General features: G+C 43.4%; 4 protein-coding genes, 1 long non-coding RNA gene and 1 pseudogene across 7 annotated transcripts in view; 1 reads left to right on the top strand and 5 right to left on the bottom strand.

The window, feature by feature from the left end:
• Window positions 1-45,628: 45,628 nt before the first annotated feature.
• Window positions 45,629-67,224, bottom strand: LOC112229528 (zinc transporter ZIP4). The gene is made up of 12 exons (XM_024395408.2): window positions 66,854-67,224; window positions 65,403-65,750; window positions 64,780-64,984; window positions 63,971-64,212; window positions 56,600-56,771; window positions 55,297-55,469; window positions 53,567-53,734; window positions 53,086-53,181; window positions 52,041-52,095; window positions 47,201-47,353; window positions 46,614-46,801; window positions 45,629-46,335 (listed from the first exon to the last, which is right to left on the bottom strand). Exons 1-12 carry the CDS (start codon window positions 67,061-67,063, stop codon window positions 46,207-46,209), a joined length of 2,139 nt encoding a protein of 712 aa, XP_024251176.1. The 5' UTR covers window positions 67,064-67,224; the 3' UTR covers window positions 45,629-46,206.
• Window positions 67,225-75,307: 8,083 nt separating this feature from the next.
• Window positions 75,308-89,298, bottom strand: LOC112229526 (annotated as a pseudogene).
• Window positions 89,299-89,346: 48 nt separating this feature from the next.
• On the bottom strand, window positions 89,347-91,918 carry LOC121838708. The gene is made up of 4 exons (XR_006080517.1): window positions 91,782-91,918; window positions 91,139-91,172; window positions 90,753-90,830; window positions 89,347-90,564 (listed from the first exon to the last, which is right to left on the bottom strand). It is a non-coding gene; the product is annotated as an uncharacterized LOC121838708 (long non-coding RNA).
• A 115-nt stretch (window positions 91,919-92,033) lies between these two features.
• Window positions 92,034-97,649, top strand: hgh1 (HGH1 homolog (S. cerevisiae)). Of its 2 annotated transcripts, XM_024395405.1 has the most exons (7): window positions 92,034-92,091; window positions 92,463-93,095; window positions 93,421-93,521; window positions 93,706-93,804; window positions 95,348-95,439; window positions 95,931-96,053; window positions 97,237-97,649. In XM_024395405.1, the coding sequence occupies exons 2-7, from the start codon at window positions 92,482-92,484 to the stop codon at window positions 97,420-97,422; spliced, it is 1,215 nt and encodes a 404-aa protein (XP_024251173.1). In that variant the 5' UTR covers window positions 92,034-92,091; window positions 92,463-92,481; the 3' UTR covers window positions 97,423-97,649. The 2 variants fall into 2 exon arrangements, with proteins under 2 accessions (XP_024251173.1, XP_024251174.1); XM_024395406.1 differs by lacking the exons at window positions 95,931-96,053; window positions 97,237-97,649 and adding an exon at window positions 95,771-95,924.
• A 123-nt stretch (window positions 97,650-97,772) lies between these two features.
• LOC112229232 (testis-specific serine/threonine-protein kinase 5-like) lies at window positions 97,773-108,868 on the bottom strand. The gene is made up of 8 exons (XM_042309831.1): window positions 108,645-108,868; window positions 108,293-108,400; window positions 103,736-103,938; window positions 102,232-102,287; window positions 101,981-102,113; window positions 101,486-101,601; window positions 100,844-101,023; window positions 97,773-98,146 (listed from the first exon to the last, which is right to left on the bottom strand). Exons 1-8 carry the CDS (start codon window positions 108,849-108,851, stop codon window positions 97,773-97,775), a joined length of 1,377 nt encoding a protein of 458 aa, XP_042165765.1. The 5' UTR covers window positions 108,852-108,868.
• Window positions 108,869-129,039: 20,171 nt separating this feature from the next.
• bop1 (BOP1 ribosomal biogenesis factor) overlaps window positions 129,040-137,500 on the bottom strand; it is a 135,013-nt gene continuing 126,552 nt past the window's right edge. For both annotated transcript variants that reach the window (XM_024395400.2, XM_024395399.2), the window contains exons 12-16: window positions 133,627-133,807; window positions 130,184-130,475; window positions 129,921-130,005; window positions 129,679-129,786; window positions 129,040-129,327 (exon numbers count right to left, since the gene is read on the bottom strand). In XM_024395400.2, coding sequence (XP_024251168.1) covers window positions 129,174-129,327; window positions 129,679-129,786; window positions 129,921-130,005; window positions 130,184-130,475; window positions 133,627-133,807 — 820 coding nt within the window. In that variant the 3' untranslated portion in view covers window positions 129,040-129,173. The remainder of the gene's footprint in view (window positions 129,328-129,678; window positions 129,787-129,920; window positions 130,006-130,183; window positions 130,476-133,626; window positions 133,808-137,500) is intronic.

The following is a 137,500-nucleotide window of genomic DNA, read 5'->3' on the forward strand; positions in this document are numbered from 1 at the left end:
TGGTTCACGGAAGGGGTACTGGTTCATGGCGGGGTACCGGTTCACGGTGGGGGTACCGGTTCACGGAAGGGGTACTGGTTCATGGCGGGGTACCGGTTCACGGAAGGGGTATTGGTTCACGGCGGGGTACTGGTTCACGGGGGTACTGGTTCACGGGGGTACCGGTTCACGGCGGGGGTACCGGTTCACGGCGGGGGTACCGGTTCATGGCGGGGGTACTGGTTCACGGAAGGGGTACTGGCTCTTTCATGGTGTAACGGGTAAACGTTTTCTCTGCACTAATACGCCATTAGTATTCTGTAGCAGAGGACAGTGTTGATGGTGTCATTGTGGAGGGACGTGACGTGGTTACAGCTAGTAGAGAGGAGAGGTTAAGAGACAAAGCCCCGCTGTGGGCTTTCTGCCGAGGTCAGCTGATAGTACAATTAAGCACAGGAGAGAGAGAGGAAGAGAGAAGCAGCTTGAATGGCAATGGGATAAGAAGAGGAGACGAGATGGAGAAAGAGGAGAGAGAGAGAGGAGAGAGCAGCCTATATGGGGCACTCAGCAACACAGTAATAACCAGCAATCAGGTAATTAGAGGCATCTACATTGTGCAGGTGAGAACCCCCGTCACAGCAGTGTTAGACGAAGCATCCGCTTTATCATGTTAAACAAGCCTGAGGAGGATGGAGTTGTGTTCTGGGTGTTAAGTAACTAGTTTTTTTATGCACTACCAGTATTTTGAAGGCAATACTGGGTTAAACATAATAGTGTTGCTATTATTGTTCATGGATCTGTTCATGACATGATGTGTTGAACTTTGTGGTACCAATCCCCTAATCAACAATTGTATTCATAAAATGTCAACATAACAATTATACTGAAGTCACACAGTATTTAGAGTATTGCAGTAAGAACATACTAAGGAGTAGTCTACAGTAATAATAGAACATCTGGCTGAGATTGAGGCTGTCCTAATATGGACACTGTAAAATGGGTTATTCTGAGGGAAGACATGAGGGTGGGAGGACGAGAGTGGGAAGACGGGAGAGGGAGGACGAGAGTGGGAAGACGAGAGAGGGAGGACGAGAGAGGGAAGACGAGAGAGGGAAGACGAGAGTGGGAAGACGAGAGAGGGAAGACGAGAGAGGGAAGGCGAGAGAGGGAAGACGAGAGAGGGGAGGACGAGAGAGAGGAAGAAGATGAGAGAGGAGAAGATGAGAGAGGGAGGACGAGAGTGTGAGGAGAGAGAGGGAAGGCGAGAGAAGGAGAGGACGAGAGTGGAAAGATGAGAGAGGGAGGACGAGAGAAGGGAAGACGAGAGAGGGAAGACGAGAGTGGGAAGACGAAGAGAGGGAGGATAAGAGAGGGAAGACGAGAGAGGGAAGACGAGAGTGGGAAGACGAGAGAGGGAAGACGAGAGAGGGAGGACCAGAGAGGGAAGACGAGAGAGGGAAGACGAGAGAGGGAGGATGAGAGTGGAAAGACGAGAGGGAAGACGAGAGAGGGAGACGAGAGAGGGAAGACGAGAGAGGGAAGACGTGAGAGGGAGGACCAGAGAGGGAGGACGAGAGAGGGAAGATGAGAGAGGGAGGACGAGAGAGGGAGGACGAGAGAGGGAAGACGAGAGAGGGAAGACGAGAGAGGGAAGACGAGAGAGGGAGGACCAAAGAGGGAGGACGAGAGTGGGAAGACGAGAGAGGGAAGACGAGAGAGGGAAGATGAGAGAAGACCAGAGAGGGAGGACCAGAGAGGGAGGACGAGAGAGGGAAGATGAGAGAGGGAAGACCAGAGAGGGAGGACCAGAGAGGGAAGACGAGAGAGGGAGGACAAGAGAGGGAGGGCGAGAGAGGGAAGACGAGAGAGGGAAGACGAGAGAGGGAAGACGAGAGAGTGAGGACCAGAGAGGGAGGACGAGAGTGGGAAGACGAGAGAGGGAAGATGAGAGAGGGAGGACCAGAGAGGGAGGACGAGAGAGGGAAGACAAGAGAGGGAGGTCTCTCCTCTCCTGTCCCATGTCTAGCCCTCCTATCCTGCAGACACAGCAACGAGCCAGGGCCGGTTCATCCATCGCAGGCCAAATATACCCCCTTTACGTCTCCCGCCAATTTGATGAAGCAATGAAACTGAGCTTATTGAACTCTGCATGCAATATGATAAGCTTTTTTGCACTGCTGCGAGCTGCAGAATAGAGTTCACTCTCTCCCTTTGTTTAGGCCTTTTTCTGCTGATGACTATTGTTTGCAGGGGGAATCTCGTGGCACCTCCGGGACTGGGAAGTGCTGATAGAATCTGTCGTTCTGAGAGGTGTCAGACAGGAGGGATGAGAGGAGAGGAGGCTCCCTCTTCTCTCCCATCCCTCCTTTCTCTCTCTCCTCTCTCTCTCTCTCTCTCTCTATTTATCATTTATCTGTCTCTATGTAGTTCAGCCTCTCTCTCTCTCTCTCTACCTAGCTCAACCTCTATCAATTCAATTCAATTTAATTCAAGGGGCTTTATTGGCATGGGAAACGTGTTAACATTGCCAAAGCAAGTGAGGTAGATAATATACAAAAGTGAAATAAACAATCAAAATTAACAGTAAACATTACACAAATTTCAAAACAATAAAGACATTACAAATGTCATATTATACATATATATATATATATATATACAGTGTTGTAACGATGTACAAATGGTTAAAGAACACAAGGGAAAATAAATACGCATAAATGTGGGTTGTATTTAGAATGGTGTTTGTTCTTCACTGGTTGCCCTTTTCTTGTGGCAAGGTAGAGCCTCTACCTAGCTCTATCTCTATCTATCTATAACATCTCTCTCTATGTAGTTCATCCTCTGTCTAGTTCAGCCTCTCTCTCTATCTATCTATTCATAATTTATCTCTCTCTATGTAGTTCAGCCTCTCTTTCTCTCTATCTATCTCTAATTTCTCTCTTTCTATGTAGTTCAGCCTTTCTCGCTCTCTCTTTCGCTCTCTCTACCTAGCTCAACCTCGCTCTCTATGTAGTTCAGCCTCTCTCTCTCTCTCTCTACGTAGTTCAGCCTCTCTATCTATAATTTCTCTCTCTCTACGTAGTTCTGCCTCTCTCTCTCTCTCTCTCTCTCTCTCTACCTAGCTCAACCTCTCTCTCTCTTTACCTAGCTCAACCTCTCTCTCTATCTATCTTTAATTTCTCTCTATACGTAGTTCAGCCTCTCTCTCTCTCTATCATCTATAATTTCTCTCTCTCTCTACGTAGTTCTGCCTCTCTCTCTTTCTATCTTTAATTTCCCTCTATACGTAGTTCAGCCTCTCTCTCTATCTATCTATTCATAATTTATCTCTCTCTATGTAGTTCAGCCTCTCTTTCTCTCTAGCTATCTCTAATTTCTCTCTTTCTATGTAGTTCAGCCTCTCTCTCTCTCTCTCTCTCTCTCTCTCTCTCTCTCTACATAGTTCAGCCTCTCTATCTATAATGTCTCTCTCTCTACGTAGTTCTGCCTCTCTCTCTCTCTCTCTCTCTCTCTCTACCTAGCTCAACCTCTCACTCTATCTTTAATTTCTCTCTCTCCATGTAGTTCAACCTCTCTCTCTATCTATCTATAATTTCTCTCTCTCTACGTAATTCAGCCTCTCTATCTATAATTTCTCACTCTACGTAGTTCATTCTCGCTCTCTATCTATAATTTCTCTCTCTCTACGTAGTTCAGCCTCTTTATCTATCTATAATTTCTCTCTCCATGTAGTTCAACCTCTCTCTCTACCTATCTATAAATTCTCTCTCTACATAGTTCAGCCTCTCTCTTTCTATCTTTAATTTCCCTCTCTATGTTGTTCAGTCTCTCTCTCTCTCTCTCTCTCTCTCTCTCTCTACGTAGTTCAGCCCCTCTTTCTTTCTCTCTCTCCATGTAGTTCAAGCTCTCTCTCTCTCTATCTATAATTTCTCTCTCTCCATGTAGTTCAACCTCTCTCTCTATCTATCTATAATTTCTCTCTCTCCATGTAATTCAGCCTCTCTATCTATAATTTCTCACTCTACGTAGTTCATTCTCGCTCTCTATCTATAATTTCTCTCTCTCTACGTAGTTCAGCCTCTTTATCTATCTATAATTTCTCTATCTTTGTAGTTCAGCCTCTCTCTCTACCTATCTATAATTTCTCTCTCTACATAGTTCAGCCTCTCTCTTTCTATCTTTAATTTCCCTCTCTATGTTGTTCAGCCTCTCTCGCTCTCTCTCTCTATCTATCTATAATTTCTCTCTTCCTACGTAGTTCAGCCCCTCTCTATCTATAATTACTCTCTCTACGTTGTTCAGCCTCTCTCTTTCTAACTATAATTTCTCTCTCTCTACATTGTTCAGCCTCTCTCTCTCTCTCTCTTTCTATCTAGAATTTCTCTCTCTATCTCTATGTAGTTCAGCCTCTCTCTCTATCTATAATTTCTTTCTCTCTACGTAGTTCAGTCTCTCAGCCCTCCTCTGTCTCTCCTTTATCTCAACCTCTCTCTCTTCATCAGAACCTCTATCTCAACCTCTCTCTATCTCAACCTCTCATCTTTCTCTAGCTATTACAACCTCTCCCTCTCTGTCGCTCCTTTCTCTAGCTATTACAACCTCTCTCTCTCTTTCTCTCCCATTATATCTCCCCCTCTCTAACCCTTTATCTGTCCCTCCCTCTCTTTCTCCCTCGCTCATTTCCACAGGACAGATCATCCACGAGCTGCTTCATTTCCACTTTGCATAAAGAGGAGCTGCTCTTTCTCCGCCTGTCTTTTACCTTGTGCTTCCTCCAATACATGAGGTATCACAGCAGATGGGGAGGGACGGCAGGGAACGAATGGAGAGGATGGAAGAAGCAGGGGTCGGGACGGCAGGGAACAGTCAAACACAGAGCGGTCAGTCAGATTGTCTTGTTAATGAGCTGTCACCTCCAGACTGACCAGTAGATCAAGAGGTCCCGTACAACCCCCATCCCCACCCTCACCTCCCCTGGGGTCAACACTGAACCTGAGCCCCAGGAGCGCAAAAGTCCAGGCCAATCGCTTGTCACCGTTTCAAGAAAGGGTCATGAGAGAGGCGCTGATGGACTCCCTGGCCTGTTCATTACATTTGTATTGGGGCCTGTGTGTCAGTAGGCTTGTAAACAATAGGATTGAAGTGTCACAATCATAACAGGAGAGGTGTGTGTGTGTGTGTGTACGTGTGTCTCCCTTTCTCGCTCTCGCTCTCTCTCTCTCTCTCTCTCTCTCTCTCTCTCTTTCTCTCTCTCTCTACTCTCAGCCACCACTCCATTGTATCTAAAGAATGGCCGATTGCTATCTCAGTCCTTGCCGTTGTAATCTGTCAGTCCAGCCTATGGAAACTCTAATGTCATGTCATGCTCAGGGAGCTAGTGCATACATCACTGTGTGAAAAGAAACAAACGTATTTTATAATCTCTTCAATGGCTCTTCTGTTCTTCTGGATAAAGCAGTAGAGAGGGGTAATGCCAGGTGAAAGGAACAACTATGTTCTTGCCTTCAAAGACTGAATAATTGACACGGTGGATCTCAAACATCATCCGTATACACACACAGAAGCATGAGCACACACAGACACACAAAGACACACGAAGACACACAGACACACACAGATGCTCATAAGCATGCACACACACACACACACACACACACACACACACACACACACACACACACACACACACACACACACACACACACACATACACACACACACACTGCCCCAGCACCGTATGAAATTTCAATTAACTCTATAGTGCTCCTTTCGTTTCAACAAAACACAAGAGAGAATTTCACTTAACCTCCCAATTTTTGGATGCACTGCACAAGATGCTGTGAAAAGGAGCGATAGAAGAGTAGATCAGGCTAAAAATATAGAATTTATTATTTCTATTTATAATGTGACCGGTGTCTGTCTCTCTTTCTTCCTCTTTCTCTCTCTCTGCCTCTCTCTCTTTTTCTTCCTCTCGCTTTCTCTATCTGTTCCTCTTTTCTCCGTCATGCTTCAGGCTCCCACCAGAGGTCTGTGGCACCTCTGCCACGCTTGGGTTGGGTGACAGCTCTCCCTGATCTTTGAGGGGAATATCAATGATGGCACAGAGTAGAAGGATCTGCCACCTGGGTATCTGCTGCTGCTGAGAGACATCTTACACATATTTCCACAATTCAGTCAGGTCAGAGACACGTACACACATACACACAAGCACACGAACACACAAAGACACACACATTTCACCTATTGGGAAAAAGAGACCTTCTACAGGCAAACAAACTGTAGCATCGATGATGAGGCCCTGACTATTTTCATTGAGCTGACAACAGTGTTTCAATTTATTGCACTTTTTATTCATAGAGATTTTTATACTGAAAGGATCTGATAGGTATCACTTAAGATTGAAATAAAACAGGTATTTATTCATCTAATGTTCCTTTACAATGAGATAATGATAATGACAAAATGGCTATTCTCAAGACGTGACTGTGACCGCATCAACTCAGACTGATTGCGTCATAATTTGACGTCTATTCTCAAACGCAGGTATTGAAAGAGTCGCTGACGACTGGCTGAAATCAGGCCATTGTGTGTTGAGCAGCGAAAGATTGCTAGGAGAGATCAGTGTTGATTTCCTGGAGCTATCCTGGAGACTATGAATGACCTATAATGATCTCCTGCTCCATTCATCCTCTCTCGCTTTCTTTCTGCTTCTCTCCTTCTTGTCTCTGAGTTCATTAGCCTGGTGGTGTTCCACTTCTGAACACACTGAAGAGTCCTCGACCTAAACATCCCTGAAGCACCCATTCATTCAGCCTCTTAATGGCCCAGCCGCCATTGCAGTCACCACCTTAGAGAGCGTATCACAATCCACGCTACAATTACATTGAAAACGCACTGATTCTCAACTTCTCTTAGTTGTAATAGCAAATCTATTTTGTTGACTGGTGGTTTTATATGGTCATGAATGGGAATTCATTCAACAGTCTTGCGGCTTTTTTGGTGTCTCAAGTCAGGTTGAGTCTTTTTGGTCACAATAACGTGTGTCTTTAGTGTTTGGGGGTTGGGGTGGGGGGGTGTAGGTTATTATTCCCCAACCTCAGAGCAGAGGGGGTCAGGGCCAGGGTCTGGTTTTTGGTTCCTACCGGCTGCAGAGGTAGTTATTCTCATCATCATAAGGGGTATATTATTTTGGGTGTGTGTATTTGGAATCTAGATTTAATTTAGTTGCGGCTGTTGCTATCAGTGGAGAACAAGCTGGCAGTGCCGGCGGTCTGACGCTCTCAGATAAGGACAGTGCTCCCAGCTAAGCCTGATTAGTGCTGGCCCCTAAAAGGCTTTGTTGTGAGAGGCAAATAGACTGTGGAACGGCAGCCTGGGACCGAGCTGATATCAGGAATCACAGACCAACCAAACCCTCCTCTATGCTCTGCTCCTTGCCCCCCACTAGTGTACCCCACCACAGCACCCCAGCGCACTAGTCAGAGTAAACCCTTATGTTGTGGGTGAGTGTGTGTGAAAAGAGGTCCGCACAAGGAAAACAGCTATTTTAGGTTTAGGGATTATGTTTAGGGTTAGGGTTACAATTAGGGTTAAGGTTAAGGGTTAGGGATTAAGGTTGGGGTTAGGGTTACGATTAGGGTTAGTATTAGGGTTAAGGTTAGGGGTTAGGGGTTAGGGTTATATTTAGGGTTAGGGGTTAAGGCTGGGGTTAGGGTTAGGTATAGGTAAAATAGGATTTTGAATGGGAATCAATTGTTCAATTGTTTGGTCCCCACAAGGTAAAGCCCCGTGTTATCTCAGCTCACGAGTCACCATAGCAGCACCAACCAGTAGCACGCGCTTCAGCGGGTATATTTCACTGATCGTCCCCAAAGCCTATTCCTCCTTTGGCCTCATTTCCTTCCAGTTCTCTACTGCCAATGACTGGAACGAATTGCAAAAATCCCTGAAACTGGGGTTTCATATCTCCCTCACTAACTTTAAGCATCAGCTGTCAGAGCAGCTCACAGATCACTGCACCTGTACATAGCCCATCTGTGAATAGCCCATCCAACTACCTCATCCCCATATTGTTATTTTTTTTATTTTTTGCTCCTTTGCACCCCAGAATCTCTACTTGCACATTCATCTTCTGCACATCTATCACTCCAGTGTTTAATTGCTAAATTGTAAATACTTTGCCACTACGGCCTATTTATTGCCTCACCCCACATATCCTACCTCATTTGCACACACTGTATATAGATTTTTTCTATTGTGTTATTGACTGTACATTTGTTTATTCCATGTGTAACTCTGTGTTGTTGTTTGGGTCGCACTGCTTTGCTTTATCTTGGCCAGGTCGCAGTTGTAAATGAGAACTTGTTCTCAACTGGCCACCTGGTTAAATTAAGGTGACATAAAAATATATTTAAATTAAATAAAAAATAAATAAAAAAGGATAGTATGACAAACGTGTGTGTGTGTGTGTGTGTGTGTGTGTGTGTGTGTGTGTGTGTGTGTGTGTGTGTGTGTAGCTAGTCTATAATATATTCTGAGAGGCCAGTGGAAGAGCCCTTCTCTTAACACTCCACAGGTTCTCTTTGTTCCTCTCGACAGTGATGAATACCCCTCCAGCCTCCACCCCCCTCCCCCACCGCCCTTCCCCAAATACAGGCCTGTGCTGGGGGAAAGTCTTTGTTTGCTCTGCCCCATTATGTGGTGCGACACCATTCCACCGATCACCATTAACATCCACTGTGTGCATGTTGATGACAGTGGCTCCATTGTTGAAGGAGAAAATGGAAACATTAACATTCAGATAGGCCAAATAAATGTGAAGAACCAGAATATTCTTTCATACTGTAATAATCATATCTAATTCTATGTAAAAGAAGAACAACATAATTTATTGGATGACTGTCAACAATGGAGCCTACTGAATATTTAAAAGAATATATCATTATCATCTCTATCATAATAATTTACTGTGGGTATCTGGATACAGCATCTTTATGTCTCAAATGGCACTCTATTCCCTATGTAGTGCACTACTTTTGACCAGGTCTGGTAGGGAGTAATGTGCTATATAGGGAAAAGGTTACAATTTGGGACTCAAGCTATGACATGAATCCGAAGGCTCTAATGCTTTCTGATCACATGCTTGTATTATGTCAGCTGCAACTTCCTTGTTCCTCTCTTCTCAGCCCTGCAGGGTAATACACCAGGTAAACTATTGCTTCAGCTCGGACACCATATGCTTGATTATTACATGCCCAAATTCTCTGAAATAATTACTCCCCCGAAAAAAAATATTCTTGAGTAATTGGAGAAATGCCAGCAATACCATAAGAAAGAGAGTGGGCATCAACAATTACTGCTGGCTAAATCACATCTGTACTTTAAGTTTGTATTATAGACCAGCTGTTCATTTTGACAAGGTGATAAACATAACACAATATACTTGTAATATCCACACATTTTCCAACTCACGTTATTCCATGTTGCCCAAAGAGATGTACTTAAGAGTTCATCTTATGTCTTCGAAAGTGCACCCTCTTTTCAACTTCTGTTGAGGTGAGAATGATTCCCCAGCATGAGTCAGCAGTACAGTCACTCCCAGCAGTAGACCCTCTGTCCCATGGAGAGAGACCCCTAGGGAGATGGAGATCTAGGGAGACCCAGGCATCTGTGTCTCTCTATCCTCAGTGCAGTGGGAGTGGCCTAGGGGGGCCTGTTCCTGCTAGAGTCATGGGTCTGGGACAGCAACACAGCAGGAGCATGGAGGCAGACAGAACAGAGTCAAAGGAGTGACGGTGCTAGGGAGCCAGTAGCCTCCATCTGGCACCCTGCAGCCCCTCAGCCTCCCCCAGTCCTCTAGGCCCTTCCTGGGGGGTCATTTGGACTAGAAGCAGGGCATGTGGGGAGCCAGTAGCCTCCATCTGGCACCCTGCAGCCCCTCAGCCTCCCCCAGTCCTCTAGGTCCTTCCTGGGGGGTCATTTGGCCTAGAAGCAAGGCATGTGGGGAAAAGGGAGAAGGCCAACAGGGGAATGTACGGAGACAGGGCCGATACCTCAGTCACTGTAGTTCAGTTACTTTTGGCCCTTCGTTGGGTTTGGTTTGGCCATGGCCACATGGGGATGGCAAAGGACACAACCGAAGCTTCAGGGGGAGATAAGGGAGAGAGAGGGAGAGAGGGTGAGAAGGAGAGGGAGAGGGAGAGAGGGAGAGGGAGAGAGAGAGAGAGGGAGAAGGAGATGGAGAGAGGGGGAGGGGGAGAGGGAGAGATCGGGGTGATCAGGGTCCGCAAGTTTCAGTATCGTACATGATAGTCACAAAAGCCTTAAGGGAGGGGCAGGGGTCTGTCTAGTGATAACCAGAATTTTAAGGTTTCATGGATAGGTGGAATGGGGTTGTCAGAATACTTTCACTTGTACACATATATGATGAGTAGCTTCATGAGTTTGGCAAACATTTCCACTAATTGAAATGAATTAACCAGCAATGCAGTGGGTGTGAAAATAATTACAATATTTATGAAGGATTTAAAATCTGTTTGTCATTGACAGACAGAGGAACTACAAGACAAACACACACCCCCAAGTACATAATCACCACAGACAGGACTCTGAGGCATTGTTCTAACTACTCTCAGGTGTATACTGGAAACACCATTCAGCTCTCCTCACAGATGATGACAGAAGTGTTGAAACTTGTGGCAGTGCTCCTCAGGGAGCTGACAGGTCCCAATGACAGTGTGAACACACACACACTCACACATATCATGTGTGATATCATGTCATGTGCACACACACTTACACACATACAGTCACATATACCTGCGCACACACACACACACACACACACACACACACACACACACACACACACACACACACACACACACACACACACACACACACACACACACACACACACACACACAGTTGAAGTCGAAATTGTACATACACCTTAGCCAAATACATTTAAACTCAGTTTTTCACAGTTCATGACTTTTAATCCAAGTAAGAATTCCCTGTCACCACTTTATCACCACTTTATTTTAAGAATGTGAAATGTCAGAATAATAGTAGAGATTTCAGCTTTATTTCAGCTTTTATTTCTTTCATCACATTCCCAGTGGGCCAATAGTTTACATACACTCAATTAGTATTCGGTAGCATTGCCTTTAAATTGTGTAACTTGGGTCAATCGCTTCGGGTAGCGTTTCACAAGCTTCCCAAAATAAGTTGGGTGAATTTGGGCCCATTCCTACTGACAGAGCTGGTGTAACTGAGTCAGGTTTGTAGGCCTCCTTGCTCACACATGCTTTTTCAGTTCTGCCCACAAATTTTTTATAGGATTGAGGTCAGGGCTTTGTGATGGCCACTTCAATACCTTGACTTTGTTGTCCTTAAGCCATTTTGCCACAACTTTGGAAGTATGCTTGGGTCATTGTCCATTTTGAAGACCCATTTGCAACCAAGCTTTAACTTCCTGACTGATGTCTTGAGATGTTGCTTCAATATATCGACATAATTTTCCTCTCTCATGATGCCATCTATTTTGTTAAGTGCACCAGTCCCTCCTGCAGCAAAGGACCCCCACAACATGATGCTGCCACCCCCGTGCTTCACGGTTTGGATGGTGTTCTTCGGCTTGCAAGCATCCCCCTTTTTCCTCCAAACAGAACGATGGTCATTATGGCCAAACAGTTCTATTTTTGTTTCATCAGACCAGAGGATATTTCTCCAAAAAGTACAATCTTTGTCCCCATGTGCAGTTGCAAACCGTAGTCTGGATTTTTAATGGCGGTTTTGGAGCAGTGGATTCTTCCTTGCTGAGCGTTCTTTCAGGTTATGTCAATATTGGACTCGTTTTACTGTGGATATACAGTGGGGAGAACAAGTATTTGATACTCTGCTGATTTTGCAGGTTTTCCTACTTACAAAGCATGTAGAGGTCTGTAATTTTAAGGTACACTTCAACTGTGAGAGACGGAATCTAAAACAAAAATCCAGAATATCACATTGTATGATTTTTAAGTAATTAATTTGAATTTTATTGTATGACATAAGTATTTGATACATCAGAAAAGCAGAACTTAATATTTGGTACAGAAACCTTTGTTTGCAATTACAGAGATCATAAGTTTCCTGTAGTTCTTGACCAGGTTTACACACACTGCAGCAGGGATTTTGGCCCACTCCTCCATACAGACCTTCTCCAGATCCTTCAGGTTTCGGGGCTGTTGCTGGGCAATTTCAGCTCCCTCCAAAGATTTTCTATTGGGTTCAGGTCTGGAGACTGGCTAGGCCACTCCAGGACCTTGAGTTGTTGGCCAAGATCTTGCAAATACATGGCCCCATCCATCCTCCCCTCAATACTGTGCAGTCGTCCTGTCCCCTTTGCAGAAAAGCATCCCCAAAGAATTATGTTTCCACCTCCATGCTTCACGGTTGGGATGGTGTTCTTGGGGTTGTACTCATCCTTCTTCTTCCTCCAAACACGGAGGAATATAAAATTGAATATAAAATTATTGGTGAAGAGATTAAATGTAATTTTAGCTTCCAAATGAGAGATTTGGGTTTTCATAAGGTTAGGGCTCTGCTCAATCAGTGGCCCGCTCCTGTGAAGAGACATGGGTTATAAAACTTTTCAAACACACCCTTCTCGCTCCACTATATAAAGCCTTGACGAAAATGTAACCTCCTGTTCAAAGTACGTGAGGTCTGCAGCCTCTGCGTTAAAAGGACTAACATGTCAACTACAGAACTAAGCCAACCTCAGCGTGAGCTTTGATTGCGAATGGTATGAACTTTGAACTCTTATTCACTACAGAAGTGATACCTCCTAGCCGTTGAGTTAGCAACAGCAGCTGCAAACGTGGGCTAGGAAAGAACAGACAGAGTATCCCGTCTACCACTAAACGACGTTACTACAACGTATCCAATGTACCACCAGAGACATTCTTCAAAGGACAAAGGACTCGGTTGGGCAACACGGCCTTCCATCTACCACCAACCTACTGAAGCACAGCTCAGAATAAATATTTATTGCATTTTCCTTTTCCAAATGGGCGGTAATTTAGAATGCATAAGATACTGTATTTACGATAGAGACATCGCTTCTCCCTTTGTTCCTCAAGTCTTCCCGCTCTTTCACTCAAACCCAAACCCCCATTTTCTTTGTGTAACCAGCTGTCATATGTGTTCCGTCCGCCAGGGACGTTTTCCTTCATGATATAATTTGTAATCAAGGTATGATTCATTCTGTGTATATGTAATTCTGTGTGATTAGTTAGGTATTTAGTAAATAAATAATTAAAGCCAATTTTGTAATGCTGATTCAACTTGTTAGCCAGGGTTCGTGAAGATAACCAAGAATTTACAACTTTCAGATGAGACTTAAAATAAGGTGACGATTAATATTGACTGCTATTGATGTAAAATATTACTAGGTCTTTAAGAGTTTATTCAGAAGATTAAAGCTCTATAAATATTATTTTGTGGTGCCCTGACTCTCTAGTTAATTACATTTACATGATTAGCTCAATAAGATAATATCAATTACAGAGAAAGAATTTTATAGAATAGCATGTCATATCACTTAATCCGGCATAGCCAAAGACACAACACCTTCTTGCTATTCCTTTCCAGGACAACAGTGTTCTACTTCCTGTCCACGATGGTGCATGTCTCTGGTTTGATGGTAGTTGTTCTGCTTTGGTCACTGTAGCAGAACCATGTCACCTTACTGGATTGTGTTTTCAGTTGCTCTCCCAGATCTGTTGGTGTTCTGTCGGCCCTTCTCCTTTCTTTCAGCATCAGCAAGGCGAATGGAGTTGTCGTGTGGTTCAGCTCCTGGCTGCATGTCAGCTGACAGCTCTGGCAGATTGGTTCTAATTTGTCAGTTGAACAACAGTTCAGCTGGACTGCGACCTGTGACTGAGTGTGGCGTACTCATGTAGTCCATGAGAAACGTTTGTAGTTCTGTGTGCCCATCCTTTCTTTCTGATTGGGCAGGGAATTGCTTTGATGAGCGTCCTGTTCTGTCTTTCAACTTCGCCATTGGCCTGAGGCAAGTAAATTAAATCAAATCAAATGTTATTGGTCATGTACACGTGTTTAGCAGATGTTATTGTGGGTGTAGCGTAATGCTTGTGTTTCTATCTCCAACAGTGCTGTAATATCTAACAAGTAATAACTAACAATTTCACAACAATATACACAACACACACATATCTAAAGTTAAGGAATTAAGAATATATAAATATTTGGATGAGCAATGTGTTCCATTATTAAAGTGGCCAGTGATTTCAAGTCTATGTATATAGGGCAGCAGCCTCTAAGGTGCTAGTGATGGCTATTTAACAGTCTGATGGCCTTGAGATAGAAGCTGTTTTTCAGTCTCGCAGGCCTAACTTTGATGCACCTCTACTGAACTCACCTTAAGGGTGATAGCGGGGAGAACAGACAGTAGTTTGGGTGGTTGCTGTCCTTGATAATCTTTTTGGCCTGAATGTGACATCGTGCTGTAGGTGTCCTGGAGGACAAGTAGTTTACCCCCGGTGATGCGTTAGGCAGCCCGCACCACCCTCTGGAGAGCCCTGCGGTTGCGGTTGGTGCAGTTGCCGTACCATGCGGAGATACAGCCTGTAAAAGTTTGTGAGGGTTTTAGGTGCCAAGCCAAATTTCTTCAGCTTGTTGAGGGTTGAAGAGGAGCTGTTGTGCCTTCTTCACCACACTGTCTGTATGGGTGGTCCATTTCAGTTTGTCAGTGATGTGTACGCCGAGGAACTTGAAGCTTTCCACCTTCTACACTGCTGTCCCGTGGATGTGAATACGGGGGTGCTCCCTCTGCTTTTTTTTGACGTTGTGTGAGAGGTTATTTTCCTGGCACCACACTTCCAGGGAGTGTCTCGTCATTTTTGGTAATCAGGCCTACTAATGTTGTGTCATCTACAAACTTGATGATTGAATTGTAGGCTTGTGTGGCCATGCAGTCATGGGTGAACAGGGAGTGCAGGAGGGGCCTGAGCATGCACCCCTGTGGGGCCCTAGTGTTGAGAATCAGCGAAGTGGACGTGTTGTTTCCTACCTTCACCACCTGGGGGCGGACAGTCAGAAAGTCCAGGACCCAGTTGCACAGGGCGAAGTTCAGACCCCGGGCCCCGAGCTTAATGATAAGCTTGGATGGTACTAGGGTGTTGAATGCTGAGCTATAGTCAATGAACAGCATTCTTACATAGGTAATCTTCTTGTCCAGATGGGATAGGGCAGTGTGCAGTGTGATGGCGATTGCATCGTCTGTTGATCTATTGGAGTGGTAAGCAAATTGAAGAAGGTCTAGGCTGTCAGGTAAGGTAAGGTAATCCTTGACTAGTCTCTCATGATGACAGAAGATAGTAATTTAGTTCAGTTACCTTTGCTGTCTTGGGTACAGGAACAATGGTGGACATCTTGAAGCATGTGGGGAAAGCAGACTGGGAGAGGGAGATATTTATTATGTCCCTAAACACTCCAGCCAGCTGGTCTGTGCATGCACTGAGGACGCAGCTAGGGATGACGTCTGGGCCGGCAGCCTTGTGAGGGTTAACATGCTTAAATGTCTTACTCAAGTCATCCATGGAGAAGGAGAACCCACAGTCCTTAGTAGCGGGCCGTGTCGGTGGCACTGTATTACCCTCAAAGCAGGCGAAGAAGGTTTTTAGCTTGTTTGGAAGCAAGACGTCAGAGGGCCGTCGGGGTATTGGCTTGAGGGGGAATATACACGGCTGTGACTATAACCGAAGAGAATTTTCATGGGAGGTAATATGGTTGGCATTTGATTGTGAGGTATTCTACATCGGGGCAACAGTATGGAGTGATGTGGCAGTGTCGAATCCTGTTTTCCTCCACGTATGCTTGGGAACCACTTGCGGTGAGAGGAGCGCCAGTATCCGCCACAATAGGATACCCATGGACTGCGAACGTCTCCCTCAGGATTGTGATTATACTGGCGGTGGTGATGCGGTTTAGGACACTCACATCAACCCATCTGGAGTAGTTGTCTGTTGTTACGAGGAGGTGTTCTCTTGTTGGAAAAGGCCCACACACGTCAATGGCTAGGATCTGCCATGGTTCAGTTGGTAGCTCTGTTCTGACTGTGGGGACCTGCTGCTTTGGTGGTGGGCCATTGACTTGACATGCTGGACAGGACTTCACGAACAGTTCAACCTCTTTATCAATGTTTGGCCACCCTACTTTTATGTGTAGTGTTTGGTTTTCACAATCCCCTGATGCGCTTCCTGTGCTAACATCAAAGTCTGTTTCTGAGCGGCTCGTGGCATGATAATGCGGTTACCTTGTACAATTATCTGTCCAACAATAGACAGTTCTTCTTGAACCAGTCGGTATGCAGTGTCGCATGTGCTCCAGTCAGCCTGTCTGATGCTTGTTCATAGAGTAGCTAGAACTGGGTCCTTTGCTAACATTTCTTCCAGCTCTCGTAGTGGTGGATGCACATGGCACTGTGTGTTTGGCTACGTAATAGATATGGTCATCCCTGTAGTGTGGAGATGCCGGAGGGTTCAGGGTCAACCGGGACAGTGAGTCGGCTGCATTCTGAGGCACAGGCTTGGATACAACCTTGAATCTGTAAGGCTGCGTTCTCAGTGCGCATCTCTCGATCCTCGCTAGTGGTTTGGATTTTGGAGAATAAATTGTATCTATTGGCTTGTGGTTGGTTACCATTACAAAGTGTTTGCCATAGAGAAACACATGAAACTTCTCGCACGCCCAGACCATGGCGAGTGCCTCTCTTTCAGTCTGAGAATAGCGTCGCTCTACATCTATGAGAGCACGGCTAGTGTAGTACATTGGCCTGTGTCAAACATATTTTTGTTCTGACTCAAGATAGTCCCTAGCCCCACTGGACTAGCATCCACAATCACGTGTGTCTCTGCAATGAAGCCTCTGGGGACCTCTCAGCAGGGAGGTTAGAGGCGCGACCACCGTACTGAAGCCCCGGATGAATCTCTGGAAATAGTTGGCGAAAACCAGGAATTGCTGGACTGCTTTCACGTAGTTGGGGATGGGCCATGGCCTGACTTCGCTGACGCTTTGCTCTTCCATCTCCACTCTCTCCGTGGATATGAGGTAGCCCAAAAAGGACACAGACCACTGAAAAAACAAACACTTCTCTTCACTTCTCGAGACATGCTGGGCGTGGTCAGCAGAATAGACCAAAATGTTTTCTGTATAAACCACTATGCCCGTCCCAGCATGTCCTGAAACACTTCGTTAATAAAGGCCTGGAAGACTGTAGAAGCATTAGACAGGCCAAAAGGTATCATGAGATACTCGTAATGGCCCGTGGTCGTGGAAAAGGGACGATTTCCATTTGTCGCCTGCATCACGTGCATTTGTTCGATGATGGTTGTGATTAGGGGGTAAAGGATAGCTGAACTTAACGGTGGGTTTATTTAGAGTTCGATAATCAATGCCGGGGCGCAGTCCCCCATCTTTCTTTTAAACCCCAAAAAAGCTTGAGGAGGCTGGTGATGTAGAGGGGCGGAGCTGGTGAATGGAATGAGCTGCAGTACCAGGGGGCTCAGTGACAAGAGCTAGTTTTCATGCTGCATTTTTGACTCCTGAAGCAGTGATGAACAGTTTCAAATTATGTATCCAATTTGCCCATCGCAAACCAAAACTGTCTGGGTCGGGATGCACATCAAACGGCAGGAGAGAAGGTTAGCTCAGTGCCATTGTTCTTAGCTTCTTTTATTGGCTAGCACACTTATTTGCTGGTTAGCTATGTTAACTGAACGGCTAAGCAAGTTTTTCCGCTAATCTTTTTTTGGCTAGCACACTTATTTGCTGGTTAGCTGTGTTAACTGAATGGCTAAGCAAGGTTTTCCGCTAATCTTTTTTTGGCTAGCACACTTATTTGCTGGTTAGCTGTGTTAACTGAACGGCTAAGCAAGTTTTTCCGCTAATCTTTTTTTGGCTAGCACACTTATTTGCTGGTTAGCTGTGTTAACTGAACGGCTAAGCAAGTTTTTCCGCTAATCTTTTTTTGGCTAGCACACTTATTTGCTGGTTAGCTGTGTTAACTGAATGGCTAAGCAAGGTTTTCATGAAAAATCCCTTTACAATTTAATTTTTCCTGCCCTCACCCAGCTGCTTGAGTGGATAAGGTTTATTTTTATTTCCATATCCTTGTCGCCAGTTGTAATGTATCGACATGCCTCAGAATCACGGGAATCATTGACCTGTACTTTATTCCTGGTTTCCAAACCCATCCAACTGCATACCCAAGCATAGTCCCCACTGGTATTGCACCATTAGGTGTCACTAATACACTACAATGGACACTCGTTTTTAATTTGGGGTTTTAACCCTATCCCAAACCTTAACCCATACCTTAACCATTCAGAATGACAGCCTGAACGTAATGTTTTAACCCTATCCCAAACCTTAACCTTAACCATTCAGAATGACTGCCTAAACTGAATGTTTTAACCCTATCCCAAACCTTAACCTTAACCATTCAGAATGACTGCCTAAACTTAATGTTTTAACCCTATCCCAAACCTTAACCTTAACCATTATGAATGACAGCCTGAACTTAATGTTTTAACCCTATCCCAAACCTTAACCTCGAAATTTGACATTTGGGGAAATGGAACCATACAGAGCAGCATGAGCAACAAAAACCCCTTGAAATTTGACATTTGGAGCAAGTTTTCAATTTGACGTTTAGCTGACGTGTATGAACATCTACTTCTGCAGTGAGACTGTGAGAACTTGTTGCTACCACTACAAAGAGAGTAAAGAGCTCTCTGAGAGCACAAGGAAAGCTCTGAGATAATTATGAAACCAATTAACACACACATGAAATAGGTTTCACATCTTCTGTGTTACATTTCACTTTGGAGTATCAGTTCAAGGCTAGTCCTCAATGTGGTGACAGAGGAGGCCCTGTTCCCATTACAGGAAGACAATTAACAATTTAGGACATCCAAGACCCTTGAAAAAACACTCTTCCCCTACAACACCCCTTAGCCCACTCTTCTCCTTCATCTCAGTAAACAGGAAATCATATCAGTCACAACACACACTACTGAGTCTTTATATATCATAAACATTGCATTACGGCATGGCACGGATGCGAGGTGGCACTCATTACTGTAATTTGTTGTGGCCGTCACAAAGGGCTCCCTGTGATTCAGCTAGATTTTTTAAAGCCACAAAGATTCATATAAAGAGATCAGAGACAGAGCGCAGCGTGACCAGAAAACTCCTCTTGAACCTGGTGACTCCCGCGAAGCCATGCACAGGTTTTGATGTACACATTTGTTTCATTGAACAAGCGGCGTGAACAAAGACGAGATCAATTGTTGATTTTAATAAGACATTGTTCATGGGTCTCCTCATATTTAATTTGATGGCGGAGGAGCGAGTGTAAAAGAGAAAGGTGATAATTCTGTATTGCGCCATTACACCCGGCCCTCCTAGGCTGAAACTAATTGGCACAGGATTAGAGTTGGAGAATCAGAAGACCTCGAGCGCTTCTTCTTCTTTCTCTCTCTCTCTCTCTCTCTCTCTCTCTCTCTCTCTCTCTCTCTCTCTCTCTCTCTCTCTCTCTCTCTCTCTCTCTTGTGTTGTAGCCCACCACCAATGACCAGCTAAGAGTGACAAACAGACAATTTGTCTAATTTGCCAACTTCCACCAAGTTCTCACTTATAATTCTTTATAATAAGTGGCTTCTGTTGTGACTCATAGGCCAATGCACTTTTTAAATAGTCCATCTATTCTTCAAAAGTAATTGTTTTACAAAGTATTAATATGCTTTTGGAATGAAACGATATGATTACTCTTCTACAATGTAGGCTACCCAGTGTTTCAGGTATGGACATTTCCCAGCATGACAGATGTTCATTTCCGTTGTGACAGAGAGATGTTCATTTCCGTCGTGACGGAGAGATCACAATGTAGACTTTATGAAGGATCAGTTGTTAACATTTTTCAAATATCCCTGTGGAAGGCTTACAGACCAGAGAGTGAATGGGTTGTTCTCTTTCTGCTTCACACATTTGAATACATCCAATCAAATCTCTCAAGCCAGTGATCAGAGATGTTTAATCCTTTTATATAAAGTGTGCGCAAGCGAGTGTGCGTTTGTGTGTGTCTGTGTACCTGTGTGTGCCTGCATGTGTTGAAGATGGAGATGCATGTGTATCTGTGCTGAAGATAGCCATCTCATAGTCACCGCTTTGGTGAACTCGATAGGCATCAAAGAATTGGAGGGTTACACTACACTTTATGTAGTAACACATCAAAAATCATCTAGAAACTGAGCACAGATGGACCACTTCAATCATAATTGGACACTTCGTTGTGACACTGCACAACGTTGAAGTGGTTCAAAAGCAGAGTCATTTATTTACGATAGGTAGGCTATGCTACGCAAGTCATTTTGTTACGATAGGTAGGCTATGCTACGCAAGTCATTTTGTTACGATAGGTAGGCTATGCTACTCAAGTTATTTTGTTACGATAGGTAGGCTATGCTACTCAAGTTATTTTGTTACGATAGGTAGGCTATGCTACGTAAGTCATTGACATGTAAGCAACAAGCACCGTGTGGCTGGTTTTCACACATCACAGAGACTAGTAACAACCATCCTAGACACACAGATGATGACAACCAACAGTGCCCCATTGGCTTTTTGACAGTTCTGGAACGCTTCTTCATAGATGAAATCAATCTTTTTGGTGGAATTACGGTATTCAAGAGAACTGGGTAACATTTTATTTGGATAGTCCCCTACGGATGGTTTATAGATCAGCTAACTCTAACTAACCTCTAACTAACCTCAGCTAACACTCAACTAACCCTAGACCTAGACCTATCCCCAACCCTGGGCAAGCTCTTGCATGTTAACAGAGTTGCATTTGATAGCTTGTTGTTAGTCTGAGTACCTCGTCAAAGGCAGGCCCTAATAAGACTCCTGAATAGCTAATCAAATGGCTACCTGGACTATTTGCATAAAATGTGATTTTATTTGATTTATAGTCCATCTATAGGGGACTTAGAACTGTACATAACTGCCTACATACATACCAAGATAGAGAAGTATTTCTGAATGACCCACTGTTAGTGAGCAGAGCACTCAACACACACACACGCACCATAAAGACATGTCCTATTTTGCAATCACTGCAAATTCTCGAAACAGCTGTTCTCAGAGGGTCGGACTTAAATTAAGTATGAAGAAATATGTTTTTAATTATGTTACCACCTGGGGCTCCATGGACCTTACAAGCTCTACTTGAAACAGATGCAGCCATTTTCCCTAATTACATTGGACAAATTGAGATGGTGTGTTCTCACATCACTGTGTCAAGAACTTGCAATCCAGTGTTGTCAGAAAATATTGTTGTTTAACATTTGTCATGTCTGGAGTCATAACTACTCATTATTACATTTGAGTCATTTAGCAGATGCTCTTATCCTGAGCAACTAGGGTTGCGTGCCTTGCTCAAGGGCACATTGACAGATGTTTAGGGGATTCGAACCAGCAACCTTTTGGTTACTGGCCCAACACGCTAGGCTACCTGCCACCCTCATTATATACTGTTTAAAACAGATATTCTACCTGTGTATACAATGGTCCACAATGGTACCACGTACTGTACAAGGAATCAAAACCCTTTAGCTGTTGATGACAGGACCACACACCCATTACTTAGGATTGTTGTAGGGGGAGTAGAGAGAGAGAGAGAGCGAGAAAGCGCGAGAGAGAGAGAAACAGAGAAATAAGTGAGGTGGAGAGAAGAGCTGCCTTCCTTGTGTCTGTCTGTGAATATGTTCCAAATGGCACCCTATTCCTACATGGTGTGCATTATGTTTAAACAAATTCCCATGGGCCCTGGTCAAACCTAGCCCACTATGAAGGGAATAGGGTGCCATTTGGGATGTAGTAAATATGCCTGTCTGTCTTCCAATCACGGGAGACTGCTGAGGGGAGGACGGCTCATAATAATGGCTGGAACTGAGTGAATGGAACGGCATCAAATACATGGAACCCATGTGTTTGATGTTGGTGATACCATTCCACCCATTCCACTCCAGCCATTACCACAAGCCCGTCCTCCCCAATTAAGGTGCCACCAACCTCCTATGCTTCCAATAACTCAGAAGGCATGCATCAATAGCCCAGGTGTTCATCTGTAAAGCAGGGTGCAATCATGCCCACACACACCGCGCATACACATGTGCGTGCACACACACACTGGCCACTGACTGGCCAGTAACAGTACCGTATGCAAATCAGAGGCCTTCTTTCAATTCAGGGAAATAAATGTCCACAGCAACCGTCGACTTTTCCGTGACTCCGTCAAACGAGCTAATGATTATTAATTCAGGGTTTTAATCTCTTCCACATTTACATTTCAAGGCCGTTTGCTGTTGGTCCGAATACTGATGGGATTTTAAAACAGCAGTAGCAAAATAATAACCCTGTGTCATGGGTCGATTCATTCTCTTTTTACATATTAGATCAACCAAGTGAGAAATTGGGTGAGAAACATTTTAAAAATGGGTTCCCGCTGTTCTGCATTGATAATGAAGTCGAGCGTTAATCCATCGATTCGCTTGGCGGTCCAACTCCGAGGTTAAGATGCAGAAAAACACCATGTGACTGACAGTGGAAAGGTCATGTGCTTTTACACACACGCACACACACACACACACACACACACACACACACACACACACACACACACACACACACACACACACACACACACACACACACACACACTAATGTGAGTCAGGAGTCTCAATCACTATACTATAGCTACATAGTATATTCACAGTATCTTGCAATGTAATCAGGTACATGTATACCCAACTTTATGCCATCTATGTAATGATAGTGTTTGGAGTGCATTATGGCCATAAGTGCCAATGGTAATGTCTCGTGGTTGGCTATACATAGTAAAACATAGGGTGAAGACCACATTGCATATACCCTATTCCCTACATAGTATGAGTAGTGCACCATGGGTCCTGGTCAAAAGTTTTGTCCTCTCTGTGGAGGATAAAACCCCAGTATGACATAATAGTCGTCTGTGTGTGTGTGTGTGTGTGTGTGTGTGTGTGTGTGTGTGTGTGTGCGTGTATCTGACAGCTGATGATGGATGAGTGTCTGTCCAGGGTTTCAAAATGTCCAGCTTTCTGAAGACCAACTGGGAAATAGGGTTGGAATGCCATGCTCAAGCTTAACAGCTGACTATGTTTTACACTTTAACATACTGAATGACAAATGCACTATCATCAGGCTGCTGGATAGTGGAATTTTATATGATCTCTCTCTCTCTCTTTCGCTCTCTCTCGCTACGTAGTTCAGTCTCTCTCTCAATCTATAATTTCTCTCTCTCACACACTACACATTATCACTGTCTGACGGACCAGTACGATTCCATCAGAATGCAGGGATTCAAAAATACATGAAACGCTCAAGAGCAATAAAATAAATCACCACCAACCGTAACATGAACTTACATTTCACGCCTCAAGTGGGAAACGGAGCTGTGGAGGGGCCTCTGAAAACCATGCAGCACTGCTGAGACCGAGACAAACACTTCCTTCTGTCTCTCCTAGTCCTATCCTCCATGCAGAACCACAGTCTCTCCAAGGATCCAGCCGATTAACTGTTATTTCTGCCCCGCAAACAAACATTGCTACAGTATACAGTGTGTGTGTGTGTGTGTGTGTGTGTGTGTGTGTGTGTGTGTGTGAGCACATGTGTCTTGGATACCATACCGCCACCGATCTCTTCCTTAATCTAAAGAACCCTGTTAGTTTCCCCATTATTCTTATAACAGTAACGACTCAATTAGGCTTATTGTTTACCCAAGTAATTATTTCCCTCCAGTCAGGGGAAACCTGCTGGTTCTCAGGGTAGATGGTGTCTGATGTAATAGATAGTTCTGCTTAAAGCAGAGAAGGAACATGGGAGTAAATACCATCTGTCTGGCTGGCTTCCTCCTCCTGATTTAAATCCCCTCTCTTCTATCTTTTCTATATCATATCATAGGGTAAGATAGCATATCCTAGCACATACAGGAGAAGAGAGCAAGCTGTGACCCAAATAGCAAACTCAATAATCTCCTGAAACAGATTCAGGAAGTGGAGGAAGAGACTTCACTCAATAAAATACTTCAGGGATTGTTGTTGCCGACAAGGCTGCGGCAACTACCAGCCAGCACAACAACAAAGCACACAAGAAAGAAGAAGGAGAAGACAAAAGTGAAAGAAATCACCCAAGAATGTGGACAGATATAAGTGTGGTATGGGAATTACTGTACAGATGTAGGATCTTAATTTGAGCCAGTTGTCTTGCTACCGCAGGAAAATAATCCTGCAGCAACAGGAAATGTGAATTATTATTTGGATTATAATTAATGGGCATTATTGTAGCGGTTGATACAAAACTACAAACTTCAGAAGCATTTTTAAACATCAAATATACGACAAGGTTTACATTTCTTGCATTGCAGGAACATTCTCCTGCAACAGGGTGATCAAATTAAGATCATACATCTGTAGTTAAACACTGGTGTTCTAAACCACAGAGGACACTCAGTAAAACGGGTTCTTTCTTTGACCCCAGTATATCCAATTTCACTGCTCAATAGAAACGCAGAATTTTGAGTTGAGACTGAACTGAGAAACAAAACTCTGGAAAAGATTTTGGTTTTAAGATAAACCAACCACACACACACACACACACACACACACACACACACACACACACACACACACACACACACACACACACACACACACACACACACACACACACACACACACACACACACACACACACACACACACACACACACACACACACACACACACACACACACCACACACACACACACCAACAAGGACTATACATCTATGCATTGGATGACAACTGTACCTCATCAAACTTCTGTGCATCAACAACAACCCCTATAAATCACATGACTATAACAAGTGGTAGAGGAGGAGCTGAGGAAAGACCTTAAACCTCCCACACCACAACCCAGTGAGTGTCAAACTATACACTCTTAGAAAGAAATTAGCTCTCTAGAACCTAAAAGGGTTCTTCAGCTGTCCCAATAGGAGAACTCTTTGAAGAACAGTTTTTGGTTCCAGGTAGAACCCTATTAGGTTCCATGTAGAACCCTTTCCTCCAGGAGGAACAACGCTGAATAACCCTTTTGGAACCTTTTTTTTCTAAAAGTGTACCATTACACATTACCCTCCCAGACACCACAACCCAGCCAGAGTGTCAGACTCTACCATTACACATAAACCTCCCAGACACCACAACCCAGCCAGAGTGTCAGACTCTACCATTACACATAAACCTCCCAGACACCACAATCCAGCCAGAGTGTCAGACTCTACCATTACACATAACACATGAAGAGTTAGATAATGAAGTTAATGGGAATACTCCAATGAGGCCAAAAGCATCTGCTGGGCCCAAGGAGGTCCTGCCGGCTGGCTGGCTGGTGTGTGTGTGTGTGTGTGTGTGTGTGTGTGTGTGTATGGTTGTCTTCATGCTTGCCTGTGTGTGTGTGTGTGTGTGTGTGCTCCTCCATGTAGGTACCTGAGGCAGACACACACACAGACGCTAATTGCAGTAATGACCGCAGCACAGACGCCAATTAAAAGATAGGAGCTGGATGGTGGTCTGAAGAAGGAAGCACTGACGAGTGCACTGACGAGGCCTGACAGCACATGCTGGCATCCAGTAACAAAGACATTCTCTCAACAGGAAAAAAAAGGAAAATAGGAGTAAATATTTCCACACACGCTGACCATATGGCACTGGAGTAATTATAGATGTTTTCTTCTTGTCCTCTCTAACGAAGGAAAGCAGCCAGTGGATGTGTGAGCGTGGCCCTGAAGTATTTTATAGAGCAGAATTATTACTGTTTACGGATTATGGTTTTGATTGCATATCTAGTACCTTACCGGCACATGTAATATCTCAAACTATAAACCCATTCAAAGACATAAACCACCTCTTCAGATACATATTAATAGTTATGTTATTACACCTTAATCAATATGTTATTAAACATGAATGTTTCTGTTCTTAAACCTTAATAAATATGTTATTAAACATGACTTGTTATGTTATCCAGGCTGCATCATATCTGGCCGTGATTGGGAGTCCCATAGGGCGGCGTACAATTGGCCCAGCGTCGTCCGGGTTTGGCCCAGGTAGGCTGTCATTGTAAATAAGAATTTGTTCTTAACTGACTTGCCTAGATAAATAAAGGTAAAAAATAAATAAATAAAACACATTTTTAAAAACATTACACCTTAGTGACTATGTTATTGCACATTCATGATTGTGTTTTGATGCCATAATTTATGTTATTACACATTAATGGTTACGTTATTTCACCTTAATGAATATGTTATTAAACATTAATGAATGGGTTATTAAACATGACTTGTTCTGTTATTACACCTTAATGAATAGGTTATTAAACATGAATGGTTGTTAGTACTCCTTAATGAATATGTTATTACACATGAATGGTTATGTTATTACGCCTTAATGAATATGTTATTACACATGAATGGTTGTTGCTGGTGTGTGTGTGTGTGTGTAGTACTCCTTAATGAATAGGTTATTAAACTTGAATGGTTGTTAGTACTCCTTAATGAATATGTTATTAAACATGAATGGTTGTTAGTACTCCTTAATGAATAGGTTATTAAACATGAATGGTTGTTAGTAGTCCTTAATGAATATGTTATTAAACATGAATGGTTATGTTAATTATCCTTAATGAATATGTTATTAAACATTAATGGATGGGTTAATAACATGACTGGTTATGTTATTACACGTTAATGAATGTTATTGAACATTAATACTTATGTTATTACGCATTAATGAATATGTTAATACCATTAATGTTATGTTATTACTTCTTACTGAATATGTTATTACACATTAAGGTTATGTTATAACACCTTAATGAATATGTTATTAAACATTACTACTTATGTTATTACGCCTTAATGAATATGTTATTACACATTAATGTTATGTTATTACGCCTCAATGAAAATGTTATTAAACATGAATAATTATGATATTACGGTTTGGGAGTCCAGGTATTAATGAATATGTTATTACACATAAATGGTTATGTTAGTACTCCTTAATGAATATGTTATTACACATGAATGGTTATGTTAGTACTCCTTAATGAATATGTTATTACACATGAATGGTTATGTTAGTAGTCCTTAATGAATATGTTATTACACATGAATGGTTATGTTATTACGCCTTAATGAATATGTTATTACACATGAATGGTTATGTTAGTAGTCCTTAATGAATATGTTATTACACATGAATGGTTATGTTATTACTCCTTAATGAATATGTTATTACACATGAATGGTTATGTTAGTACTCCTTAATGAATATGTTATTACACATAAATGGTTATGTTATTACGCCTTAATGAATATGTTATTACACATAAATGGTTATGTTAGTACTCCTTAATGAATATGTTATTACACATGAATGGTTATGTTAGTACTCCTTAATGAATATGTTATTACACATGAATGGTTATGTTATACTCCTTAATGAATATGTTATTACACATGAATGGTTATGTTATTACGCCTTAATGAATATGTTATTACACATGAATGGTTATGTTAGTACTCCTTAATGAATATGTTATTACACATGAATGGTTATGTTAGTACTCCTTAATGAATATGTTATTACACATAAATGGTTATGTTAGTACTCCTTAATGAATATGTTATTACACATGAATGGTTATGTTAGTAGTCCTTAATGAATATGTTATTACACATGAATGGTTATGTTATTACTCCTTAATGAATATGTTATTACACATGAATGGTTATGTTATTACGCCTTAATGAATATGTTATTACACATGAATGGTTATGTTAGTACTCCTTAATGAATATGTTATTACACATGAATGGTTATGTTAGTACTCCTTAATGAATATGTTATTACACATGAATGGTTATGTTAGTACTCCTTAAAGAATATGTTATTACACATGAATGGTTATGTTAGTACTCCTTAATGAATATGTTATTACACATAAATGGTTGTTAGTACTCCTTAATGAATAGGTTATTAAACATGAATGGTTGTTAGTACTCCTTAATGAATATGTTATTACACATGAATGGTTATGTTATTACGCCTTAATGAATATGTTATTACACATGAATGGTTATGTTATTACGCCTTAATGAATATGTTATTACACATGAATGGTTATGTTAGTACTCCTTAATGAATATGTTATTACACATGAATGGTTATGTTATTACGCCTTAATGAATATGTTATTACACATGAATGGTTATGTTATTACGCCTTAATGAATATGTTATTACACATGAATGGTTATGTTAGTACTCCTTAATGAATATGTTATTACACATGAATGGTTATGTTAGTACTCCTTAATGAATATGTTATTACACATAAATGGTTATGTTAGTACTCCTTAATGAATATGTTATTACACATGAATGGTTATGTTAGTAGTCCTTAATGAATATGTTATTACACATGAATGGTTATGTTAGTACTCCTTAATGAATATGTTATTACACATAAATGGTTATGTTAGTAGTCCTTAATGAATATGTTATTACACATGAATGGTTATGTTATTACTCCTTAATGAATATGTTATTACACATGAATGGTTATGTTAGTAGTCCTTAATGAATATGTTATTACACATAAATGGTTATGTTAGTACTCCTTAATGAATATGTTATTACACATGAATGGTTATGTTAGTACTCCTTAATGAATATGTTATTACACATAAATGGTTATGTTAGTACTCCTTAATGAATATGTTATTACACATGAATGGTTATGTTAGTACTCCTTAATGAATATGTTATTACACATGAATGGTTATGTTAGTACTCCTTAATGAATATGTTATTACACATGAATGGTTATGTTAGTACTCCTTAATGAATATGTCATTAAAAATGATTATTCTATTATTTTACTGCTTCTATCCCAGACAACAGAGGTTGTATCTCTGGCCCTTCATCTCCATAAAGCTGCTTCACACTGCGTCTCTACAAAGAAAGCATACACAGCATTCTTCACTCTGTAATTTAGCTCCCATAACCAAGGACATTCCTACTTGGAAGCCAAGTTCACCTTGGATGAAAACAAAAGCAGTTTTCCAAATTGACTTTTCCGGATGAACCAAGGGACAATTACTGTGGATGAACATGTACCCAGTCATCTGTGGAATCTGACGCAAGCTCAACCGCTTACCACACTGAACTGCCCTGTCCCTTAGGAGCATGGGTTTTAGACTTACCCCACCGCCACCAGAAAACTATTTGAGGACACTTGCGATTAAGTGGTTCAAGTAGCGTTTAATTACATATAGAAATGAGGGCTGATTTCTTGTTAATCAAAGCTCTATTAACGGCCAGTGAATCCCAATTAACGTCCAATACATATTTAACAGATAAGGAGCTGGCTGAAAAACACCCTCACCTTTCCTTCTCCCTCTCTTTTTCCCCTCCTATGTAATATTTGTGAAGCGGTGCATATTACCTATCATAACAGGTTTAATTAGCTCTCTGACCTAGCCCTGAAGCATGTAGGACAAAATGGCACCTACTTCTCCAGCACACTTCTCAGCGCCTCTGAAGAGCTCTAGCAGTCACTTTGACCTCATTGTATTCAACACAGAGGTGGTGCTCACCTTCTTTGAACAACGGGAGTGAAATTTTAACCTGGATGAATATTTTTGTTGTTGTTGACACGAGGAAATCGTATTTCCTTTAAGCAGGCAAAGGAAAAGATTGACCCTCAGTCAAGAAGTTAATTTCAAACACAGATTCAAACACAAAGCCCAGGAGGCTTTCCAATGCCTCGCAAAGAAGGGCATCTATTGGCTGATGGGTAAAAAAAGAAGAAGAAGCCAACATTGAATATCCCTTTGAGCCTGGTGAAGTTATTAATTACACTTTGGATAGTGTATCAATACACCCAGTCACTACAAAGATACAGGTGTCCTTCATAACTCAGTTGCCAGAGAGGAAGGAAACCACTCATGGATTTCCCCATGAGACAAATGGTGACTTTAAAACAGTTACAGAGTTTAATGGCTGTGATAGAATAAAACTGGGGATGGATCAACAACATTATCGTAACTCCACAATACTAACCAACCATCCTTATCAAGAAGACAGTGAATGTTCCTGAGTGGCCGAGTTACAATTTTGCTTTAATTCTACTTTAAAATATATGGCAAGACTTGTAAATGGTTGTCTACATGATGCTCAACAACCAATTTGACAGAGATTGAAGAATTTTGAAAATAATAATGGGCAAATATTGTATTATCCAGGTGTGCAAAGCTCTTAGAGACTTACCCAGAAAGACTCACAGCTGTAATCACTCCCAAAGGTGATTTTAACATGTATCGAATGCTTATGTAAAGTATATATTTGCTAACATTTCAACAACAAAAAAATGTATCACTTTGACATTATGGGGTATTGCGTGTAGATGGTTGAGAAAAAAATGCTTTGGGGCTGTTTTTCTGCAAAGGGACCAGGACGACTGATCCGTGTAAAGGAAAGAATGAATGGGGCCATGTATCGTGAGATTTTGAGTGAAAACCTCCTTCCATCAGCAAAGGCATTGAAGATGAAACGTGGCTGGGTCTTTCAGCATGACAATGATCCCAAACACACCGCCCGGGCAACGAAGGAGTGGCTTCGTAAGAAGCATTTCAAGGTCCTGGAGTGGCCTAGCCAGTCTCCAGATCTCAACCCCATAGAAATTCTTTGGAGGGAGTTGAAAGTCCGTGTTGCCCAGCAACAGCCCCAAAACATCACTGCTCTAGAGGAGATCTGCATGGAGGAATGGGCCAAAATACCAGCAACAGTGTGTGAAAACCTTGTGAAGACTTACAGAAAACATTTGACCTCTGTCATTGCCAACAAAGGGTATATAACAAAGTATTGAGATAAACTTTTGTTATTGACCAAATACTTATTTTCCACCATAATTTGCAAATAAATTAAATCCTACAATGTGATTTTCTGGATTTTTGTTTCTCATTTTGTCTGTCATAGTTGAAGTGTACCTATGATGAAAATTACAGGCCTCTCTCATCTTTTTAAGTGGGAGAACTTGCACAATTGGTGGCTGACTAAATACTTTTTTGCCCCACTGTAACTAATTATGTGACTTCTGAAGGTAATTGGTTGCACCAGATCTTATATAGGGGCATCATAGCAAAGGGGGTGAATACATATGCATGCACCACTTTAATAAAAAATATAAAAAAAATTTAAACAAGTAATTTTTTTCAATTCACTTCACCAATTGGGACTATTTTGTGTATGTCCATTACATGAAATCCAAATAAAAATCCATTTAAATGACAGGTTGTAACGCAACAAAATAGGAAAAACGCCAAGGGGAATGAATACTTTTGCAAGGCACCGTACACTACTGTTCAAATGTCTGTGGTCACTTTCCTTGTTTTCCATGAAAACATACATGAAATGAGTTGCAAAATGAATAGGAAATATAGTCAAGACATTGACAAGGTTATAAAGAATGATTTTTAATTGAAATAATAATTTGGTCCTTCAAACTTTGCTTTCGTCAAAGAATCCTCCATTCTAGTTGTCAATTTGTTGAGGTATTCTGAAGAGATTTCACCCCATGCTTCCTGAAGCACCTCCTACAAGTTGGATTGGCTTGCAGGGCACTTCTTATGTACCATATGGTCAAGCTGCTCCCACAACAGCTCAGTAGGGTTGAGATCCAGTGACTGTGCTGGTCACTCCATTATAGACATAATACCAGCTGACTGCTTCTTTCCTAAGTAGTTATTTCTTGCATAGTTTGGAGGCGTGCTTTGGGTCGTTGTCCTGTTGTAGGAGGAAATTGGCTCCAATTAAGCGCTCTCCACAGGGTATGGCATGGCGTTGCAAATTAGAGTGATAGTCTTCCTTCTTCAAGATCCATTTTACCCTGTAAAATTCTCCCACTTTACCACCACTTAAGCACCCCAGACAATCACATTGCCTCCACCATGCTTGACAGATGGCGTCAAGCACTCCTTCAGCATCTTTTCATTTTTTCTCCGTCTCACAAATGTTCTACTTTATGATCCAAACAACTCAAACTTAGATTAGTCTGTCCATAACATTTTATTCCAATCTTCCTCTGTCCAGTGTCTGTGTTCTTTTGCCCATCTTAATCTTTTATTTTTATTGGCCAGTCTGAGATATGGCTTTTTCTTTGCAACTCTGCCTAGAAGGCCACCATCCCGGAGTCGCCTCTTCACTGTTGACGTTGAAACTGGTGTTTTGAGGGTACTATTTCATGAAGTTGTGGACTTGTGAGGAGTCTGTTTCTCAAACTAGACACTCTAATGTACTTGTTCTCTTGCTCATTTGTGCACCGGGGCCTCCCACTACTCTTTCTATTCTGGTTAGAGCCAGTTTCCGCTGTTCTGTGAAGGGAGTAGTACACAGCGTTGTATGAGATCTTCAGTTTCTTGGCAATTTCTCGCATGGAATAGCCTTCATTTCTCAGAACAAGAATAGACTGACGAGTTTCAGAGGAAAGTTATTTGTTTCTGGCCATTTTGAGCCTGTAATCGAACCCACAAATGCTGATGCTCCAGATACTCAACTAGTTTAAAGAAGGTCCGTTTTATTGCTTCTTTAATCAGAACAACAGTTTTCAGCTGTGCTAACATAATTTCAAAAGGGTTTTCTAATGATCAATTAGTCTTTTAAAATTATAAACTTGGATTAGCTAACACAACGTGCCATTGGAACACAGGAGTGATGGTTGCTGATAATGGGCCTCTGTACGCCTATGTAGATATTCTATTTAAAAAATCTGCCATTTCCAGCTACAATAGTCATTTACAACATTAACAATGTCTACACTGTATTTTCTGATCAATTTGGTGTTATTTTAATGGACAAAAAAAAACTATTTTCTTTCAAAAACAAGGACATTTCTAAGTGACCCCAAACTTTTGAACTGTAGTGTGTAATTAGTGGATGATATCCAATGCAATTGTGGTGATCCTTCACATAACAATGGACCTCATGGGAGGTTCCTGTTTAGCATACAAGGCCAGGGGACAAACAGCTTGGCAGGGCGATGGTCTACCAACACACATCAAATCAAATTTTGATTTGTCACGTGCCGAATACAATAGGTGTAGTAGACCTTACCATGAAATGTGTACTTACAAGCCCTTAACCAACAATGCAGTTCAAGAAATAGAGCTAAGAAAAAATTTACTAAATTAACAACAAGAAAAAAATCTATAAATTCAAAAAGTAACACAAGAAAATAACATAACAATAATGAGGCTGTATGGCTATATACAGGGAGTACCGGTACCGAGTACTGAGTCATTTGTTAAGTGACTATGCATAGATAATAAACAGCGAGTAGCAGCAGTGTAAAAACTAAGGGGGGGGGGTCAATGTAAATAGTTAAGGTGGCCATTTGATTAATTGTTCTGCAGTCTTATGGCTTAGAAGCTGGGGTAGAAGCTGTTAAGGAGACGTTTGGTCCTAGACTTAACGTTCTGATTCTGCTTCCTTTTCGGTAGGAGAGAGAACAGTCTATGACCTGGGTGACTGGAGTCTTTGACCATTTTTTGGGCCTTCCTCTGACACACGTAGTATATAGGTCTCCTTCACTCATATACTACTCCACCTTTCCAACCCTCCATCCCTCTCCCCACAAACCCTCCATCCCTCATCTCATCAGCCCATGTCCATCACCTCCCATCTGCCTGATAAGGCTGGCCACATGTGACCATTAAGGGGAGGTGAGGGACAGCTGAGGTGGTTAGGTATCAGAACAATGTTAGTGGGTGAGTGACATGCAGAGAGGGAACTGGGCATGGCCCTCTAAATCACAGGTCACTTAGCTGTGGCTGGGGGGCGAACGTCTCACAGTAGTCATATCAGTAACATTATCTGTGTTAGGAAGAGAGAGAGAGGCACAGAGAGAAAGAGAGAGAGAGACGAGAGAGAGCGACAGGGAGGGAGGGAGGGAGGGAGGGAGGGAGGGAGGGAGGGAGGGAGGGAGGGAGGGGGAGGGAGGGAGGGAGGGAGGGAGGGAGGGAGCGAGATAGAGAGCGAGGTAGAGAGAAAGGGTAGAGACAGACGTATTAGAGGGAGAGAGAGAATGATTACAGAGGAGTGAAAAGGTGTTTGATGGAGGAAGACGAAGGGAGAGAGAGGTTGATGTTCCTCCCAGCTGGTGAGGACAGTCCATGCCCCCCTCCATCCCTCCATCCTAACTCACGACCACCTCTCCCTTCTGTTCTGACATGTGAGACAGAGCTGCTGTTAATTATCTTAATCACTCTTTACAGCTTTTCTAGGCTTATCGGCCCTCTCACTCCTTCAAAGACACTCACAGAGGCCTTCGCAGCCAACAGCTGAACAGCTGAGCCGGCTCCCAAATAACAAAGAGAAGTGGAGAACAGCATTGGGGGGCGGAGGGATAGGGCTACAGGAGGATCTGATCTGAGAAAAGTTCTCCCGAGTACCCATCTTTAGGAAGTGTGTTGAGAGCGGTCTTCAGAGATTACCAGTGTTTTTTATTTATTTCCGGAGGTAGCAACTTCATGTGAAAGCACAGCGGGAGTCCCAGCTTCAATCAGCCCAACTAGCGCTTGGAGACAAGGACACTGCTTTTCTACTTGGCCATGCTCTTGAAAAATAGAAAGAGGAAAAACACTTTTTAAACGGCTAAATGGATTAGCCGTCACACGTTATTTTCGTAATGGAAACATCAGCAGAGGAAATATAACGGAGTAAGAAGTGAATACATGGAGGGTTGTCCAGTGCAGATGCATCCAGGGTGGCAGTATCATCTGAAAACTCTCCCAGTTGGATAAAGGATCTGCCACTAATGCCACCAATGTGACATTTTCCTTAACCATACCCACTCTGAAATCTGAGGACAACAAAACACACTTTTAATCTGTCCAGTCTTAAGCATCCATGTATTTCAAATGGAAGATGGGCTTTAGTTGGTATGTGATTGAGTCAGTGTTTGTGTGTGTGTGTGTGTGTGTGTGTGTGTGTGTGTGTGTGTGTGTGTGTGTGTGTGTGTGTGTGTGTGTGTGTGTGTGTGTGTGTGTGTGTGTGTGTGTGTGTGTGTGTGGGTTAGGGTACAGGTTAGGGTTAGGGTTAGATTTAGGATTTAGGGGTTGAGGGGACTGAATTGTGTGTCCCCCACAAGGTTAGTTGTACAATAATGTGTGTGTGTGTGTGGGGAGGAACTTGATGAATCTCTGTTGAGTGGAGCTACAGGTTCATCTGAAAGCTGACAAAACAGAGAGCGACTAGAGAAAGGGAGTGAGGAGGGAAAGAAGGAGGGAGGGAGTGATGGAGGGAAAGAAGGAGGGAGGGAGTGATGGAGGGAAAGAAGGAGGGAGGGAGTGATAGAGGGAAAGAAGGAGGGAGGGAGAGAGAGTGATGGAGGGAAAGAAGGAGGGAGGGAGTGATGGCGGGAAAGAAAGAAGGAGGGAGGGAGTGATGGAGTGAAAGAAGGAGGGAGGGAGTGATGGAGGGAAAGAAGGAGGGAGGGAGGGAAAGAAGGAGGGAGGGAGTGATGAAAGGGAAAGAAAAGGGAGGGAGGGATGGAGGGAAAGAAGGAGGGAGGGAGTGATTGAGGGAAAGAAGGAGGGAGGGAGTGATTGGGGGAAGGAAAGTGATGGGGGAAAGGGAGGGAGGTAGTGATGGGGGAAAGAAGGAGGGAGGTAGTGATGGAGGGAAAGAAGGAGGGAGGGAGTGATTGAGGGTGAAAGAAGGAGGGAGGGAGTGAAAAGAAGGAGGGAGGGAGTGATGGAAAGGGAAGGTAGATGGAGGGAAAGGGAGGGAGGGAGTGATGGAGGGAAAGAAGGAGGGAGGGAGTGATTGAGGGGGAAAGCAGGTCAGTGTTGAGGGTAGCCAGGAGGGAGTGTGGAGGGGGAGGGAGGGAGTGATTGAGGGAAAGCAGGTCAGTGTGCAGCCAGGACAGTGTGGGGGGTAGGGGCAGCATTGGGGGGTGACGGCAGTGTGTATGTTTGTGTGCATGTGTGTGGTTTAGTCTCAACTCAGGGATTAGGAACACCACGCCGACCAGGGGAGGAATGAGGGGGGGGCAGATGTCCAGGGTCCCACGGCTGGCCCCAGGGGAAACCAAACGAAGGAACACAGCAGCGGAATCCCACCGCCCACTGTCACCATGACAACGTGCCAGGGCCAGAGCTGCCGTACACGGTATCACTATAACGTCTTATACTGAGGTAAAAACTTTGGAATCAGATGGTAGACGAAAGGATATATTTAATCAAATGTCGTACCTTCACTTTGAAGACCATGTTCAACAACGGCTAATTTAACCTTGAGTGTGCAACAGCTCTTCCCATCCACTCTGTACACTCTGTGGAGGCTATTGACAGAATGATCCAGAGGGGACTATACTTTACATATGGTAGACTACCACCATCCGTATTACAATGAGGCTATGTGAATCACTGCATTATAAACACTGTAAACTACTGAAGCAAGCCCACCAAGTCAACTTCTCAGATCATCATTTACTACCAAACCTAAAAGGTCCTTGACTCTTGACAGAGTCAATGGAGAATACTGTTGCGTTGCTGCCAGTGTTAGTGATCAGAGTGAGGACGACACAGCCTTAAGGAGTAAACGGCTTCGGCGTTGTTCAGGCCCACTGTTCACCAGGCAGGGCATTCATCTTCTTGTGTTAGCATCATCAGCCTCAGCAACACACACACACAGTCTCTACCCAGCATCACGCCACACACGCAAACAGACAAGCGCACACACAAACATGAACACACACACTGTCTCTACCCAGAATCACAGCACTATCTCTCACCGCCACATATTCATCATCCACTCAACTGATGAGGACCACAATACCTGCTCCAGCTATAAAACGTATCATCGTAACGCTACCAGGCATAAATCTTGTGCTAAGGAGACAGGCTACATTGAGGAATGGGGAGCCCGTGTGTTTTGGCTGTATGGGGATTAGATTGATGATTTAGATATGCTTATACTTCCCAGCAGCGTGGTTTATAATACAAGACAATGTTGTGGAACAGGGAACAGGGACATGGGTTTTGAAGTCCGTTCAAGTGAGAAATAAATTGGATGGAGAGAGCGGGTTTTGCTTAGCTGGGCAAGCATGAAGCATCACATCTAAGAGAAGTCTACTTCACACATCCCCCACAACTGGAATACTGTCATTACTAGACTCTGTTTACACTTGAACTTGATCATCAAAGAACCAAACTTTTCGGTCATTTAGCATCAGACAGAGGTGAGCTAATTGGCCAATTCAGAGTGACAGGACAGGGGGCGAGCAAGGCCCTGAGACAAGTCTCCCAACCCTAACTGCCAATCACAGATTGACACATTGTAATCTCAGAATGTGAGACTGTGAGAGAGTAAATCCCCCTCATCCAGACTCTTGCCCCGGGGCTGTCCTGTCCTGCTTTCCCATAGCTGTCACTAGGCCTCAGAGCTGGGCACATGCACCCACACGCACACACACAGGCACAAGCACGCACATAGACATACACAACATGGACGCACACACACAGAGCAGGATAGTTTCTTTCCTCCGTCCCCCAGGCAGTACCAATAATCCTAGCTGGATTAGTAAAATTATGGGGGAGCTGCTGTGGAGGAAGTTTTCTGACCCAGGAGATTAATTTGAGTGTGTGACTAGTCGTTTAACAGCTAAAATGACTCAGACTGACTCCTAATGGCCAGCCACCGCCTGCCTGCTCAGTGTAAATATATAAACTCAGTGTAAATATTTATGTATATGATGCTGTGTATAGACAATTTGGGCAGTAAATGAATAGACAAGGTATGTACAGCAGTACTTATATAGGATAGGCCTTGACTAGAATACAGTATATACATATGAAGTGGGTAAAACAGCATGTAAACATTATTAGTGACCATGACTATATGGCAACAGTCTTTAAGGTGCAGGGTTGAGTACCCAGAGATAGCCGGCTAGCAACAGTGACTAAAGTTCAGGGCAGGGTATTGGGTGGACGCGGGTTAGTGGTGAGTCTGGTGACTGACTGTTTAACAGTCTGATGGCCAAGACATAGAAGCTCTTTTTCAGTCTCTCGGTCCCAGCATTGATGCACCTGTACTGTCTCCGCCTTCTAGATGGCAGCAGGGTGAACAGGCCCTGGCTCGGGTGACGGAGGTCCTTAATGATCTTCTTGGCCTTCCTGTGTGCTGTAGATGTGCTGTAGATGTCCTGGAGGGAAGGCAGTGTGCCCCTTGTGATGTATTGGGCTGACCGCACCACCCTCTGGAGAGCACTGCAGTTGCGGACGTTGTAGTTGCCATACCAGGCGGTGATACAGACCGACAGGATGCTCTCAACGGTGCATCTGTATAAGTTTGTGAGTGTCTTAGGGGCCAAGCCGAATTTCTTCAGTCTCCTGAGGTTGAAGAGGTGCTGTTGCACCTTCTTCACCACACTGTCTGTGTGGACGTACCATTTCAGGTTATCAGTGATATGCACGCTGAGGATCTTAACGCTTTTCACGCTCTCCACTGCTGCCCAGTGGATGTCATTTTATTGACATTGATAAAGCAAATCTGAAGAAAACTCTACCAAAGTTTTATCAACACATCGCCATACACCCTTGTGGGGCCCCCATGTTGAAGAGCAGTCTGTCAGGAAGTCCAGGACCCAGTTGCACAATGTGGGGTTCAGACCCAGGGCCCCAAGCTTAATATGATGAGCTTGGAGGGCACTATGGTATTGAAGGCTGAGCTGTAGTCGATGAACAGCACTCCTACATAGGTATTCCTCTTGTCCAGATGGGTATTAATGTCCTGAGCTACAATAAACGTGATCTCAGCATATGCGGTTTTCAGTTTGCACAAAGTCCAGAGCAGTCGCAGTGTTGGCTTGAGGGGGACTATACACGGCCGTGACAATGTCCAAAGAGAATTCTCTCGGGAGGTAATGCGGTCGGCATTTGATAGTGAGGTATTCCAAATCGGGAGAACAAAAGGACTTGAGTTCTTGTACATTACCACAATCACACCATGAGTAGTTTTTTTTATTTTGTTTTACCTTTATTTAACTAGGCAAGTCAGTTAAGAACAAATTATTATTTTCAATGACGGCCTAGGAACAGTGGGTTAACTGCCTTGTTCAGGGGCAGAACGACAGATTTTTACCTTGTCAGTTTGGGGATTTGATCTTGCAGCGGTTTTCGGTTAATAGTCCAACGCTCTAACCACTAGGCTACCTGCTGCCCCCAGTTCATGGTGAAGCATACACCTCTGCCTTTCTTTTTCCCAGAGATGTATTTCTTCCTGTCTGTGCGATGTAAGGAGAACCCCGCTGGTTGTATGGACAGGGACAGTATATCCGGAGAGAGCCATGATTCTGTGAAACAGAGTATGTTACAGTCCCTGATGTCTCTCTGGAAAGAAATCCTCACCCTGAGCTCGTATACTTTATTGTCCAGGGATACTCGGAAGCGGTGGATGCTACAAGTCCACTCGATAATCCTCTTCTCCGTTGGCAGCGTCTTGGAGCAGCCCTTGGGATGAGTGGAAATGCCTCGGGGGATAAGAACAAAGGAACCAATTCAGGAAAGTATTATTTTTTTTAAATGCTGGTGAGTGACTGCTGATCTAATATCCTAAATGTATTTCCGGACTAGCTAATATTGCAAGAAATGTTCTGAGCAAATGATGTAAGAAATAACACAAAAAAATATATATGGCAAAGTTTGTTAGGCGCTAGGAACAGGGTGACCATGTCTGTCGGCACCATCTTGTTCCATCTTGCTCCGTCTCCATCTCTCTCTCTCTCTCTTGCTCCCTCTCTCACAAGGTGCTCCGCTCAAGCCTTAAAAAGATAAAGAAATAAACAAGAGCGGAATGTTGACAAAGAGCCTCTGACACTCACACAAAAAACTACTGGGCAGGAGCAGTCTGAGAGCTGCAGTAGTACAGTTACTGCAGGGCTCTTCTCAATCTCAAATATCCACAAGAGGCTGAAAAAAAACGCTACACGCAGGAAGCATTTAGCTGGAGAAACCAAACAAGCTGCAGGGGTCTGGACCAGGCAGGGGGCTGTGGAGTGAAGCCTTTTTCTCTGGGTTGTTTTGGCCATCCAGAGAGGACAGATAGGCGGCGTCTCAAATGGCATTATATTCCCTTTATAGTGTATTAGTTCTGACCAGTGCCCCGTAAGGTCCTGGTCAAAAATAGTGCACTTCATAGGGAATAGGGTGCCATTTGGGATGTAACCATAGATCAGTGGTGTCCTATCAAGGCCGGTGTTACTGGGGCTGCGTCTCTCTCCCCCGATGGATGCTCTTTTGTGGAGGGCTAACCTTTAATTGGCTAGTGAAGTGGTGAGGCGAATAGGAGGGTCTGTCTGTCTGTCGATCTGTCTGTCTTTGTGAAGCTAATGACTCTTTGGTCTCAGCCACACATTCCCTTTGAATAGGGAGTGGAGCCCCACTCCCCTGAGAACACGGCGATCTGTTTCTTCATTTAACGCTTCATTTGTGATTGCTGTCACAGTAATGGTGTGCGTGTGTGTGTGTCTGTGTGTGTCTGTGTGTGTGTGTGTCTGTGTGTGCGTGTACGCACATGACAGCATATGTGCTTGTTTGTAAGTAAATTGGTAAGAAAGAATGAAAAAGGAGTGAAACTGAGACACTGAAGGATTTATGTGTGTGTGTGTGTGAGTGTGTGTGTGTGTGTGTGTGTGTGTGTGCGTGCATTGGGGAGGGTGTTAGGCAGAGGATGGTGTTAACATCCTCAGTGTGTGTCGTCTATCCAGACACAAAGGGTGTCCCCATGTGGTAGCAGCAGGAGCAGTCCTCCCCAGCCCTCCTCAACCCACTATAGGGTCCCACAGGGCACCTAATGGGAATATCATTAACCACACAGACAGCTAGAGCTGAATGGGAATGAGGGGAGGACAGGCCATGGATTAGATTAGAAAGCCATTTATGTCACTCTCCTACTTCAACAGTGAATGACACTAGTGTTCCATGTCAACACATGTCAAACACATGAAATGTTACAATTTTATGATGATTACAAAATGATAGGGATCTTGCAAAGGCAATCTCCATGTAACTCACCAAGGTACAGTGCAAATGAAACGTATAAAAAAACAAAAGTACAACATGTAACTGTTTTTGAGCAACAGAATGTGGAGCAACATCAATTAGCTCTTTACCTGTTGACATCAAAACATTACAACATCCAAGACCTTAGGTTCTGCGAAAAGTATGAATAACAAAACATTTGCATAATGTATAAATAGATTCTTCACATGATAGTTCAGCTTCTTTATCTTTGTATCTGAGGAACCTCCTGGCATGTCATACCTTTTGTCCGATGCCTACCATATTCCTCCGTATCTGGCACCTAAACCAAAGTTATTGGATCTTTTACGCTTTTCCTACAACAAACAATGACACATGCATTCTATCCTGCAGAGCTAAGCATGCCTCTGTGTCTATGAATAAATTAATCGATGCTTTCTAAAGAAGACTGGCAGGCTTACCACAATGGTTCTTAACATAGCTAAGATTACGCTGCCATCCTATTGGCTCACACAGAAGCTTCACCCCCGCAGGAGGACGATAAAGTAACGAATCAGATTCCTGATAGGCTCCACGGCTGTGTCTCAAATGGCACCCTATTATAGTATATAGTGCACTATTTTTTTGAGCAGAGCCCTACGGGCCATTTGGGACGCAAGCTCTGTGTTTACAATCTAGCTCGGGGCTTCTGTGATTCTGAAGGTTCTCCATGCAGTTTAGCACCACAATAGCAGGGATTATAAGGTATCTCCAGTTTGATTCCGAATGGGTACATTGTCTATTTCTAGCTATTTGTAGTTGTAAAGATGACAATTGTATCAACCTTGTTTTCTACAGAATTGTCACATCATTGTCATATTATGATGCTACTTTCATAAGGTTGGACATGGAGAATATTTGACAGGGAGGAGTTTATGAATAGCCTGACAGTTTGAAATGCTCTGCAGTATTTCTTTGCCTATGTCATCAGCAGTTGCAAAACAGGCAAATTATAATAGGTGGTAAATCATAAATATTCTAACAACCTGTTCAATTAATGTTACTGTTAAGCTGTGACTGCAGTGAACTGACAAGGAAGGCGTAAATATTTTTTGGCAAAAAATAACTTCACTGAAAAAAACCTTCACTCATCTTAGAAAATATGAAGGACCTCATTATTTACAAGACTATATTCTGAGAATCATGGTTGACATTTGTGAAAGCTTTTAATTATTAAGGTTCTATCTGCATTTTGTCAAAATGTAGTAATTGTCGTAGCCCTGTTCTGTAAAATGTTCTCTACCAATATACTACTTTAAATACACCAATTCATGTCAAGTTAAAAATAATCAAATATATTTTTCAATTGCTCACACCATTCAAGCCAATGGGGGGGGTTGGTACTTTAAAGCCAATTATCTTAGAGTCATCTTTTTGCAGATAGAACCTTATAATTTGAAGGTAATGTGACTTATCTATCATTGCTGTGGAAAGACATCCTATGGTGACATACAGTATCTCTCTTCTAATGTGGCCATGTGTCTGGGGTGAATTTCAAGGCAACAGGAAATACATAATATTATGAGTCTCAGAGCTCCCTCCAGTGGTCCATTTGAACACATACACCACTTATCAGCTACTTCATAATTTTTCCTCAATCAAGTCTTTAAAAAAAGCCTCAATTGACTATAAACTTAACATTGAAATCTTATCTCAAACTCACCATAACCCTGTCACATTCTCACATTCATACACACTGTGTACACTTGCATCAACTTCACACTTCAGAAGATCACAAATTCAAACAGCATCTACCTACAGTGCACACTGCCACGTACAGTAGCATCAGAAACTTATTCCACGTGTTGTTGTGTTACAGCCTGAATTCGTAAAGGATTACATGTATTTCTTTTTCTCACCACATCTACACACAATACCTCCTAATGACAAAGTGGAAGCATGTTTTTAGAAATGTTTGTACATTTATTAAAAAACTAAATACAGAAATATCTCATGTACAGTACACAAGTATTCACACCCCTGAGTCAATACATGTTAGAATCACCTTTGGCAGCAACTACAGGTGTGAGTCTTTCTGGGTAAGTCTAAGAGTTTTGCACACCTGGATTCTAAAATATTTGTATTATTATTATTATTTTTTAAATTCTTCCAACTCTGTCAAGTTGGTTGTTGATCATTGCTACACAACCATTTTTAAGTCTTGCTATAGATGTTTGAAAGGCTGGTCATGGCTCACATCAACACCATCATGCCAGAAACCCTAGACCCACTCCAATTTGCATACAGCCCCAACAGATACACTGGTGACGCAATCCCAATCGCTTTCCACACTGCCTTTTCCCATCTGGACAAAATGAACACCTATGTGAGAATGCTGTTCATTGACTACAGGTCAGCGTTCAACACCATAGTACCCACAAAGCTCATCACTAAGCTAAGGACCCTGGGACTAAACCCCTCCCTCTGCAACTGAATCCTGGACTTCCTGACGGGCCGCCCCCAGGTGGTAAGGGTAGGCAACAACACATCTGCCGCACTGATCCCCAACACTGGGGCCTCTCAGGGGTGAGTGCTCGGTCCCCTCCTGTACTCCGTGTTCACCCACGACTGCGTCGACAAATACATCTCCAACCCCATCATTAAGTTTACTGACGACACAACAGTCTGATCACCGACAACGATGAGACAGCCTATAGAAAGGTGGTCAGAGAGATGGCAGTGTGGTGGCAGGACAACAAACTCTCCCTCAATGTGAGCAAGACAAAGGAGCTGATCGTGGACCATAGGAAAAGGAGGTCAGAACAGGCCCCCTGTTTGGGGTTGAAGTGGAACGGGTCGAGAGTTTCAAGTTCCTTGGTGTCCACCAACAAACTATCACGGTCCAAACACACCAAGACAGTTGTGAAGAGGGCACGACAACACCTTTTCCCCCTCAGGAGACTGAAAAGATTTAGCATGGGTCCCCAGAACCTCAAAAGGTTCTACAGCTGCACCATCGAGAACATCCTGACCAGTTACATCACCGCCTGGTATGGCAACTGCTCGGCATCTGACTGTAAGGCTCTACAGAGGGTAGTGTGTACGGCTCAGTACATCACTGGGACCAAGCCTCCTGCCATCCAGGACCATCCAGGACCCCTCTCTTCTTACACTGCTGCTACTCGCTGTTTATTATCTATGAATAGTCACTATACAAAATACCTCGACTAACCTGTACCCCCACATATTGACTCGGTATCGGTATCCCCTGTATATAGCCTCGTTATTGTTATGGAATTTTCTTGTGTTACTTTATTTTTTTAACTTTAGTTTATTTAGTAAATATTATCTTAACTCTATTTCTTGAACTGCATTGTTGGTTAAGGGCTTGTAAGTAAGCATTTCACGGTAAGGTCTACACCTGTTGTATTCAGCATTTCACAGTAATATTTGATTTGATGTTCAAGCTGATTTAAGTCAAAACTGTAACTAGGCCACTCAGGAACTTCCAATGTCATCTTGGTAAGCATCTCCAGTGTAGATTTGGCCTTGTGTTTAAGGTTATTGTCCTGCTGAAAGGTGAATTTGAATTTTCTTCTAGGATTTTGCCTGTGCTTAGCTCCATTCTGTTTCTTTTTATCATAAAACACTCCCTAGTCCTCTACCGATGACAAGCATACCTATAACATGATGCAGCTACCACCATCCTTCAAAATATGAAGAGTGTTACTTCGTGATTTGTTTTGTTGGATTTTCCCCAAACAGAACACTTTGTCTTCAGGACATAAAGTTCCTCACTTTGCCACATTTTTTGCAGTTTTACTTTAGTGTCTTGTTGCAAATAGGATGCATGTTTTGGAATATTTGTATTCTGTACAGGCTTCCTTATTTTAACTCTGTCAATTAGGTTACTATTGTGGAGTAACTACAATGTTGTTGATCCATCAGTTTTCTCCTATTACAGCCATTGTAACTGTTTTAAAGTTACCATTGGCCTCACGGTGAAATCCCTGAGCGGTGTTCTTCCTCTCTGGCAACTAAGAAGGACACCTGTATCTTTGTAGTGACTGGGTGTATTGACACATCATCCAAAGTGTAATTAATGCTCAAAAAAATATTCAATGTCTGCTTTTTTCATTTTTACCCATCTATCAATAGGTGCCCTTCTTTGTAAGGCATTGGAAAACATCCCTGTTCTTTGTGGTTGAAATTCATTGCTCCACTGAGGGACCTTACAGATAATTAATTGTATGTGTGGGGTACAGAGATGAGGTAGTCATTTAAAAAATGATGTTAAACACTATTATTGCACACAGAGTGAGTCCATGCAACTTATGTGACTTGTTAAGAACATTTTTACTCCTGAACTTATTTAGGTTTGACAAAACAAAGGGGTTGAATACTTATTGACTCAAGATATTTCAGCTTTTAATTTGTAATTCATTTGTAAACATTTCTAAAAACATAATTCCCCTTTGACATGATGGGGTATTTTTTATAAGCCAGTGACACAAGATCTCATTTGAATCCATTTTCAATTCAGGCGTTAACTCAACAAAATGTGTAAAAAGTCAAGGGGTGTGAATACTTTCTGAAGACACTGTACATGAGGTTAATACAAAAGGTGTGACAATTAGAGAGGAAGTAGCCTGAGGACCCGTGAGTCCCATTATAAATATAGGTTGTATAAATTACAGTTTGAACTAATCACATTCAGATGATATCCCTTCAAATAGTAACATTATCACCTACGACAGGATGTGTCCACACAGAACACCAACAGATTATACTTCTATGTGTTAGATGCATAAGATGCACCAGAACTAGCCTGTATGCTCATACTGTGTATAACATCGAGAAAAGTCATGTCAGGAAACATTGTATCATATAGAAATACCAAGCGTGTTACAGATACAGTAAAACAGATTAAATATAGCTTAAGCCTACATAGTGTCATTTGTAATTGTACTGTACAGTGTTAGGAATGGGAGGTTCTAGAAGCCAATTCTATCCTCATATAGAGAGAGGAGGAGCAGGATGCCCCAGCCAGACAGCAGTCCTACGTTCTGCAGCAGGAACATGAGCCAGGGCCTACGGTTGTCCACATGGACCATGGTGGGGAGCTGGGGGATGAGGATTAAGACAATCAAATGCATTTAACTCATTGTTCAAAATATATCATATTTATAGAGGAAATTAGGCATTTCTGAAAGGAATAGGAGCAACTGTGTCATAACTCGGGGTCAGAGTTCTTCCTGGTCAGGTCACATGGCCAGGAGATGCTAAAGGCCCAAGTCAAAGCAATTGAACTATTCGTGCGACAGATTCTCATTTGAAAAGAACCACCAAGAAGCTATTCCTCCTATCCTGTTTGAGAATGTGGTAAAACTAGCATACTAACCATATCAGCCAGACCCACGTACAGGAAGAGACCAGAGGTGATGGCAGCGATCCACTGCTTGGTGGCCAGGTCAGTAGAGATGGTGAGGGCGATGTAGAGACCGATGAAGGATGTGAGGGCACTGGCCACGTTCAGCATCAAGGCCTTCTTCACTGACACCCCGCTGTGCAGCAGGATAGCGAAGTCACCTGGGAGACGGAGAGAAAGGAGAAAGGAGGGGTATAAAGGGATGACACTGGTGATCAAATGTCGGTCTTAGATTGATGTCATTGGAAAGATTGTGTGAATTAGAAACAGAGCCAAATGGCTAAACTGTGTATCTGCTAATCATCTACCTTTCATCTATTGCTATTAATCTATTCTATTACTTTGTTTGAAATGAAAGATAATCTTCTGAAATCAAACAAATCTAACTAAATATATATATCGAGTTTGATTTGTTTGATTTCAGAAGATTATCTTTCATTTCAAACAATAAAGTATTAGAATAGATTATATATACTGTATATATATATATGGCTGGACCTTATTCTCAAGAGCCTTTTTCAACATGGCCAACTAGAGGAATCAGTCGGTGCTCCACTCACCCAGTTCGTGAGGCAGCTCATGACAGAACACAGCCAAAGACGTGGCAAGACCTGACTTCCAGGAAACAGAAAAGGCCGCTCCGATAGCCAGGCCATCGGCAAAGTTATGTATCCCGTCCCCTATGGTAACCATGTAGGGTAGCAGACGCTGTTCTAGTGGAGGGGAGAGACAGAAGGGAAACTCAGAGAGAGGCTCAGTTGTCTAAATAAGTCCATTCAAAATGCAGCTATTGTTAATAATTGTATATATATATTTGTAAATACAGAATATACTGTATGACTACATGACCAAAAGTACTGTATGTGGATACTTGCTCGTCGAATATCTAATTTCAAAATCATGGGCATTAATATAGAGTTGGTCCCCCCTTTGCTGCTATATCAGCCTCCACTCTTCTGGGAAGGATTTCCACTAGATATTAGAACATAGCTGTGGGGACTTGCTTCCATTCAGCAACAAGAGCATTAGTGAAGACGAGCACTGATGTTGGGCGATTAAGCCTGGCTCACAGACAGCGTTCCAGTTCATCCCAAATGTGTTCAATGGGGTTGAGGTCAGGGCTCTGCGCAGTCAAGTTCTTCCACACAGATTTCCCTTCATTGGAACTAAGGGGCCTAGTCCGAACCATGAAAAACAGCCCCAGATCATTATTCCTCATCCACCAAACTTTACAGTTGGCATATTGCATTGGGGCAGGTAGCGTTCTCCTGGCATCCACCAAACCCTGATTCGTCCATCGGACTACCAGATATTGAAGCGTGATTCATCACTCCAGAGAATGCGTTTCCACTGATCCAGAGTTCAATGGTGGAGAGCTTTATACCGCTCCAGCCGACACTTGGCATGATGATCTTAGGCTTGTATTGGGCTGCTCGGCCATGGAAACCCATTTCATGAAGCTCCCGACGTACAGTTCTTGTGCTGACGTTGCTTCCAAAGGCTGTTTGGAACTCGGTAGTGAGTGTTGGAACCAAGGACAGACGATATTTACGTGCTACACGCTTCAGCACACGGCGGGCCGTTCTGTGAGCTTGTGTGGCCTACCACTTTGCCGCTGAGCCATTGTTGCTCCTAGATGTTTTCTCTTCACAATAACAGCACTTACAGTTGACAGTGGCAGCTCTAGCAGGGCAGAAATCTGACAAACTGACTTGTTGGAAGTGCCAAGTTGCAAGTCGCTGAGCTCTTCCAGTGGGTCAGAAGTTTACATATACTAAGTTGACTTAAACATCTTGGAAAATTCCAGAAAATTCTGTCATGGCTTTAGATGATTCTGATAGGCTAATGACATCATTTGATTCAATTGGAGGTGTACCTGTGGATGTATTTCAAGGTCTACCTTCAAACTCAGTGCCTCTACACTTGGCATCATGGGAAAATCAAAAGAAATCAGCAAAGACCCCATTAAAATAATTGTAGACCTCTACAAGTCTGGTTCATCCTTGGGAGCCATTTCCAAACACCTGAAGGTACCACGTTCATCTGTACAAACAATTGTACACAAGTATAAACACCATGGGGCCACACAGTCATCATACAGCTCAGGAAGGAGACGCGTTCTGTCTCCTAGAGATGAGCGTACTTTGGTGCGAAAAGTGCAAATCAATCCCAGAACAACAGCAACGGACCTTGTGAAGATGCTGGAGGAAACAGGTACAAAATTATCTATATCCACAGTCCTATATCGACATAACCTGAATGACCGCTCAGCAAGGAAGAAGCCACTGCTCCAAAACCGCCATAAAAAAGCCAGACTACGGTTTGCAACTGCACATAGGGACAAAGATCGTACTTTTTGGAGAAATGTCCTGTGGTCTGATGAAACGAAAATTGAACTGTTTGGCCATAATGACCATCGTTATGTTTGGAGGAAAAGGGGAGGCTTGCAAGCCGAAGAACACCGTGAAGCACGGGGTGGGAGCATCATGCTGTGGGGGTGCTTTGCTGCAGGAGGGACTAGTGCACTTCACAAAATAGATGTCATCATGAGACAGGAAAATGATGTGGATATCTCAAGACATCAGTCAGGAAGTTAAAGCTTGGTCGCAAATGGGTCTTCCAAATGGGCAATGACCCCAAGCATACTTCCAAAGTTGTGGAAAAATGGCTTAAGGACAACAAAGTCAAGGTATTGGAGTGGCCATCACAAATCCCTGACCTCAGTCCTATTGAAAGTTTGTTGGCAGAACTGAAAAAGCATGTGTGAGAAAGGAGACCTACAAAACTGACTCAGTTTTCAAGAAACATTTGACCAAAGTTAACAATTTAAAGGCAATGCTACCAAATACTAATTGAGTGTATGTAAACTTCTGACCCACTGGGAATGTGATGAAAGAAATAAAAGCTGAAATAAATGATTCTCTCTACTATTATTCTGACATTTCACATTCTTAAATTAAGTGGTGATGCTAATTTACCTAAGACAGGATATTTTTACTAGGATTAAATGTCAGGAATTGTGAAAAACCGAGTTGAAATGTATTTGTATGTAAAGTTCCAACTTCAACTGTATATATATATATATATATATATATATAAATAGATAATGGTGTGTATAGACAGTATGGACAGTATATGAACAGAAGATATGTGTACAGCAGTAGTTATATAGGATGAGTTTTGACTAGAATACAGTATATACAGTGCCTTACGAAAGTTTTCGGCCCCCTTGAACTTTGCGACCTTTTGCCACATTTCAGGCTTCAAACATAAAGATATAAAACTGTATTTTTTTGTGAAGAATCAACAACAAGTGGGACACAATCATGAAGGGGAACGACATTTATTGGATATTTCAAACTTTTTTAACAAATCAAAAACTGAAAAATTGGGCGTGCAAAATTATTCAGCCCCTTTACTTTCAGTGCAGCAAACTCTCTCCAGAAGTTCAGTGAGGATCTCTGAATGATCCAATGTTGACCTAAATGACTAATGATGATAAATACAATCCACCTGTGTGTAATCAAGTCTCCGTATAAATGCACCTGCACTGTGATAGTCTCAGAGGTCCGTTAAAAGCGCAGAGAGCATCATGAAGAACAAGGAACACACCAGGCAGGTCCGAGATACTGTTGTGAAGAAGTTTAAAGCCGGATTTGGATACAAAAAGATTTCCCAAGCTTTAAACATCCCAAGGAGCACTGTGCAAGCGATAATATTGAAATGGAAGGAGTATCAGACCACTGCAAATCTACCAAGACCTGGCTGTCCCTCTAAACTTTCAGCTCATACAAGGAGAAGACTGATCAGAGATGCAGCCAAGAGGCCCATGATCACTCTGGATGAACTGCAGAGATCTACAGCTGAGGTGGGAGACTCTGTCCATAGGACAACAATCAGTCGTATATTGCACAAATCTGGCCTTTATGGAAGAGTGGCAAGAAGAAAGCCATTTCTTAAAGATATCCATAAAAAGTGTTGTTTAAAGTTTGCCACAAGCCACCTGGGAGACACACCAAACATGTGGAAGAAGGTGCTCTGGTCAGATGAAACCAAAATTGAACTTTTTGGCAACAATGCAAAACGTTATGGTTGGCGTAAAAGCAACACAGCTCATCACCCTGAACACAGCCCATTCCCACTGTCAAACATGGTGGTGGCAGCATCATGGTTTGGGCCTGCTTTTCTTCAGCAGGGACAGGGAAGATGGTTAAAATTGATGGGAAGATGGATGGAGCCAAATACAGGACCATTCTGGAAGAGAACCTGATGGAGTCTGCAAAAGACCTGAGACTGGGACGGAGATTTGTCTTCCAACAAGACAATGATCCAAAACATAAAGCAAAATCTACAATGGAATGGTTCAAAAATAAACATATCCATGTGTTAGAATGGCCAAGTCAAAGTCCAGACCTGAATCCAATCGAGAATCTGTGGAAAGAACTGAAAACTGCTGTTCACAAATGCTCTCCATCCAACCTCACTGAGCTCGAGCTGTTTTGCAAGGAGGAATGGGAAAAAATTTCAGTCTCTCGATGTGCAAAACTGATAGAGACATACCCCAAGCGACTTACAGCTGTAATCGCAGCAAAAGGTGACGCTACAAAGTATTAACTTAAGGGGCTGAATAATTTTGCACGCCCAATTTTTCAGTTTTTGATTTGTTAAAAAGTTTGAAATATCCAATAAATGTCGTTCCACTTCATGATTGTGTCCCACTTGTTGTTGATTCTTCACAAAAAAATTCAGTTTTATATCTTTATGTTTGAAGCCTGAAATGTGGCAAAAGGTCGCAAAGTTCAAGGGGGGCGAATACTTTCGCAAGGCACTGTACATATGGAGTGGCTAAAACAGTACAGTGGTAAACATGATTCAAGTGACCAGTGTTCAATTACTATGTACTGTAGGGCAGCAGTCTCTAAGGTATCATTGTAAATGATATTATAATTTACAACGATGACGGGGACATTTGGGTTGTACCTGCAGCTAAAATGTTTTATCCCTTTAGCAAATATCCTTTTTTAATTGTTCATTAGAAAAGAACACAGCTCTCTTGTGCACCTTACTCTTCGTCACACTGAATGTGTGTAAACATTGACTAGACTTGAGACTTGACTCGCACAGTAAGTTTACAGTTTGACAGCTTGACATTATAGCTACTTCCTGAATGTCAAACCTTGACCTATTTTTGTATTAATATTATTATTATCTTTGCTACTCAGTCATGTCACGACTTACTTTAACACATTTCTTAGTCTATATTGTATATTCTTATTGCGTATATATTTCCAAACATTAATATAAAAAGAAAAAGGCTTTCCTGTGCAAGTGACCAATAAACTTTGATTAGATGTAATGTCTTATGAAAAGGTTGTCAGTAGACCCAGAAGACGTTCTTACCTCTTGAGTGTTGGTTTTGTTCTGGAAAGGCTTTCTCTGTGTCATTGCTATCAACCTAGCAGGATCAGAATATTACAGAATAATAACACCTGAATTAAAGCAGTGAAAGGGTTAGTGAGGGACAAGGTGTTCAGAAACACGGGTAGTAGAGACGTAAGACTACATGCTGTGCCAGGTAAAAATATAGGCTTTACAATGAAACTGGCTTTTCAGTCATGGATCTATGTCTGACTCAGTTCTCCAAGAGAGAGGTTAGAGGGTTTACAACCTACCAAGTCTGCCTGTGAATAACTGTCACACAACCTACCAGGTCTGTCTGTGAATAACTAGTACATAACCTACCATGTCTGCCTGTGAATAACTGTCACACAACCTACCAGGTCTGTCTGTGAATAACTGTCACACAACCTACCACGTCTGTCTGTGAATAACTAGTACATAACCTACCATGTCTGCCTGTGAATAACTGTCACACAACCTACCAGGTCTGTCTGTGAATAACTAGTACATAACCTACCATGTCTGCCTGTGAATAACTGTCACACAACCTACCAGGTCTGTCTGTGAATAACTAGTACATAACCTACCATGTCTGCCTGTGAATAACTGTCACACAACCTACCAGGTCTGTCTGTGAATAACTAGTACATAACCTACCATGTCTGCCTGTGAATAACTGGTACAGAACCTACCAGGTCTGTCTGTGAATAACTGGTACAGAACCTACCAGGTCTCTGTGAATAACTGGTACAGAACCTACCAGGTCTGTCTGTGAATAACTGGTACAGAACCTACCAGGTCTCTGTGAATAACTGGTACAGAACCTACCAGGTGTGTCTGTGAATAACTGGTACAGAACCTACCAGGTGTGAACATGGAGGCCTAGGAACTGGTACAGAACCTACCAGGTCTGTCTGTGAATAACTGGTACAGAACCTACCAGGTCTGTCTGTGAATAACTGGTACAGAACCTACCAGGTCTGTCTGTGAATAACTGGTACAGAACCTACCAGGTTTGTCTGTGAATAACTGGTACAGAACCTACCAGGTCTGTCTGCGATACAGACTGCTTGCTCTTTTTGTCCTGCAGGTACATCTCCACGACTTTACCATGGTCACAGTGATGGGGCTCAGACTCCACCTGGAAACACAATGAGACAATGTGCTCATAATATCATATCTTTTGATTGCAGACAGCATAGAACATGTATCTACTGTTATTACCTAACAATTATCACATTTTGGAACCAGTAAAACCTGACTAATTTCTGTGACCGAAGCATTGCACTTTATTAAAAGTTTATTGCAAATATACGTGTGGGTTTTTTTTCCACCATGGATCCACTGAACCAGTAAGTGGACAGAACAGTGGGGTTCAGTAAGAAGATAACATTTCGAAACAGAGTGAAATTGGGAGGTACTACCTGAAATTGTCCAATAACGTCACAGATTTTTGTTTCTTGTTGCAAAACATTTTGCTACATTGGGCCCTACTAAACACAGCCCAGGGGATAGACACTACTTACCCCATGGTGATGCGGAGCATGGTGTGTGGTGATGATGGAGAAAATAGTCTCCATGAGATAGAAGCAGTAGATTCCAGCCATCAGCACCAGTATCTTATAGATGTAGTCTGGAACCTCCTCTGAGTGGCTGTGGTCTGTTCCTTCACTGTGAACATGGAGGCCTAGGAACTGAATCAAAAGAGGAAACACGGTCACAACACGGTCAGACACAGTCAGCCCAATGTCATTATAATGACAGTGTTATGTAACCTTTATGACGGCAATACACAGGGAAGGATAAAACCAAATACTGGTGATGCAATCAACCTGTGGGTCCATTACTCTGAAATGGCCTCCTTCACATGCCACTGTTCTGACAGATGAATGTTTAGAGTGGAGACTGGTACCTATCCACCATATTGCTTTCACCAATCATGTCCTCTCAATAGGTAGTTGTTAAGGAGAGAAGAGGGGGATAAGAAACAATTTCGGCACCATAGGGACACAGTGTTATGTTACTCTCATCATTGGCTTTGTAATGACCGAAGATTCCCCGAAGCACCATCGGCCCATTTCTCTGTTTGTCCAATGAGAGGGTGTCGTTTCAGTTCCTTAATCACATTATTTTACACTGTAGCTGAGGATAGGGTGTGACAGCCTGCTAATACGTCGTCCTGTGATGTTGGCATGGATCTAAAAGGATTGAGCTACAGGAACAGGAAGTTCTGGATCTCCTTTAGAAGAGTCTGTCTGCCCTGGGGGAAATTAGCCAACTAAACTCAACTCCACAATTTACGATGCAGTTGAGTGGCAACAATGTCATGTGTAAATGCAAGCTATTCTTTGGGTGCTGAAATCAGTATTTCTTGATAAAAAAAACATTTTATGTGACGTCGTAGCTCCAGTCCGCCCACACTAGTTGCAGCACAACTCCATCGTAAATTGTGGAGTTAAGTTTAATCAAAGGCCCTCAGACATCTAGATGATCATTGGGTCGCACAGACATTAAAGGCCCAGTGCAGTCAAAAACTGGATTTCCTGTGTTTTATATTTATTTCCCATAATATGTGGCTGGAATAATACTGTGAAATTGTGAAAATTATGACAACGGCCATTTGGTGTAAGAGCTGTTTGAAAAGACCCCCTGAAATTTCAGCCTGTTTTGGTGAGATGGAGTTTTGGTCTTCCATGGTGACATCACCATGCAGTAAATTAGTTAACAGAGAGTTTCAAACCTCTGGCAATAACGGCTAGTTTTCACCCTCCCAACTCAGACCACTCGCAGACAGTCCTAGCAAAATTCTTGCTTGAGAAATTGCTTTGTTTAGAATCTATTTCTTTATATTTTTTTGTACCATTTTAATTTAAAACAATCACAGTAAGGTACTAAATTGTTACCTAGAAATTATCTGATGTTGAGATAAAAACGGCTGCATTGGACCTTTAATCATAACACTTCAAGGAAGTGTTGAGGAGAAATAGACCTAGCTGGTTAGATTGTGATGTTGCGTGTGATGCGCTGCTGGTACAATCTAAAAGGTAATGCTGCTGAACAATAACCAGATGATACCTGATGATATACCTGTTATGCTATAAAGTGAGTATAAAGTCTAAATCAGTGTTTTTTCCCACATTGTCCATTCCAGGCACAGTTCCAGCAACTATGATGGGTGTGTAACCAGGCCAGCACAGTACAGCTCAGCTTGAATCAGCTGGGCTCGGTAATGTGAATATGGTACTGTGGTGCTCACCATAGGCAGGAGGTGCAACAGGGCGTCCCCAGTGAGGGAGCCCACGGCCAGGCTGACACAGAACTGGATGATGAGCTGGAAGACACTACTACAGGAAGTACACAGCAGCACCACAACGCCAACCACAGCGGCCAGACAGATCAGAAGATTGGCGATGGTGGCATACACATACTCTGTGGAGAGAGAGAATTAACATTACTGGGTTCAACGTATACAGTAATAACAGGACTTAAGCAAATCAGTCTGTCAAGCCATGAAAGGTCTGTTAGATGATAATATATTCCACATACTGTGGATGTTACCTAATGATAACATCCATCTATACTGAACAAAAATATGCAACATGCAACATGCAACAATTTCAAGTTAAAGTTCATATAAGGAAATCAGTCCATTTAAATCAATTCATTAGGCACTCATCTATGGATGTCACATGACTGGGCAGAGGCGCAGCCATGGGTGGGTCTGGGAAGGTATAGGCCCACCCACTAACCCAATGGGGAGCCAGGCCCAGCCAATCAGAATGAGTTTTTCCCCACAAAAGGGCTTTATTACAGACAAAAATAGCTGATTTCATCAGCTGTCTGGGTGGCTCAGATGAACCCACAGGTGAAGAACGCAGATGTGGAGGTCCTGGGCTTGGCGTTACACATGGTCTGCGGTTGTGAGGCCGGTTGGACCTACTGCCAAATTCTCTAAAACAACGTTGGAGGTGGCTTAAGGTAGAGAAATTCAAATGAAATGATCTGGCAACAGCTCAGGTGGACATTCCTGCAGTCATGCTGTTTAATCAGCTTCTTGATACTTCTTGACCTGTCAGGTGGATGGATTATCTTGGCAAAGGATAAATGCTCACTAACAGGGATGTAAACAAGCATGTGCACAAAATTGGAGAGAAATAAGCTTTTTGTGTATATGGAACATTTCTGGGATCTTTTATTTCAGCTCATGGAACATGGGACCAACACTTTACATGTTGATTTTATATTTTTGTTCAGCATAGTTTACATTTTGGAGCGTTTATATTTATGAACATAGTAAATGAACATAGTAAATGTATCGGTGCAGAGTCTCACTATCATTCCCTTTCCATTAAAAAGTAAATAGTGACGAATGGGCCTTTCTGTATCAAAAGGAGAGGAGTGAGTGTTGAATAGAGTGTGTATTGTAGTAGTCAATCAATCACATATATTTTATAAATCCCTTTTAACATCAGAAGTTTACATATATCCATCCTAAACTCCCAAAGAGCAAGCAATGCAGAGGCAGAAGCATGGAGCTAGGACTGTAGCAGTCCACTCACTCTCTATGGTGCTGAGCTGGTCTGATGGTCCAGTGGGGGGAGAGGTGCTGTTGCAGGCCCCACTGAGGATCTGCTGGACCAGGGCTGGGCTAAGCCGGGCCACGTCATACCTGGACAGGCTAGATCCATTCAGCCCATGGATCTTTACCAGTTCCTCTGGGCTGAAACATGTCTATATGGAGAAAACAGGGCTGAAACACATCTACATAAGCAGGAAATGCCAACAGTCTAACTCATATTTATGCATTAAAAAAAACAAATAATGAAAGAAAAGCATTGTAAGTTTTAGTTTTGTAAAGTTGGCGCGGGAGAGGTGGATTTCTTTTTGTTATCGATCAATAATGACAAACCTTCTGGCATTGACAACTTAGATGGAAAGCTACTGAGGAGGGTAGCTGACTATAGCCACTCCTATATGTCATGTCTTTAATCTAAGCATACAGGAATGTGTGTGCCCTCAGGCCTGGAGAGAAGCCAAAGTCATTCTGCTACCCAATCAGAACTATCAGCTTGCTGCCAGCTCTTAGCAAACTGTTGCAAACAAATGCAATACTATTTCTCTATAAATAAATTGACGTTCAGCATGCTTATAGAGAAGGGCACTCAACATGTACTGCACTGACATAAATGACTGATGATTGGTTGAAATAAATTGATAATAAGAAGATTGTGGGAGCTGTACTGTTCGATTTCAGTGCAGCCTTTGATATTATTGCCAATAACCTGTTGTTGAGAAAACATATGTTTTATGGCGTTTCAACCTCTGCCATATCGTGGATTCAGAGCTTTTCTTCTAATCAAACTCAGAGTTTTTTTTTTTATAGAAGCCTCTCTCTAATGTAAAACATGTATGGTATGGTATACAGTAGGCAGGTCTCTAGGCCTGCTATTCTTTTCCATTTTACCAATGACCTGCCACTGGCATTAAACCAAGCCTGTGTGTCCATGTATGCTGATTATTCAACCATATACGTGTCAGCAACCACAGCTAATGAAGTCACTGAAACTCTTAACAAGGAGTTGCAGTCAGTTTTGGAATGGGTGGCCAGTATTAAACTGGTCCTGAACATCTCGTAAACTAAGAGCATTGTATTTGGTACAAATCAGTCCCTAAGCTCTAGACCTCTAGCTGAATCTGATAATGAATGGTGTGGCTGTTGAACAGGTTGAGGAGACTAAATTACTTGGCGTTACCTTAGATTGTAAACTGTCATGGTCAAAACATATAGATTCAATGGTTGTAAAGATGGGGAGAGGTCTGTCCATAATAAAGAGATGCTCGGCTTTTTTGACACCACACTCAAAAAATCAAGTCCTGCAGGCTCTAGTTTTGTCTTATCTTGATTATTGTCCAGTCATGTGGTCAAGTGCCGCAAAGAAAGGTCTAGTTAAGCTGCAGCTGGCCCAGAACAGAGCGGCACATCTTGCTCTTCACTGTAATAAGAGGGCTAATATAAATACTATGCATTCCAGTCTCGCTTGGCTAAAAGTAGAGGTGAGACTGACTGCATCACTTCTTACTTTTATAAGAAACATTAATGTGCTGAAAATTCTACATTTTTGCATAGTCAACTTACAGCTCTGACACACACACTTACATACCGGACATGCCACCAGGGGTCTTTTCACAGTCCCCAAATTCAGAACAAAGTCAAGAAAGCTTACAGTATTATATAGAGCCATGATTGCATGGAACTCCGTTCCATCTCTTTGCTCAAGTTAACAGCAAACCTGGTTTAAAAAACAGATAAAACAACACTTCACAACGCCTCTCCCTATTCGACCTAGATATTTTATGTGCATGTATTGATATGTAGGCTATGTCTGCTGTTTTTAAATGGATGTAGTTCTGTCCTTGAGCTGTTCTAGTCTATTATTGTTCTGTATTATGTCATGTTTCATGTTTTGTGTGGACCCCAGGAAGAGTAGCTGCTGCTTTCACAACAGCTAATGGAGATCCTAATAAAATACCAAATACATGGAGGAAACAGCGCTGAAACATGTCTACATTGAGGAAACAGCACTGAAACATGTCTACATGGAAGAAACAGGGATGAAACACATCTACAGTGGCTTGCGAAAGTATTCACGCCCCTTGGCATTTTTCCTATTTTGCTGCCTTACAACCTGGAATTAAAATAGATTTTTGGGGGGATTGTATCATTTGATTTACACAACATGCCTACCACTTTGAAGATGCAAAATGTTTTATTGTGAAACAAACAAGAAATAAGACAAAAAACAGAAAACTTGAGAGTGCAAAACTATTCCCCCCCTCAAAGTCAATACATTGTAGATCCACCTTTTGCAGTAATTACAGTTGCAAGTCTTTTGGGGTATGTCTATATAAGCTTGGCACATCTAGCCACTGGGATTTTTGCCCATTCTTCAAGGAAAAACTGCTCCAGCAGTTGGATGGGTTCCTCTGGTGTACAGCAATCTTTAAGTCATACCACAGATTCTCAATTGGATTGAGGTCTGGGCTTTGACTAGGCCATTCCAAGACATTTAAATGTTTCCCCTTAAACCACTCGAGTGTTGCTTTATCACTATGCTTAGGGTCACTGTCCTGCTGGAAGGTGAACCTCCATCCCAACCTCAAATCTCTGGAAGACTGAAACAGGTCTCCCTCAAGAATTTCCCTGTATTTAGCGCCATCCATCATTCCTTCAATTCTGACCAGTTTCCCAGTCCCTGCCGATGAAAAACATTCCCACAGCATGATGCTGCTGCCACCATGCTTCACTGTGGGGATGGTGTTTTCGGGGTGATGAGAGGTGTTGGGTTTGCGCCAGACATAGCGCTTTCCTTGACGGCCAAAAAGCAACATTTTTGTCTCATCTGACCAGAGTAACTTCTTCCATATGTTTGGGGAGTCTCCCACATTCCTTTTGGCAAAAACCAAATGTGTTTGCTTATTTTCTTCTTTAAGTAATTGCTTTTTTCTGGCCACTCTTCCGTAAAGCCCAGCTCTGTGGAGTGTACGGCTTAAAATGGTCCTATGGACAGATACTCCAATCTCCGCTGCGTAGCTTTGCAGCTCCTTCGGGGTTATCTTTGGTCTCTTTGTTGCCTCTCTGATTAATGTCCTCCTTGCCTGGTCTGTGAGTTTAGGTGGGGGCAGGTTTGTGAGTTTAGGTCTCTTGGCAGGTTTGTTGTGGTGCCATATTCTTTCAATTTTTTAATAATGGATTTAATGGTGCTCCATGGGATGTTCAAAGTTTCAGATATTTTTTTATAACCCAACCCTGCTCTGTACTTCTCCACAACTTTTTCCCTGACCTGAGCTGCTTCGTTTTCATGGTTCCCTTTGCTTAGTGGTGCTGTAGACGCTGGGTCCTTTCAGAACAGCTGTATATATACTGAGATCATGTGACACTTAGATTGCACAAAAGTGGACTTTATTTAACTAATTATGTGACTTCTGAAGGTAATTGGTTGCACCAGATCTTATTTAAGGGCTTCATAGCAAAGGGGGTGAATACATATGCACGCACCACTTTTCTATTTTTTTCTTGTTTTTCTTCTTTTAAACAAGTGATTTTTTTCATTTCACTTTGTATGTCCATTACCTGAAATCCAAATAAAAATACATTTTAATTACAGGTTGTAATGCAACAGAATAGGAAAAATATCAAGGGGGATGAATACTTTTGCAAGGCACTGTATATGGAGGAAACAGGGATAAAACACATCTATATGGAGGAAACAGGGCTGTAACACCCTATAGTGCACTGTTTTGGGCACTATGAAGGGAATAGTGTGCCATTTGGGACACAGTCAGATACAGTATTTGGGTGAGTAGACAGGTATATTAATTGAATAATTAATTTGCATTTCCATTTTACATTGATGCACTGCACAGCACAGCATTTTCAGCTATTATTTCAGCTATTCAGCTATTTCATCTTTATTTAACCAGGTAGGCTAGTTGAGAACAAGTTCTCATTTACAACTGCGACCTGGCCAAGATAAAGCAAAGCAGTGCGACAGAAACAACAACACAGAGTTACACATAAACAAAGGTACGGTTAATAACACAATATAAAAATCTATGTACAGTGTGTGCAAATGTAGAAGAGTAGGGAGGTAGGTAATAAATGGGCCACAGAGGCAAAATAACACTGGAGTGGTAGATGTGCAAGTAGTGATACTGGGGTGCAAAAGAGCAAGAGGGTAAGTAATAATATGGGGATGAGATAGTTGGGTGTGCTATTTACAGATTCACTGTACCTGTACACAGCCATCGGTAAGATGCTCTGACAGCTGATGCTTAAAGTTAGGGAGGGAGATATAAGACCCCAGCTTCAGTGATTTTTGCAATTCGTTCTAGTCAATGCCTTAAATGACTAAAGGAAAGATGTCATTGGGCATTCATTTATCTCTTGTGGAAAGACTATGTAAACATAAATGGTACATCTGACCAAATTACACAAGATTTTAGTTCTGGGTTTAGTTTGAGATTAGGCATTTATAAAGTGGGGACCACTTTTACAAGTGACATGTCATTATGCCTCAGCTGTGCTCCTTTTCATTCAATTTCTCCAATAGAGATGTTACCATGGAGGGAATCCTATAGCTCCCAATAGCTCAGGCAATTAAAGCACATCTAATGCTCATTACAACACACAGGAGGAGCAGCAGACACCAGTTTGGTTTAGCAGTTTGATAATGAATCAGAGTGAAGGAGTGTGGGTGGGTTTATGTGTGTGTGTGTGTGTGTGTGTGTGTGTGCTGTGCCTTTAAGCCCCCGAAGAGAGAGTGAAGCTAAGGCCTTGACCTAATAACCCACCAAGCACTGAGGTGATTCAGTATAATAATGACCCACCAAGCACTGAGGTGATTCAGTATAATAATGACCCACCAAGCACGGAGGTGGTTCAGTATAATAATTACCCACCAAGCACTGAGGTGATTCAGTATAATAATGACCCACCAAGCACGGAGGTGGTTCAGTATAATAATGACACACCAAGCACGAAGGTGATTCAGTATAATAATGACCCACCAAGCACTGAGGTGATTCAGTATAATAATGACACACCAAGCACAGAGGTGATTCAGTATAATAATGACACACCAAGCACGGAGGTGATTCAGTATAATAATGACCCACCAAGCACTGAGGTGGTTCAGTATAATAATAACCCACCAAGCACTGAGGTGGTTCAGTATAATAATGACACACCAAGCACGGAGGTGATTCAGTATAATAATGACACACCAAGCACGGAGGTGATTCAGTATAATAATGACACACCAAGCACGGAGGTGGTTCAGTATAATAATGACCCACCAAGCACGGAGGTGATTCAGTATAATAATGACCCACCAAGCACGGAGGTGATTCAGTATAATAATGACCCACCAAGCATGGAGGTGGTTCAGTATAATAATGACACACCAAGCACGAAGGTGATTCAGTATAATAATGACCCACCAAGCACTGAGGTGATTCAGTATAATAATGACACACCAAGCACTGAGGTGGTTCAGTATAATAATTACCCACCAAGCACTGAGGTGGTTCAGTATAATAATGACCCACCAAGCACTGAGGTGGTTCAGTATAATAATGACCCACCAAGCACTGAGGTGATTCAGTATAATAATTACCCACCAAGCACTGAGGTGGTTCAGTATAATAATGACCCACCAAGCACTGAGGTGGTTCAGTTAATAATTACACACCAAGCACTGAGGTGGTTCAGTATAATAATGACCCACCAAGCACTGAGGTGATTCAGTATAATAATGACACACCAAGCACTGAGGTGGTTCAGTATAATAATTACCCACCAAGCACTGAGGTGGTTCAGTAAAATAATGACACACCAAGCACTGAGGTGGTTCAGTATAATAATTACCCACCAAGCACTGAGGTGGTTCAGTAAAATAATGACACACCAAGCACTGAGGTGGTTCAGTATAATAATTACCCACCAAGCACTGAGGTGGTTCAGTATAATAATTACCCACCAAGCACTGAGGTGGTTCAGTATAATAATTACCCAATAAGCACTGAGGTGGTTCAGTAAAATAATGACACACCAAGCACTGAGGTGGTTCAGTATAATAATGACCCACCAAGCACTGAGGTGATTCAGTATAATAATGACCCACCAAGCACTGAGGTGATTCAGTATAATAATGACCCACCAAGGGAGGTGGTTCAGTATAATAATTACCCACCAAGCACTGAGGTGATTCAGTATAATAATGACCCACCAAGCACAGAGGTGGTTCAGTATAATAATGACACACCAAGCACGGAGGTGGTTCAGTATAATAATTACCCACCAAGCACTGAGGTGGTTCAGTATAATAATGACACACCAAGCACGGAGGTGATTCAGTATAATAATGACACACCAAGCACGGAGGTGATTCAGTATAATAATGACACACCAAGCACGAAGGTGATTCAGTATAATAATGACCCACCAAGCACGAAGGTGATTCAGTATAATAATGACACACCAAGCACGGAGGTGATTCAGTATAATAATGACACACCAAGCACAGAGGTGATTCAGTATAATAATGACACCACACAAGGTGATTCAGTATAATAATGACACACCAAGCACGGAGGTGATTCAGTATAATAATGACCCACCAAGCACTGAGGTGGTTCAGTATAATAATGACACACCAAGCACGGAGGTGATTCAGTATAATAATGACACACCAAGCACGGAGGTGATTCAGTATAATAATGACACACCAAGCACGAAGGCGATTCAGTATATTAATGACACACCAAGGGAGGTGATTCAGTATAATAATGACCCACCAAGCATGGAGGTGATTCAGTATAATAATGACACACCAAGCACGAAGGTGATTCAGTATAATAATGACACACCAAGCACGGAGGTGATTCAGTATAATAATGACCCACCAAGCACTGAGGTGATTCAGTATAATAATGCACTGAGGTGGTTCAGTATAATAATGACCCACCAAGCACTGAGGTGGTTCAGTATAATAATGACTACCAAGCACTGAGGTGATTCAGTATAATAATTACCCACCAAGCACTGAGGTGGTTCAGTAAAACCCACCAAGCACTGAATGCACTGAGGTGGTTCAGTATAATAATGACCAAGCACTGAGGTGGTTCAGTATAATAATACCCATGAGGTGGTTCACCCACCAAGCACTGAGGTGGTTCAGTAAAATAATGACACACCAAGCACTGAGGTGGTTCAGTATAATAATTACCCACCAAGCACTGAGGTGGTTCAGTAAAATAATGACACACCAAGCACTGAGGTGGTTCAGTATAATAATTACCCACCAAGCACTGAGGTGGTTCAGTAAAATAATGACACACCAAGCGTTGGGGTGGTTCAGTATAATAATTACCAGGTCCCAGCTGCTGATGTTCCTCTGGTGGTACCCCTCCTCGTGACTCTGCCTGAAGGCTGCACTTCCACCTCGACCCCCCCAACCACTCTGAGCACCTCGACCCCCGCTAGCGGCACTGTGGTGACTATGATCATCATGACCATGGTCATTGTTGTGTCCATCTTGATCTCCATGTTCATGATCGTGTTCCTCTTCGTGGATTCCACCCAGTTGCAAGCTCTTCATAATACCTTCCAGCTCTACAGAGATGAATCAGAATGATATGATTGGTGGTAATGTATATAGCAGGCCATTGGGGAACAGCAGGGGTGAAACTTTGGCTTTAGAAGTGGGGGGGACATGTTTTTTTTTGTATAACTTTTTTTTGTTCAGTCAGATTAACACTCCAAGAGCCTACCCGGCACCTCGGAGTCGTCCGCATGGTCCTAAAGCACACTGTTGCCTCGTTTTGTATCACATTCCAATGATAAAACTGGGGGGAACATGTCCCCCCTGTCCCCAGTGAAAGTTGCGCCCCTGGGGAAAAGTAATATACACTCTCATTACCAGTGGTTTTCATGGGGTAATGTTAATAACATAGCCCCTCAAGGGCAACATGCTAAATAAATGATGAATTATGTATGACACATCATGGATGAATGAGTAGGTTGAAGTACAGGCAGGAGGATGACATTACATGTGTAATAAAAGTGTAATAAAACTAAAACTAAAGAATAAGATCAAAATGATTCATACTAATAGGAATAGTCACTTGTTATGAGGTAATATGACAGTAATAACAACATTAAAGGGTTATCGTACGGTACCATGAATAGTGATGTTGTCAGAGCCGAAGCGGTTGAGTATGAAATCCAAAAAATACTCTTCTTCAGGTAGTGCTCTGGCTGTCATGCAGTCACCTCGTAAAGCATGGTAAACTATGTATCCAAACACCACATCTGTGTTGTGAGGGTCACCATCACTAGTTGACGCGCTGCTCTCCTCTAAGATGTCTTGACCAGTGAGACAGTGCTAAATGACCATGATAACAAGACAGGACAGACTTACACTGTTGAATAGAAATACTTTGTTGAGACAAATTAACTATTTAGAAAACAGGTCAGTATATACAGTATTTTGCTATTCTTCATTATAAACCGGGTAGTTCCAGCCTGGATTCCGATTGGCTAAAATGCATGGCATATGAGACAATATACCACAGGTATGACGCAATCTCCTGGTTTACTGTTCTAATTACATTGGTAACCTGTTTATAACAGCAATAAGGCACCTCTGGGGGTTTGCAGTATATGGCCAATATAACACGGCTAAGGGCTGTAGCCAGGCACTCTGCATTGTTAAAATTTTAACAGCCCTTAGCCGTGGTATATTGGCAATATACCACACCCCCTCGGGCCTTATTACTTAATTATTACACATCAGCTCCAACCTGGTCGTACTGCTGATCAGGCTTGTAGTGCTTCTCCATGTTTCGGAGCAGAGTCTCTATCCCACTGCTCTCCATGTCTCCGTGTCCATGCCCATCCCTGTGCCTGTGTACGTGGTGGTCATGGCCTGTGATTTCCTGGATGAGGTGGTCATGGCCTGTGATTTCCTGGATGAGGTGGTCCGTCTCATCCCCCCACCTCCCTGCCCTCACGGCAGAGCAGGCCTCGGTGGGAGAGCTGAGGTAGAGGTGGCATCCTGCCGCTACTCTGAAGAAGCCCTCGTTGTGAAGGAGACCACCAGTGCTGGTAAAGTTACCCACCAGCTGGTCTACTGACTGCACAGAGAGGCACTAGAAACAAGCTTCAGTGTTACATGTAGATTATTTATGTACTAAGGACAAATATAGGTCTAATTTATAAGAGAAAACATAAGGTCGTAAGGTCTTATTGTTTTGTCATTATGACCACAAGCTAAAGGAAAGGAGTTTGGGTTGGTTTGACTTGGGTGACATTTTCTTATCTTTAAGAGCAGACTATACTCTGGGTTTTTTAGTCAGGACATACAGTGACTTTGTACAGTATCATAATGTAGATAATAGTCCGAATCTACCGCACATCCAAAACCGACTAGTGAATGTGCTGGAGGCAAAATGCAAAACTGGAGGAAGAGGAAAAAGTCTCCACACATTTTCAGTCAGATGTAAATGTATTTTAGAAGAGGCTGAGCTTGATGCAGGTTGGACTGACTGAAAGAAATATGAAATAGAATTTCAGAAATGTAAGGAAAATAGAATGCCTGATCATTAAGATGCAATTTAAACAACCTGCACAGTGAAGGTTGATACAACCAAGACATTCAAATGAATTGGCGATGTAAAAGAAAAGCATGAATATAAAATATTATATTGGGTTTATGATCATTGTAATAGTCATATAGAAGGCTATGCTAATACTTGTAACCCAGCCATACGCCATTTAAGCCTAAGACATTGTTCTATAATATCTACTACCCTGTTTTAGTGTTGGTTTTATGTCATTGCAATGGTAAGAACATAATGGTCGGGATAAATGTTGTTACAACAATCGGGTACAAAACAATTTGCAATGCTGACGTCGTGTAATATCTCTGTGTAATAATAACACGAATCATTATTGTTTTTAATCTATAATACAGTAATAATAACAATATATATATATTTTTAATATTATGGAGCAAGCTTTAACTTTGTAATTGCTCAGTGCTCAAGAAATATGTATCAATAAAAATAAACTCTGTCAGAGACTGATAAATAAAAGAAATACGGATATATTTTAGCTATTGGTCTAACAAAAAACTGTGACTGTACGTACAGCGTAGTCTCCAGTAGTGTAGCGCACGGCACAGTAACAGGTGCAGAATGGACCTCGACCTTTCCTAAAGCGCAAGCTGTAGCGAGTGTAGGAAAAAAGTTACCTTTTCACACGACACACCAGGGCACTGCACACGCTTCTCTAACAGTTTGAAAAAGGAGCGAACTGACATTTCATCCAGGTATTCCTCTCCTGGCGACACGAGCTCCACCACTTTGTCATATACATCCACAGGTGAATACCACGCATAGCTGAATATGTTAATACTCAGACATAGGAGAATAACGGGGAAATACTTATACGTAGTTTCCATCGTTTTATCTATAAAGATAAAATACTCTATAAAAAAGTATCAAAAATAAAGTGCTAAAACAGTGAGTTTAGTCGATGAGTTGTTTCCCGAGTGGCGCAGATCATTCCACACGCGGTTTTTAAGGTCATCATACAAGTCTCTATAATTACGAAGTTAGAGATTTCATCGACCTGTAAGCTTGCCTTTGATTGGTCCAGAGGCGAGGTGTGCTTCTCTACCAGTCCATAAATAAGTGACCATTGCAGTTCACCTGGGGTGCATTAGGGGTGCATGTCCAAATCACCTGTCTTCATTGTAAACTCAGCATAAACTGACCTAAACTGAAATAATAGCAAGTTAGTTTTTTAAATGTCAGTACAATATGTTGCTAAGAACACAGGCAAAATATGTGTGCCACGTGACACACTTACACCCTCAATGGCCACAACTGTCTTGATGAAGACCATCACTAGCTGTTGTTATCTAAATATCAAATAATTGTACAATGAAGTACCTTACTGTGAATATTTACATTTAAAATGGTCAAAAATAAACCAAAATAGCTTCTTAGCAAAAGGCAATTTCTCAAGCAAGAATTTTGCTTGGACTGTCTGAATGGTCTAACTGGGGAGGGGAAAATGCTGCTGTTATTTGCAGAGGTTACTGCCTGATGATGTCTCCATGGAAGGCCAAAACTCCATCCTACCAAAACAGGCTGAAATTACAGGTGGTATTTTCAAACAGCTCTTAAACTAAAAGGGCATAATCATAATTTTCACAATTTCCCAGTATTATTCCAACCCCATAGTGTGGAAATATATATAAAACACAGGGAAATCTCATGTATTACTGCCCTGGGCCTTTAACACTTCCCTTTACTGACAACAGGTTGTGTATTAGGAATATTGACAACATGATGTAACGAGACAATGTATTACTGACAGCGTGGAAAGTGGCTGGTGGAACTTTTGTCAAAACAAATAATTCACATACTGTCATTTCTACAGAACTTTTTCTGTTCAAAAAAATAAAGAGCCAACACATAGTTGAGGAAATGTATTGATGAGTAAATTCAGAGGCCCCATTCTTCACGTATACCCATTTTGTGGAGTAAAAGCACTTTCCATGGACAACATTCAAAATGTTGCATTGACCGTGTGCCTGGATGATTGAGTCCCATAGTTTTTCCCGGCAATGACTAAGAGAAACTTTCTCACAGCAAACCAAGAAGATAAGATGTACCAATGCATACACAACCTTCAGTATAATCTAGAAGCCATATGTTGCCATGTTAACTAATTCACAAAGTGTTCATGTGAATTACCAATGTGGACATATAAGTGTTCAACTACTTGACCAATGGGAATGAGACCAATGTTGTGTAAGTACAACGAGCAGGAGTAAAATGTATGTTTGGCAAGGTGTTGTCTGAGCACGATCCTTCCATTGTAATGTAAATGAAAGACTGGAGTAAAATACTTTCCATGGACATCCATCATTTGTATTGACCGTGTGGCTGGATGATTGGGTCCAGTATTTAGGGACAATAGTTTTTCCTTACCATGACCAAGATAAACTCCTGGCCTTCAAAATGGTTAGTGGACTGCCATTACTGTAACACCTGCTACACACCTGTTGTCACAAGTGCATCTCAAGCTATGGGGGGGAAGTTTCCCCTTGGTACAGATCTGTGATCAGCTTTACCTCCCCCAATCCTAACCATTATTGTGGAAAATTGAAAACTGACCCAAGATCAGTGTCTAGGGGCGACCACCCTACAACGCATCATCAGAACAGAGGCTGGGCCAGGTGAGACTGGTCTAACACATCCTTGTGTCATTGTCAACAGGATATGAGGAGGAGATCCCCTGTCTCCAAGTCAAACATGAAACTGTTTGAAGGGTCTTTGGATGTAAGTGTGAGTATGAATATCCAATGAGGTACCCAAAGTAGACCTTCAGTGGTTTGCCACCTGTGTTACTTTGAACATATTTGGATGAAAGAAAGGCATGTGCAGAGTAGAAGAGCAGTGAGCGTGAAACATTGGATTTGCCCCAAACATAACACTTTGTATTCAGGACAAAAAGTGAATTCCTTTGCCACATTTTTTGCAGTTTTACTTTAGTGTCTTGTTGCAAACAGGATGCATGTTTTGGAATATTTGTATTCTGTACAGGCTTCCTTATTTTCACTGTCAATTAGATTAGTATTGTGGAGTAACTACAATGTTGTTGATCCATCAGTTTTCTCCTATTACAGCCATTAAACTATGTAACTATTTTAAAGTTACCATTGGCCTCATGGTGAAATCCCTGAGTGGTGTCCTTCCTCTCTGGCAACTGAGTGAGGAAGGACACCTGTATCTTTGTAGTGACTGGGTGTATTGATACACTATCCAAAGTGTAATTAGTAACTTCACCAGGCTCAAAGGGATAGTCAGTCTGATTTTTATTTACCCATCTACCAATATGTGCCCTTCTTTGCGAGGCATTGGAAAACCTCCCTGTTCTTTGTGGTTGAATCTGTGTTTGAAATTCACTGCTCGACTGAGGGACCTCACAGATAATTGTATGTGTAGGGTACAGAGCTGAAGTAGTCATTCAAAAATCATGTTAAACACTATTATTGGACACAGAGTGAGTCCATGCAACTTAAGTGACTTGTTCAGGAGTAACAATGTGTTGAACTTATTGAGGCTTGCCATAAAAAAAGGGGTTGAATACTTATTGACTCAAGACATTTCGGCTTTCATTTGTAAAAATGTCTAAAAACATAATTTCACTTTTACATTATGGGGTATTGTGTGTTGGCTAGTGACCATTTAAAAAATATATTTTAATCAATTTTATATTCAGGCTGTAACACAACAAAATGTGGTAGAAGCCAAGGGGTGTGAATAATTTCTGAAGGCACCGTATTTCCCCAAATAATCAGATAAAAGACAAAGACAACATCTTTTTTCTCTCTACCTACAGCATCTGATAAACAGCTGTAGTATTTTGATTGTGTTATGTTCACATTATCTGTCCAGAAGTCTTCCTTCAAGACTGTTACAGACATGTTGGCAGAAACCTAAGTCAGCAGTAGCTATATTACAGTAATGTAGAGCTGAGGTTGTTCTGAACTGATAGTTAGACTGCACTGCAGTCATTTCATCAAGCAGACGTTACTCAGAATGTCCTCACTTTGTGGTCACCATCACCACTTAGACAGAGAAGTCATACTATCTGCTACCTAAAGTAAACTGACACTGCTCTCTGTGGAGTCAGTCAGCATTTTCACTCTGACCCTGAGAAGACAGACAAGGCCAACAGACAGCCTCCATAACTGCAGCAAAATCAGGAGTGCTTCAAGATACTGTAGAGCGCAAAATACATTTTCACAACTCTAAGTTGAAGAGTTCACAGTGTGACAAGGTTTAGGTCCAACGTGGTATTATTCCATCTCATAACAGTTTCACACTTATCCTGTACCATTCTACAGCAACAAAGGTGCAATACTGGACATACTGTGTGACCCTGGTCCTGAGTTAATCATCAGTTTTATTTGACCTTGTTCCTTAAAAATGTGTTTATATTTCAGTTCAAAGATAATAAAACAGGTTATCAACATTTTAAAAAAACAACCTTTATTTAACTAGGCAAGTCAGTTAATAACAAATTCTTATTTTCAATGACGGCCTGGGGGGGGTTAACTGCCTGTTCAGGGGCAGAACGACAGATTTGTACCTTGTCAGCTCGGGGATTTGAACTAGCAACCTTTCGGTTACTAGTCCAACACTGTAACCACAAGGCTACCCTGCCGCCCCAATATTGACCGGCTTAGTCAAATAAATTGCTGGCGCAGACGCTTCAAAATCGAATAAATGTAATCTTGAATACATATTAACTAAAGAGTAATCTTGAATATATAAATCAATGTTTATACAATGGGAGAGTCACATTTGTAGGTTCGTATTTTAACTTCCTCATTCCAGCCATCCATTTCCTTAACCCTGTGAGACCCAAGCGAGGAATTAATGTTACTACCCTTCAGAAATACTTGTATTAGGCCTCTGATTATGACAATAATCTGTTTTTTCTTCTCAAATGTGAAGTACAGTTTTCTGGAAACGTTGCAAAAATGCAACATCGTCCTTCAATGATAGGAAACATTAGTGGAAAGAAAACAGTGAAATGTTATGAAAATCACATCAAAATGTATCAAAATAATTTACATGGGATGGGACATATGTTCTAGTGGTATATACAGTATATCACAGTGAGTACACCCCTCACATTTTTGTAAATATTTGAGTACATCTTTTCATGTGACAACACTGAAGAAATTACACTTTGCTACAATGTAAAGTAGTGAGTGTACAGCTTGTATAACAGTGTAAATTTGATGTCCCCTCAAAATAACTCAACACACAGCCATTAATGTCTAAACCACTGGCAACAAAAGTGAGTACACCCCTAAGTGAAAATGTCCAAATTGGGCCCAGTGTCAATATTTTGTGTGGCCACCATCACTTTCCACTGCAATGCAGTGCCCTAGACCACTGCACCACACAGGAGGCCCCCCTACAGACGGAATTTAGACCAAGTAATTTACACAATCTACATACAGTATAGATCACAGGATGTTGGTGGCACCTTAATTGGAGAGGACAGGCACGTGGTAATGGCTGGAGCAGAATGGTATCATATACAGTACATTCAGAAAGTATTCAGACCCCTTGACTTTTTCCACATTTTGTTAAGTTACAGCCTTATTCTAAAATGGATTAAATCATTTCCCCCCCTTCATTAATCTACACACAATACCCCATAATGACAAAGCAAAAACAGGTTTATAGAAATGTTCACAAATGTATTACAAATAAAAAACAGAAACATCACATTTACATAACTATTCAGACCCTTTACTCAGTACTTTGTTGAAGCACCTTTGACAGCTATTACAACCTTGAGTCTTCTTGGGTATGACGCTACCAGCTTGGCACACCTGTATTTGGGGAGTTTATCCCATTCTTCTACACAGATCCTCTCAAGCTCTGTCAGGTTGGATGAGGAGCGTCGCTGCACAGCTATTTTCAGGTCTCTCTAGAGATGTTAGATCAGCTTCAAGTCCGGGCTCTGGCTGGGCCACTCAAGGACATTCAGAGACTTGTCCCGAAGCCACACCTGTGTTGTCTTTGCTTAGGATCGTTTTCATGTTGGAAGGTGAACCTTCACCCCAGTCTGGGTCCTGAGTGCTCTGAAGCAGGTTTTCATCAAGGATCTCGCTGTACTTTGCTCCATTCATCTTTCCCTCGATCCTGACAAGTCTCAAAGTCCCTGCCGCTGAAAAAAATCCCTACAGCATGATGCTGCCACCACCATGCATTACCGTAGGGATGGTGCCAGGTTTCCTCCAGACGTGACGCTTGGCATTCAGGCAAAAAAGTGTTCAATCTTGGTTTCGTCAGACCAGAGAATCTTGTTTCTCATGGTCTGAGAGGCTTTAGGTGCCTTTTGGCAAACTCCAAGCGGGCTGTCATGTGCCTTTTACTGAGGAGTGGTTTCCATCTGGCCACTGTAACATAAAGGCCTGATTGGTGTAGTGCTGCATAGATGGTTGTCCTAATGGAAGGTTCTCCCATCTCCACAGAGGAACTCTGGAGCTCTGTCAAAGTTACCATCACCTCCCCCGATTGGTCAGTTTGGCCCGGGCAGCCAGCTCTAGGAAGAGTCTTGGTGGTTCCAAACTTCTTCCATTTATGAATGAGGTCAATTTGTTCTTGGGGACCTTCAATGCTGCAGACATTTTTCGGTATCCTTCCCCAGATCTGTGCCTCGACACAATCCTGTCTCGGATCTCTACAGACAGTACCTTCGACCTCATGGCTTGGTTTTTGCTCTGACATGCACTGTGAGACAGGTGTGTGACTTTCCAAATCTTGTCCAATCAATTGAATTTACCACAGATGGAATCCATTCCAGTTGTAGAAACATCTCAAAGATAATCAACGGAAACAGGATGCACCAGAGCTGAATTTCGAGTCTCATAACAAAGGGTCTGAATGCAAATAAGGTATCTGTTTTTTAAAATGTTGATAAAATGTGCCAAAATTTCTAAAAACCTGTTTTCACTTTGTCATTATGGGGTATTGTGTGTAAATTGATGAGGAAAATGTCTTATTTCATCCATTTTACAATAAGGCTGTAATATATCAAAATGTGGAAAAAGTCTAGGGGTCTGAATACTTTCTGAATGCACTGCAAATCAAACACATGGTTTCCATTAAAATGAGCCGTCCTCCCCTCATCTCTCTTCTGTGGTATAGATACAGTAAAAACAAAACAATTATACATCATAAAAAAAGTATATAATAAACAAATTTAAAGTAGAGGATATATAATATAAAGTGTTCAAAATATTCTAAACTAACTACGTTACTCTAAAAATGCGATGGCCCAGATTTATCTCTATTTGGTTATTATCGGGTTAAAACATTTTTATTTTCTATTTTTTTATTAACCCCTCCACCGACACCCCTCTTCGAATTTTCTGCTACATATACATACATACACAGTACTTATATACAGCAATCACATAACAATAATACATTACCAAACATAAAACTCTGTAATCCCACCCCTCAGCCACTCTCAGCCCATCCCACCTATCACCATAGACCTCAGCTCTGTAATCCCACCCCTCAGCCCATCCCACCTATCAACAGACCTCAGCTCTTTAATCCCACCCCTCAGCCCATCCCACCTATCAACAGACCTCAGCTCTGTAATCCCACCCCTCAGCCCATCACACCTATCAACAGACCTCAGCTCTTCAATATCCCACCCCTCAGCCACTCTCAGCCAATCCCTCCTATCACCATAGACCCCCCTCGTTTGGTTTCCATGTGCCATATATTTTTCAGTTGTAAGGGTACTTCTTTAAGTTTAGTATTAGATCAAGGCATTAGCTTCACTTACAGCCAGTAAAAAACATCACGGAATCTTATGAGAAACAAACCTTGCATTTCATCAACACCTCCTCATCCTTCTCTTCCTGGAACTTCCTGCTCAGGTCCAGGTCTCTCCTCTTGTCAAAGTAATCCCCCAGAAGCCCTTGCTGCTTCAGGCTTCGCCGCTCGTCCATGCAGAAAGTGCAGCTCTTGTATGAGACACTGCAGAGCGGCATACAGTGTGACCTTATCAAAAACACCATGCAAAAAGAGTAATAAACACATAATCCAAAAGATGCACAGTTGCATAAACTGATCTAGACATATCAATGTCTTTAAACATACTCCAAGCACCATCGGGTTAACAGCTACAATAACAGGCCTATCAGGCCATGTAACTCTGGTAACCAGGAGCCTCTTCAGTACCTTTTAGATGCTCCTCTATGATACAATTTGGTGCTATATTGATGTAGCCTAGTGCAGGTTAGAGTTCTTAATAGTGGTATATAGTGCAGGCTTTGAGCTGGTACAGCTTGGTGCTCTCCTGGGCCACCACTCTGCCATGCAGGAACTCACACACTCGGTCCATCTCGTCCGGGGTCAAGTCACCGTAGGAACAAAAATAGGACAGGTTGGACAACTCCACCAAGACTCCTGGAAGACAGGATATACCCTATGAAGGACAGGTTGGACAACTCCACCAAGACTCCTGGAAGACAGGATATACCCTATGAAGGACAGGTTGGACAACTCCACCAAGGCTCCTGGAAGACAGGATATACCCTATGAAGGACAGGTTGTACAACTCCACAAGACAGGATATATATGATACGGAGATAGACATATAATTATTTATCTTGAATGGATTTTTATCCAAACGTAACACTCATTCAGGCAGAATGTGACTCACTATGGTTTATTAACACACATTGTAATAACCAGTGCACACAATTGTGTGTGATACACATTTTTGACTATGCTCCACTGTAAATTGCATTTTTTCAACTATAGAAAACACACACACACACACACCTGTTTGTGGCCCATTGTAGTTGTCTGAGACCTCTCTTCACCAGACCCAGCTGCCAGCCCATAGTGTCTGCCACCTCCACCACGTCAAAGTCCAGCGAATCACAAGCCTCCACTCACTCCCCTGCCATCCATTTCCGGGCCAACACCACGGCAACAGGTGGGCAGCTGCCAATCAGACGGCACACACCCATCATCAACACCCCTCACCATAAACATGACTTATCTACAGCAAAGCGGTTTAAGCACCTGGTGAACATTAGTAATCTATTGCCTGAACATGAAAATAACAAACCACATGACAAACGTACCTGACTTTACTTGACCACAAAAACATCACATGAGCAAATAATACACACCTACATACTATACACAAACACAACCTATCCAACACGACTTTGTTTCTTACAGGTAAACAGTCTACTGTAACAGACTGGCCAGGTGTTCGGAGTGAGTTTGCAGTACTTGTCGAGGTTCTGCAAACTGAAAATGCACACAGTTTAAAAATAAATATATACGGTGTGCCCTAATGAATGAACATGAGCCGGGTGTTGTGATGTTGCCCTACATCTTGGTGAGTTTGCAGAGCTGACCATCTTACAGACGGAGAGGGTGGGGTGGAGCAGCTCTACCCACTGCTGACGGTGCAGCTCCAGGTAGCACAGCAGAGTCTCCAAACCTGACAGACACACAGAGACAGAGGGGACAGTCTTTGACTTACAATGACTTACAAGTTACATTGTTACTCTGATGTCTGAAGGGCACTGGTCTTGACAGAAAAAGATACATTAAACTGGGATTTCATTCTCATTACATATTTACTGTTTTCTGATCCTTGAATCAATTATCTGAGTGACACAATTGGCCGTTTTATTGAATTAAACAACAGACAAGACATTTCACCTGTCCTGTGTTAGATATAGTGAGGTACTCACCTTCCTCAGTGATGTCCAGGGCTTCCACAGTGTCCTGCATAGGGATGGCCCTCTCACACCCTAGTCATGGGCCAATCATCACCTCCCCCTGGCCCCTCCTCCTCTTCCTGTTCGCCATCCCCTCTCCGGGGAAGTGGAACACTCAACTCTGGTGGTTCTTTCTGCTTCCCCTCTGATGGTTGAAGAGTTGGTACATCCTTGTCCTCAGTAGGAATTTTTGGCCTGTTCCAACTGCTCAAAGGGGGTGTTTTAACTAGTCTCCTTTGTTTGTTCTGGTGCTGCAGCAGAGGTCTCATCACAGGTGTCCATCAGTTCCATCATCTCGGAGTCGTCAACCTCTTCCAGAGCCTAAGACAACGTGAAAGAAACAACTCCTCAAAAAGATATGCTTGGTTTATGTCCTACACAGAGACAAATTACATTACAATGAAGGAATTCTATTTAATTCTATGGTGCAATAAAACTTGTTAAAATAAACATTTTGACATGAATTCTAAATCAAGTTTAGCTTTTTTTATGTCTTAAAGATCCAATGCAGCCCTTTTAATTGTAATATCTAATCATTTATGAGTAACAATTAAGTACCTTGCTGTGAATGCAATTTCTCAAGGAAGAATTTAGCTAGCCTGAGTGGGTAGGGAAAAACGGAAAACGAGCTCTTGGCAGAGAGGTTTGGAACTCTCTTATTGGTTGGTTAACTAATTTGGTGACGTCACCAGGCAGGCCAAAACTCCATCCCACCAAAACAGGCTGAAATTGCAGGTGTTTTTTTCCAAACAGCTCTTATACTAAAGGGCATTATCATCACAATTTCACAGAAGTATTCCAACCTCATAGTGTGGAAATATATATAAAACACAGGTGGCAAAATAAAATAAATCAGGTTTCAGTGGACCTTTAATTAGGGTTCATATAATGAGTGTAGATGGAGAGAATGGGGAAAGAATACATAAGTATGTCAACATTATCCTGGCTAGATCCTGCTACTTCTGGTAGACCTGGCTGCACTTGCAGGGAGGAAACACCTTCTGCACCAGCTTCTTCACTGTGTAGTAGTCCACTGTATCTGCATAGATGTGCCTCCGCAACTCATGCAGGTCCCCTCCCTACAACCACAGCAGACAAGAATGTAGGATTACAGTGATGTTGAATAAAAGTGTAAAATATTGTACATCCAACCAAAAAAATACGAGAGAGAGAGAGAGAGCTGGAGAGCTAGAGCTAGAGAGAGAAAAATAACAATCTTGAGAAACCTCACCACAGGATCCAGGAAGAAATAACAGTGGGCCGGTACTCTGTCTCTCCCTGCCCTCCCGATCTCCTGCACGTAGCTCTCAAAGCTCTTGGGCATGTTGTAGTGCAAGATGCCGCGCACATCCGACTTGTCCAGGCCCATGCTGAAGGCTACCGTGGCAACCACCATGCGCAGCTCTCCACACATGAAGCTGTTCTGGACACGACGGCGCTCGGATGACGACATGCTGGCGTGGTAGGACTCAGCCATCCACTTCAGAGGCTGACGGATCTTCTTCCTGGCTGAGGAAACAGCAGAGAGAGGTCAGGGCCCGTATTCAACAAAGCGTCTCATAGTAGAAGTGCTTCAAAACTCCTAATCTCCTATTGTCATCAAGCCAAACGCAAATCGATAGGTACCCAAAGCTTTCTTCTTCTTCCCTATAGGGTTGTCATCTTCCTCCTGGATGGCAATAGCACCCCCTGGAGGCAGGTCCTGAGCAGGGCAGATATACAGGTGGCCTCATCTCTCCTGGTGCAGTAGAAGATGACGGACTCCAGAGACCCGAATCTCTCTCCCTTCAGCAGACACCAGGGCCTGGACAGGGGAAAGGCACACGCAGCATCAAACCTGGGTTCAAATACTCAGGGCTCTATGCTGACATTTTTTCATTTTTTTAAGTTGAAAAATGTAAGAGCACACAAAGACATTTAGGAGCAGAATGAAAGTATTTGAGGAAGAGTGTTTTTATGATAAGAAATGACAAAGAGTTAATGAATAAAAGGTTTTTGGAGTGTTCCATGCTCAATCAAGCAATGTATTCTCAAACATTTGAGTCACTTAGGTGAGACACATTTTCAGCTTCCCCTTTAAAAGGTGGGAGGTTACAGTGGTATGGGGAACTGGCATGTCCTGGTGCTTTCAAGACAATTGGGAGCTCGGGAAAACCATGATGTCAGTGATCTTCAGGTCGTAAAGTCAGCACTCTAGAACGATGCACAAGTTTCAGACTTAGAATTCCCAGTTCCAAGTCAGGAGTTTGCTTCCACATGGTTCTTTATGTGATTAGCAACCAGTTATGAAACAAAACGGCAGAAATACTTTTAAAATAGCTACAGCAGCATTTATTTTTTGATATAAATCACAACTCGCCATGTGCTCATACCTTTTAATCTATTTCTAGGCGCAAGTGCAACGATCCTGATACTATGGGTGTGTTCGTAAATTCACTCTGGAGTGCCAGAGTGTGCTCTGGGCGTTCGTAAATTCACTCTGGAGTGCCAGAGTGTGCTCTGGGCGTTCGTAAATTCACTCTGGAGTGCCAGAGTGTGCTCTGGGCGTTCGTAAATTCACTCTGGAGTGCCAGAGTGTGCTCTGGGCGTTCGTAAATTCACTCTGGAGTGCCAGAGTGTGCTCTGGGCGTTCGTAAATTCACTCTGGAGTGCCAGAGTGTGCTCTGGGCGTTCGTAAATTCACTCTGGAGTGCCAGAGTGTGCTCTGGGCGTTCGTAAATTCACTCTGGAGTGCCAGAGTGTGCTCTGGGCGTTTGTAAATTCACTCTGGAGTGCCAGAGTGTGCTCTGGGCGTTTGTAAATTCACTCTGGAGTGCCAGAGTGTGCTCTGGGCGTTCGTAAATTTAGAGCGTTGTCAGATTGTCCGTTCATAAATTCAGAGCGTTTCACTCTCAGGGGGGAAAACTGGATGCTCTGGCAGAGGAGTAGGGTTGATCCAAGCATTCTGACCTCAAGCACCCAAGCTAACTGGCTAAAGTTGGCTAGCTTGCTAGCTACTTCCAGACAAAAAAATGAACTCACCTCACTCTGACCACTCTGGTCAGGCTGTTTTCATGTTATCCAGAGTGTTGGCGACTGAAACTGTGCTGCTGGAAATATTTTTTGCCAACCATATTCATGGGCGCTCTGGTACACTCAGACGAGAGTGCTCTGAAATCAGAGTAGACAGTGAATTTACGTTTTAGTTTTCTTTCAAATAGTTTAGCTCTGCTTGATTGGGCTTGCCTGGCCTAAGGAACGGATGAGCGATGACATAGTCCCAAATTGAAAACTCCATCCAAGCAGACTCAATCAAATGATCAAAGTCTTTGGAAGAAAACACATATTTGCATCCTGGCCTGCACAGCATACACACTCACAAATGTTGCAGATATACGGTCTCACCTTTAAGTCTTTATTGAAGACTCATCTCTTCAGTAGGTCCTATGATTGAGTGTAGTCTGGCCCAGGAGTGTGAAGGTGAACGGAAAGGCACTGGAGCCACGAACTGCCCTTGCCGTCTCTGCTTTGCCAGTTCCCCTTTCTCTGCCTCTAACCCTATTGCAGGGGCTGAGTCATTGGCTTACTGGTGCTCTTCCATGCCGTCCCTAGGAGGGGTGCGTCACTTGAGTGGCTTGAGTCACTGGGTTTTTGTACAGCACTTTGTGACATCAGCTGATGTAAGAAGGGCTTTATAAATACATTTGATTGATTGAATTTGAGTATCTGTTCTACAATACATTTCTGATGTAAAATAGTGAATGATGTCAGATCTATCTACTACAGTTCTACTACAGTGCTCGCTGCGCCACACGGCACTGCATCGCAGTGCAATAGGCGTCACCCGGGTTCGATCCCAGGCTGTGTCGCAGCTGGCCACAACCAGCAGACCCATGAGGTGGTGCAAAATTGGCCCAGCGTCATCCGGGTTAGGGGAGGGTTTGGCCGGCCGGGAAGTCCTTGTCCCATCGCACTCTAGAGACTCCTTGTGGTGGGCCGGGGCGCATGCACTCTGACACGGTTGCCAGTTGTACGGCGTTTCCTCCAACACATTGGTGCGGCTGGCTTCCGGGTTAAGCGGGCATTGTGTCAAGAAGCAGTGTGGCTTGGCAGGGTCATGTTTCAGAGGACGCGCGGCTCTCGACCTTTGCCTCTCCTGAGTCCGTACGGGAGTTGCAGCGATGGGGCAAGACTGTAACTACCAATTTAATATCATGAAAAAAGGGGGTAAAAATGACAAAAATAGAGCCAAAGTTGGAAGTTGAGGACAGACACACACCCCTCCGCTCGCTGCTACTAATCTGCAGCTTTTTTGCAGTGAGAATGTACAGGGAGGTATTTTGCCAACATCTATTTAGGAATATTAAAACACTTAATTTTTTTACAATTACAAGTATCATTTGATCTGCCTATCAACTGTCAATTTATGGATAGGATTACGAGTATTTGCATGTCAACACACCGCTAACCTCAATCGTATGTGTGTGTGTGTGTGTGCACGTTGCTATCCAACCTAGTCCTTGTCATGGTCCATGGAGACAGACAGCTGCAGGTTGTCAGGCACGGCGGCCGAGCGGACAGCGATACCGTCCTGGTCAGTGATGTCCAGGTGTTGAGCGATGTCCAGGGCTGTGGACAGGGTGGCGGTGGCAGTCAGACCCAGCAGGCAACGCACGCCCAGAGGGTCCCTCAACACCTAGGAGATGGAACAGAGGTGGTTCAGTTAAAATCTGACACTTACTTGACAGTTGCTGTTTATCATATATTGGGTGGTCAATGACCAGATCTCACCTTGCAGAGACGCAGGTAGCAGGGCCTGAAGTTGTGGGACCACTCTGAGACACAGTGGGCCTCGTCAATACAGGCAAAGGCCACCCGGGGGAGCTGGTCAGCTGGGGGCAGACAGCCAAAGCCAGAGTGACCTCCACCTACCAACGCCTCAGGGGACAGGAGCAGGAAAAGGACCTCACCTGCCTTAACCTGGAGGGAACACACAGAAAGAGATACCCAAAGCATATACAATCAAATCAGGAAACGTTATTGTCATGAAAATCACCACCAACATCAATGCAAATATGACTGACACCATTGTAGTAGCAGCTTCATGGCATCACACAGACAGATGACACAGACAGATGACACAGACAGATGACACAGACAGATGACACAGACAGATGACACAGACAGATGACACAGACAGATGACACAGACAGATGACACAGACAGATGACACAGACAGATGACACAGACAGATGACACAGACAGATGACACAGACAGATGACACAGACAGATGACACAGACAGGTTATACATGAGCAAAAAGACATGACTGAGAGATATAGAACCCTAATGCCAGATCAACATGATAAACAGCTCAGTTGGTATGGTAGAGCAAGATTGACTAAGTCGGTTTGGATAAAAGTGTGTGGCATATTTAATTCAGTTCAAGTCTGAAATATATAAATGTTATGCAAAAATAGAGAGGAAGTCGATGTTTAGGACTAGATAGAGCATAGTTTAACTAGGCAGATTGTAATCAGATGTCAGTACCTATTCAATGGTTGCCACCCTCTGTTTTTTAGACATATTGGAGTGAATAGCAGCTGCTTTCAGTTTGGATGGGAGTCTAGATAGCTAAGGAGACAAAATAATTTACTGTCAGTATTTCATCCAATGACCTTTATTGAGACATTCACAAGACAGTGTCCGTATCAATAATGTGTTGTATAACTAGGGGACAGATATGTTACCTGATCGTCCATAAGAGATACCAGTGGTGATACCACAAGAGAGATACTGTTGGACCTCTGGGCATAGAGGTAGGCAGGAAGCTGGTAGCACAGAGACTTCCCCATGCCTGTGGAGAGCACCACTAGAGTGGACAGACCTGGAGGGACACACACACAAAGTGAGCATCATGCTTGTAACAAACACAAATCTGCATGTGAGGAAGCGACCACTTGTTCGATCTCGACAATATCAATTTACCGAGGTAGTAAATTAAGTACTGTATAATTCTGTTCACTGTGTTTTACCCTCTACCTGCATACCTGATAGAATTCTCATGATGGCCTGTTCGTGCCCTGGTCTGAAAGACTTGTACCCAAAGTCTTTGAGTGCTTCAGAAACTTCAGAACGCGCCACTGCAGAAACAAAGTAACAAAATAGGTATATAAACCCTACTGTACTAGTTATTTGATTCGCTGAATCAATCAACTAAATCAAATGTATTTTATAAAGCTCTTTTTACATAAGCAGTTGTGCTTTACAGATACTAGGCCTAGAAACAATTAATTGAATAATTGTATTTACAACAAACAAACAAAAAAACTGTGTACCTTGCACTTTGCCGTTCTCCCCTAGGGGGTAGAGGGCCTGCATGGAGGGCGGAGAAGGAGGGCGTTTGTAGTCTGGCCTGATCACATTCAACAAGACCTCATCACCATTCTCCTGCTGCTTCTCTCCCTGACACTCATTCTCCTCTTTAACACTGGGGGGTGCCACTGTGTAACAGAGATAGACAGGTTACGTCCCAAATGTTACCCTATTCCCTTTATTTTACAATTATAAAAATAATAGGGAGTACTATACAGGGAACCGGGTGTACTACACAGGGAACAGGGTGTACTATACAGGGAACCGGGTGTACTACACAGGGAACCGGGTGTACTACACAGGGAACAGGGTGTACTATACAGGGAACAGGGTGTACTATACAGGGAACCGGGTGTACTATACAGGGAACAGGGTGTACTATACAGGGAACAGGGTGTACTATACAGGGAACAGGGTGTACTATACAGGGAACAGGGTGTACTATACAGGAACAGGGTGTACTATACAGGGAACAGGGTGTACTATACAGGGAACAGGGTGTACTATACAGGGAACAGGGTGTACTATACAGGGAACAGGGAGTACTATACAGGGAACACTATACAGGGAACAGGGTGTACTATACAGGGAACAGGGTGTACTATACAGGGAACAGGGAGTACTATACAGGGAACAGGGAGTACTATACAGGGAACAGGGAGTACTATACAGGGAACAGGGAGTACTATACAGGGAACAGGGTACTATACAGGGAACAGGGAGTACTATACAGGGAACAGGGTGTACTATACAGGGAACAGGGTACTATACAGGGAACAGGGAGTACTATACAGGGAACAGGGTGTACTATACAGGGAACAGGGTGTACTATACAGGGAACAGGGTGTACTATACAGGGAACAGGGTGTACTATACAGGGAACAGGGAGTACTATACAGGGAACAGGGTGTACTATACAGGGAACAGGGAGTACTATACAGGGAACAGGGTGTACTATACAGGGAACAGGGAGTACTATACAGGGAACAGGAAGTACTATACAGGGAACAGGGTGTCCCTAGGAAGGGAACAGGGTGTACCTATGAAGGGAATAGGGTGTACCTATGAAGGGAATAGGGTGTACTATACAGGGAACAGGGTGTACTATACAGGGAACAGGGAGTACTATACAGGGAACAGGGAGTACTATACAGGGAACAGGGAGTACTATACAGGGAACAGGGTGTACTATACAGGGAACAGGGTGTACTATACAGGGAACAGGGTGTACTATACAGGGAACAGGGTGTACTATACAGGGGGAGTAACAGGGAGTACTATACAGGGAACAGGGAGTACTATACAGGGAACAGGGAGTACTATACAGGGAACAGGGTGTACTACACAGGGACTACAGGGTGTACTATACAGGGAACAGGGAGTACTATACAGGGAACAGGGAGTACTATACAGGGAACAGGGTGTACTATACAGGGAACAGGGAGTACTATACAGGGAACAGGGAGTACTACACAGGGAACAGGGTGTACTATACAGGGAACAGGGTCTACTATACAGGGAACAGGGTGTCCCTATACAGAAGGAACAGGGTGTACTATACAGGGAACAGGGAGTACTATACAGGGAACAGGGAGTACTATACAGGGAACAGGGTGTACTATACAGGGAACAGGGTGTACTATACAGGGAACAGGGAGTACTATACAGGGAACAGGGAGTACTATACAGGGAACAGGGTGTACTATACAGGAACAGGGAGTACTATACAGGGAACAGGGTGTACTATACAGGGAACAGGGTGTACTATACAGGGAACAGGGAGTACTATACAGGGAACAGGGTGTACTATACAGGGAACAGGGAGTACTATACAGGGAACAGGGTACTATACAGGAACAGGGTGTACTATACAGGGGAGTAACAGGAACAGGGTGTACTATACAGGGAACAGGGAGTACTATACAGGGAACAGGGAGTACTATACAGGGAACAGGGTGTACTATACAGGGAACAGGGAGTACTATACAGGGAACAGGGAGTACTATACAGGGAACAGGGAGTACTATACAGGGAACAGGGAGTACTATACAGGGAACAGGGAGTACTATACAGGGAACAGGGTGTACTATACAGGGAACAGGGTGTACTATACAGGGAACAGGGTGTCCCTATGAAGGGAACAGGGTGTCCCTATGAAGGGAATAGGGTGTACTATACAGGGAACAGGGTGTCCCTATGAAGGGAACAGGGTGTCCCTATGAAGGGAATAGGGTGTACTATACAGGGAACAGGGTGTCCCTATGAAGGGAATAGGGTGTCCCTATGAAGGGAATAGGGTGTACCTATGAAGGGAATAGGGAATAGTACTATACAGGGAACAGGGTGTCCAGGGAACAGGGAGTATGAAGGGAATAGGGTGTCCCTATGAAGGGAATAGGGTGTACTATACAGGGAACAGGGTGTCCCTATGAAGGGAATAGGGTGTACTATACAGGGAACAGGGTGTCCCTATGAAGGGAACAGGGTGTACTATGTACTATACAGGGAACAGAACAGGGTGTACTATACAGGGAACAGGGTGTACTATACAGGGAACAGGGTGTCCCTATGAAGGGAACAGGGTGTCCCTATGAAGGGAACAGGGTGTCCCTATGAAGGGAACAGGGTGTCCCTATGAAGGGAACAGGGTGTACTATACAGGGAACAGGGTGTCCCTATGAAGGGAACAGGGTGTCCCTATGAAGGGAACAGGGTGTCCCTATGAAGGGAACAGGGTGTACTATACAGGGAACAGGGTGTCCCTATGAAGGGAACAGGGTGTCCCTATGAAGGGAACAGGGAACAGGGTGTACTATACAGGGAACAGGGTGTCCCTATGAAGGGAACAGGGTGTCCCTATGAAGGGAACAGGGTGTACTATACAGGGAACAGGGTGTCCCTATGAAGGGAATAGGGTGTACTATACAGGGAACAGGGTGTCCCTATGAAGGGAATAGGGTGTACTATACAGGGAACAGGGTGTCCCTATGAAGGGAACAGGGAGTACTAAACAGGGAACAGGGAGTACTATACAGGGAACAGGGAGTACTAAACAGGGAACAGGGTGTCCCTATGAAGGGAATAGGGTGTACTACACAGGGAATGGGGTGTAATATAAAGATAATAGGCTGTACTATAAAGGGAATAGGGTGTACTATAAAGGGAATAGGGTGCACTATAAAGGGAATAGGGAGCACTATAAAGAGAATAAAGTGTACTATAAAGGGAATAGGGTACACTATAAAGAGAATAAAGTGTACTATAAAGGGAATAGGGTGTACTATGAAGAGAATAAAGTGTACTACACAGGGAATAGGGTGTACTATAAAGAGAATAGGGTGCACTATAAAGAGAATAAAGTGTACTACACAGGGAATAGGGTGTACTATAAAGAGAATAGGGTGTAATATAAAGGGAATAGTGTGCATTATAAAGAGAATAGGGTGCACTATAAAGGGAATAGGGTGTACTATAAAGAGAATAGGGTGCACTGTAAAGGGAATAGGGTGTACTATAAAGAGAATAGGGTGCACTGTAAAGGGAATAGGGTGCATTATAACGATAATAGGCTGTACTATAAAGAGAATAGGGTGCACTGTAAAGGGAATAGGGTGTACTATAAAGAGAATAGGGTGCACTGTAAAGGGAATAGGGTGTACTATAAAGATAATAGGCTGTACTATAAAGGGAATAGGGTGTCATTTGGGACGTATCCATCGTCAGAGGGATCTCACGTACAGAGCTGTAATGACCTAATTCCACCACTGGTCTAGGGGTCAGCTTTGGTGTCGAGTTTGTTATGACTGAGGTTTGTATTGGAGTCGGGAGAAACTGAGCCTAAATCAGTTGTTGTTATGGGCAGGGAACTGGGAGGAAGTAACCGGAGTGAGAGAATTGCAGGGGGGCAAGCATGAGCTCTTTGACCTTTTGGCATGCAGGTTAGTTTAGTAGCATGACATCATTGCTTTGCCAGACAGCGGAGGAGCTGTTATGCTCATCTAGTTTTAAACTGTAGGTCTGCCTGTTCCGTCTTGGTTTAGAGGGGCCTCTGTTTCTGCCTGCACAATCACTCCAACGTTTGCTGGACATCGTCTGTGTGTGGGGCTGCATTTCACTCTATGTGCTTCCCAAATGGCACCCTATTCCCTACATTGTGCACTACTTCTGACCAGAGCTCTATGGGTCTCCTGGTCACAAGTAGTGCACTATATAGGGAACAGGGTGCCATTTGGGACACATCGCGTGCTATGAAAATGAGTGTTGAGCGTTCCGTGGGGACCCTCCGTGATTGGTCTTACCAGTGACATTTTTCCCCCTTAAGTCCATGCTAGACACATCTTGCGGGCTCCGATGCCTTACAGTACAGACTGTATCCAGCTAAACTAAATAGCCGCTTGAGTTTGGAGTTGTGGTTTTATCTCCAGTTGGGATGTCTGGGCCCTGCGTTCAGACATGTGGAGAGTGGAGATGTATTACAGAGAGTGGAAAGACGGATGGTTTCCACTCTGTTGTGCTGGGTAGACACTGTGCCAGGGCCCGAGGCCTTCACCATAAAAGACTGCTTTTACCATCACAGGCACAGGACCAGCCCATTGTAACCCAAAGTGTGTGTGTGTTGTTTTTATTTATTGTGTTTCTACTAGTGAAACAGATGCTCTGGGCTACTGAAGGGAGTTAGACTTGGGTGAAATACTCACAGCTGACAGATACACTGTTAGAACCTCGCTTATCAACAAACTATATCAACTGGATCAACAAAGTTACTGAGTGTATGGGGAGGATTCTAATCAGTCACATTTCTACAAAGTTAGTGTCTATTTAGCTTATTGTAATGCTTCAAAGTATGCGTGTCCCAAATAGCACCCTATCCCCTTCACAGAGCCCTACTTGTGAGCAGGGCCACCCTATCCCCTTCACAGAGCCCTACTTTTGAGCAGGGCCACCCTATCCCCTTCTCAGAGCCCTACTTTTGAGCAGGCCCAATAGGGCTAAGGTCAAAAGTAGTGCACAATATAGTGAATAGGGTGCCATTTGGTATGTACATTGGGAATATTTTGATTGAGATTGAAGAGAGAATCTGCCTCAACATTTTCACTAAAGTAAATCTCCTCACCAGACAGGGTGACAATGACATACCCAGAGGCTCGGAACGCAGAGTTCCTGTTGCCCGGGCAACCTCCTCCAAGGTTGGCAGCTCAAAGGGCTCCTCCTCAACCACAGACGCCTCATCAGCAGCAGCACTGTCTACTGGAGCTGCAACTGGAAACAGGAGGGGCACACAAAAGGTTAAATAGGGGTTATATAACAGTCAATATATAACATTCACAGGGATGTATTCAATAGGGAGAAACTTACCAAATGTTGCAGACAGAAATGTCATGTAGAGAGCAAAAATTACTATTGTATAGGACAGAGAATCAGATCTGTTGAACAAAATACATTTCTATCTGAATGTCCTGTAATGTTGCACCTGACCTTGCTCAACAGACCTCCGGTGCATCAAAGAAAACTGTTTAGTACAGTACTTTATATATCAACTTAAAGATGAGTAAAGATAAGCATGATGTGGTAAATGAGAATAGTTTCTGAAGAACCAATCAACTAAACAAGCTAATTTTGCTACCACGGCTCATAGTGAGTTGTTGGTGTGTAGCATTCTTCAGTGTATGTCCTGTGACCTCTCACCTCTGCCCTTGCAGTTCATAGCCCAGTGTCCTGACCTCTCACCTCTGCCCTTGCAGTTCATAGCCCAGTGTCCTGACCTCTCACCTCTGCCCTTGCAGTTCATAGCCCAGTGTCCTGTGACCTCTCACATCTCAAGTTCATAGCCCAGTGTCCTGTGTCCTCTCACCTCTGCCCTGAGTTGTTGGTGTGTAGCATTCTTCAGTGTATGTCCTGTGACCTCTCACCTCTGCCCTCACAGTTCATAGCCCAGTGTCCTATGCCTCCACACTTGAAGCGGCTGTCACCTGGACGTTTGAACCCTCCTCTGCTGCCTCTAAACCCTCCTCTGCTGAAGCCCCCTCTAAACCTTGAGTCTGGCCCTCCAAACCTCTCCCCCTTTAGCTGGAACTTATCCATGGTCAACTGAAACAGAGAGAAAACAGGACAAATGCTGCTATCATATATACATACTGTCTTCCTAGGCAGGGACATTATGCTGTTCAACTGTACTCAAAACAGAGAATCAATAACTGTACTGTATGTATTTTGTAATGCTACTATTACTACTAAAGTTCTTTTACCTGCTTCCGTAGGCCAGCGCCCCTACATACGTATCCTTTGACGTAAGGCTTCTTTTTCAGGTTAATCTTCACAAAGTTACCGTCCGAGTTCATGGTGGCTCTGGATAGATGAATGGAGCAACAAAAAAATCACATTAATACAAAACAATTACATTTGTAAAATTAAGGTCCAGTTATATGACAATTACAGTCAATGAGGAATATGTATTTAAAGGGGCTCTTGCAAGTGCATAGGTCAATTTGTAAATATAAATAATATTATTTGTTGAAATATATTAGTAGTCTAAGGGTAATATAGAGTATAACCCACTTAGGTCTCATAGTGTTGCTCCCTCTGTTCCTGGCAGCTTTGATGTCTTCCTCATCCACCTCTCCTAGCAGGTTCTCCTGTGGAACCCTTGGTTTCTGCTTCAAGGGCTTCCTTCTCTGTGACATCACCATCCTCCTGATTGCTGACGTCTCCATCACCTGTCTTAGCCTTCTTCCTCGCTTGGGGGGCTTGATCTGTCCTTCTCTTTTTCACCACCCACTCCTCTTTCTCCGTGCCTGCAGGGTTCTCTCCATCTGTGTCAGGATTCCTTTGTCTTTTTCACCACCCACTCCTCTTTCTCCGTGCCTGCAGGGTTCTCTCCATCTGTGTCAGGATTCCTTTGTCTTTTTCACCACCCACTCCTCTTTCTCCGTGCCTGCAGGGTTATCTCCATCTGTGTCAGGATTCCTTTGTCTTTTTCACCACCCCCTCTTTCTTTGTGCCTGCTTCTTCCATCTGTGTCAATTCCTTTGTCTTTTTCACCACCCACTCCTCTTTCTCCGTGCCTGCAGGGTTCTCTCCATCTGTGTCAGGATTCCTTTGTCTTTTTCACCACCCACTCCTCTTTCTCCGTGCCTGCAGGGTTATCTCCATCTGTGTCAGGATTCCTTTGTCTTTTTCCACCCCTTTTCTTTGTACCCTTCTTCTCCAATCCGAGCTCATCACCATCGGCCTGCGGTGGCTGTGTTAACACTCTTGCCTCCTCCACATCCCCTCCTCCCCGGCCCTGTCTGGCCCTCACTCGAGATTTCTTGGCAGTGGTGGTGCCGACGGCGGTCTCTTCTATCGTACCGCCCTCTGCCTGTCCTTTGAGACCTGATCTGGTTTCTTCATCCTCTCCTCCTCCAGAGCCAGACCCTAATGAGGAGCGTTGTCCAGCGGGCCACAGACTGGCGGGGTCTGTTGCAGACGTTACGCCACCACCAACCTGGGGCTGGTGCTCGTCAGGAGAAGGCAGATCCTGTGGCATGGTACTCTTGGAAGCCCTCTCCCTCAGGAGAGTTGTCCCTTCGTTCTGCCTGGAAGGTGTGACAAAGGAACTGGCGGCGCGTCCTGCGATCTCTCCCTTGCCAGCGCCTCCCCTTTTGGCATGCGGTGAACTCATCGCCGCTTCCACGGCAAGAGACAAATATCCCACAACCGGCTACTCTGCATCACCCACCTCATCAAATGCAGAGGTCAGCCTCTTGGTGAAGGTCTGTCTGAGCTGCTGGGCCCTGCTGCCTGCCTGTCTGTATGATGAGGATAACCCACTGCAGGAGACCATAGCTTGGAGGGCGCAAAGGCTGTTAGGGGCTCAAAGAGCTCCTCCGGCAGCTGCTCTGGGTGTTCTTTCCCTGTCTGCATTGGAGAGGCCAGGGGGTATTGACGTGTGTTGGCTGGCTTTGGCAGAGGGGACAACAGGGTATGTCTGTCTGCCCGCAGCTCCAGCTGTAGGGTATGTCTGCCCGCAGCTCCAGCTGTAGGGTATGTCTGTCTGCCCGCAGCTCCAGCTGTAGGGTATGTCTGTCTGCCCGCAGCTCCAGCTGTAGGGTATGTCTGTCTGCCCGCAGCTCCAGCTGTAGGGTATGTCTGTCTGCCCGCAGCTCCAGCTGTAGTGACTCCCTTTCCTTGGCTGTCAGAGTCAGTTTGGGGGCAGCCACCGGCATGCTCTTACAGTTCAGCTGAGTGCCCCAGCAACCTGAGTCCTTCAAAGAGAAAACATATTAAAATGGGAAATCTGCAACAAAGCAGTCAATGGGTATATTCATTATTTGAAAAATCCCAAAATGTATGTACCAATCTCAAATTGCAGCTTTAAGTACAGTTAATAAATTATAACTGGAGTTAAGGAGATTTATAACAATATAATTATACTGAACCGAATGTAACCTACCTTTTCAGATGATTGAGGCTGTGAGGTAGGTGTTGGGTCTGTGTGCCCATTTATTTGCTTGCTTGAGCGTTCAATATTCTTTGTGGAACACACGCAGAAACACAAAATTCAAAGCAACATATTTCAGTAACTGACATGAATTATAGTAGGATACCTGGGGTCCTATTCAGTAGAAGCAAACGGACCAAAACGGAGAGACCTAGCTGAATTTTGATTTGATTTGATTTGAATTTGTCCAATAAGAAACACTTGTTTTTGTTTAACTGTTGCTAAACGTTTTGCTACAGTGTTCCTTAACGAATACAAGCCTAAGGACAGCAATATATTGATCCTGTGTTTGAGATCTGTTAATGCAGGGAGTCCGTTGATTATTGATATGCACTTACTTTTAGTCTCTTCTGGGGCTCCTTCAATATCACCCTGAATAATAGAACAAGTCAGAGTGGGAAAGACAATATGTTAGTTACTGTGGTCTCCGAGTAATGCATGATACACAAATTGAATAGATAACTAGCTACATAGCTAGCTACGTTGTTGGGCTTTCTTTGATGTTCTTGAACAAATGATCCCAGGTTTTCAAAAGAATCTTGACATCATTGTATGGAGCCATCACTTCCACAGATATTATCGACCTTGTAGGAATCAGTTTGCTGAGATGATGAATAATTAATATTATAGCCGGTAGCAATTTGTTGTAAATATGACATGTTAGACTAGAGTTCAGAGAGTTTGTGAAAGTGAACGGTAACGTTATCTATATAAATATAGAAGTCAGTGATTTCAGCAGTATCCAAACAGCTGGCTTTCATGACAGTAAATACTCCAAATCATTGTTAGCATTCATTATAAACGTAGTAGCTACCTAAGGTTTCAGACAAGAGCCACATATGAGAATGTAAACAACGTCAAATCAGAGAGCAGACACATCTAGCCTTAGCCATCTGGCTCTCTGAGCTAAAGCTACAACAGTGGGTTAAAAAAGTCCCAAAAGGCCGTCATCTCAAACGAAATAAGTCTGACGTTTCTTACCTGACTGCGGGCAATACTAAATCATCCTAAACGCTGCCTTAAAGGGTTTAATTCAGCTTCTTACACCAGGAAAATGAATTAGCTAACTATTGTACGGAGCAGTTATTTCCACAATTTTAGCGCGCTGTAAAAGTGACGTCCACCTATCTACCAATGGAAGGCTGCTGAGGAAGTAAAAACCAATCAGAAGGAAGGATTACTTTTGAGGGCGGGTATATGTTGGTTATCCTTAATCCTATTAGAGATGTAAAATGTCATTTAAAAATACGGAAGTACGTATTTATCGCATGGAAAGGCGCATGAGGATGATGTGAGTGTGCTTCAACATTTTATCAACTTTACAGAACCACACGATCGTTTTTTTTTTTAGCTACTTTGTTTTATATATTTTTAACATTCAATAAAGTCGTGTGGTTGTGGATGAGTTAGAACCTAGCTTACGTTATCCTAATTTCGACCGACTAACTAGCTACAAGGATCGAAATGACTCACAGTGATGATCATGCATGAGTTTTAACACTATTTATATTACGGACTATGTTGTGTCAGCTTGCTGGGGTTCTTGTTTTGGATGCACCTCGCAACTGTCTTGTATGTTTATGTTGTGTTCTAGCTAGGTACATTGTCTTGCTAACGTTAGCTATTATTGCTTCTCGTTTTCTTCTCTCTCTCTCTTTGTAGATAGTTATCTTTACAGGTGATGAACTGTAACCCTGTGTCAACTTTGGGATTTCTTAAGATTTGGATTACAAAATTTCTACTGACTACCAACATGCTGAGTGAGGTAGAGGCCAAAGAGCTGCTGTCCTTCCTCACACTGGACACCAGGCCAGACGTCAAGGGCCAGGCTACAGAGTACATCCTGGGCCTCTCTGGCAACAGGGACGGCTGTCGCTACCTACAGACAAAACCTGACTTCCTTAAAGCCTTGGTGACCCTCACTACCGACCCCTCCATCGCTATCGTCAAAGACTGTTACCACTCTCTCATCAACCTCTCGGCTGATGAGACCATGCACCAACTGCTGATCAAAGACTCGGACTTCATCCCTATGTTGTTTAAAAACCTCCTGGACCCAGAATTTATGTTTGCGGACCGTATCTGTACGATCCTCACTAACCTGTCGCGGCATGTGAAGACGTGTAAAGAGGTGTTTAAGGCTATGCAGAAGCAGGAGATAGGTTTGGCACAGGTAGTGGACATCTTCTGCACTGAGGGCTACAACAAGCAGGCATCGCTCCATTACCTGGGCCCCCTCCTCTCCAACCTCACACAGCTGCCCCAGACCAGACACTTTATCCTGGATAAGGAGAGGTCAGTGGCTGGGTGTTTAGCTCTTGAGATACAGGGCTAGACTGTCTTTGACTTCTCTCATAATCCAATAACACCAATGCTATACAGGCCTGGAGAGCTGTAAAACCAGTCCTGTATTCAGTGTCTATAATGATTTAGAAGATAAACTGATTGTAGATCAGCAACACTCCTTTTCTGAGACGCTTAATGCATATGGGCCTGGTGCTTTCTTTTTCTGCCCCATAAAAAGTGCTTCCTTTCTTTTGCTGATCATCCAGCATGTTGCCTATGGAAGACCACTCAATCTGTGTGTGTGGTGTGGTGTGTGTTTTAAAATGTTCCACAGGTGTGTAGTTCAGAGGCTCCTTCCCTACACCCAATACCAGGCCTCAACGATCAGACGAGGGGGAGTCATTGGCACTCTGAGAAATTGTTGCTTTGATCATGGTAGGGAAGACACAGAATCTTAATAGGTGTACGACAGTCAGTTTTAACCTTCATAGTTCATGCCTGTTTTGTGTTGAATTGAGTAGGATTAATTTCCGATAAATGCTCTAGATATGTAGAGCTTTTACCTTGTAATCAATGGGAAGATCTCAATTGCATCTCAACTTTTTTTTCTTCTTCCCAGCTCATCATGAGTGGTTGCTGAGTGATGCAGTGGACATTCTGCCTTTCCTGTTGCTGCCTCTCGCTGGGCCTGAGGAACTGTCTGATGAGGAGAATGAAGGTAAATCATTGTTCCTGTCTGAGTGACATTGCGGTTTAACCCCCCCTACAAATCCAGACATCTACTGGCCCCTACTCTATCTCCCATATCCCTGTTGTATCTGGAAAAACAATCAAATACAGAGTGATTTTTAAAAAATTTAAAAGGACTTTGTGTCTGGGACATGACCATGTCTGCTGCAGTGGCCCTCTCGTCCATAGGGGCCAGTGTGTTTGTTCTGTACAGATGACAGGTGGAATTTCAGGGCACCACCCTCTTTTATTTTGCATTATGAGTAGACACAATTCACATCAGGCTAAAGTCAGATTAGAGGGGCCCCAAATGGAAACTGTTTTAGATCCTTCTAAGGAAGTTGTGCTGTACTCAGCGTCGGTTCAAAGGCGGCGAACACAAAAACAGATTTCTAACTATTTTATATGTTTCACTCTTGTGGAACATACTAATGTTAACCAGTCTTTATAGTAGCCTAAGCAGCCTGAGATGCCGGAGAAGAGTCAAGCTCCTAGAGAGATGGTGGGCGTCACAAGGCCCACACTCAGTAGTGTAAACAACATAATACATACTGTGTGTGTATGTGGTATTTATTAGCTAGCTAAACATAGATATAGTGCCTTCTGAAAGTATTCAGACCGCTTGACTTTTCCACATTTTGTTACGTTACAGCCTTATTCTAAAGTTGATTGAATTGTTTTTATTCCTCATCAATCTACACACAATACCCCATAATGACAGCAAATGTGTTACAAATAAACTGAAATATCACAGTTAGAAGTATTCAGACACTTTACTCAGTACTTTGTTGAAGCACCTTTGGCAGCGATTACAGCATTGAGTCTTTGGTATGACACTACAAGCTTGGCACACCTGTATTTGGGGTGTTTCTCCCATCCTCTCAAGCTCTGTCAGGTTGGATGGGGAGTGTCACTGCACAGCTATTTTTAGGTCTCCAGAGATGTTTGATCGGGTTCAAGTCCGGGCTCTTGCTGGGCCACTAAAGGACATTCAGAAACTGCGTTCTTGGGGACCTTCAATGCTGCAGACATTTTTTTTTGTACCCTTCCCCAGATCTGTGCCTCGACACAATCCTGTCTCTGAGCTCTACGGACAATTCCTTCGACCTCATGGCTTGGTTTTTGCTCTGACATTCAGTGTCAACTGTGGGACAGGTGTGCTACTTTCCAAATCATGTCCAATAAATTTAATTTACCACAGGTGGACTCCAAGTTGTATAAACATCTCAAGGAGGATCAAAGGAAACAGGATGCACCTGAGCTCAATTGAGTCTCACAACAAAGGGTTTGAATACTTATTTACATAAGGTATTTCTAAACTTGTTTTCGCTTTGACATTATGGGTTATTGTGTGTAGATTGAGGATTTTTATTCGATCAAATTTACAATAAGGCTGTAATGTAATAAAATGTGGGAAAAGTAAAGGGGTCTGAATACTTTCCGAAGACACCGTATATTGCTACTGCACTTAAAGATATCTGCATTGAAAATATAGCCTAGTACTGATGGTACTTTGTTCTTATTCAATGAAGGGTTACCCGTCGACCTCCAGTACTTACCAGAGGACAAGGAAAGAGAGGAGGATCCCGACATTCGCAAGATGCTCATTGAGACCATGATACTGGTTGGTGTCACCTGGAGTTTCATTTTTTTTTTTTTAACTAGGCAAGTCAGTTAAGAACAAATTCTTATTTTCAATGACTGCCTAGGAACAGTGGGTTAACTGCCTTGTTCAGGGGCAGAAGTACAGATTTTGTACTTTGTCAGCTCGGGGATTCGATCTTGCAACCTTTCGGTTACTAGTCCAACACTAACCACTAGGCTACGCTGCCTCCCCCGAGTCAATGCCATGCTTCCACCAACACTTGTATAATCCAAAAGGTTTTAACAGCAAAAAAAACCAGTTTGCTTGCTGGAAATGCTCATATCTTTACGTGTGTCTCTTTTGCACCCAGTTGACAGCTACCAAAGTAGGTAGGCAGATTCTGAAGGCCAAGAATGTCAATGCCATGCTTCCACCAACACTTGTATAATCCAAAAGGTTTTAACAGCAAAAAAAACCAGTTTGCTTGCTGGAAATGCTCATATCTTTACGTGTGTCTCTTTTGCACCCAGTTGACAGCTACCAAAGTAGGTAGGCAGATTCTGAAGGCCAAGAATGTCTATGCCATCATGAGGGAGTTCCACAACTGGGAAAAGGAGCCTCATGTGGCCGCTGCTTGTGAGAAGCTCATACAGGTAAACTATGAATATAACTTCCATACATTTTTATGTTTGTACTAAGGTAAACCATAGTAAATCAATACAGAGCAACCTCATGGTGAGCTGCTGGTGATGTTATTCACAACCCAGTCCAGAGCTGGGGTGTCCCAGCTGTCGTCATGGCACCTTGGCAGTTATATAGTGGTAGAAGAAAAAGGTGGTTATTACTATGATCATCCGGACGCAGTGAAAAAGGTAACTCTTACTATACTTTCAATGCATTTTTCAGCAAAAGGTTGAAAGAAAAGAATGTGTGAACTGCGTTTACTTGCGTTTACCCTCTGTTGCACCTTGGTAACTGTTACATTCAGGAAGAACTATTTTCTTTTCATGACTTCTTATTGTGCTTGGTAAGACAACCCGGTCTATGGCGCCAATGAATCTCATGACATCTCAGTACTCTGAGTGCTGAAATTTACAGCATCGGCAGGTTTAAGAAAACAGAGTCCACGTTCCAAATGGCAACCTATTTCCTACATTATATGGGGTCCTATAGGCCCTGGCCAAAGGTAGCACACTATATAGGGAATAGGATGCCATTTGGGACGCAGGGCAGGATGTTCTGATTGGCTGGAAAAAGCTTCCACTGTTCCGTTCCTGCCTAGTGCCTGCACTGCACTGCGGTGGCAGTCTTGTAGTGGGGAACGACCGAGTGGAAAAGATGTCACTCGGTCTCGCATAAAAATAAAACCCTGATACACTCCATAACAGCTCGGAGATCCCTTTTGAACTGTGGTCCAGAGGCACAAGTTCAGTCTTTAGCTACCCAGCCAGTTTTAATCACTGTCATAAAACGTTGAAATCCGAGCGTGATATTTATCCAAGACTAATGGGCTTTTTATGCTGAATCTTGTGGATAACAAGGCTGTAACGTTTTATCATATTACTTAAAAAACCAACTTTATTTCCACTAAGTTTTTCTTCAATTGTTTGGAGCTTGTCCCGATGCCGTTCTCACATTTCTAGGGCTAATTTGTTGTCAATTACAGTCTGCGGTAATGTTGAGGATGTCATTGGAATATTTTGGTCTCTGTTTTTCACCTAAAGTAGCCAAAGGGAGATCTTAAAGCCAAGGCAGCATTCGACTGAGAGTTGGGGTCAAAACATTTTTTTTATGTGTGTGTTTTTATCCACGTGTGTATGCACATGTCTCTGCCAGGTGCTGATCGGGGATGAGCCAGAGCCAGACATGGAGAACCTGTTGGAGGTGGAGATTCCTGAGGACGTGGAGGTGAAGCTCAAAGACATGGATGCCAAGGAGCAGGAGCAGTTGGAGAAGGACCAGGAAGATCTGTTAAATCCAGACAAGTCCCAGCAGTGTGCTGGCATAGTGAGGATGATGTAGCAAGGTGGTCTTTTCTACATTTAAACTGGTAAACCATCTTACGAACAATGGAACCAACTGCTAACTCAAATTTAACAGAAAATGATTGACATCACGATAACAAACGGCATGAAATCAGGACTCGGAAGGACTGTGTGCAATCTGAAACCAATTGTATTTTCACACCATGTAATTTCGCACCAAAGTCTTAAATCGATGAAAATAATGTAATTTTATTTTTAACGAAAGGAGTATGTCCTTGATTTTGTTTTCTGTACGAATCCCAAAATGTTTCCATCACACTTGAATGAGCACATGGAAGAAGTCCATGGTTAGCAGCCCCCTAGGCTAGTACCGAGGAGTAGAACACCTCAGAGGGTGGTTGGGGGTGCGGCTGCTGTCAGCTTGCCTGAGGGGCTATGCAGCTGCCTGTTGGCCGAGCCAGGCTTCCTGAAGTTGGGGAGGTTGTGGAAGGGCTTTGGGGCGAAGGGCGGCCGGGGCCGGGTCATGAAGAGACGGTTGGTGTTGGTGCTCTGGCATTGGGTGGGTCTCATCAGGAGCCGACAGGGGGATACCAAGGGGGGCTTGGGGAAGGGCGGCTCCTCTCTCTTCTCCTGTGGCGGTTCACGGCGATGGCAGCCGGCGCTGCTGTCCCCGGTGAGGTAGTGGGGGGCCACTACAGTTCGCTGGGGCCTCTCAGGCAGGCTGGTGTGTCTGAAGGATGAACGGGTGAGGGTGCCAGGGCCTGAGTGGCAGGAGCGGCCTGTTACACATCCAGTCGGATCTGTAATTCAACATGCCAGGTAGACTGACTTTATAACACATCCAGTCAGCTCTGTAATTCAACATGCCAGGTAGACTGACTTTATAACACATCCAGTCAGCTCTGTAATTCAACATGCCAGGTAGACTGACTTTATAACACATCCAGTCAGCTCTGTAATTCAACATGCCAGGTAGACTAACTTTATAACACATCCAGTCAGCTCTGTATTTCAACATGCCAGGTAGACTGACTTTATAACACATCCAGTCAGCTCTGTAATTCAACATGCCAGGTAGACTGACTTTATAACACATCCAGTCAGCTCTGTATTTCAACATGCCAGGTAGACTGACTTTATAACACATCCAGTCAGCTCTGTAATTCAACATGCCAGGTAGACTAACTTTATAACACATCCAGTCAGCTCTGTATTTCAACATGCCAGGTAGACTGACTTTATAACACATCCAGTCAGCTCTGTATTTCAACATGCCAGGTAGACTGACTTTATTACACATCCAGTCAGCTCTGTAATTCAACATGCCAGGTAGACTGACTTTATAACACATCCAGTCAGCTCTGTAATTCAACATGCCAGGTAGACTGACTTTATTACACATCCAGTCAGCTCTGTATTTCAACATGCCAGGTAGACTGACTTTATAACACATCCAGTCAGCTCTGTATTTCAACATGCCAGGTAGACTGACTTTATCCAGAATGACTTACAGGAGCAATTAGGGTTGAGTGCCTTGCTCAAGGGCACAGCGACAGATTTTTCACCTAGTCGGCTCGGGGATTCAATCCAGCAACCTTTAGGTTACTGGCCCATGTTCTTAACCACTAGGCTACCTGCTGAAGCTGGTTTATATAGACAAAGAACCATAGTAGTAGTATTTCACATACTGCTAGATATCTAACTTACATGATGTATAACAGTCATTTACAAAAATGTCATGCCATCTAGAATAATTATGGTGTTAACTTGCTTGAAAGAACCAGACTATAGGGAAGTAGTGCACTACAGTGGCAAGAAAAGTATGTGAACCCTTTGGATTTCTGCATAAACTGGTCATAAAATTAGATCTGATCTTCATCTAAGTCACAACAACAGGCACACAGTCTGCTTAAACTAATAACACACATGGTTATATTTTTGGATAAAGTATGTGAACCCCGAGGCTAATGACTTCTCCAAAAGCTAATTGGAGTCAGGAGTCAGCTTACCGGGAATACAATCATTGAGATGAGATTGGAGATGTTGGTTAGAGCTGCCTTGCCCTATAAAAAAAAAACTCACACAATTTGAGTTTGCTATTCACAAGAAGCATTGCCTGATGTGAACCATGCCTTGAAAAAAAGAGATCTCATTAGACCCAAGATTAAGAATTGTTGACTTGCATAAAGCTAAAAGGGGTTACAAAAGTATCTCTAAAAGCCTTGATGTTCATCAGTCCAAGGTAAGACAAATTGTCTATAAATGGAGAAAGTTCAGCACTGTTGCTACTCTCCCTAGGAGTGGCCGTCCTGCAAAGATGACTGCAAGATCACAGAATGATTAATAAGGTTAAGAATCTTAGTGTAAGCTAAAGACTTAGAAATCTCTGGGACATGCTAACATCTGTTGACAACACTAAACAAGAATGATGTTCATGGGAGGACACCACGGAAGAAGCCACTGCTGTCCAAAAAAAACATTGCTGCACGTCTGAAGTTTGCAAAAGTGCATCTGGATGTTCCACAGCGCTACTGGCAAAATATTCTCTGGACAGATGAAACTAAAGTTCAGTTGTTTGGAAGGAACACAACACTGCTTGGAGAAGAAAAGACACAGAACATCAAAACCTCATCCCCACTGTAAAGTATGGTGGAGGGAGCATCATGGTTTGGAGCTGCTTTGCTGCCTCAGGGCCTGGATGGCTTGCTATCAATGGAAAAATTAATTCCCAAGTTTATCAAGACATTTTGCAGGAGAATGTAAGACTCCAGAATATATATTTTAGGTAAGAAAAGGGAGTATGGGGAACACAGGAAAACAAAATCATGGATCTCGTCAAATAAATATGGTTATTGTTATCTGGAATCATTGTCCCCCAAATTAAGCTCAACAGAAGTTGGTTGATGCAACAGGACAACGGCCGAAAACACAGAAGTAAATCAACAACAGAATGGCTTCAACAAAAGAAAATACTCCTTCTGGATTGGCCCAGTCAGAGTCCTGACTTCAACCCAATTGAGATGCTGTGGCATAACCTCGAGAGTGGTTCACACCAGACATTACAAGAATATTGCTGAACAAACAGTTTTGTAAAGATGAATGGTCCAAAATTCCTCCTGACCGTTGTCTGATCCGCAACTACAGAAAACGTTTGGTTGAGGTTATTGCTGTCAAAGTAGGCTCAACCAGTTATTAAAACCAAGGGTTCACATACTTCTCCCACCCTGCACTGTGAATGTTTACACAGTGTTCAATAAAGACATGAAAACGTATAATTGTTTGTGTGATATTAGTTTAAGCAGACTGTCTATTGTTGTGACTTAGATGAAGATCAGATCAAATGTTATGACTAATTTATGCAGAAGTCCAGGTAATTCCAAAGGGTTCACATACTTTTTCTTGCCACTGTAGATAGAAAATAGGGCACCATTTATGGAGTGACAGAGGGAAAATCTCACCGTCTTTAAGCTTCTTGTCCAAGGCTTTGTTCTTGTGAGTGATGTCGCTCCTGGTGGCACGCAGCTTGTAGAGCGGGCCGGTCATGGATGGCATCATCCACTGGTGTGTGTTGACCTGGTCCAGAGGCAGGCGGGCGGTGGGCTGCCACTCTAACAGCTTCTTAATCAGGTCCTGGCAGCCTGGAGGGGCACAGACAGCCAGGGAACATTAGGACTGGAGCTTTTTATGACAAACGTCTTTTTATTGACTTTAAATTAATACACATGTCAACAAGTAAAGACAGGCACACACCCTCCCCCCCAAAAATCCACTTTGCATTACTATCGTTCTATAATAATCATACAGATGCAAATTTCAGAAATTGATGAGGGCATTTGTTTTTTTGAAGCTGGGCTGGAATGCGTTTGGGTACTCTTTCTTTCCAAAGCAAACAGTGTTATATATATTTTTAAACACATTTCTCAGACCAGGGCCCGTATCCACAAAGCATCACAAAGTGGGAGTGCTGTTCTCGGATCAGTCGTGTTTCCTAAATCTTTAAATAATAAGATTGCATAGACACTGGGGACCTGATCCTAGATCAGCACTCCTACTCTGAGATGCTTTATGACTATGGCCCCTGTTCATTGCTGGCAGAATACCTGAAGAAACTGGGTGGTGGAACGGCAGCTCTTTCCTGATGAGTTGGACCAGTTTGCGGGGATGCTTCTCATGGTAGGGCAGCTTCCCTGTGACCATTGCATACAGAATCACCCCTCTGGAGATGGAGAGGAGATACATGGCCAACTAACTTCCAGTAAGCAGAAGACAGAAAACAGTTGTGTTAAACTATCACACTTGGAATATGTGATGCCCCCTTGACCGTGTGATTTTTTTTTGATAACATGACTGTCAGTATATACAGTAAGCAACTAGTATGTAGGTGCACTGGGATCAATGAGAAAAGTTGTTCTGTAGAAGTTGTGGAATGAAACTCGTATAGCTATTAAACTGTGAGACTTGTGTCGAAGCTGTGTCCCAAATGACTCCCTAATCCATATAGTGCACTACATTATACCAGGGCCCATGGTCAAAAGCAGAGCACTAAATAGGGAAAAGGGTGCCATTTTGGACAGAATGTGTGTCTGATGACTCACAGGCTCCACAGGTCCGCTTGTTCTCCGTTGTATTTGCGAGACAGTAGGATCTCTGGGGCAGTGTAGGCCACGGAACCACAGAAGGTGTTCATCAGAGCACTCCTGTCTGTGTAGTGGTTGGCAAAGCCAAAGTCTGCCAGGCACAGCGCAAGCACACACACACACAGAGTCAGTGATGCACATGGTTTTATCATAGGCTGGATTTAAAACCTGTCTGGTGAGGTGGTTATTGGAGTGCATGGTTATTTTACCAGTTAATTTCACAAATCCTTGCTCATCCAACAGTATGTTTTCACATTTCAGGTCTCTGAAAAGGAAATCGTCACGGTGAATGCAAGACATATTGACATATGTGACTATATTACCTGTGACTATTGTGGGTGTGTCAGGCAGCAACAGTGCTTGATGACCTGTGTTTGGTTGCTGTGGTATTACTGTAAACTAAGATATGTGATTGTTGTAGCAGTCATGCACTAAGTGGTTGCTGTGGTATTACTGTAAACTAAGATATGTGATTGTTGTAGCAGTCAGGCACTAAGTGGTTGCTGTGGTATTACTGTAAACTACGATATATGATTGTTGTAGCAGTCAGGCACTAAGTGGTTGCTGTGGTATTACTGTAAACTACGATATATGTTTGTTGTAGCAGTCAGGCACTGTGGTTGCTGTGGTATTACTGTACTCTACGTTGTGATTGTTGTAGCAGCTGTGGTATTACTGTAAACTACGATATGTGAGTGCATGACTGCTACAACAATCACATATCGTAGTTTACAGTAATACCACAGCAACCAAACACAGGTCACAGGTGTTACCTGTGTACTGTGGTTGTTATGGCAGACAGTGAGGTGTTACCTGTGTACTATGGGGTTATGGCAGACAGTGAGGTGTTACCTGTGTACTATGTGGTTGTTATGGCAGACAGTGAGGTGTTACCTGTGTACTGTGGTTGTTATGGCAGACAGTGAGGTGTTACCTGTGTACTGTGGTTGTTATGGCAGACAGTGAGGTGTTACCTGTGTACTATGTAGTTGTTGTGACAGACAGTGCGGTGTTACCTGTGTACTATGTAGTTGTTGTGACAGTGAGGTGAACATTTGAACATCTTGGCCATGTTCTGTTATAATCTCCACCCAGCACAGCCAGAAGAGGACTGGCCACCCCACATAGCCTGGTTCCTCTCTAGGTTTCGGCCTTTCTAGGGAGTTTTTCCTAGCCACCGTGCTTCTCCACCTGCACTGCTTGCTGTTTGGGGTTTTAGGCTGGGTTTCTGTACAGTACTTTGAGATATCAGCTGATGTACGAAGGGCTATAAAAATACATTTGATTTGATTTACCTGTGTACTATGTGGTTGTTGTGACAGTGAGGGGTTACCTGTGTACTATGTGGTTGTTGTGACAGTGAGGGGTTACCTGTGTACTATGTGGTTGTTGTGACAGTGAGGTGTTACCTGTGTACTATGTGGTTGTTGTGACAGTGAGGTGTTACCTGTGTACTATGTGGTTGTTGTGACAGTGAGGGGTTACCTGTGTACTATGTGGTTGTTGTGACAGTGAGGTGTTACCTGTGTACTATGTGGTTGTTGTGACAGTGAGGTGTTACCTGTGTACTATGTGGTTGTTGTGACAGTGAGGGGTTACCTGTGTACTATGTGGTTGTTGTGACAGTGAGGTGTTACCTGTGTACTATGTGGTTGTTGTGACAGTGAGGTGTTACCTGTGTACTATGTGGTTGTTGTGACAGTGAGGGGTTACCTGTGTACTATGTGGTTGTTGTGACAGTGCATGACAGCGTTGACTATCTGTTTGAAGAGCCTGCGAGCCTCCTCTTCACTGAGGCCCGGGCTGCCTCTGCTATGGGACACGGCGTTGATGTGTTCTAAAAGGTCTCCGCTCAGAGCCAGCTCCAGAATCAGATAGAACCGTTTCAGTGAACGGAACATGTCATACAGCTGGACCTGTTCAAAAGTAGAGTACCCACCACATAAATAGAATCTATTTACCTAATGATTCTACTTCTATGGTACACATTCTATGGTACACACTCTGGATGCAGGTGCATGCTTGACATCACATCAAAACTTTCTTGCAAAACCATTTAGGTGTCTAAGGGCCAGTTTCCCGGGGCCAGATTAGGCCTATTCCTTGACTAAAAGGCATGTTCAATGGAGATACCCAACTAGTCTAAAGGACCGTTTTATTGCTTCTTTAATCAGGACAGTTTACAATGATAAATGAGTTTACAATGTGAAAATGATACATTTGGATTAGCTAACACAATGTGCCGTTTGAACACAGGAGTGATGGTTGCTGATAATGGGCCTCTGCACACCTATGTAAATATTCCATTGAAAATCAGACATTTCCAGCTACAATAGTCATTTACAACATTAACAATGTCTACACTGTATGTCTGATCAATTTTATCTTATTTTAATGGACAAAAAATGAGCTTTTCTAAGTGACCCCAAACTTTTGAATGGTAGTGTACAGTACCCGTCAAAAGTTTGGACACACCTACTCATTCAAGGGTTTTTCTTTATTTGTACTATTTTCTACATTGTAGAATAATAGTGAAGACATCAAAACTATGAAATAACACACATGGAATCATGTAGTAACCAAATAATTGCTAAACCAATCAAAATATATTTTATATTTGAGATTCTTCAAAGTAGCCACCCTTTGCCTGGATGACAGCCTTGCACACTCTGGGCATTCTCTCAACCAGCTTCACCTGGAATGCTTTTCCAACAGTCTTGAAGGAGTTCCCACATTTGCTGAGCACTTGCTGCTTTTCCTTCACTCATCCCAAATGAGCGGTCCAACTCATCCCAAACCATCTCAATTGGGTTGAGGTCGGGTGATTGTGGAGGCCAGGTCATCTGATGCAGCACTCCATCACTCTCCTTCTTGGTCAAATAGCCCTTACACAGCCTGGAGATGTGTTGGGTCATTGTCCTGTTGAAAAACAAATGATAGTCCCACTAAGCACAAACCAGATGGGATGGTGCATCGCTGCAGAATGCTGTGGTACCCATGCTGGTTAAGTGTGCCTTGAATTCTAAATAAATCAAAGACCGTGTCACCAGTAAAGCACCATCACACCTCCTCCATGCTTCATGGTGGGAACCACACAAGCTGAGATCATCTGTTCACCTACTCTGTGTTTTACAAAGACACAGCAGTTGGAACCAAAAATCTCACATTTGGATTCATCAGATCAAAGGACAGATTTCCAGCGGTCTAATGTCCATTGCTCGTGTTTCTTGGCCCCAGCAAGTCTCTTCTTCATATTGGTGTCCTTGAGTAGTGGTTCCTTTGCAGCAATTCGACCATGAAGGCCTGATTCACACAGTCTCCTCTGAACAATTGATGTTGAGATTTGTTTGATACTTGAACTCTGTGAAGCATTTATTTGGGCTGCAATTTCTGAGGCTGGCAACTCTAATGAACTTATCCTCTGCAACAGAGGTAACTTTGGGTCTTCCTTTCCTGTGGTGGTCCTCATGAGAGCCAGTTTCATCACAGCACTTGATGTTTTTTACAACTGCACTTAAAGTAACGTTCAAATTGAAACTTTCCGCATTGATTGACCTTCATGTCTTAATGTAATGATGGACTGTTGTTTCGCTTTGCTTATTTGAGCTGTTCTTGCCATAATATGGATTTGGTATTTTGCCAAGTAGGGCTATCTTCTGTATACCACCCCTACCGTGTCACAACCACAACTGATTGGCTCAAACGCATTAAGAAGGAAAGAAATTCCACAAATGAACTTTTAACAAGGCACACCTGTTGATTGAAATGCATTACAGGTGACTACCTCATGAAGCTGGTTGAGAGCAAACATCTCCAATCCAAAGTTAAATCTAGAATTGGCTTCCTATTTCGCAACAAAGCATCCTTCACTCATGCTGCCAAACATACCCTTGTAAAACTGACCATCCTACCAATCCTCGACTTTGGCGATGTCATTTACAAAATAGCCTCCAATACCCTACTCAACAAATTGGATGCAGTCTATCACAGTGCAATCCGTTTTGTCACCAAAGCCCCATATACTACCCACCATTGCGACCTGTACGCTCTCGTTGGCTGGCCCTCGCTTCATACTCGTCGCCAAACCCACTGGCTCCATGTCATCTACAAGACCCTGCTAGGTAAAGTCCCCCTTATCTCAGCTCGCTGGTCACCATAGCATCTCCCACCTGTAGCACACGCTCCAGCAGGTATATCTCTCTAGTCACCCCCAAAACCAATTCTTTCTTTGGCCGCCTCTCCTTCCAGTTCTCTGCTGCCAATGACTGGAACGAACTACAAAAATCTCTGAAACTGGAAACACTTATCTCCCTCACTAGCTTTAAGCACCAACTGTCAGAGCAGCTCACAGATTACTGCACCTGTACATAGCCCACCTATAATTTAGCCCAAACAACTACCTCTTTCCCAACTGTATTTAATTTATTTATTTTGCTCCTTTGCACCCCATTATTTTTATTTCTACTTTGCACATTCTTCCATTGCAAAACTACCATTCCAGTGTTTTACTTGCTATATTGTATTTACTTTGCCACCATGGCTTTTTTTGCCTTTACCTCCCTTCTCACCTCATTTGCTCACATTGTATATAGACTTGTTTATACTGTATTATTGACTGTATGTTTGTTTTACTCCATGTGTAACTCTGGGTCGTTGTATCTGTCGAACTGCTTTGCTTTATCTTGGCCAGGTCGCAATTGTGAATGAGAACTTGTTCTCAACTTGCCTACCCGGTTAAATAAAGGTGAAATAAAAAATAAATAAAATAAAATCTAGGTAGCTAACAACAAATGCATTGGAGTTACAGCGATACATACATCAAGATAGCTAGCTGGTGTGGGATCCTGTGTTTTACATTATAGCCAGTACCATATATATATGATTAAATATTATCTGATGTTGGCTGTGTGAAGTATCTGCATTTGTGCACTTGAGCATAATCATGAGTAAACAACTGCTTGCTACATCTACTTGCCTGTTTGTGTGTATCTGACAAGAACTGAGTAACATGGTGTGACCTGCATGTTGCAAAACTGTAGATGACAGCCCAGCAGATGCTTTGTCCTTGTGTTTGTAAATGAGAACCTGTTCTCAACTTGCCTACCTGGTTAAATAAAGGTAAAATAAATAAAATAAAACACTGTAGCAGGGATTTTGGCCCACTCCTCCATACAGACCTTCTCCGGATCTTTCAGGTTTCGGGGCTGTCGCTGGGCAATACGGACTTTCAACTCCCTCCAAAGATGTTCTATTGGGTTCAGGTCTGGAGACTGGCTAGGCCACTCGAGGACCTTGAGATGCTTCTTACGGAGCCACTCCTTAGTTGCCCTGGCTGTGTGTTTCGGGTCGTTGTCATGCTGGAAGACCCAGCCACGACCCATCTTCAATGCTCTTACTGAGGGAAGGAAGTTGTTGGCCAAGATCTCGCGATACATGGCCCCATCCACCCTCCCCTCAATACGGTGCAGTCGTCCTGTTCCCTTTGCAGAAAAGCATCCCCAAAGAATGATGTTTCCACCTCCATGCTTCACCATTGGGATGTTGTTCTCGGGGTTGTACTCATCCTTCTTCTTCCTCCAAACACGGCGAGTGAAGTTTAGACCAAAAAGCTCTATTTTTGTCTCATCAGACCACATGACCTCCTCCCGTGCCTTCTCACCAAGCTGCTTGCCTATTGTCCTGTAGCCCATCCCAGCCTAGTGCAGGTCTACAATTTTATCCCTGATGTCCTTACACAGCTCTGTGGTCTTGGCCATTGTGGAGAGGTTTGAGTGTGTGGACAGGTGTCTTTTATACAGGTAACGAGTTCAAACAGGTGCGGTTAATACAGGTAATGAGTGGAGAACAGGAGGGCTTCTTAAAGAAAAAACTAACAGGTTTGTGAGAGCTGGAATTCTTACTGGTTGGTTGGTGATCAAATACTTATGTCATGCAATACAATGCAAATTAATTACTTAAAAATCATGCAATGTGATTTTCTGGATTTTTGTTTTAGATTCCGTCTCTCACAGTTGAAGTGTACCTATGATAAAAATTACAGACCTCTACATGCTTTGTACGTAGGAAAACCTGTAAAATCGGCAGTGTATCAAATACTTGTTCTCCCCACTGTATGTGTTATTTCATAGGTTTGATGTCTTCACTATTCTACAATGTAGAAAATAGTAAAAATAAAGAAAAACCCTTGAATGAGTAGGTGTGTCCATACTTTTGACTGGTACTGTATATCAATCTGAAGTTTTAGGTGTTTGATACCTTAACAACACTCACCACCCCTGGGTGTCTGTACGTGGCGTTCAGAGCATATATCTCTCTGTGTAGGAATTTCTTGGAGTATTCTAGGGGAGCCTCGTTGATAGAGATGATTTTGATAGCCACCTGAACAATTTATGGTTGAACATCCTCATCCACACAGTTCACAAAAATTACAGCAAGGTTGTTTTTAAAAGTGTCACTGCAGTGCTAGTCTTAGTTAGATACTATTGTTATAAAACATGTCCAACAAATATAAAGGTCTGGATATTTTTAAAAAGTGCTAGTATTATGCACATTAAAGGAAGTTGAGAATGTCTTTTAAAATGATTTACCATGGTAAACATGTGTCAGAGAAACAGTACTTTACCATATTGTGGTTCTTGCTCCTCAGGTCATTGGCCAGCTTGTAGTTCTTACTGATCTTATTTGGGGTAGCGTACCCCAGGTAGACCTTGGAGAAAGCACCTGTCCCAATCTTCTTGCCAGAGAGAAGGTAGCCATTCTCTCGACACTCTATGGTCCTCTCATGAAGCGACTTCCCAGAGTCCTTTACTCTCGTGCCAGTTGCACTCATACTAAAGTGCAGTATATAACTTCAATCCACTTCTTCTCCTAATGGCTGCATCTCTTTTCCTGTGCATCTCAGATTATGCTCCCTATTAAATCATTTTATGCATGACAGATATTTATCTTTGTTATTTTTAGCTATAACCATGCCCACACAAAAGGTGTGAAATGTCTGAAATGAGGACAATGCATTTGGAACCTTCTCCATGGCAACATGAATGCTACAGTACAAACAAATTCTAAAATAGAATGTTAAGGGGGTTCTCTTTGCTTTTACATGAATGGAATGGAACCCTTTGCTAATAATCCATTGTTCCACTCTTACATGCTGGAGTATAATATTTTGTAGCTCATAACTCCTTGCTCTAGCTGCAGTACTGTAGTTATTTAGACAGGCTATAACAGTGCATTCAGTGCTTCACAACTCCACATATTTTCCTTCCACGAATCATCTCATTCTCTAAGCCAAAGTTGAGCTAAATAGAGGGATGATTTCAAATGGTATTAATCAAAAACTTAGACAAGTCTGGCCAGAGGGGCGAGCGATGACTTGTGAGACCAGCTCATTAGGAATGCATGACAATAGGAAAACATTATGGCCCAAATGGCACCCTATTCCCTTTTTAGTGCACTACTTTTATTCAGGGACCATAGGGCTCTGGTCAAAAGAAGCTGCCATTTGGGACATCGCCCATGGCCCTGGCCCAGATTAATACAGGGCTGAAAACAATTAAGGAGTCTATTAAATTGACTTAGTTATTCCTGCTGGAGAGGCCAGCTTGAGGAAGAGACACTTCATAAGTGTAAGTGATATATCAATAGCTCATGGCTCACCATCCAGGCCAATTTAGTTTCAACACTGCATACTTGGGCCAAGGAGAGAGAGTTGTTCTGGCTTAAGTGATACTGGGGCCATAATACATTAGCCTTTTATTTTGTGTAATTGCTTAGATGAAAACTGATTTGCATACGGCCTAGCAAGTAAAATGGAAAAGAAACTGAGGTGAGGATTCCACTCAACAAACTCATCTCTCAGATTGTATTTATCCAACCTACCTTTGTCAAGGCACTATATTATTTTAAACTTCTATGATACATCTACAATGCACATTTATTTATCTTTTTTGACTGTTCCGCAATAACATTCACAGACATACAAGAGGTCAGTGTTTTTAGCCATTGGTTGTTATATGTCACCCTCTTGTGGACATCTACGAAGGTATTTTATCTTACAGGTATGTATTTGCTTGCACCCAGCTACAAGGAAAAAAACATTCCACCTGAGATATGTGAAGGATTAGTTTGAATAATATCAGCACATTCTCCAGGTTCATGGAATCTACCTCAAAAGGTCTATAGTAGATAATATAGTGCTGCGCTTCCTCTCTGAAGTACTCTAAATATGCCCCCTATCATGGTAAAAACATTTAATATTTCCACTAGGGCTTTGCTTGACTACCAGAGGACTCTGAACACCTCATCCGGAAGAGCGTAGGAGGTAGGGTTCGTCCCAAATGGCACCGTATTCCCTATACAGTGCATTCTGAAAGATTTCAGACCATTTACATTTTGTTACGTTACAGCCTTATTCTAAAATGTAATGAATAGTTTTTTCCCCTTCATCAATCTACACACAATACCTCATAACAAAGCAAAAACCGGTCGTTAGACATTTTTGCTAATTTATGGCAATATACCATTTACATAAGTATTCAAACCAAACCAGTATTCAAGCACCTTTGGCAGCGATTACAGCCTCGAGTCTTCTTGGGTATGACGCTACAAGCTTGGCACATCTGTATTTGGGGAGTTTCTCCCTTCTCTACAGATCCTCACAAGCTCTGTCAGGTTGGATGGGGAGCGTCGCTGCACAGCTATTTTCAGGTCTCTCCAAAGATGTTCGATCGGGTTCAAGTCCGGGCTCTGGCTGGGCCACTCAAGGACATTCAGAGACTTGTCCAGAAGCCGCTCCTGCGTTGACTTGGCTGTGTGCTTAGCGTTGTTGTCCTGTTGGAAGGGGAACCTTTGCCCCAGTCTGAGGTCCTGAGTGCTCTGGAGCAGGTTTTCATCAAGGATCTCTCTGTACTTGGTTCCGTTCATCTTTCCCTCGATCCTGACTAGTCCCTGCCACTGAAAACATCCTCACAGCATGCTTCACCGTACGGATGGTGCCAGGTTTCCTCCAGACATGACGCTTGGCATTCAGGAAAAAGAGTTCAATCTTGGTTTCATCAGACCAGAGAATCCTGTTTCTCATGGTCTGAGAGTCCTTTAGGTGCCTTTTGGCAAACTCCAAGTGGGCTGTCATGTGCCTTTTACAGAGGAGTGCCTTCCGTCTGGTCACTCCACCATAAAGGCCTGATTTGCAGAGTGCTGCAAGGATGGTTGTCCTTCTGGAAGGTTCTCCCATCTCCACAGAGGAACTCTGGAGCTCTGTCAGAGTGACCATCGGGTTCTTGGTCACCTCCCTGGCCAAGGCCCTTCTCCAATGATTGTTCAGTTTGGCCGTGCGGCCAGCTCTAGGAAGATTCTTGGTTCCAAACTTCTTCCATTTGAGAATGATGGAGGCCACTGTGTTCTTGGGGACATTCAACGCTGCAGACATTTTTTGATTCCCTTCCCCAGATCTGTGCCTCGGCACAATCCTGTCTCGGAGCTCTATGGACAATTCCTTCAACCTCATGGCTTGGTTTTTGCCCTGACATGCACTGTCAACTGTGGGACCTTATATAGACAGGTGTGCGCCATTCCAAACCATGTCCAATCAATTGAATTTACCACAGGTGAACTCCAATCAAGTTGTAGAAACATCTCAAGGATGATCAATGGAAACAGGAAGTACCTGAGCTCAATTTCGAGTCTCATAGCAAAGGGTCTGAATACTTATGTCAGTAAGGTATTTCTGTAATCTATTTTTAATACATTTTGCAAAAAATGATTAAAAACTTGTTTTCCCTTTGTCATAATGGGTTATTGGGTGTAGATTGATGAGGAAAAGGCTTTAACAAAATGTGGAGAAAGGGAAAGTATTCAGACCCCTTCCGAGTGCACTACTTCTAGTCAGGGCGCCATTTGAAATGCAACCATAGACAAGGAAGGAGAGCCGCAAAAAATTGCAATACTCTCCTTTCACCATTGCTCTCTACACCTCGTTTTCTCTTGGCTCCTGCAGGAGCTGGAAATGACACTTTCTACTGTACTTAGTAGTACCCTGGTTCACTTTGGAGCTTTAATTGTTGAAACTGATGACCAGGAAAGAAATCTTGGGCTTTGATCCGCTAATAGCAGATTTACCATCACCTGAACGTTAATGCTCTCCAAACGAACTTGAAACCTTGAGAGAGGCTGGATTCCAGGGGAGAGACTGGTCGGACTGTTTGACTTTGATGACATAGGTGTTTATCATCCTATGTGAACAGAAAACAGTGTGAAATTCAATATTGGACTATGTGTATCTAGTACGAACAGAACAGTCTGCATGTAGTATCATGCTACTTTATTCTGTTTAGCGTTTTTCATTACAAAGAGAATCTGAAAGACGCCTTAATATCAAAACTAAAGCAACTGTGGGTTCAAGCAGTGGCAGGTCTTGACTCAGGCGATGGTCTTCCACAACTGAAAGGATGTTGAGGCAGTTCAGAATGCCAGGAGTTGTCAATGGAATAATTAGGGCCAGGAGTTTTTCCTGACCTTGTGAGCTGACCAACAACAACTCTGGGACTCAGTTACAGGATTCAACTAGGGCTCAGAGTGTTACAGTAACATAGTTCAACTAGGGCCCAGAGTGTTTCAGTTACAGGCTACAACTAGGGCCCAGAGTGTTTCAGTAACATACTTCAACTAGGGCCCAGAGTGTTTCAGTTACATACAGGCTACAACTAGGGCCCAGGGTGTTGCCAACTCCTCCCTTTATTTGTGATTCCTTCTTGATAAAAACATTTATCATTTGTTTCACACATGAATCACCAACACTATTGGGTTTTTGTGGGGACCCATTTTGTGCAGCCCCTGTGTTTTACAGTGAAATTGCGGTTTGATAAACTCTTCTCAACATAGGGCTAAGGCTAAGAGTAGCGTAGCGTCGTAGACTAAACTTATGTGGAGATGGAACAGGTGGTAAGAGTATTATCCAGAAAGAACTTGGAAACCAGATGGACACACGCCACCGAAAACAATCTCCAGCGATTCATGCGGCAGGACAGGGTAAACGAGGAAGAATAACAAATTACATAAAGTAAAATCGGGTTCTGCTAAAATAAACGTTGAATAAGTTTAGCTTCTTTTTCAGCGACTGGACCATCATCCAGGTGGGTTGTGGAGGTGCAGGAGTAGTGATACTTCTGTTTTCCTTTGATTATGTGCCCCCTCCACTCCATTCCTCTACCCCCTTCCTCCTTCCCCACCACCTCTCTCTCGCCCCCCTCCCTAACTTCCTCCCACTGCCAAACCATGGAGGTGGAGGGGTTACCTGGAGGCAAAGCCCTTTGACAGACAGACAGTGTGCTGCTGTTACTCCACCATACACTGTCCAGACAAGTGAAACACTAGTAGCTACCTCACTGTCACCGCTAAAAATACTTTCATACTGGCACACAGCTCTTCAGACTGAAGACGGGCGGTTTTCACTCAGTCTCTCAAACAAGAAGAGATGCTGCCTGCCCGGCCCACAGCCTGAGAAACCTGGCCTGCATCTGAAATGCCATTTCAATACCATTTTCATTTCTCAAATGTCATTTCAGACTAGTCAAAAGTAGTAAACTATATAGGGAATGGGATGCCATTTTATCTGCAGCCACAGGGAAATCCCTGAGCTGGTGGCCCGGATTGCTCTTCCAGAGTATGTATTTCAGGGGATGGCTCGGGGGAATGAAGGTGAAACGCTCTCAAAATATTTGCACTACAGGATGAACAAACAGAGTGTATGTAATGGAGAAAAAAAGCAGCCTGAAAAATGAGCATGCAACTAGGTCGAACAAAGTCCGACTCCAGGTCCCAAATCAGGATTTTTGTACTACGGAAAACTGCGCAGTCCAATTTCAGCGCCCTAACTGTGAACGTACACTGAGCAGAGGCGACGGGTAATATATTTCAGAAAATCTCCTTCACCTTCTCATGAGTTGTGACCTAAATTTGACACTTCTCATATCATAAACCCTGTCTGTTCATAAATGTGAGGAACACCAGTGTTTGGGCCTTGCCCATAGAGCTCCTGTTTCTCCCAGAAACTCAGGCAGCCTCCTTCCTTGCCAAATGGCTCCACATCGACTCAAGGCTACTTTTCTGGCAAACTCACCGTGCACTTTAGCACTGCACTGGTTTTACTACCTAATTGGGCTTTCTGTTATTGACCACAGAGAAAATATCACTGTGTTTAAACAGCTGTTAACTACAATTCGCTATCTCTGGAGTACTGTCAACACTTTGAGAAGAACGAGGGTCCTTACCCAGACCGGGTTCTCACCCAGTCGCCTCACTGACTTATACCTGACAGTTCCTAAATCACTAGATTTGCATCATACCGGCAGTATTTCTGTATTTTGAAAGTTATATATCTTGAAAACTTGATTGCTGACATGCACAACATCTTGTGACTATGTCAACAATACCAAAATATAGTTTTGGGGTGGAATTGTTCTTTAAATGCCCCATGGCATCAACTAAACTATAACCATAATTGAAATTCTCCACCTCCTGTGTGATATTGGCTTGTCTAAAGTCTGACTGACATGTTGTGACAATGTGTAATAGTGTTTGGATAATCAAGCCCTTAATTGCCAGTTAAATCTCCAAAAGCAATAACTCATTCTTCCACTTTCCTGTTGGAAAAGTGTATATATACACTGGTTACTAAAGGCCCTAAAAATGTACTGTTAAGCATAGTTGTCTTGAGGTTTAGAAAAATGAAGTGACAGGATGGAGTTCGATTTCATTGTCAAACATGAAGAAAATATCTGTCCATATATTTAACAAGAGGCTACATTGACATGCATCCATCCAGTTGCATGGACGGATAAGTACATAAATAAATCATAAATAAACGTCCTATCACTAAGTTATGGCTGTTTCTGCTGCCTGAAACAGTGAGCCATATGAAAACCATATGTGTAGCATATTAGCATCATAGGTCTGAGTCCTGTGTCACTCTGCTCTGTCGAGGTTCACATCCTGATCTGCCTGCTCCCGCTGGCCTATCGCCAGGGGTAAATGACAGTGACACAGCTGAGGGGTCCACTCCCTGGCTTGGTGGGGTCTCAGGTTCGACATCCTGTAGAGCTGTGAACGGACCGTGTCACAGAGGGCTGATGAAGATGGATAGAAGGTCCACAGTGGAGGGAGGGTCAGAGCCGGGCCAGCGCCAGGGTTATTTCCTCATTATTATGCCCTAAAGTGCTATAGAGTAAGAAGGGTCTGTGGACTGCACTCCGCTGCATGCTCCCTCTATGACACGTTAAGTTACGCAGTTCTATGTAGGTTGGACTCTGTGGCTTTGGCCTTCCGCTCATAAACACCATCCGATCCTTTCGGGGAAAGGCTGGGTCGGCTGTCTGCTGGATATCCCTTACAGCCCAGACCATACCAGACCACACCAAAACACTGTCTGGAACACAACATGTCCCCATATCCAGAACAGCCTCTAGACCAGGTCCAAGCCTAGTCCCCATGATCATGTCTCTGTTATTACACTGTACTGATTAACTTATTATAATGTACTATAATAACATCACAATAACAAGAACACTGTGAAGCAACATGTTACTGTCAGTTCATGTTGAAGTCATCCCAGACAGCGAACCTGCACTTACTGTACACACACAATGACAGACAGACACAAACTCAGAAAACTGGACACTCTCTCATGACAGCCTTGAACCCATTTATCATCAGTGACAATACCAATAATGTTTTCAGAGCAGGCCCTCTCAGCCTGCTGTACCTGTGTAGACTACTCAGAGGGCCAGTCTGAGGAAGGCCACTAGCACAGACAGCATCTGTCTCCCATTTAGCACATTATCCTTGAACGGGACCACCTCCAGTGTGATACAGGCCCTTAACAGCCCCCCTGGGACACGCCCCCAACCCCGCCCCCGAGCCACCCCCTAGAGCCAGGCGCGTTTCAGCACCGTCGAGCCCCCTTCTCTTATGGTGGCCAGATTGATTGCATTCGATATGAATTGTATTTCGTTTAGTCCCAACATCAGGTGTTCGATTTCTCAGAGAGCTTAATGTCCATTGTAAATTTATATAATTGTTGAGATTGAGAGATTTTTTTTTTTTTCAATCTCTTGGTGATTTATTATTTAGTTTTTTTGGGGGGTGGAAATTGAACAGTGTTTTAGTTGCAAAGCGTGGGAGAGCTCAGAGCTATGTTTGGTTATTGCTTCACCTGTTGCTTTAGTCTGCTCCGTTGCGGAAGGGGATAAAAAAATAACCAAATACTCCAAATGTAATATTCAAATGTTACCCAAGATCATAAATTGGAGTGTCACAATGTAATTTGCTGGGCCATCATTGTAAATAAGAATGTGTTCTTAATTGACCTGTCGGGTAAAATAAAGGTCAAATTGAAAATAGCCCCAGAGAACCATGAAAACACTCTCCTATTAATAGGCTAGTAGTGGCATTCCATGGTAATACTCCCCTAATACTTCTAGTAGTACTACTAGTAGTGGTGTACCATGGTAATACTCTCCTATTAATACTACTAGTAGTGGCGTACCATGGTAATACTCCCCTATTAATACTATTAGTAGTGACGTACCATGGTAATAGACTCCTATTAGTAGTACTCATAGTGGTGTACCATGGTAATACTATGCTCTGCTATTAGTACTACTAGTAGTGGTATACCATGGTACGCTAGTAGTGGTACCATGGTAATACTCTCCTATTAATACTACTAGTAGTGGCGTTCCATGGTAATACTATGCTCTGCTATTAGTACTACTAGTAGTGGTACCATGGTAATACTCTCATATTAGTACTACTAGTAGTGGTGGTGGACCATGATAATACTCTCCTATTAGTACTACTAGTAGTGGAGTTCTATGGTAATACTATGCTCTGCTATTAGTACTACCAGTAGTGGTATACTATGGTACGCTAGTAGTGGTATCATGGTAATACTCTCCTATTAGTACTACTAGTAGTGGTGGACCATGGTAATACTCTCCTATTAGTACTACTAGTAGTGGTGGACCATGGTAATACTCTCCTATTAGTACAAATAGTAGTGGTCCCATGGTAATACTCTCCTATTAATACTACTAGTAGTGGTGTACCATGGTAATACTCTCCTATTAATACTACTAGTAGTGGCGTACCATGGTAATACTATGCTCTGCTATTAGTACCACTAGTAGTGGCGTACCATGGCAATACTCTCCTATTAATACTACTAGTAGTGGTGTACCATGGTAATACTATGCTCTGCTATTAGTACTACTAGTAGTGGGATACCATGGCAATACTCTCATATTAATACTACTAGTAGTGGTGTACCATGATAATACTATGCTCTCCTATTAGTATTACTAGTAGTGGCATACCATGGCAATACTCTCCTATTAGTACTACTAGTAGTGGTGGACCATGGTAATACTCTCCTATTAGTACAAATAGTAGTGGTACCAAGGTAATACTCTCCTATTAATACTACTAGTAGTGGTGTACCATGGTAATACTCTCCTATTAGTACTACTAGTAGTGGCGTACCATGGTAATACTCTCCTATTAATACTACTAGTAGTGGTGTACCATGGTAATACTCTCCTATTAGTACTACTAGTAGTGGCGTACCATGGTAATACTCTCCTATTAGTACTACTAGTAGTGACGTACCATGGTAATACTCTCCTATTAGTAGTACTCGTAGTGGTGTACCATGGTAATTATCTCCTATTAGTAGTACTTGTAGTGGCGTAACATGGTAATAGTCTCCTAGTAGTACTAGTAATAGTGCTGTACCACGGTGATACTCTCCTATTAATACTACTAGTAGTGGTGTACCATGGTAACACTCTCCTATTAATACTACTAGTAGTGGTATTCCATGGTAATACTCCCCTAATACTCCTAGTAGTACTACTAATAGTGCTGTACCACGGTGATACTCTCCTATTAATACTACTAGTAGTGGTGTACCATGGTAATACTCTCCTATTAATACTTCTAGTAGTGGCGTTCCATGGTAATACTATGCTCTGCTATTAGTACTACTAGTAGTGGTACCATGGTAATACTCTCATATTAGTACTACTAGTAGTGGTGGACCATGATAATACTCTCCTATTAGTACTACTAGTAGTGGCGTTCCATGGTAATACTATGCTCTGCTATTAGTACTACTAGTAGTGGTATACCATGGTACGCTAGTAGTGGTATCATGGTAATACTCCCCTATTAATATTACTAGTAGTGGCGTACCATGGTAATAGTCTCCTATTAGTAGTACTCGTAGTGGTGTACCATGGTAATACTATGCTCTGCTATTAGTACTACTAGTCGTGGTATGCCATGGTACGCTAGAAGTGGTAACATGGTAATACTCTCCTATTAATACTTCTAGTAGTGGCATTCCATGGTAATACTATGCTATTAGTACTACTAGTAGTGGTATACCATGGTACCACTACTAGCGTACCATGGTAATACTCTCCTATTAGTACTACTAGTAGTGGTGGACCATGGTAATACTCTCCTATTAATACTACTAGTAGTGGCATTCCATGGTAACACTCTGCTATTAGTACTACTAGTGGTGGTGTACCATGGTAATACTATGCTCTGCTATTAGTACTACCAGTAGTGGTGGACCATGGTAATACTCTCCTATTAGTACTACTAGTAGTGGTGTACCATGGTAATGCTCTCCTATTAGTACTACTAGTAGTGGTGTGCCATGGTAATACTCTATTAGTACTACTAGTGTACCATGGTAATACTATGCTATTACTACTGCTACTACTAGTGGTGTACCATGGTAATACTATGCTATTAGTACTACTAGTAGTGGTGTACCATGGTAATACTCTCCTATTAGTACTACTAGTAGGGGCGGACATACATACTCTTGTCTGTTTCTACAGCTGTGTGTAGTATCTTTAATATCATCCAAACCCCTGCTATTGTTTCTGTTGTTACACTCAACATTATCAGACAGTAAAAACATAACTCAATCATACTGAAGAAAAATCATCTTATGACAAATATAGTAACACAATCTCTTAAGAGTGCTTTTTCAACAGACCCGTAGGTAATTGGAGAGAGAAGTCTAGTAATGAATAGATGAGGGGTTATTGGATGTATGAGTACCCCATCATTACCCTGTTAACCCGTCCCTCTTTATTAGAGGGATCAGCCCGAGTCCTCTAAAGCTGTGTGGGGTCACGACCGAGACTCACTCACAGATGTGGGTGACACACACACACACGACCGGGAGGGACTCACTCACAGATGTGGGGAAGTGGTACTTGGTCAAAACGTCACTGATTTCATTTGACCCAACAGTTGGTGTGGTATTGTGTGTGTGGAAACCAGATAACCACTAAAATCAGAGGTGTGTGTGTATGCTTATGATGGGGTTATTCCCCCAGCCCCATCATGCCTGGGGGAAACAGGCCCTCCCTCCCTCAGCCTCCCCTGTAATTACCTCCAGTCTGGAATTAAACAGTGTTCACTCTACAGAGGGCTAATGTACAACAGATGAGTACCGGTAGACTTGATCCTCCATGAACGTGCCTCACCAAAGTAGAGCCCGCCTAAATATGCGTCACAAATGGCACCCTATTCCCTACATAGTGCACTATTTTTATAATAATAGTGCACTGTATAAGGGATAGGATGCCATTACGGACACATGCTGGCAACACAAAGAGGGAGTCCGTGTAAAGCTGACCCTGGTCTGGCCAGTTCTGTACTGTGTCTCCGTATGGCATGCGCTAGCCAGCTTAACAGTGGAATTGTCCTGCTCAATGCTCCCATTCGCTTTTTTTATACCAGTGAACGAGCTGCGGTCCAACAAACACATACTTCATTTGCAGTGATCTGCTACAGGCCCCACGGGAACCACCTGTGATTGACACCCAGGTCTAGACTTCCGTCGTCCGACCCCCTCGGCTCTCCCCCTCCCTGTGCACCTACCCTGGGCCCTGGTCCAAGGACGTGCGACGGGAGGGAGCGCTATACAAACAAACAAACAGAGCATCTGCTTCCTGTCCTCGTCCTGTAAGCCCCTCCAGATAGCACATTAAGAATCACGACCCGTGGAGCAATAGGGAGCTCACTTACCCTGCGGGGACTTGGACCGGCTACCCCTGTTCAGAGAGAGTGCAGTTAGATGGCATCACACATCCACCTAACACTGGGGGAAGCAGAGTAAACATCCCCACAAAGAAGACACCTTGAGAGAGTTCAGACAGAGAAAGTCTGTCTGCTGTCCTGTGTATGAAAGATGCACTGTGTATTTAAGACTAAGGACAGGGGAACTACTGTATCTCTCTCTCTTTCTGACGGTGTGATTCACTCAGAGGGCTAGCTCAGGGATCATGTTGCCCCCAGGCTCCATCCCCCACATCCACCCCCAACCTTCCTGAATCCTGCCTAAGGGGAGAGCACTTTCAGGGGGCTGCCCAGGTAAGGATTTAGGGGCTCTGATTTACGGCCCTGTGGGGTCCCCACAGCTGGGGTGGGGATTAGGCCCAGGGCCGGGGCAGGAAGGCTTGGGGATGAGGGGCGGGGGTAAATCAGAGGTTCTCGTTCGAACTCAAGGAGTGGAGGAGGAGGCGAAGAATGGAGGGATAGGAGGAAGAGAGAGTAAGACAGGTGAGAATTAACAGAGATTAAAACCTGTACAGTTGAATATAGTCCTACTGGGACATTAAAGTGATGATCAGTCTTTCTCTGTATTAGTCATTAGGTCCCATTGAGCTTGGTTTCCAGAATAATGTTCTATCAGATATTTTGTGTTGATTTAGCCCATCTCAATGCTGTCGGCTTTTGAACCTTATTAACCCTCCTGCTGTTTTCCGGTCGAATTGGACCGATTTACAAGTTTTCACTCTGAAAAATGTAGTTCATTTAATCTGATTGTCATAAGGTTCCATGACTTTGTCCACACAGGACATCTGAACACACAAAATACATTTGGATGATTTTCATTACATTTTGGGTGTTTTATTTAACTTTTATAATACACCTGTGGTGTTCCCGTTCAAAAATGATCTGTCATTAGAAATTAATGGGTGAGATTACAATTAGTGTATAAAATTGTTCAGGCACATGCCCATTCTTCAGATGGACACACTTCCTCTCCCAGACCCCCACATGCATGTGTGTTTGCGCACACACACGCACACCTCAGCTTCCACGGGAACCTTTCCCCATTGTTTCAATAATATATAGAACTTTTCTCGCAGCTCTGGTATATCAAGCTTTTTTGAGACCTTGCTCACAATTCATTCTGTGGCACCACAATGACCAAACAGTAAACAGTACGTGAGGCTCTTGATCATCTCTTTGACCACGACACTGGTGAGAGAGTCCTTGTAAAACTTTGACAGAAAGTAGTCTGTGATAAACTGCACAATATGTTTCATCTGAGTATTTGTTATAGTCACAATAATCCATACATTATGCTTTTTTAAAAACTCAAAAACAAGTTGTATGAGCTCAGGTCAATGAGGCCTACAGGTCATAAATAGTTGTATGAGTTCAGGTCAATGAGGCCTACAGGTCATAAATACCAAATAGAAGTTAAAAACTTGTAATGTTCACAAGAACTGAAGTTGATAAAAAGATCTGACAACATTAGGTGATAATATATGTATTATTATGGATTTATAATCATATATAATGGAGAGGTAATTTTGGACCGGGAACACAGAATTAATTAACATGAAGCAAACGCAACAAGAGGGTTAAGAACCTAGAGATGTTCTTCTTCTCGTCTTAAAATCTACCTCAAACAGTCAAGGTCCTGGGCCCAGATTCACAAAACACTTCTTATGCAAAAACTGAAGAAGCTCATTCATAAGATAGTTCGTAAGTGCAATTCCAACAATATTTTAAGATCTAATCATTTTCTTATTAACTTCTCGAATCTCTTCTTACAAATATTCTTAAAATGTTTGTTGCTATGCAACCAATCTAGCTAGCTGTCTCGCTAGCAATGGCAATCATGTTAGCACATTTCTTACTGAGATTACTGTTATTAAACATTTACTTGGGTTTAAAATAATCATAATAAGTTTGTGAGTGAATTAAACATGTTCAATTGCTTTTATGAGCTTTTTCTCTCACTGCCCTGAGTTTAAGACAAGGGTTTAGATATTTTGGAATTAAGAACATTTAAGGACTTTAATTTCAAGAATCGTTTTTCTTAATTAAGGAGAAACAAACAACATGAGAAAAAATGTCAGTTAAGCAGCAATTTCTTCTTAAGAAGGTTTTATGAATCTGGCCCCTGGTCAGGATCTCAAACAAGCTGTGGTTGCAGCCTAGGGCCACACACACTGTATACACAAGTATTTAAACGTGCTGTGTCTACGACAGAGTGAGTGATGGTGCACACTGCCCCTGGAGGGCTGGAGAGACACAGCGGGAAGGGAAGGCTGATCCCCAAACCAGCTGCAGGTCCAGGGACAACATGACTGGGAATTTGTCCCTAATGGTCCTGGTCAAAAGTAGTGCACTATATAGGGAATAGGGCGCCATTTGGGATGTAATCTGAGGCTACGTCCCGATTCTCCACCCTTTTCCCAACATGTTCACTTGTGTACTTCTCTTGTGGATTTAACAATATAAACCCCTTCCAGCCAATGATTACACTAATCCAATGCTTTGAAATACAAGAGAGGAGAGAAGGGTGAAGAATCAGGATGCAGCCTGGGACAACATGACTGTGAGCCAACCAGGCAGCAGGCTGCTGCTGCACACAGAGCCATATAAGAGCTGCCTGCCTGGTGAAAACTGGTCATCTGCCGGAGTCATGAGCACTATAGCTAGCCTAGCTTTCCACATCCTGTTTTGAGAGAGATGCCGATGTCAATTTACGGAAGAATCACGGCCGCCATAGGGCTAGCGTGCCCAGTAGTGGGTACCGAGGTATTTTTATCGTTGCCGTTTGGTTAATACTCCAGCTGACTGCTAATACTCCCCTAAAGCCACAATCCAGACTAACAGCCCTCCCTGTTCCTGCCTTAAGGTATGATGAAAGAGGTAGAACTGTACTCTTGTTTTGATCTATCTAGCTACGCCGCAAGAGTTCACATGTACTATCAATCTGTGACTATCATGCTAATACTCAAACGGGCTAGATTCAATCCGTACTGCTGAAGATCTGCGCTACAGCATGATTTAAATTGAATGTTCCTGCGTTCGCAGAGACTGCATTCATGGTAAATGCTGCGGATGTGGTTCAATCTGAAATTACCTTTACAATTATATAGCTCTATAGCACAGATCTTCAGCAGTATGGATTTAATCTAGGCCAAAGTGACATCCCATCACTATGTATTGTACCTATAATCAAGGTTTTAAAACAACCCCATAGGATCTAGTGACAGTTCCATAATTTCGGCAAGGGAGGGAGACAATTTGGAGAAAGTGAAGTAAAATGTTTTAAAAAATATGAACAAAACACACTTATTATACAGTACATTGCAGGTAAGGCCCTTTGATACCACATTTGCTACCATATAGGAAACACATAAAAACGATCTGGAACCCTGTTGAGTTACAGACACACAAAACCAGCCCGGCGGATGTCAGTGTAGGTGTGAAAGTCTCCCAAGCTGCCTCCCTTCTTTTCCCTCTCTCTCTGTCCACCACACCTCCGCTCTCCCTCTCCACCCTAGAAGAAGTCCTCTGTGTCCAGATAATAAAAGACTGCTGCTGGGTGCCGCCAGCCCTCGTTACTCGCACGCGGAGGCCAGGAGACTGCTGCTTCAGCCTAGGCCTGGCCTCCCCTTCAAAGCCAACCCTCCTCCATATCAAATGTGGTGCTTAAAGTAACCAGAGAGTGGCCTTTTACTTTTCTTTAAATTAGCTCAGGCAACTCAATTTCACTGTGGTTTACTTCCACCACCGTCTGCACGGCTGGAGCACCATGATGTCATTGGGCCCGGGCTGTAGTAAGGACATGTGCAGGCAGGCAGCAGGAAAATAAAAAAAGGTTCCCTCTATTTAGGGGTAATTTGTAACAGATCTGAATTAAGCCAACTGCCAAGAGTTCACAGTGCTGTTTTCCCCTCCAATTAAAAGACTGTAAACTCCCCAAGAATTGAATTTTGCAGGTGCTGCAAATTGGGGTCAAAGAGTATCAAATCTGTCCACTTTCTCTCTCGTTGAAGATACCCAGTTTAAACTGCTTGTGTGGGGGCTTTGGTTCCTCGCATGCTTTTTAGTAACCCCTCCGCCCTAAGAAGAGAGAAAGAAAATAGCATAGGAATGTTTTTAGCACGACATCTGCCAAAGTCTTCAAAGTGGAAGAAGGGCTCCATTGTCAGCGAGGGAAAGGACAGACAGACGAAACAAGATTGAGGATCTGTGAGAGAGAACACCTTGGCCCGGTCCTATACTATGCTGGCCTGGCCCTCCGTACACTGTCCCGGCCCTCAGTACGCTGTCCCGGCCCTCAGTACGCTGTCCCGGCCCTCAGTACGCTGGCCCGGCCCTCAGTACGCTGGCCCGGCCCTCAGTACGCTGGCCCGGCCCTCAGAGCTCTGGGTGGGTGTCTCTCGCTGTGTCCCCAATTCTATGGGGAAAGAAGAGGTCAACGTGTGTGTGTGTGTATCCCATATTCTCTAAGGAAGCTCTGTGCATGATGGTATCTATTCCAGGTCCTGAGGCACATGATAGATGAGGTTCATTTTAGGACAAAATCTGTGATCAAATGTGTCCGTTAACAAAACTCAGTAGCTGCCAGCGAAATACTTACTTTATTGAGGTGAGTGGGTACTGTATGTGAAGGCATCAACAGGGCCCTGTATTGTTCATACCAATAGGGCCAAGCTGAATGTGGTGCGAGATAAACCCTGATGTATGTCATCGCAGAGCTCCAATAGAGGGGGAGAAATGTGAGGCTCACCAAAAACCATTCAAAACCAAAAGTGGCTCATAGTTCCAATCCTAAAGATTCCAGAAGAAAAACATCATCTCTTACTATAGCTGCGATTAAGTAGAAAAGCGAAGGAAAAAATAGGACCACAAACATCAAATGCGAGGAAAGTATTAATGTGCCCTCGCAATGTCAATAATGTGTTTGGCTGCTACCGTTTGGAGTGACTCAATGTTTGAAAAGCAAAGCCTCTTTAAAACCGCCCGTCTGTGGCAATATGCAGTATATCTGGATTCAACCCCCCCCCCCTTGTCCTTTTCACTTTCTCTCTCTCTTTTCTGTGTGTTACGCTCATATTTCTCATCCTGGTACGTGCATCCCTAATGCTCGCTGGCTACCTCCGAGAGGATGAAGCCACTAATAACACCCTAATAACCAGAAATAACCACATTGTTCATCAACATCATTACAGACAGTACAACTCTTGCCTGTTCAGTGTAATCCTCTTCGTAATGCAGGCGTGAATTGCATAGCTAGCTCATTAAGACAATGTAATAATGAGCCACCACCAGTGTTCCGTAGTTAGTCTGAATGGTAGACAGCAGTGGAGTACCCACACAGGGGCAGCCTCGTCCAACGCTGCTGACAATCACAAAAAACCCAGAGAGCCCATTGGGGAAACCAGCACCCAGAGCCGCTAGATTCCCAAATTAACGTTGTGGAAGCAAGGTCTCTAGGAGCTTCAAAACACAGACAGGAGAGAATGGGGCTCAAATTTTTTCCACTTATCCTGGAATGTGGCCTTCTCCAAGCCCAGTTTCTCTACACAGACTGCATATTTGCTGTTTGTTTTGACCACTCTCCCTAAGGGTGAAAAAAACGAATGGGGGGAGAAAAGAAGGAAAGGCGATGGAAACATTCACCGTCTGCCAGGACTGCATCAATTTCTTTAAAAACTATTCAGAGTGATGCAATGGGAGTGTTATTGGGTTTCACTGACAGGAAAACCGCAGGTACACACACACACACACACTCGCAGCTCAGTGTTGTGGGCGCGACACAGTAACAGACATTCAAAGCCTTTCCAAAGAGCCTGTGCTTTTCAGACTGTTTCAGTGCCACTGTCTGAAGTCATCTTCAGAAACAGGGCAGAACCGTAATGCAAGAACTACACACAGAAACACACAAGGGCCTTTAACTTACTGTACTCAGGAACCCACATGCAACACAAAACCTATACACATGTTATAGTAATGGGCCGTGGCAACAACACATTTACAATGGAGGCTCTTGGTGGGGCCCCCATGCAGGCAGGGCTCAAAGCTCTGTGGCAGTGGGGCCCCTGGGAAGGGCTCAAAGCAGTGTGGCGGCGGTCAGTCAAAGGAGCAGAGAGGAGGAAGTCATTAAAAGGTCAGCAAGTCTTTTTAAAACTTCATGATGTCATCTCAGAGCTGCAGACAGAGGAGAGGAATTTGTCTTGTGCCATTTTCAGTTTTGACCAAGAGCGTGTGTAGGCCGAGCCCCGTCTCAGTCTGGTTTTCCCTGGTGTGACGTCTCCCCGGCTACTGGCAACCCAGTCAGCTAATTTATTACAACAGAAAAACTCATCTGCTCTGACTGAGCCTGCCTGGCCTGCTGCCAATCTAATGGCTTTTGTCAAATATCATGTATGGGACCAATCCCTTTGCGTTGATTAAAAATGATTTTATGCATGTCCATTTCCTCCCTCCCGGTACAGCTTGGGAGAGCTGGGAAAAACGGGACTTCAAAACAGGGACAGCTGCAATCAATTGACTGGTTTCTCTGGCTACTGCCAGTGTTAATTGATAAATGTGGTAAAGCGAACCAAGCCCAACAGTTTCCTGCTTTGCTTTTTTTCTTTCTTCTTAAAGATGAAATTCAAGAGTGGAAACATTAAATGGTGGAGGAGAGACAGTGCAATGTACTTTATGAGCCATGGCGTTTTTCACTGCTCTCATGCATGTATGCAATATCAAAGCACTTCCATACTTATTTGTATGGCTCCTTAAATGTAGCGTTTTAATGTTTGGGTCCCTTCACCAATAAGAAGCTTCAGGGGGAAACTAACATTACCGCCCGCCCAAAGGGCTTTCGTGGCAGCAGCTTCAGTTTTCCATCACTTTAGCTCTAGTATGCTTTCCTTGACAAAGGGAATGGAGGAACTTCCTCTGAACACTCGAAAAACAACCTTTTTTAGACCTGTCAAACAGTTCTGTGGTTTAAAGTAGTTAGCTTTTATTTATTTCCATTTTGACCCAATTGAAAGTTGATTTCAAGAGCAGCTGAGTCAATCTACATGTATACATGGTGTTTGTGATGAAACAAACTGCCATCAGTCAGAGCTAAAGTAGAAGAGCGGCTTGAAGTGAAACAAATTGCATTGTATTCCTAGAACACATCGTCAGGCCTACTTCTCATGTTGAATATGCCAAGTGTGTTAAAAACCATATGGATCAATCAACTCTTTCACTATTAGCATCTATCGGCCAATGACATCATTAACGTCTATACAGGATTTTGGCCAAATCAATCCAGGAAATCTGACCCACATACCAGTAAGAGAGGATATTCACAACGAACTGATCAGCGGAGAGGAAATGTAGTTTTAGCGGCTAGAAACGCTAATTTATAAATGACCTGGCATTTGATTCATTGGCATACATTGTAATAAACAACAAAACATTTCAACAGTTCAGACGATTAACAGTTGAGGTACACATTGAGGCTCTAACATACATATACTAATATTTAGAACATACGTATCAGTCAGCTGAACTGTATATTTCTTAGTTCCCTCATGGTCGCTGTTGTGATCGACAATGAATAACATTGCTTTCAAGAAAACCTCAAAATGACAAAAATTCTATATAGACCTCAAATTTAGTACATTTGTTTGCCAGAGTCAATTTCATTCACAATATTTTCAGATTTTGACCATAGCTAGAGACTGTCCGACAGACTGTCTTCGTCACACTATTCCCTATATAGTGCACTAGTTTCGAACAGAGCCCTGCCCAAAAGTAGTGCACTGCATTGCCATCTGGGACAAAGGCAATGATACAGCGATGTGAGAGAGGGAGGGAGCCACAGGTGTACAGTGTCGTACACCACGGCCTCGTCTTGACAGAGAATGATATATAATCCACTGCTTTCTGAAGCATCTCGTCTGGGGCTGAGCTGACGAGCAAAGGAAAAGGAAACCCACTTCCACGTCCCTGGTTGCATATATTTCAGAGGTTTTGAGTTTACCCTTCTTGACCCCCCGGCCACCGATGCAAAAGAGAAGAGTGAGACCCAAACAAAACACACATGCATCAACCGCTTCAGGGAACACTCGTTTTAATTCAAAATAAATACTTGTAGCAGACCGACAAAGTCGTCGAGAAAAGAAGATTTTACAATTTAAAAAAAAGGGATCACACGTCGCCATACATAGTGTTTGTGATCGGAACAAGTCCTGCAGAACCTCAACTGGACATGACTTTGGTTGCATACACAAAGAGAGACCGATATAATTACACATATCCTTCTAGGACAGGGGCTGACAGGGGCCTTCTGGGGGCTCACAACATCTTTGTTCTATTGTTTCTATTGGCAAGCTTAATCTCTGAACATACAGTATATTTTGTCACGGGGGCTGTCTGAAGTGTCCAAGCATTAGTGGTTTGACTCGTATGCGCTGCTATGAGGTCAGCTGCACAGAACAGCAACGTAGACGGAAATGGGCTTTCCTGCCCAGGCCAGATTTGAGGTGCCGTTTGAAACCAAACATATTTTTACTGTCTCAGTTTCACTGAGGAGAGAAAGAGATTATGGCTGTGTGGTCGATGTTCTCTTAGCTTGGAAAAAGTACTAAACATGAGGATAATATACATGATGTCAGGCACTTGATTTGATTATTCCGTCAGGGATAGCTGTCAGAGGACATGGGAGGAGACTGGGAAGTGTCTTAAATACAGTACACATATTGCTCAGATATAGCCCTATGTGGGCTCTGGTCAAAAGTAGTGCACTATACAGGGAATAGGGTGCCATTTGAAATGTAACCAAGGTATCCATATTCCCTATATAGTGCACCACTTTGGTCAAACTGCTCTGGTCAAAAGTAGTGCACTATATAGGGAATAGGGTGTCATTTGAGATAAAAAAGGTATCCCTATATACTGTAGTGCACTGCTTTTGTCAAACTGCTCTGGTCAAAAGTAGTGCACTAGATAGGGAATAGGGTGTGATTTGAGATGTGACCAAGGTGGTTTAGGTGAAGAGGCGGATGGTGGTGTCAGCCCCCGAGGAGAAGACCCAGGGCTGGGTGGGGTGGAAGGTCACGTCTAGGACCCCCAGATCATGGGTGATCTGGTGACCCTTCAGTACCTTGACTGGTACAATGAGAGGATTCTGGAGCAGGTCACTAGAAAGAAAGAATGAAAGAGAACGAGAGATTGATGGATAGAGTTATGACAGTGCAGAAGACTGAACACAGACAATATTCTACAGTATTGTTTTTCTTCATTTAAAACCTCTTGACGGTTATACAGCCAAAATAAAATGTACCAATCAGGAAATATGGTTTGTAGGATACGCATCAACATTTCGACGAGTTGGAGAAGGAACGCAGGGGGAAAAACAACATGACATCTTCAGAGAGAGAGAGCGAGAACGACAGAGGAAAGGAGAGATGGTGAAAAACAGACATGAGACAGTGAAGAGGAGGTGTTTTATTCTATTGGTACAGCAGGTGTGATTGGGTGATGTGACTTACTTGTAGACCATGCCGTGGCAGACGATCACGCTTCCGTCATCAGCACCAGAGGCGAATAGGGGGTAGTTCCTGTGATAAGCCACGCCCCTCAAGGCCTTCTTGTGGTGCCTGGGTCGCCAAAACAGACAAAAGACTTCAGAACCAATAAAACCCAGGCCTCATGTCACGTGGTCAATGACTAGTATTCATTGGCAATCAATAATTACAAATGAATACATGAGAATGTATAGGAAATGCCTCACCGCAGCATCTTGTACGGTTTGGTAGAGAGGTCCAGATCAAACCAGGCCAGTCTGCAGTCATAGCTGCCACAGATCAGGTTATCACCTGGCCAGGAGTAGTGTTACTACAGAAAACATGCATTTCACTCATATATCACCACCTTCCTTCCACTTGAGAATGACCATCAAATCCCAGCTTATTGGTGGTGCATTTAGCCATCTCCACAGGCGTTACAGTAGGACATACTCCCCTCTCTGAAGGGGACCTGTGACAGAGCACTAACCTCCAGGGTGAATGGCCATGCTGGAGATCCACTTGCAGTTGGTCATCAGCTTCTTGGTCAGCTCTTGCTTGATGAGGTTGTAGACGCGCACGTAGCGCTGCGTGGCCACGAAGAAGTAGGGCCGCAGCGGGTGGAAGGAGACGCACTGCACCAGGCCCTTGTTCTTGCGGAAGGGGTTCTGCGTCCGCCGCTTGCTCACCTGGTGGATCAGCACCTGCAGGTTGCTGCTGTTGTCAGGCATGACGCTGGACAGGTAGTCACCCTTACCGTGCCAAACTACCTGCTTTACTGCCTGGAGGAGGGTGGAAGGGAGGGTGGACGGGAAGGGAGGGTGGAAGGGAAGGGAAGAAGGAGAGGGTAAGGGAGGGTGGAAGGGAAGGGAGGGTGGAAGGGAAGGGAAGAAGGAGAGGGTAAGGGAGGGTGGAAGGGAGGGTGGAAGGGAAGGGAAGAAGGAGAGGGTAAGGGAGGGTGGAAGGGAAGGGAGGGTGGAAGGAAGGGAAGAAGGAGAGGGGAGGGTGGAAGGGAGGGTGGAAGGGAGGGTGGAAGGGTGGAAGGAGGGTGGAAGGGTGGAAGGGAAGAAGGAGAAGGGGAAGAAGGAGAGGGTAAGGAGGGTGGAAGGAGGGTGGAAGGGAAGGGGGAAGAAGGAGAGGGTAAGGGAGGGTGGAAGGGAGGGTGGAAGGAAGGGAAGAAGGAGAGGGTAAGGGAGGGTGGAAGGGAAGGGAGGGTGGAAGGGAAGGGAAGAAGGAGGGTAAGGGAGGGTGGGGGAGGGTGGAAGGGAAGGGAAGAAGGAGAGGGTAAGGGAGGGTGGAAGGGAGGGTGGAAGGGAAGGGAAGGAAGGAGAGGGTAAGGGAGGGTGGAAGGGAGGGTGGAAGGGAAAGGGAAGAAGGAGAGGGTAAGGGAGGGTGGAAGGGAAGGGAAGAAGGAGAGGGTAAGGGAGGGTGGAAGGGAGGGTGGAAGGGAAGGGAAGAAGGAGAGGGTAAGGGAGGGTGGAAGGGAGGGTGGAAGGGAAGGGAAGAAGGAGAGGGTAAGGGAGGGTGGAAGGGAGGGTGGAAGGGAAGGGAAGAAGGAGAGGGTAAGGGAGGGTGGAAGGGAGGGTGGAAGGGAAGGGAAGAAGGAGAGGGTAAGGGAGGGTGGAAGGAAGGGAAGAAGGAGAGGGTAAGGGAGGGTGGAAGGGAAGGGAAGAAGGAGAGGGTAAGGGAGGGTGGAAGGAAGGGAAGAAGGAGAGGGTAAGGGAGGGTGGAAGGAAGGGAGAAGGAAGGGAAGGGAGGAAGGGTAAGGGAGGGTGGAAGGAAGGGAAGAAGGAGAGGGTAAGGGAAGGTGGAAGGAAGAAGGAGAGGGTAGGGTGGAAGGGAAGGGTGGAAAGGGAAGGGAAGAAGGAGAGGGTAAGGGAGGGTGGAAGGGAAGGGAAGGAGAGGAGGGAGGGTGGAAGGGAAGGGAAGAAGGAGGAAGGGAGGGTGGAAGGGAAGGGAAGAAGGAGAGGGTAAGGGAGGGTGGAAGGAAGGGAAGAAGGAGAGGGTAAGGGAGGGTGGAAGGGAAGGGAAGAAGGAGAGGGTAAGGGAGGGTGGAAGGGAAGGGAAGAAGGAGAGGGTAAGGGAGGGTGGAAGGAAGGGAAGAAGGAGAGGGTAAGGGAGGGTGGAAGGGAAGGGAAGAAGGAGAGGGTAAGGGAGGGTGGAAGGAAGGGAAGAAGGAGAGGGTAAGGGAGGGTGGAAGGGAAGGAAGAAGGAGAGGGTAAGGGAGGGTGGAAGGGAAGGGAAGAAGGAGAGGGTAAGGGAGGGTGGAAGGGAAGGGAAGAAGGAGGGTAAGGGAGGGTGGAAGGAAGGGAAGGGAAGGAAGAAGGAGAGGGTAAGGGAGGGTGGAAGGAAGGAAGGGAAGAAGGAGAGGGTAAGGGAGGGTGGAAGGGAAGGGAAGAAGGAGGGGTAAGGAGGGTGGAAGGGAAGGGGAAGAAGGAGAGGGTAAGGGAGGGTGGAAGGAAGGGAAGAAGGAGAGGGTAAGGGAGGGTGGAAGGGAAGGGAAGAAGGAGAGGGTAAGGGAGGGTGGAAGGGAAGGGAAGAAGGAGAGGGTAAGGGAGGGTGGAAGGGAAGGGAAGAAGGAGAGGGTAAGGGAGGGTGGAAGGGAAGGGAAGAAGGAGAGGGTAAGGGAGGGTGGAAGGGAAGGGAAGAAGGAGAGGGTAAGGGAGGGTGGAAGGAAGGGAAGAAGGAGAGGGTAAGGGAGGGTGGAAGGGAAGGAAGAAGGAGAGGGTAAGGGAGGGTGGAAGGGAAGGGAAGAAGGAGAGGGTAAGGAGGGTGGAGGGGAAGGAAGAAGAGAGGGTGGGAAGGGAAGGGAAGAAGGAGAGAAGAAGGAGAGGGTAAAGGGAGGGTGGAAGGGAAGGGAAGAAGGAGAGGGTAAGGGAGGGTGGAAGGGAAGGAAGAAGGAGAGGGTAAGGGAGGGTGGAAGGGAAGGGAAGAAGGAGAGGGTAAGGGAGGGTGGAAGGGAAGGGAGGGTGGAAGGGAGACAGGAGAGAAAGGAAGAGCGGAGGATTTAAGTATGATTCAATATGAATTATATTATCACAATTCAAAACAACATTTATATTACTGTTATTACTATACAGTACTATTATCATTACTACAGTAATACATTATAGTTTTAATACATATTTGTTATAATACACCTAGGACTATAGCTAAGCCAAATACAGAAACGTGAAAATATGGGTGGTAGCTAGCATCACTGTTGCAGTCTTTCCAAATGCCATGTGCATCTGTGTCAATTTTGTCAAAGCTTTTCTTTCCACTCTATTTTAAATTGGAAAAACTAGAAAGCTCTTCTCTTATATGTTTCTTTCCATTTACTTGAGGAAAAAGGCGAACCACAATCTACTCTGGTGTTTCTTTAAAAGCCTCCTCCAGCTGTTGGACTAAAAAGGTTTCTGGGGTAAAGACAAAAAATATGTCTGAATGTCATCATAGGGTTCTCAGTATCTCCATCTGAGTGTTTGTCTTCTTCACTATATCCCTAACATTCTGAGTTACCTGTGGCCTTAAAGGGGCAATCTTGGATTGAAAGAAAAACAAAGCATCCATCCTCCACTTTTCTGGCAACCAGCCGAGGGATCGGGCTGGAGAAATGTAACCAGCCGAGGGATCGGGTTGGAGAAATGTAACCAGCCGAGGGATCGGGCTGGAGAAATGTAACCTGCCGAGGGATAGGGCTGGAGAAATGTAACCAGCTCAGGGATCGTGCTGGAGAAATGTAACCAGCTCAGGTTTCGGGCAGGAGAAATGTAACCAGCTGAGGGATCGGGCTGGAGAAATGTAACCAGCTGAGGGATCGGGCTGGAGAAATGTAACCAGCTTCAAATTCATGGAGCTATAGATGCTGGACTGACCACTGACGCAGGAGTTGGGATGACCCTTACCTAAGAGGAGTGAGGGTTACTCAGAGGGAGAGGTAGTGTGTCTTACTTTGGGGTGGGTGAGGGTAAGGCGGTGTCCCATGTTGTGCTCCAGGCCTTCAGACAGAGCCCAGGTGACGGCCTGCTCCTTGTCCTCCTCTGGGGGCTCGTAGGCAGTGATCAGCTGGTCTGTGGAGCTCACCACCAGCCTGTCTCCCAAAGATGGGTTCAACAGCAGCACTGTACGCTCACTGGGGGGGTAGAGAGAGAGAGAGCGAGAGAAACATAATTAGACCCAATCTAATCATGAGAAAACACAAAGATAATTCTTTTCAATGTGTCAAGTAATTAACAAAAAAACAGAGCAAACTAGAATGCTATTTGGCCCTAAACAGAGAGTACACAGTGGCAGAACACCTGACCACTGTGACTGACCCAAACTTATATAGACTCCCCCTTTGTTTTCTACTGTGTTATTGACTTGTTAATTGTTTATTCCATGTGTAACTCTGTGTTGTCTGCTCACACTGCTATGCTTTATCTTGGCCAGGTCGCAGTTGTAAATGAGAACTTGTTCTCAACTAGCCTACCTGGTTAAATAAAGGTGAAATAAATAAAAAAAATTAAAAAGGAAAGCTTTGACTATGTACATACTCAGTGAGCATAGCCTTGCTATTGAGAAATGCCGCCGTAGGCAGACATGGCTCTCAAGAGAAGACAGGCTATGTGCACACTGCCCACAAAATGAGGTGGAAACTGAGCTGCACTTCCTATCCTCCTGCCCAATGTATGACCATATTAGAGAGACATATTTCTCTCAGATTACACAGATCCACAAATAATTTGAAAACAACCCAATTTGATAAACCCATATCTACTGGGTGAAATACCACAGTGTGCCATCACAGCAGCAAGATTTGTGACCTGTTGACACAAGGGTGACCAGTGAAGAACAAACACCATAGTAAATACAACCCATATTTATTTATTTTCCCCTTTTGTACTTTAACTATTTGCACATCGTTACAACACTGTATATATAAATGACATTTGTAATGTCTTTATTCTTTTGGAAGTGTAATGTTCATTGTACATTTTTATTGTTTGTTTTGGCAATGTTAACATATGTTTCCCATGCTAATAAAGCCCTTGAGAGCGAGAGCGAGAGAGACACAGCGAGAGAGAGAGAGGGAGAGAGACAGCGAGAGAGACACAGCGAGAGTAAGAGAGAGAGACACACACACAGTTGAAAGAGAGAGACACAGCGAGAGCGAGAGACACAGCGAGAGAGAGAGAGACACACAGCGAGAGAGAGAGACACACACACAGTCGAAAGAGAGAGACACAGCGAGAGCGAGAGAGAGAGAGACACACAGCGAGAGAGAGAGAGAGAGACACACAGCGAGAGAGAGAGAGAGAGAGAGACACAGCGAGAGAGAGACACGGCGAGAGAGAGACACGGCGAGAGAAAGAGACACGGCGAGAGAAAGAGAGACAAACAGCGAGAGAGAGAGAGAGAGACACAGCGAGAGAGAGAGAGAGAGACACACAGCAAGAGAGAGAGAGAGAGACACACAGCGAGAGAGAGAGAGAGACACACAGCAAGAGAGAGAGAGAGAGACACACAGCGAGAGAGAGAGAGAGACACACAGCGAGAGAGAGAGAGAGAGAGACACACAGCGAGAGAGAGAGAGAGAGACACACAGCGAGAGAGAGAGAGAGACACACAGCGAGAGAGAGAGAGAGAGACACACAGCGAGAGAGAGAGAGAGAGACACAGCGAGAGAGAGAGAGAGACACACAGCGAGAGAGAGAGACACACAGCGAGAGAGAGAGACACACACAGCGAGAGAGAGACACACAGCGAGAGAGAGAGAGACACACAGCGAGAGAGAGAGAGAGACACACAGCGAGAGAGAGAGACACACAGCGAGAGAAAGAGAGACACACATCGAGCAAGAGAGAGAGAGAGGAGACACCGTGAGAGAGACAGCGAGAGAGAGACACAGTGAGAGAGAGAGCGAGAGACATACACAGCGAGAGAAAGAGAAAGAGACACACAGTGAGAGACACAGCGAGAGAGAGAGCACGAGACACAGCGAGAGAGAGAGAGAGACACACACAGCGAGAGAGAGAGAGACACAGCGAGAGAGAGCGAGAGTGACACACAGCAAGAGAGAGAGAGACACAGCGAGAAAGAACGAGAGACACACAGCGAGAGAGAGAGAGAGAGAGAGACACAGCGAGAAAGAACGAGAGAGACACAGCGAGAGAGAGAGAGAGAGAGAGAGAGAGAGAGAGAGAGAGAGACACAGCGAGAGAGAGAGAGAGAGAGACACACAGCGAGAAAGAACGAGAGAGACACACAGCGAGAGAGACACAGCGAGAGAGAGAGAGAGAGAGACACAGCGAGAGAGAGAGAGAGAGAGAGAGACACAGCGAGAGAGAGAGAGACACAGCGAGAGAGAGAGAGAGAGACACAGCGAGAGAGAGAGAGAGAGACACAGCGAGAGAGAGAGAGAGAGAGACACAGCGAGAGAGAGAGAGAGACAGAGAGAGACACAGCGAGAGAGAGAGAGAGAGAGACACAGCGAGAGAGAGAGAGAGAGACAGCGAGAAAGAACGAGAGAGACACACAGCGAGAGAGATATAGCGAGAGAGCGACACAGCGAGAGAGAGGGATATACTTATGTGGAGAAATCACTTTACAAACCTCTACAGCAATATAACAAAGAGCCCAGAACAAAAAGATATACAAGAAAAATTACAAATCCTTGAATCGGCAGTCAAAGACTATCAGAATCCTGTGGATACACCAATTACAGAAGAAGAATTATTAGAAAAACTATGCACTCTCCAACCCAAAAAGGCCTGTGGTGCTGATGGTATTTTAAATGAAATGATCAAATATACAGACCACAAATTCAAATTGGCTATACTCAAACTCTTCAACATTATCCTCACTGCAGGTATTTTCCCCCGATATTTGGAACCAGGGATTGATCACACTAATCTATAAAAATTGAGACAAATTTGACCCAAATAATTAGAGGAATTTGCGTTAACAGCAACTTGGGGAAAATTCTCTGCAGTATTATAAATAGCAGACTACATCATTTCCTTGACGAACACAACGTCCTGAGCAGAAGCCAGATTGGATTTCTAAAAAATTATCGTACAACAGACCACATTTACACCCTCCACATTAATTGATAAACAAGTAAACCAAAACAAAGGCAAAATCTTCTCGTGTTTTGTAGATTTCAAGAAAGCATTTGATTCAATTTGGCACTAAGGTATTTTTTTTATAAACTAATAGAAAGTGGTATTGGAGGGAAAACATATGATTTTATAAAATCAATGTACACTAAAAACAAATGTGCGGTTAAAATTGGCAACAAGCAAACAGACTTCTCCCAGGGACGGGGAGTGAAACAGGGCTGCCCAATAAGTCCAATACTATTTAACATCTACATTAATGAATTGGCAATAAGCAAACAGACTTCTCCCAGGGACGGGGAGTGAAACAGGGCTGCCCAATAAGTCCAATACTATTTAACATCTACATTAATGAATTGGCAACAAGCAAACAGACTTCTCCCAGGGACGGGGAGTGAAACAGGGCTGCCCAATAAGTCCAATACTATTTAACATCTACATTAATGAATTGGCAACAAGCAAACAGACTTCTCCCAGGGATGGGGAGTGAAACAGGGCTGCCCAATAAGTCCAATACTATTTAACATCTACATTAATGAATTGGCAACAAGCAAACAGACTTCTCCCAGGGACGGGGAGTGAAACAGGGCTGCCCAATAAGTCCAATACTATTTAACATCTACATTAATGAATTGGCAACAAGCAAACAGACTTCTCCCAGGGACGGGGAGTGAAACAGGGCTGCACAACAATATTTAACATCTACATTAATGAATTGGCAAGAA

The sequence above is a fragment of the Oncorhynchus tshawytscha genome, linkage group LG31, assembly GCF_018296145.1.
Source record: "Oncorhynchus tshawytscha isolate Ot180627B linkage group LG31, Otsh_v2.0, whole genome shotgun sequence".
NCBI lineage: Eukaryota > Metazoa > Chordata > Actinopteri > Salmoniformes > Salmonidae > Oncorhynchus > Oncorhynchus tshawytscha.

What these genes read in the sequence shown, in the direction of transcription:
- LOC112229528 (XM_024395408.2), bottom strand. Translation starts at nt 67,063, where the DNA reads ATGGAAACTACGTATAAGTATTTCCCCGTTATTCTCCTATGTCTGAGT. An exon ending in CTGTATCGCAGACAGACCTG is followed by an intron (nt 52,096 to 53,085) that starts GTAGGTTCTGTA and finishes TGATCCTGCTAG; the next exon opens with GTTGATAGCAATGACACAGA. An exon ending in ACGTGGGTCTGGCTGATATG is followed by an intron (nt 46,336 to 46,613) that starts GTTAGTATGCTA and finishes CTCATCCCCCAG; the next exon opens with CTCCCCACCATGGTCCATGT.
- hgh1 (XM_024395405.1), top strand. Translation starts at nt 92,482, where the DNA reads ATGAACTGTAACCCTGTGTCAACTTTGGGATTTCTTAAGATTTGGATT. An exon ending in AAATTGTTGCTTTGATCATG is followed by an intron (nt 93,522 to 93,705) that starts GTAGGGAAGACA and finishes TCTTCTTCCCAG; the next exon opens with CTCATCATGAGTGGTTGCTG. An exon ending in CTTGTGAGAAGCTCATACAG is followed by an intron (nt 96,054 to 97,236) that starts GTAAACTATGAA and finishes TGTCTCTGCCAG; the next exon opens with GTGCTGATCGGGGATGAGCC.
- LOC112229232 (XM_042309831.1), bottom strand. Translation starts at nt 108,851, where the DNA reads ATGAGTGCAACTGGCACGAGAGTAAAGGACTCTGGGAAGTCGCTTCAT. An exon ending in AACAACCACATAGTACACAG is followed by an intron (nt 102,288 to 103,735) that starts GTAACCCCTCAC and finishes TTTCCTTTTCAG; the next exon opens with AGACCTGAAATGTGAAAACA. An exon ending in AGGATTTGTGAAATTAACTG is followed by an intron (nt 102,114 to 102,231) that starts GTAAAATAACCA and finishes TGTGCCTGGCAG; the next exon opens with ACTTTGGCTTTGCCAACCAC.